Source organism: Pseudophryne corroboree, chromosome 11 (assembly GCF_028390025.1).
Source record: "Pseudophryne corroboree isolate aPseCor3 chromosome 11, aPseCor3.hap2, whole genome shotgun sequence".
NCBI classification, from domain to species: Eukaryota; Metazoa; Chordata; class Amphibia; order Anura; family Myobatrachidae; genus Pseudophryne; species Pseudophryne corroboree.
The window spans coordinates 20,634,457-20,778,635 of NC_086454.1; the positions used below are offsets into that span (position 1 = coordinate 20,634,457).

The window sequence follows — 144,179 nt, forward strand, 5'->3', positions numbered from 1 at the left end:
AAAACAGCATATCACCACAATATAGTGGTACAGGATCACATAGGCTCAAAATCCACTTCGTTACCCGTCCCACCAGCTGCTGGTGAGAACATCCAAAGGGAGAGCTCTTTTTGTCCAAAACTTACCTGAGGAGGTGCGAGGAACCCGGGCCGTCATTCTCCAATCCCTTATTCCATCTGGGACGGGTAACGAAGTGGATTTTGAGCCTATGTGATCCTGTACCACTATATTGTGGTGATATGCTGTTTTAATTCTATGTTATTGTGAGTGATGTAATAAACATTCGTTTTTGTCTTGCCTATCAGACAATATTGCACTAGATTATTTTCCTTTATCTTTGAGATTGGGACATAAAACTGGAAATTTCAAGTGGATATCCTCATGGTGCAGGTCTGAGAATCTCGTCACTTTTTGATACACGAAAGTGGAACTCAATAACTGTCAAAAGAATTACATGAGGAAAGTACTTTGTCTAGTGATATGCGCCATTGTGAGATTCATTTTTTGTAGAGGAAGACATTTCCAGGCACCATCCAAGAGATCGCACTCGTGGTGCCCTTCTCCATCATGACTGTGCACCTGCCCATAAGTCCAGGAAAGTGGTGGATTTTCCGGTCCATGAACGCTTCTAGAAGCTTGGTCATCCACCGTACAGTCCAGACCTGGCCCCCTGCGACTTATCAAGCGCAAGATGTGTGCGATTAATTTTGAGTCACCGGAAGCTGGAGACCTTCATCCAGCATGTAGAAGACATACCTGCTTCTGACTGGTCCAGCTACTTCACCAAGAGGTTTCAGCGCATGCAACTTTGCATAGACTCCTCTGGTGAATAATGTAAAAAAATTAAATGTTCACTTTGTTTGTAAATATAATACTTTCTGTGCATCCGTAAACTTATTGCACACCCCATGTATCATCCTACCTCTTCTCCAGCAATGATCAGTCGTCGTCCCCCACTGCATATCATATCTGCAGATCACCACCCCTTTCCCCCTGCAGACCATCATTTCTCCCCATGCAGTTCATCCCTCCTCTCCTCCTGAAGATCATCACTCCTGCCCTTCTGCATATTATCTTTCTGCTCTTTATGCAGACTATCCCTCCTCTCCCTCTGCAGATCATTGCTCCAGTCCTCTACAGACCATCCCTCCTCTCCACCTGCAGATCATCCCTCCTCTCCCCATGCAGATCATCACTCAGAGCTCCTGCATGTCATCTCTCTGCAGACGATCCCTCCTCTCCTCCTGCAGATCATCCCTCCTCTCCCCCTGCAGATTATCACTCAGAGCTCCTGCATGTCATCTCTCTAATTTCTCTGCAGACCATCATTTCTGTCCCACTTCATATCATCTCTCTGCTCTCCCTGCAGACCATCAGTCTTCTCCTCCTGTACATTATGTCTGATGGTTTGCAGTCAAGCACGATGTTTGTGATCGGCGCAATTCAGAATGGGTCTTGCAATATCGCTCGCAGCCCCCTGTCGGACGCAGCATGACTGACATGCTGCGTGGTTTGGGGGGCGGCACCCGGAACCATTCTTTAAACTTGGGGCACGTCACACTCATTTTGAAGGCGTAACAGGTCCAGGGTCAGTGTCGTCGAAAACAGACTTACTGGACCCAAGTGTCCGCATCTGACAGCCAACCTGAGTAAGTAAGCTTCAGCTTACGTAGGCTGACCGGTACCTAGAACCATTGTGAATCGCAACCAGTGAGTGTGATGGTTGCAATGGTGATCTGAGGCTGCCTCCCATTCCCTAGATGCAGTGCCTGGATCTCATGAGCGCAAACAGAAGGTGTCGATGTCCTTCAGACGCCATCTGCTGCATTTGAATTTTAATTACACGGAATTGCAAATGCCGCTTCCTTGCGGTTGTGCAATTCCATCCAAACATGAAGTAGGCCCTACAGTATATCATGAGTGATCAAAATATTGCAGATACATTTACTCAAGGATTTACATCACAAGCTCTAAGTACATTTCATGAAAATTGTGGACTGCAATGTGATGATTAATGATGTTTTGTTATTGTCATTGCTTGACGCTTTTATTTATTTTGTTATATGAAGTTTTGAGAAGATTTGAGATAATTAGAACTCATAACAAGAGACATCTCTAAGCGAAGGGGGGTGTAGACATGTAGTTAAGTGGTTAAATGCTACAAGCTGTCTCTAGGTGTTATTGTGCATGACTCATCAGCCACAATAACATCACACATCTGTGTTAATGTACATGACGCATCAGCTACAATTATATGACATATCTGAATCACCAGTCTTAATGGTCAGGCAGATTAGACTGCAGGTGGAAGTTGTTTACTAGGCTCTATAAAAGGGTCTGCATATGCTCAAGCCTGTCACTGTCTTAATGGAGCATCACAGTGCTGTACGGCTGTACAGTACTTAGCCCAGGAGAGACTTATACCTTATCATATTGGCTGCTGTTTATCTTTTATCACCCATATCCTGTTATATTCAATAAAACCTACTCTGGTTTGAAGTCAACAGGTGGACTAACCTCCTTGGTCACATCTGCTATGCACCTGCCAACTCGTAGGCATATAATATAACCGAGTTATAATGTTCTGAGATATAACATAAAGCAACCAAATCATAATATTGTAAGATATAACATGATATAGCTGAATATATAACCAAAATATAACGTTCTGAGATATAAAATATTATAATATTATAAAATATTATAAATAAAATAGAACTAAGTTATAATGTAATGCCAGTGCTTATCACCCTTGCAGTGTGTTACACGCAGAAGGTAACCTAGGGCTCTGCTGCCATGCAGTGGTGTCACCTGGTATTGCAGCTAAGAGGATGGCTTTGCATTACAAATTGCAGACAGTGCTTGTAAACATGTTACTTTCCTGAAGGTTTCCATCACTCTGACTGCAAGGTGACCCTCACTGTCCTGCAAGAAGCATAATGTGTCTTGTCTCATCAGTAATACAAATACAGTATCTGTTCCTTCCATCCTTGGGGTTTATTTACTAACGGTGGATTTTTATCGATTTTAAATCAATCTAAATCGATATTGAGTTTAAGGGGCTATAACACACATGTACTAACACGTGATTTTCGATATTAGTTTATTAATGTTGCTAGAGCAAGACCATCATCGATCCTACAGTAGCTCATCAGCCTCATGTCAGCAGTACCATCAGCCGCCTTCTTTCTGACTATATTCCCCATTTTTTGTTTTACTTGCAATTACACCGTATAGTTAAGTATACATGCACAGTGGTGCCCAGAGGGGGAGGGAGGGGTACTAATTACTTGGGCCTGGGCTGCTGGAGGGGCCCAGATTCACTGCCCATCCTCCCGAGTATACCTATACTTAAAGCCGGCCGCATCTTCCCAGGAAGATGGCGCCGGTACATTGAGAGCAAATTGTGTCAGTCTTTATTCTCTAGTGCACATGCGCCATCTTCCAAAATATCACTGGGAAAATGGAGCCACTCATAGAGGGATACGCTAACCGCAAACAAGGTAGGAAGTGGGACCACTCCCCCACACCCCTTCCTACCCCCCCCCCCCTCTTGCATTAAAATGGCCCCCCCTGTGGATCGCGCGTACTGGTGGGGAGGAGCTACAGTTCAGTCAATATAAGTTTTCTTGACTACATTTTCCTACGTCTGTTGCCAAACTTTTTGTAGAAGCAAGCCATACCCTGCGTGTGTGTAGATGTATGCCCATCAGATATGTCCTCCCAATACGCAGATGAGGAGGTGGATGTACATTGGTGATACCAAAAAAATACCCTGGACTCATCTACTGAATGCCTTATCCCAGTGGCATTTTAAGAGAGGAGGGGGCCCAGGTGAAGACTCCCTGTAGGCTCCCCCCCCCCCTTCCTCCCGACATTGTAGGCTCCAGCATTGTTTCGGAGTCTGCTGCCTATGCGCAGGTCTCCGGAAACATGGCGCCTGTCATGGTCTGGAGACAAATTTTCTACTACACATGCACGGCGCCCATTTTGGAAGTGATTTTTTCCGCAGCTGCTGTGGCTACAGCGGCCATTGTGTGACTCCGGAAAGGTAAGTATAAAACAACATAGGTGCAGTGTATGCGGTGTGGCCCCCACCTGGACCCAGGGACCGTGTGCACCGCACACACTGCACCCATGACAGAGACGCCAATGCGTTTATCCCCTATGGTACTGAATGAGGAGCTCGACATTTCATACTATTTGTGAATTCTAATCAGATGGACACGACGGCTTGTTTATTTATTTTATGTATTTTTTATCATATATGTTTGTGTTTTATGTGTTTTTTTAATCATTTTAGATTGTTCGTTATTTTTCTGTAATGTGGGGTATGTTAAAGCGTTAGCTCTTTATATTGATTATACACGTTTCTATGGTGATACAGATGTGCCCTTTACACTGTGGCTTCAGTAGAGCCAAACAACTCGTCTCAGGTCCCGGGCGACTCGGCGGCGCAAAGCGTCATTCTCGCTCAACATATGCATCTAATTCACATAAACAAGTGGAAGCAACAGAACTGCACAGCTAGCATACGCAGACTACTGGGGCGTGTGTACATCTGTGGGGGTCATTCAGATCTGATCGCTGCTGTGCGTTCTCGCACAGCGGGAGATCAGGTACTAACTGCGTATGCACTGCAATGCGCACGCGCGTCGGCCATCAACAACGGGCATCGCTGGTCAGCGACAGGATGGTGCGAAAAATCAGTTCACATGGACGTTTGCAAGGTGAGTGACAGGAAGAGGCCGTTTGTGGGTGGTAACTGAACGTTTACTGGGAGTATCTGGAAAAACGCAGGCGTGCTCAAGCGTTTTCAGGGAGGGTGTCTGACGTCAGCTCCGGCCCCGATCAGTCTGATTGATTGCACTGGAGGAGTAAGTCCTGGGCTGCACAGAGACTGCACAAAGTGGATTTTAGCAGCTCAGCTACACATGCGGTCGCACACTTGCACAGAATTTACACTCCCCCTGGTGGCGGTGACTATCTGATCGCAGGACAGTACAATTAGCAGCCCAGTGATTAGATCTGAATGACCCCCTATGTGCGATTGAGTCTGAATCTGTGTATGAGGGGCTCCAATGCAGCAGCCGCGGCTTTTTCTCACCCCAAGTTCCGTCGTGTTCCATCTCTCAGCCAGGCCATGCACCCTTTTGCGAGCCCAGCACTCCAGCAACTGCCTCCAGCCTTTCCCAGCGCTAAATGGGTGCGCATGCTTATGGCATTCATTCCCCGCTACTCTGCTATGCAAACCAACTGTGACTGTGTGTCCCCAACCTTCCCTCCTGCACCGCGTGAGACGCCGCGGCCGCATTGCCAAAAACGCGGGACTGTCCCACTGATATCGGGACAATTGAGAGGTATGCATATGGGTTATCTTTGCATAGTCCTGCTGGGACCGCGTTCACTGCAACCATAATTTTTAGTAGGTATATGAATATTGATGTTACTCATTAATATAATTTTGTCCCATTTTTGGCTCTGTGGTCCTGATAAAGATGTTAATTTATGTTCCTTTATAACTTCATCCATTGAGTCAAATAGCTATTGCGGTGATGTAAGAATGCTGCTGCCAAAATCAGCTGAACATTAATAAATTGATTGCAACCTATTAAGTTCATCCTTCTCATTAGGAATATTTTTCATGGTATTTGTGATTTTTATTTGAATATTATCCTTCGTTATCTTAATTTTCTGTGTGTAATGCAAATGTTACTATGGTTGACTTTAAAAAATAATTTTATAGTTTCAAGCTTCTTATTTACAACATCTATATTATATAGTAGAACACAGGTAGAAATATAGATACATAAAATAATGTAAAGGTGTCAGGTCTGGAGGTGGCACTAGTGGGTCAGCGGAAGGAGCCATATGCAAGAAACTGTGTGGTTTTAAATAGTTCATACGCATGTGTGGTAATTTGTGAATAAGGCTGGAGGCATCACTGATGGCTATGATGATATGGATATTAACTGCAGCAGGAGGAGACTGATCCTATGGTTGGTAGTATCGAATAGGAATCGATTGTTTGGAGTATCGGATTGGGAGCGAGAGTTTGAAATATCGAACTGGAACTTGACTGAAAATATCGGACTAGAAGCAATGACTTGGAATATCGGACTGAAAGCGATGACTTGGAATATCGGACTGGAAGCGATGACTTGGAATATCGGACTGGAAGCGATGACTTGGAATATCGGACTGGAAGCAATGACTTGGAATATCGGACTGGAAGCGGAAAGCGATGACTTGGAATATCAGACTGGAAGCGATGACTTGGAATATCGGACTGGAAGCGATTACTTGGAATATCAGACTGGCATCGATGACTTGGACTATCGGACTGGAAGCATTGACTTGGAATATCGGACTGGAAGCGAAGACTTGGACTATCGGACTGGCAGCGATGACTTGGAATATCGGATGGAAGCAATGACTTGGAATATCGGACTGAAAGCAATGACTTGGAATATCGGACTGGAAGCGATGACTTGGAATATCGGACTGGAAGTGATGACTTGGAATATCAGACTGGAAGTGATGACTTGGACTATCGGACTGGAAGCAATGACTTGGAATATTGGACTAGAAGCGATGACTTGGACTATCGGACTGGCAGCGATGACTTGGACTATTGGACTGGCAGCGATGACTTGGAATATCGAACTAGAAGCAATGACTTGGAATATTAGACTGTAACCAATGTCTTGGAATATTAGACTGGAACCGATGTCTAGGAATATCGGACTGTAAGCGATTACTTAGAATATGGGACTGGCAGCGATGAATTGGACTATCGGACTGGAAGCGATGACTTGGAATATCGGACTGGAAGTGATGACTTGGACTATCGGACTGGAAGTGATGACTTGGACTATCGGACTGGAAGCGATGACTTGGAGTATCGAACTAGAAGCGATGACTTGGAGTATCAAACTAGAAGCAATGACTTGGAATATTAGACTGTAACCGATATCTTGGAATATTAGACTGGAACCGATGTCTTGGAATATCGGACTGGAACCCATGACTTGGAATATCGGACTGGAACCCATGACTTGGAATATCGGAGTGGAAGCGTTGACTTGGAATATCGGACTGGAAGCGAAGACTTGAACTATCGGACTGGCAGCGATGACTTGGAATATCGGACTGGAAGCGATGACTTGGAATATCGGACTGAAAGCAATGACTTGGAATATCGGACTGGCAGCGATGACTTGGAATATCGGACTGGAAGCAATGACTTGGAATATCGGACTGGCAGCGATGACTTGGAATATCGAACTAGAAGCGATGACTTGGAATATTAGACTGTAACCGATGTCTTGGAATATTAGACTGGAACCAATGTCTTGGAATATCGGACTGTAAGCGATTACTTAGAATATCGGACTGGCAGCGATGACTTGGACTATCGGACTGGAAGCGATGACTTGGAATATCGGACTGGAAGTGATGACTTGGAATATCAGACTGAAAGCGATGACTTGGAATATCGGACTGGCAGCGATGACTTGGAATATCGGACTGGCAGCGATGACTTGGACTATCGAACTAGAAGCAATGACTTGGAATATTAGACTGTAACCGATGTCTTGGAATATTAGACTGGAACCGATGTCTTGGAATATTGGATTGTAAGCGATTACTTAGAATATCGGACTGGCAGCAATGACTTGGACTATCGGAATGGAAGCGATGATTTGGAATATCGGACTGGAGGTGATGACTTGGACTACCGGACTGGAAGCGATGACTTGGAACATCGGACTAGAAGCGATGACTTGGAATATCGGACTGGAAGTGATGACTTGGACTATCGGACTGGAAGCGATGACTTGGAACATCGGACTAGAAGCGATGACTTGGAACATCGGACTAGAAGCGATGACTTGGACTATCGGACTGGAAGTGATGACTTGGACTATCGGACTGGCAGCAATGACTTGGAATATCAGGCTGGCAGCGATGACTTTGAATATCGGGCTGGCAGCAGTGACTTGGAATATCGGACTGGAAGCGATGACTTGGAATATCGAACTAGAAGCGATGACTTGGAATATTAGACTGTAACCGATGTCTTGGAATATATGGTTTGACCTTCACTTGCACTCACCACCCTTCACAAATTAATTTTTTGGATGTTACGGTGGAGGTGGTAGAGGAAACTGTCACAGTGTCCCCATTCAAGAAACCAGTAGATGTATGTAATTATATACCTTATTCTAGTAATCATAATAAGAGTTGGCTCAGGAATGTACCTAAGAGCCAAGTACACAGAATTAGAAGAAATTGCACATCTGACATAAAATATCAAGAACAGATAACAGATTTAGTAGAAATGTTTAAAAATTGTGAATATCCACAAATAGTACTTGATGAAGCTCTGGAATATGCTTCAAAGTTAGATAGAATAGATACCCTTTTCCCTGAAAAGAACAAATCCCTTATAGGGTTAGAGACACAAAGCCATGTTCATGTTTATGATACTATGGAGAATCCACAGATCACACATAGTAATTCAATCAAGAACATCAGCTATGGTCACAATAATGGTAGGAAGAAACTAAATACTAAGGAAGATATGAAGGATTATGATAACTCTAAAAACACTGATTATGGTCTAGTATTTAAATCCAAGTTTAATATAGCTGCAAATAAAATTAGAACTATTATTAAGACAAACTAGAGATTACTATTTACTGACCCAAATCTTAAGGAACATCTTGCTGAAACCCCTTCGATAGTTTTTAAAAAGGCAAAGAATTTGAAAAATATCTTGTCCCCTAGTTTTTTTGGAGGGAGTTCCAAAAAACGGGTCTCTAAATGCACACAAAGGATACCGATTGGACCTGAGGTTTTGGGGGTTTTCAGGTGCAATCATGTTAGGTGCACTACTTGTGCATTTGTCATGAACAAAACCAAAAATGTATGTGCAACATCATCTAAGAAAATATATTCTATTGAGTCATTCATCAATTGCAGCACACAATATGTGATTTATCTGTTGGTATGTCCGTGCAAACTGTATTATGTAGGTAGGACAATACGACCCCTCAAAATGAGGTTTATGGAACACAGAAGGAATATTCTCAACAAATGTACCAATCATAGTGTTCCACGGCATATTTTAGATTCGCATGGGGGGCATCCAGCGGGGCTCCAGCTGGTCGGACTGGAACATGTCCCAGTCACCAGCCGGGGCGGTGACCGCTATAGAGTCCTGTGCAGACAAGAGGCGGCTTGGATTCTAAAACTACAGACACTCAACCCTCAGGGTCTCAATGAAACGATAGATTTGGAGTTCATTTAAGATCAGGGACCATAAGGATTAAATTCAGCCTAGGGTATGCTTTATGAAAATGCACCCCAGGGCTGTTTTACCTTCAGTGGCTCGTTGTGATCTGTGTTAGCATTGTTTGTTGCCACTGTTGTCGTCAGTATCATTGGTAATTCCCTTGGAGGGTGGTTCCAGTCTTGGTGCTTCCCTATCCTGTATTTCTATGTATAATTATTCATTCAATTTTTTATTATTATTCTTTTTCTGTATGTTAGTCGCATTTAAGTATTCAATTATGCCATCTTTCCATGTACACATGAGGTCTGTGGACCTAGCATTTTCTATCCCTCTAGAAATAGTACACTTCTTTGTGTACCTCCCTTTTTGTTGTAGGGACAGTATTACAGCATTTCCTTTTTATTATTTTTAACTAGAGCACTCAGGGAACGTAACAGCAAATTAGAATGGGTTGATAGTTTAGAACAAATATAAGCTTATCCCTAAGTAAGAATCTCCTCAAGAAGATATATTTAAATATTGAAACATAGTGGTCAGCTTGAAACCTCATATTCCCAGTTTCATGTTTTTTATATTTATTCTTTTGGATATTGTTATAGGATGCATTTATTGTTATTTTGATATAAAAAAAGATAAAATAATAATAATACAATAAAAAAACTCTGCATTGCCTTAAGAAATATGCATATATGTATGTATATATGCACATGTGTTTGCTCTATGTACATATATATTTTTTAGAAGGCTTTATTCATATATCTGCTACACAAGAAAAAGTTTTCTTTTTAGATGTAGTATGAAATCACCTATACTGAATGCTTTTCATTATAGCTATGGTTCTGATCTAATTATCTATAATCAGTATCACCTGTGCATCAGGTATAAGTATCTGACACTCCTACTTCCTGTCATACCTGCCTTTTGGAAAAAGACGCCCTGCTGGCGTTGAAACGCGTTAAGGATACAGGCAGAGCTGGCCCTAACCAATATGATGCCCTAGGCAAGATTTTGGCTAGTGCCCCCTAGCACCGCCGCTAGTTCTACAGGAGATGATGGTATGAGTCAGCTGGTAGCTCTGCTAACGTCGGGCGCCTTTTGTTTATAAAAATGCATCTTATTTGCATTACTATGTGGCTAGGATGCACATGCAGCTTCTGCTGATTAAAATGATATGTAGCATGCCTATATACTGTGTGAGACTGTGGCTGTATCTGCATATGAATTGCTACATTACAATGGTTTCCAGGACTACACTGCAACGTAGCATTTTGTATGCAGATACAGCCGCAGTCACACACAGAATATAGGCATGCCGCATATCATTTTAATCAGCAGAAGCTGCTGGTGCCCCTAAGCATACCAAATGCCCTAGGCAATTGCCTGGTTTGCCTATGCCTAAGGCCGGCTCTGGATACAGGTTGTTCTCCCTAACATTCGTGTATACCCCTGAGAACATTCTACTACAAGGGATCAGCTGCATTACGAGTGCTGCCACCTCGGCTGTTCATTATTCAGTTCACAGCCAGACGCCGGCACATCGGAGCCATTTCATCACGTTGGCTGTGCACCTCAGCAAAGCTCACCTGGAGCTCTGTGTAGAAACACAGCTACTACACTGTTACTGCCAGCGTGTCTGACTGCAGCTTACAAATACCGCAGACCTTCTGTAACTCCATCATCACCTCGCCCTCTTACAGGTGAATTACAGAGAGGCTTCACCTGAGTTGCCCGTGGGAGACCCATCATACCGCCATCGGTGAGAGCTTATCGACATCAGGTCGCACAGGTAACATCTCGCCGCCTGGGAAGCACAGCCACCAGCCACCAGCGTGTACGGCTGCATTCCATCTTAGCCCGGCGGCTCTCCCGTACCCATGCAGGGGCACAGCGGCTGACTTAAATAACATCACTCCGGGCTCTCTCTGCCGCAATTATCACAGCGGGTAATTGTGTATTTGCACAGTCTATCTCCACACCACTTGGACACCATTCATTCATTTAAGGTTCCTCATTATTCTAAGATCATCGGAACCGTTACGTGCTGCTACAATATAGGACTTTTTTGGGGGATTTTTCTTTCACGGATCAAGTGAGTCATACTCTTCTGTACACAGATCTGTAGTTTATTTTTATAGTTCCATATCAATGTCATAATTTCTATTTTAATCAAATATCTGTAGTTCGTATCAAACAGCATTGGGCATTTTTTGGATAGAAAGCATTTATTAACTAATTATCAAGGTTCAGGGGTATTATATTGAGCAGATTTTATGTTATATTGAATTGTTTTTATTATACTCCCGGGAGAATTGTTGTTAACATTTTTAATACAATAAATCTTCGTACTTTTTGATTGTCAAGCGCAACTTGGTTTTTGTTGTCTATAGTGTATTCTTTAGGGATTGGCTTTTCCCTTTTCCAGTTGCTGCCGACAATCATTTACACCCCCACTCACTGAGCGCACAGCTTACTTTTTTTGTCTTAGAATATTAGACTGGAACCGATGTCTTGGAATATCGGACTGTAAGCGATTACTTGGAATATCGGACTGGCAGTGATGACTTGGACTATCGGACTGGAAGCGATGACTTGGAATATCGGACTGGAAGTGATGACTTGGAATAGCGGACTGGAAGTGATGTCTTGGAATATCGGACTGGAACCGATGTCTTGGAATATTGGACTGGAACCGATGAATTGGAATATCGGACAGGAAACGATGACTTGAATATCAGACTGGCAGCGATGACTTGGAATTTCGGACTAGGGCACTCATTCCGAGTTGATCGCTAGCTGCCGTTGTTCGCTGCGTAGCGATAATTTAAATAATGGCAAAACTGCACATGCGTATGCACCGCAATGCGCACTCGCGGCGTACGGGTACAAAGAGCATTGTGGTTTTGCACAGGTTCTAGCGACGCTTTCAGTCGCACTGGCGAACGCAGGGAGATTGACAGGAAGTGGGAGTTTCTGGGTGGCAACTGACCGTTTTCTGGGAGTGTTTGGAAAAACGCAGGCGTGGCCGGGCGTTTGCTGGGCGGCTATCTGACGTCATTACCGTGTCACTCGTCACAGCAATCATCGCACAGAATAAGTAACTACAGGGCTGGTCTTGTTCTGCACAAAATGTGTTTGCAGGCGCTCGGCTGCACAGGCGTTCGCACTCCTGCAAAGTGAAAATACACTCCCCGCGGGCGGTGACTATGCGTTTGCACGGCTGCTAAAAGTAGCTAGCGAGCGATCAACTCAGAATGAGGGCCTAGAAGCGATGACTTGGAATATTAGACTGGAACCGATGTCTTAGAATATCGGACTGGAAGCAATGTCTTGGAATATCGGACTAGAAGCAATGACTTGGAATATTGGACTGGAAGTGATGACTTGGACTATCGGACTGACAGCGATGACTTGGAATATCGGACTGGAAGTGATGACTTGGAATATCGGACTGGAAGCGATGACTTGGAATATCGGACTGGAATCGATGACTTGGACTATCGGACTGGCAGCAATGACTTGGACTATCGGACTGGAAGCGATGTCTTGGAATATTGGACTGGAAGCGATGACTTGGAAGTATTGCAGAGTGCGGACACACTGAGATATACAATAGAACCAAGGTCTTAGTGAAATTGTGTTAGACAGTACAACAGGGAATTGAAGACTCCTAGCAGGCGTGGTCTGAACCCAGAGTATCTTCAGCGCAGATGGAATGCACATGGGAGCTGGTGATATACTGAAGCAAGCAAGTACTGAGTACTGAGAACCTGCTGCAATCACTGAATGCTCACACCTGTTTGGCATTGCAGGCTGAAAGTTAACTCAGGGAGAGTTGGCTGAAGCTAAGTACACACTATACAATTATTGGGTCGACCAAAAATATCTGCCGGTGTGTACCTGGCTTTAGAAACAGGTGCAGGCTGAGATCAACAGTTCCACAGCTCAGAGGCAGACTTAGGAAGCTAGAATGCTGTTAGACCGCAAGTCTGGAGCCAGGAGACATAGCTCTAGTAAGCGATGTTGTTCAAGGCTCTGATTACTTGCCTGAGCTTCCCTTTATCCCCCCTGGGCAGCAATGATTGGAGAGCAGCATCAGCTGACCGCTGTGAAGGCAGTGGTTGGAGAATCTGAAGTCAGCTGATCGCATGCGTCATGGTGGCATCCAGTGTCTGGAATGGAGGGAAAACATCAGGGTTCACGCAAAGGAATACACTAAGGACAGTGGAGAATACGGGGAGACTGACAGACATCTTGAACATCTGACCTCCGCAGATTAGTAATCCATCATGCTGGTAAGAATCGTTGAGCAGAATACAGATTACTGACAGCAAATGCACTGCATCTTTCTGTTTGTGCGATTAAAGAAGGTAGATTTCCAGGGGGGCACTGAAAATTTATTTTTTTTTTAAAAAGGGGCGGCAGGAATTAGGTCGATGTTGCACTGCGTACAGATACCTTGTGCACAAAGGCGAACTTGCGTTTCGAGGTGTACAGGAGATGCGCAGTCACAGGTGTTGTGGGCAAAGAGGGCATCCCTGGGCGGTGGCATAGTGTAATAGGCTCTGTATCTGTATATTGGACTGGTAATTACTAGGTTCTGCTCTTTGATATTAGGCTAGCGAGCAATTGATGGATGGTATCTGCTGTTATCTCTCCCAATGTGTGCTCTTCACAATAGGGCTTATTCTTCAATACTGTCTCCATTTGGATTTTCTTTACCTTGTTCCCTTCAAAAAACAAGTATAACAGTTAAAATAAATAAAATGCTAAAAAGACATTCAGACCAGCCTGACATGTAAAATATATTACTCAGAAACTGATGATAATTCACAAAACGCGTCGTGTTACTACTGCAAAGTCCTGAATTTACCACCGGGAAGCGTTTTATCCTGTTATTTTTATGTTTAAGTAACAACCAGGTACAGCGCAAGGTTTCTCAGCACCCTAGGCAAACTGTCTGCCTACTGCCCCTACCACCTTCCCCACACACACCAATACCCACTTTCCAGCCCCCCAGGTGTAAAGTTGGTTTCTTAGACATCTCATTGACGCCGCTGTCAAATAGGGAAACACCCCCTCCCAAAACATATGCAAAAACTATGCGCAATATTTTGGGGGGATCCCCAGGCAGGTTGTGGAGAGCTGAGAGATCTCAGGCAGAACTCACCCCAGTGGTAGCAGACGCTGGGACCCCCAGGCAGGCTGTAGTGTAGGCGGGACATAGCAGATATATAGAAATATAGAAATATAGATATATAGTATATGGAGCTGGGGCAGCGGCGCTGGACCCTCCCAAAGGTGCTGCTGCTGGTGGTGGCTGGCTGTCAACTGCAGTCATTTGTCCCAGCAGTGGCTGGCAAACTGTGACCCTATGGTGTGGCGCACCATTCGGCTGTTCTTATTGAACGGCCCTTGAACCGGCGTTGGGACTGATATAGCACTGTTTTCCTCGGAGGGGAGGGGAGGGGAGAATCGGGTCCTGGTGAAGAAGAAGAATTTCTTCATTTTTCCACCAGGTCCCCTCAGGTCCCGGCGTCCACAGGCAGCTGCCTAATGGAAGCGCAGACCGTGGTAACAACACCTATAACAAGTGTCACGTACACACACATTGAATGTTACTGTATCTCAGTGAGGAAAAGCAATGACCTCAGGAGGCCGCAAGGACTGTCTGCACTATGTGCAATTAGAACGCTGAGAGTTTTTAGAAATTTAGACATCTCAATAAAAATGGTGACTACTGGACACACAAATTAGCTTCAGACAGTAAAGCCGCTAATAGACTTCTCGGTCCAGCCGCTGTCCTAATTGTTGGGTGGCAGTCTCTGTCATATTTGTCTATACTGTACATGTACAATTCTCGGGAACTGTGCGACTGGACGATGATCACAAACACAATTGGATGCAGCTATTATCCAGCCACAGTTCTGTATATCCCAACCTCCAGCTGGTGGTTGCCTGTCTGATGTAGTGGCGGGATTGTTGGGCTTTCTGGGTCCATTGGAAATCTGCTGCATGCAGGCGTGTGGAAGGGAAAGTATATCACTTCCCGAATATCTTGTTTCGCTGGGCAGAAAAATGTGTCTTGAGGAGTCCAATGGGACATCATTAATAAGTACCTCTGCACAACATTAAGGGACTATAAAGACACAACGGCCTACAGCATTAATAAATCACAGATTGTCATATCAAAGTACCCGGATCTGGGAGCTAACCCACAGCGCGTGACACAATGACCCTATTGCCCCTTTATAGCACTCTATCAGTATACAGTACCAGACAAAGGTTTGGACACACCTTCTCATGCAATGGTTTTTATTTATTTTAATTATTTTCTACATTGTAGATTAATACTGAAGACATCAAAACTATGAAAGAACACATATGGAATTATGTTGTAAACAAAAAAGTGTTAAACAAATCAAAATATGTTTACAACATAATTCCATATGTGTTCTTTCATAGGTTTGATGTCTTCAGTATTAATCTACAATATAGAAAATAATTAAAATAAATAAAAACCATTGAACGAGAAGGTGTGTCCCAACTTTTGACTGGTACTGTATATTGGTCTCACAACATTACTGGCTGCTATTTAATTAATCATCTTCATTGTAAAAGACAAGTGTACTAACTCCGATTAACAAATAAGAATTTTTCTATGGTGTAAAATACACACTGTGGTTTTGTGTGCCCTGCTTTGTGTTTCTATTTTGTTCTTCGTAGAACCTCTAAATGATCCATCTGCCCCCTGTCCTCCCACTCATCAGGGCCAAGCAACAGCAGTGGCCTTCCTTTGTCTCTATCTGATGTGTCACACATTGGACTTCCAGACCCCATTAGCTGATACAGTGATGCAGATGTCCCTGAGTCTTTTATTATCAGCCAGGTGGTTGGGATATATCTAGGATCATCTCTACATTGGCAGAGCATGGGTGCCACCATCTTAATTCCTATCAGCTGACTCGCTCTAAGACCAGCTGACCCAGGGGGCCTATCAGGGGATTGGGTACCCTATATAAGGTTGTTCCATTGATAGGTCTTGTGCCAGAACATCTTCATCACTGTGACCTGCTACTGGCTCTCCGCCTCTATTTCTTGGTGTGTTACAGTTCTAGGCAGTGCATTCCTGCCTGCTAGTGCCAGCAGACATTCTACGCTGTACACTTTATCCTTTAAATGAAGGAAATCAGTGGCAGCACAAAGCGGTATAGGGCCCCCGCATAACTATTATATATGACCAACTTAACCCCTCTTCCTGTTCCTGCCTAACGGACTGTAAACACACAACATATTCATTATTCCAGTAGTGCTCATCTAATATTACATATGTGAATTATAACATTGGCGTACACATTAAACCAGCAATGCCCCCACACGGAACACAGCAGCAGTGCTTATAGTCATGCAATTCCCCTATATACTGCCCATTATTACTAGCTCACCCCATGACACACCTGTCTGCATGCAACGTACCCAAAATTATAATCCACTTCACCAGCGAGAAAAGGAAAAACTCACCTGGAACTAAATCAGTGAGAACATATTCTTTATAGTCACAGCTCCACCTGCTGGTGCCTCAGTCTGGGGCCCGTTACAGCCAGCTTTCAAAAGAGGGAGGTAGAATTTTTGCATTTCTAGTGAATTCTGGAACAACCAACTTGAGCCCATAGAGTAGAACTGAACTAGACTGAGCTTTGTTTTCAGGATCACCTGGGGGTGAACTAATAACTGTGGGGGCCATCAATATAGGGACCTTTATCATCCTCTGGACCTCTGCACAATTGTAAAACTTGGCCACATCACAATGGGAATTTTGAAGCGCTAGGACACCCTTATTCTTTTCCCTTGTAAGCACAGATTCATTGAGACATGCCCCAGTCCAGGTATGTGCAGCACCCACTTGGGCAGCGTCCTGCTTTCTGATCCATGTGACATAGTTGCTCACAGTTAGGATGGTGGAACTAAGTCTTCAAATTAGTATAGTCCAGCATAAATCAGGACAGTTGGGTAGATAAGTGTTTATGATTGGGCACATGGCTGTAATAATCCAAGGTATAATCAAGATAGACCTGGTTACCCGGTGAAGAAAGTCCAGATGAGTAGGTCACCCAGAGAAGGCTGGCTAGATAGATAGATTAGGTCACCCAGAGAAGGATGGCCAGATAGATTAGGTCATCCAGAGAAAGATGGCCACATAGATTAGGTCACTAAGAGAAGGATGCACAGATAGAGTAGGTCACCCAGAGAAGGCTGGCCAGATAGAGTAGGTCACCCAGGAAAGGATGGCAATATAGATTAGGTCACCCAGAGCAGGATGCCCAAATAGAGTAGGGCACCCAGTGAAGGATGCCCAGATAGATTAGGTTACCCAGTGAAGGGTGCCCAGATAGAATAGGTTACCCAGTGAAGGGTGCCCAGATAGAATAGGTTACCCTGTGAAGCATGACCAGAAAGATTAGATCACCCAGAGAAGGATGCCCAGATAGAGTAGGTCACCCAGGAAAGGATGGCCATATAGATTAGGTCACCCAGAGAAGGATGCCCAAATATAGTAGGACAGCCAGAGAAGGATGCCCAGATAGATTAGGTTACCCAGTGAAGGGTGCCCAGATAGAATAGGTTACCCAGTGAAGCATGACCAGAAAGATTAGGTCACCCAGTGAAGGATGCCTAGATAGGTTAGGTCAAACAGAGAAGGCTTCCCAGATAGATCATTTCACCCAGTGAAGAATGGCCAAATAGATTAGGTCACCCAGGGAAGGATGGCCATATGGATTAAGTCACCCAGAGAAGGATGCCCAGATAGATTAGCTCCCCTAGTAAAGAATGGCAAGATAGATTATGTCACCCAGTGAAGGATGCCCTGATGGAGTACTGTATGTCACCCACTGAAGGATGCTCAGATTTGTATCTGGAAAAGGTTATAGGCACACTGTGAAGATCAGCAATCTGGGACTAAGAAATTATCCAAGCCTGATATGGGAATTAGACGTTTATTGCCAGACACATCTTGTGCGTCTAGGACTCCATAATATATGTATGCACCTGTGGATAGTGGGCAAGCCGATATATGTACACTCTACATTATTACATGTATTTATTCTCAACTACTTACCCAGCTTGTTCCAATTTCCATTCAACACTTCGAGGGCATGAACTCTGGTGATCAACTTTACATTTAAATATTCTCCCAAAGTCCTCCAATCTAACAGTATAGGTCACAGAGCTGGTGACATAAAAGAGTCCTCTATTGTCTGTGTTGGCTACCGTCTCTGTAGATGACAAAACTTCATTCTCCTTGCACCACGTAACTTGTAAGTGTTGCGGGTGAAATGAATGAATTCTGCAGGAAAGCTCCATCTGGTCCCCGTTGAGGTTGCTCTGTACTGGATCCAACACTGGTTCAGCTGCAGAAACCACAAAGCACAATGAGAAATGAAAGTTACAGCTTAAGAACACTATACATGTTTTTCAGGAACACCTTACATTTACGCTTTGCAAGATGTTCCTTCTGCCACTTTGACCATCAGTGGGATATGCTCATCACAATACCAGTTTATATGAGACATCTGGCCACCTCTGTTAACACAATTTAACATGTTTACGCTATTGGATCAATACACCTCAACCTGCCGGTTCTGTCTGCTGGCACGAGGTCAGCACTATTGTTAGGGTAGAACCCAGGGTTCCACCAGATGTTTGTCAACAGATCTACTGTTCTTCATGTTGCCATTATTGCATGGGTTACATACGAGGTGTGGCTATTAAATAACAAGACTGATGCTATAATTTATGTTTAATTATATTAAGTACATTTTAACTCCGTTCCCCTTTTATATACTCCCCTTCTGCATCCACATACCGCTGTATTCTTATTTTCCGCTGGTGAAAGACGCGCTGTAGCTCATTATCTATCAGCTGTCTCACAGCTCCATAGTTTCCTGTTGATCTCAGTAACTGATGCAAAAACGGGTTCCTCGGTCTGGCGAGTATGGAGGGTGCTCTAGCACTGCAATCTATTTCTTGGCCATAAACTGCTTCACAGAGAGAGCTGTGTGGGCTGCTGCGCTGTCCTGATGGAGGATGAAACCATCTTTCAACAACTCTGGTCTTTTTCTTCTGATTCGGTCTCGCAAAGTTTCTAGAACATTTTTATAGTAATGTTGGGTCACTGTTGCACCTTCTGGTACCCAGTCTGCCAAAATAACATACTTGAGATCAAAGAAAACAATTAACATGTCTTTGAATTTGGATTTGCTTGACGTTGTTTATTCATTCTTTGAGGGGTATTCAATTGAAGTCGGAAACTGCCGTCTTGTCGGAAAGACTGTTTTAGGTCGGAAGGGGTTCTGACCTATTCAATACTGCCCCCTTTTCTCTGACAAGTCTGGAAATCCGACTTGTCAGAAACCTGTTGAAAAGCACGCGGATCGGCGGCTTCAGCTGCCGATCCACATGTATTGTCGGAAGCGCGGCCAAACCCGACAGGTTTTAGCCCCGTTTCCGACAATGTGTCAATACGACTTTAAAAAAAGTTGGATTGGCACTGTTGGGAGCGGGCCAAACCCGGGCATTGAATACTCACATGTTGGATCCTTTCCGTCGGAAAGGATCCGACGTGAATTGAAGACACCCCTTAGTGATTATCTAAAAAACGCGAATCTGCTTGAATTTATTCCAAATTCGCTTTTGATTTTCTTTCTGCTCGGGAGTGAGGAGCCTTGGAACCATCTTAACACAAACTTTTGTCATGGTAAGATCTTGTTGCAAAACTTGCCTAATAGCTCCTTTGCCGATTTTAACTATTTCTGCTATTATTCGGATCAATTTGAACAATTTTTCTAAATTTTTTCCACATTTTCATTTGTTATTGATGTGCGAGGCCTCCCGGGACATTTATCATCTTTGACATCCTCACGACCGTCACTAAATCTTTTGTGCCGCTCAAACACACGTACATGTGACATACAACCTGCCCCGTAAGCCACGGTTAGTGTACAGAAAGATTCAGTGGACGTTTTGTTCAATTTAACAAAAAATTTAAGTTGACACGTTGCTGTCATTTTGAACTAAGCACTTTTATGACGTACAGAAAAAAAAAAAACTTCTTCGGACGCTGTGTGACAGCAAACCATTTGTGCGAACGGGTGACACTGCAAAACCGTCTTGGGATAGTCCAAGGCTAATGTTCCCCCGGTCCCTTTTATCTCACGCAATATGGTTTATTTTTTACAAGTACAGTCTCGTTATTTAATAGCCACAACTTATATTGCGAGCTGCTTTGTCGTAATGGTGCGAATGCCAGTGCAGGGGGTGCAGCGCTATTGGGAAGTATGGGGGGGGGCTCATATCCTCCACACCCTGACTTGTTCTGACACTGCCTGTACCCCATCAGAAGAGCCAAGTGGGGGTTGAGGGAGGAAAAACTAAGGACTGGATTTAGTAAGGATTGCTAAGTAGCAGAATTTGCAATAATTTTGATCGCAGCCATCCCGATCACACCCACGCCACGCCCCCATTTGACTGGTGATGCCCCCATTTTCAGGCCGTCGCCCCTACAACGCTCCGTCCCCGCCTAGGAAATGGAGCGTTGTCACCCCCTCCCACCCTGCCTCTGATTGACAGGCAGAGGCGTTCGCATTTACTGCGGAGCGCCCACAGAAAATGCGGGGCATGCGCAGGACAGACTCTGCACATGTGCCGCATCCTCTTTGTAATTTTTGCGGTTGGATCGCGTTTTGCGATCCAACCTGAATGAAGGCCTAAACCTGTTCCATCCAAAATGTTGCTAAACATCTCTCAATGCAGAGTTCCACCCATGGTGCATGTAGCTGCAGTAGTAGAGGGAGATAAATATTTCAGGGTTGGCTTCCAGGGACAGGTAAACATAAGGGGTCTGGTTTGCAGCTGGGGTCTTGGTTGCCATAATGGGCGTAAAACCAACCTCTGGTTAGTGGCCTACTCTCCTAGAATGTCTGGTAGACCCCTGTATTATTGGGATCCCCGTCTGGAATCAGGCAGGTCTCTTTGAAGGCCATTTACCAGCATGCGCTGTGGGTGTGGCTTACACATAACGTTGCGAGCTGCGTCACTGACACTGTCTTACCTGTAACGTACATCTCCATGTCAGACTGTGCTGTGTGATTTGTTGCGAGATGTTTGACTCTGCAAATGTATTTCACTCCATGATCGTCCTTCACATCTATAATAAATCCCAATGTCGAGAACAAGCTGCAGGAAACCGTCTCGTTGTCGCTCTCGTTTTTTACTTCATATTTGGCTTCATATTTTTTGTCTCCTTCATACATCACAAGTGGTGCTTTGTGCATCAGCAAATCCTCTTTCACCCAGGTAACATGTATCTTTTCCGGGTAAAATTTCGTCATGCGGCAAGTAAGATTCACATGATCCCCGTGCCGCTGGTACTGTGGGGCGATGATGCTGGATAATATGGGAGGAGCTAGACGACAAAACACAACACATCGTCATTTTTAGGAACACGGACATAATACATATCACTAAACTTTGCAAGTTAAATGAAGGACGCGCAGTCGTAACGACAGTCTGAATTTTGAACCACCCAAATTATATCTCAGTGTGGCGGGATGTGCTAAGCGGAAAATGCGGTAAACCCCCTGTTTACCGCATTTTCCTAATGTACTATCCCCCGGCCGGCAGGTCAGCGCTGCTGCGGGGTTCTCCAGCTTTTGCTGGCGAAACCCCATAGAAGCCAATGGGCTTCTCTCCGCAGTGCTGTGTGAGGGATCCAATAGCATACCTCCCAGCATGCATCACGCCCGCCACCGTCACCCCGCACATGCGCAGTCTAACTCCCGGGGCCGAATCCCGGTAGTCAAGCTGCTGCTGCGCATCGCGGAGGACAGCTCTTATCGGAACAGCTGTCCTCCGCAATGCTAAGCGCATATGTAAGTCAATATGCGATCAGCATAGTGGCGCTAGGCGGCGATGTACATTAGTACATCCCGCCCATTATATTTACTTCTCATGCTCATCTCAAGCGTTCTGTTTAATCCACGGATGCCGCTGATCATATTGCGGGGAAAAATATATGTTTAGCCTGTGCAAACCTATTATAGAAGACACAATGGGGTAAATTTACTAAGGTGAGAGGTTTTTTTTTAGAGCTGGTGATGTTGCCCATAGCAACCAATTGGATTCTATCTATTATCTTCTAGAGGCAGCTGGATAAATGTTAAGTAGAATCTGGTTGTTATGAGCGACATCACCAGTTCTAAGAAACTCCCACCTTAGTAAATTTACCCCTATGTAACTAAAACTTAGAATGTTTTTTCTTTTTTTTTCTAACATTTAAGAAATGATTTCAAACTTCCAAGACTCAAGAACCCTCTGTTGTACAATGAAGCATCATATATTAAAAGCTAACAATATTCTTCTATTCAAATAGCGTCTAAATCACTTTTTTTTCTTATTCTCGTTTCAGAAGCACTTTTTATCCTACAGTAATTAATGATTGATGGCTGAATAACTAACTAATGATTCTAATATGTATAAGGTAGAGGTGTGGCTCATTGGGTCGACCTTAGGTCGGCAGTCGATAGATCAATCCCATATGGTTGGCATGGAAAAGGTCAAAATAGTTAAAAAGGTTGAGGGGTCATTAGGCCGACATGGGAAAGGACGTAATGGTCAAAAGGTCGACAGGGTCATTAGGTTGACCTTAGGTCGATGGTCAATAGGTCGACCCCATATGGTCGACATGGAAAATGTCGACATGTTTAAGCGGTCGACAGGGTCTATAGGTTGACATGAAAAAGGTAGACAATGGAAACGGTCAAAAAGTGCAAAAGGTCGACACATGAAAAGATCGCCAAGGAAAATGGTAGACACAAAAAAGGTCAACTTTTTAGTTTTTTTGGTGATTTAGTGTACCACGTCCTTGCATGGCTCGCTTCGCTCGCAGGTTACTATTCCCAGTCATAGAAGGAAGGTTATCCAACGCTCATGTATTTGAGTATTTAGATTGTCCTAAGGCTGCTACCTATTTTCAGAAGTACCTCAAGCTTCAATATAGATATAGTACAATACAGGGTTAGGTGCGCCAAATGGACAATTTCTTTTGGTGCAAAAAGGATGATGTTGTTATAATATCCTTACTATAAATCGACATGGTCGTTAGGTCAAGATATAAAAGGTCGACAGTGCGGGCTCCGGACATACCGTCCACCCCTGTGCTCTGACAGTTCACGGTGTCGTTCTTCTGAGCGCACCGTGGTTGCTGTGCGAATGGGGAAGAACGACACCGTGAACTGTCAGAGCACAGGGGTGGACGGTATGTCCGGAGCCCTCACTACCTGACTATTAGCAACCAGTAGGATCCCTTGCCGCACCGACCCTCCGGGGGTACCCCTTTTGTTTTGAACCTCTTCCAATTGGACATATCATAAACACTGACCTTAGGCTCTGGACATTCCAACAGGATTATAGGCACTACAGAGGTGGGACGCCACCGACCTGAGTGTCTCCACTCCTTTACAGCAACAGACTTGTTATATATCCAAAGCACACGGATATTTCTTTCTCTCCCCCCCCCCTCCAACATCCTTCACCATCCAGTCCCTTTCCCCAATCTCTAAATCACAACCCTTCATAGAACTGCATAAGTTCTTAGTGAGTGCAGTACATGAAGACATATTTTTAGCCTAAATAAAAGAAATTTTTGACATTTAAAACAATTAGTCCAAATATTATTATAACAACATCATCCTTTTTGCACCAAAAGAAATTGTCCATTTGGCGCACCTAACCCTGTATTGTACTATTCCCAGTCATAGTCCACGTAGATGGTACAGTATGAATAAGGTGGAAAAAAATGCAAAAAAAAAACGTCGCACGAACACCAGCAAATCTACTAAGTCTTGTGTTAAATAACTTAGCGCATGTGCGCTGCGTACCATGCGCATGCGCATTTAGCAACAAATCACAGCATAGCGAAAATCGGCAACAAGTGAACAACTCGGAATGACCCCCATTGTGTCAACCATTTGAACCTGTGGACATTTTGTACCTGTCTACCATATGCACTGTCGACCTTTTATATCTTGACCTAACGACCATGTCGATTTATAGTAAGGATACCATAAGGCAATTAGAGGAGACACCACCCATTTTTTTTCAGCACGTTATTGGCTCACAGCCATGAAACAAATGGGTAAATAATGGTCACCCTATAGAAATATACTTAGGAAATTATTCTAAAAATGAAAAATGTGTTGAAGTGGAATTCCTAGACGACCCCCCCCAAAAATAATATTTCCCAATATGCACCTATTTACGAAGGTGCGTTACTGTGTACTGTTCCAATGCCACCAGAGTTCCTTATTTGTCACCATCTTTGCTATAACAGCTGGTGTTATAATGAAAGACTCACTGGTCATCTCCAGATTGGACTACTGCAATCTCCTCCCTCAAAAATGCCTCTCTCCACTTCAAACTATCCTCAATACTGCAGCCCGTCTCATCTTCTTCACCAAACGTACTACATGTACATTCCCTCTCTTGCAGGACCTTCCCCCTTCCCATTCAGAATCCAATTCAAGCTTCTCACACTCACCTACAAGGCCCTCACCCACTTCTCTCCCATCTACATCTCTGACCTTGTCTCTCTTTACACTCCCACCCGTCCTCTTCGCTCTGCTAATGCACGCCGACTCTCCTGCCAACTGATTACCTCCTCCCACTCCTACCTACAAGATTTTGCATGCGCTGCTCCCTCTCTCTGGAATTCCCTACCTCTCCCCCTCAGACTCTCCACCTCTCTACAAAACTTCAAACGGGCTCTCAAGACGCACTTCTTCCCCAAACCCAGCCGTCTCTCCTCCTAACCCTCTTGTCTATGCTCACTGTCTACCCCGTCTGTGTCACTCTGGTCTGTTAGCCCCTCACCTTTTAGATTGTAAGCTCGCAAGAGCAGGGACTTCTTTCCTCATGTGCCTTTCCTTTTCTTACTTCCACTATCTTATACTCCTTACTCCCTTTGATTGCACCTAACCCCGGGTTTTCTATACCTGCCCTGTATTGTCTTGAACTGTAAGTGCTGTTTTCTTGTTTGCTCATTTGATTATGTACTGTGTAATGGGCGCTGCGGATCCCTTGTGGCACCATATAAATAAAGGATAATAATAATAATAATAATAACAAAGAGACCGCTGGCAGAAAAGTCAGACTTACCTCCGATCACCTTCAGTCGTACCTGTCTACATACAGGCTCTTTCAGTGAGGTGTGCTTCACTTCTACCTCGAGGAGCGCACCGTCATCTGTTCCAAAGGTGGGAGTGATATGTATAGAGCACTGACAGCTGAAATGTGAGAATAACTTTCCCTGTTTTGTCGATGACATAATAGTTTCCATGTACAATTGCAATGGTTTATTATTATTAATAGAACCACGTTCCAGGAGAGGTTCACTGACATTCCCAGTGTTGGGACTTGCTCTTACTGAGTTTATGGAATTCCAGGTATATATCTCCCTCCTGTTCATATCAGCGACTCTCTGGAGAAATATCCCTATGTCGAGAGCTTTTGGTCTGAAACCTGATATATGACAGGACAGAGTTGTCTTCTTCATATGGCTTAGTTCAATAAATTCAGTTGCCGCAATTGATGAAACCTCAGGTATTTCTGTCAAAGTCGGAAAAAAATTAATTAATTACAATTTTTCAAAGAACATCATTTTATTTATAATCCATATATAATGTATATAGAGAGAGCATGTTGTAGAATTTACAAGAAAACAGTACTGTCAGTAATATAAAATCTAGGCAAATAAATAGGATCCAGTCCGTAAGTATGCCGGTCGGGTTAGGTTCAGGCTGCGGCGGGAAGGGGTGTTAGGGTTAGGCACTAAGAAGAGGGACTTAGATTTAGGCACTAAGGTGGGAGGGTTAGGGTTAGACTGCAGGGAGGGATGGTTAGGGTTAGGCCCACCAGGGAGGGTTAAGACCCATACACACTGGGCGATTTTGAGCTCAAAGTAGTTCACTTTTGGCATTTTGAGCTAGTTTGAGCTCAAACTCGGCCAGTGTGTATGGACCTTCAGGGTTGGGCTGAAGGGGAAGGGAGAGATACGGTTAAGGGAGTACGGGGTTTAAGGTTAGAACACTTACCTAACAGGTATCGGGACCCTGCGTGTCCGGATACCGCTGTCGGTATTTTGGCTACCGCATCCCAAGCACCGGGACCCTGATACCATCCCAAATACAGGTAAAATTCAGAAAATTAGAATATTGTGCAAAAGTTCATTTATTTCAGTAATTCAACTTAAAAGTTGAAACTAATATATTATATAGACTCATTACATGCAAAGTGAGATATTTCAAGCCTTTATTTGTTATAATTTTGATGATTGTGGTGAGTTTCACCTGTAAATACAAGGGACTTATACTAATGGAAACAAACATACAGTACCATTGCAGGTGGGTGTAGTATGCTATGCCGGCGGTCGGGCTCCCGGCGACCAGCATACCGGCACCGGGAGCCCAACCGCCGGCATACCAACAGTGTGGCGAGCTCAAATGAGCCCCTTGTGGGCTCGCTGCGCTCGCCACGCTGCAGGCATGGTGGCGCGCTACGCACGCCACGCTATTTTATTCTCTCTCCAGGGGGATCGTGGACCCCCACGAGGGAGAATAAGTGTCGGTATGCCGGCTGTCGGGATTCCGGCGCCGGTATACTGTGCGCCGGGATCCCGACAGCCGGCATACTGAAGACCACCCTTGCAGGTTAGTGCATAACAGTGCAAAAAGGAGGTCATGCTTTTATTTATTGAATGCTCTCAATAAATGGTGCTTGAGAAGCTGCGACAGAAGTTGAGGAATGGTGCCTGAGAAGCTGTGACAGAAGCTGAGGGAGTGGTGCCTGAGAAGCTGTGACAGAAGCTGAGGGAGTGGTGCCTGAGAAGCTGTGACAGAAGCTGAGGGAGTGGTGCCTGAGAAGCTGTGACAGAAGCTGGGGAATGGTGCTTGAGAAGCTCTGACAGAAGTTGGGGAATGGTGCCTGAGAAGCTGTGACAGAAGCTGAGGGAGTGGTGCCTGAGAAGCTGTGACAGAAGCTGAGTGAGTTTTGCCTGAGAAGCTGTGACAGAAGCTGGTGAATGGTGCTTGAGAAGCTGTGACAGAAGCTGGTCAATGGTGCTTGAGAAGCTATGAAATTAAGTATGACCAGGCTGCGCAATCTCCAATAGTGGTTGAAGGTGACAGACACAGGTTGCCATCTGCAGGTATCTTCTTACTGCATTTACCCCAATGGCTGGTGAGTGTCTTGTGTATGGTGTGTGTGTGTGTGTGTGTGTGTGTGTGTGTGTGTGTGTGTGTGTGTGTGTGTGTGTCATCTAACAAATACCTTAACCTAAAATAAAAACATGGAGATATGAAACTGGTGGAAATGATCAGCTATGTATTGAACAATTACCAAGAAATAAAATCTGTATGGTGGCAGATAATGGATGGCCTGGTATCAGAGCAAGCCCGAACAATGGAAACTTCAACGGAAGACCACTCTAGGTGTTTTCATAAACAACTTGGAGCATCCAACTCTTGAGGAGCCCACCCAATGAAGTGGCGATTCTGCCCCCGGTAGGGTGGTACAGTCTTTGAATTCATAGCAATGAAGGTGTGTACGCTCAAACAAATTAACTGTACCCTAGGTTGCTGATCTGCTATTCCTAACCACCATAGCAAAGTTCTGCTAACAGAACCTGATCTAATAGCTCTAACCAAAGACTCCACATTTAAACAGAGGCCATCTTCCATTAAATGGACTTCTTCAAGCCCATACAGGAGACTATAACGGAACTGAATCAAAGGATGTTGTATAACAGTTCTCCCATGGGCTAACAATAACTGAAAAACAGCTAAATGTCTATGTAGCCTCATCAATAGCAATGCTACTACGCCTCAACACTACACTAGGGTTACCACCCATCCAGGATTACTCCAGACAGTCCAGAAATCTGCCCAGGAGTCCAAACATGAACATCACATCCAGCGCTGATGGCAGCAGTAGTTGTTTTCATGTCTTGCAAGACTTGCAAGACTTTGTCCACTGCTACCACAGTAGCAATCAGTTGGTTAACATGGTGCGGCTCTTCCACGTCCCGTCCAATATTCCAATGGATCCTGAGAGAGCGTCTCACTCTCTTAATACAGTTAGTGCGACTCACTCTCTCTGTGCAGCTAGTTATGTAACTGCTTGTATGGCAGTAGCAACTCTCCATGACCCCACAGTGTATACACTGAAAGTGGCAAGAAGCGGAGCAAGGGAGGATCGGAGCACGCAACAAGGTGGGGCACCAAGGAAGAATACAGGTGAACCCAGAGGAGGGGCACCAGAAATCTAAGACATTGGTGTCCTTCAGGTAGATCCATTATGCTAATGAACCAACAAGAATATTTTCAGTAAGGTATATGTCCAATCACCTAAGTTTTCCACCCGTTCGGAAATTCTTCCAGACAGAACGGAGGTTGCCCGGATTAATTTCAATGGCACATTCATTTCAATGATGCTTCCAGCATTTGTGCTACATGTACATACCACATTGAAATGAATTGGTCAATTCAAATGAACTAAAAAGCTCCATCTATAATGAAGTTTTCCATTACTAGCCAAAATAATCTTGGTGTGGAATATTGTAACGTTTTTTATACCGATGGAGATGTCAGGTGAATAGCATTATATTTTATTATGACTGCACATGAATCAATCATATTTATTTCCCTAGCCCTAACAGCCCAAAGAGAAAGAGAGCCACTACTTTTTAGCACAAGGTCCGTAAGCTGTGAGAGGGGGGACACTTGATTTTTAGAAGCCCCATACCCAACTCCCATAGAGACACCAGCCCTGTGATAACTAGGAGCTGCTTTTCACTATAGCATAGAGCACCAACGCAAGTTGCCTTGCGCTCACAGAAGCTAAGAATTTCAGGTGGGCCCACTTATTTATTTATTTATTACTTTCATAAAGAATATCCCATTCATTTCAATGGGCCCATTAAATGTAATACTTTATAAACTATTTTTTTCCATCTCGCTGGTTTCGAAGAAATATCTCATGTCCAAAACCAGTGACTATTTTTTGTGAGTTCCATAGCTATTTATTAAGTCAGTGGTTTATATATTACTCCACTTCTACGCTTAACACTGCGGTATCAGGGATTTCTGTGATTTTGCAAGGTCTTGTGGAAGTTTTGGAAAACTGGTGACTATAGGCCCTTGATAAATTTGGTGATCGATAGGAAATTGCTAAAATTAATGCAAAAGTATTATGCATGTAATGTGGAACATAATAATTGTACAATCAGTACTGTCGTAGCTTTATATATTCCTGATTCATGGTCTTGTCACCCATTGTCCTTCTCTCATTATTATAACTACTCAGCATCACACTGATTTCCCAACAGGTTTATATTCAGTATGTTATATATTTATACATAAACCACATACAATGCAGCAGAAAAAACAGCAGTTTGCACAATGCTATTGTTGCTCAGTGTTGAACCCTTTGGATTGGATAAAGGGAACCTTATGTTTGTGTTAGATAAGGAAGACATTTAAGGTTTCATTTATCAATAAGCGATAAAACTCGTTGTGCATGATAAAACTTGTTGCGTGTGATAAATTGTGCTCCAGCCAATCAGCCCCAAACTGTCATTTTTCAAACACCTAACAGTTAGGAGTTGAACACATGACAGGCCGGAGCTGGTTGGCTGGAGCTCCATTTATCATATGCAGCGAATTTTATAATTTACAACGAGTTATATCACTCGTTGATAAATGGGCCCCTAATTTATTCATTTCTACAAAGTCACTATTTCATTATCCCGAAGCATTCACAGCAAAGAACAGAGATAATTCTTACCTTTCTTATACCATAGACAAAGGCCTGTTGCAGCTACAATTAGGAGAAGCAGGAATATTGGTATACATGTCCCAAGTACAGTGGGAACAATGTCTGCCTCTGTAAGAGCATAAGTGAAAGAAATGAAGAACTCACATTAATCAGAATGATAAATACAAGATGTGTTATCCAGGTCTCCATAGTTATTAGCTATTGGGCCCGATTCAGACCTGATCAAACTACTGCGCATGCGTATGCACCGCAATGCGCACGCCAGTCGCCAAACAGCGACAGGATGGTGCGAAAATGTAGATTGCACGGCTGTTTGCAAGGTGAGTGACAGGAAGAGGACACTTGGGTGTGGTAACTGACCGTTTTCTGGGAGTGTGAAGAAAAACGCAGGCGTGCCCAAGTGTTTTCAGGGCGATTGTGTGACGTCAGCTCCGGCCCCAATCAGCCTGATTCTATCGCGCTGGAGGAGTAAGTATTGCGCTGCGCACACACTGCACAGAATGGAAAAAACATTCCATGGTGAGTGTGATGGGAACGGATTTGCAGCTGTCCGCTAACTGAGGGGAATTTTTGCACAGCACGCACATGTGATCGCACACTTGCATGGGGCACATTTTCCCTCCCCCAGAGCGGCGACTATCTGATCGCAGGACAGTGTAATTTGCAGCACAGGTCTGAATAAGGGGTCTAATTCTGAGTTGATCGCAGCAGCAAATTTGTTAGCAGTTGGGCAAAACCATGTGCACTGCAGGAGGGGGGAGGTCAGATGTAACATGTGCAGAGAGAGTTAGATTTGGGTGGGGTGTGTTCAAACTGAAATCTAAATTGCAGTGTAAAAATAAAGCAGCCAGTATTTACCCTGCACAGAAACATAACCCACCCAAATCTAACTGTCTCTGCACATGTTACATCTGCCCCACCTGCAGTGCACATGGGTGGTCATTCCGAGTTGATCGCTCGCTAGCAGTTTTTAGCAGCCGTGCAAACGCTATGCCGCCTCCCACTGGGAGTGTATTAGCTTAGCAGAAGTGCGAACGAAAGGATCGCAGAGCGGCGACAAAGTTTTTTTGTGCAGTTTTAGAGTAGCTCAAAACCTACTCAGCGCTTGCGATCACTTCAGACTGTTCAGTTCCTGTTTTGATGTCACAAACACGCCCTGCGTTCACCCAGCCACGCCTGCATTTTACCTGGCACACCTGCGTTTTTTTCGAACACTCCATGAAAACGGTCAGTTGACACCCAGAAACGCCCACTTCATGTCAATCACTCTGCGGCCAACAGTGCGACTGGAAAGCTTCGCTAGACCTTGTGTGAAACTACATCGTTCATTGTAATAGTACGACGCGTGTGCGCATTGCGCCGCATACGCATGCACAGAACTGCTGTGTTTTTGCCTCATCGCTGCACAGCGAACGAATGCAGCTAGCGAACAACTCGGAATGACCACCCGGATTTTGCCCAACTGCTAACAAATTTGCTGCTGCGATCAACTCTGAATTACCCCCAAGGCCCATTGAGTAGCAATGATTTCTACTGACGCAGCACATGAGCCCAAATCAGGTTATGTCAAATTTTTCCTTAAAACAAAGTCATACTGCTGCTTTAAATGTAAAGTCAAAACTGTAGTAATGTTATATAAAGCATATTAACAGTGTAGCCATTATAACATTAAACATGATGATAAGCCATAATGTTTATAGTTAGAATGCAACCCAGTTAAAATACTGTAGATAACATTACTACTGTGTCGACATTCTCAGGTTGACATTACATGGTCGGCATTCTGGCTGTTGACAAATAAGCTACCCCCCTAGTGAAGGCTCCTTGGAAAAGTGTGTAAGACTATAAACATCTTAGTGATATTTGGTGGACCCCTTTCTTTGAAAGTAAAGCATTCATAACCTAGAACCAGAAATAACGACACTGAGACTTGAATTTTGCCAGAAAATTGCTAGCTATTTATTTGTCCCTATCCATTAGGAAACCTGTAATAAAGAAATTAATTTAATATGCCGCTCCAGCTGGCATATGGTGGCGGCCCAAAAGAACGGCTCAATTAATCTGAATTAACTTTAAATAACTAACCCTATAAATTTACTAAAACTTACTATAAACCGGTAATAGGTGACAACTCAACCCCCACAGTGACTACCCACCGCTCCTGGGTGCCCTGCCGCTGCCTTCCCGGACGGGTGGTCAAGCGGCCATAAGTCGATGGAGGTGAGTGCACCTAAACCACAACAAACTGTAAAAAACACTACAGTTTTCCCTACAATACAAAACTGCCGTTCTTTTCCGCCAATAAATAGCCAACGAAAACAGCCAACAACTTAAAGCCAAAGCCCACGTGCCACAAATTCTTAATACCAGGGCGGGAGGGTGGGAAAGCAAATCACCAAGAGACTTAAGATGGCCTCTCCTTACCTATATATAGCAAACCCTCCCCCTAAAGAAGGCTGTACTTTCCTCACAGCTAGGTCCACCCCTCCCCAGATGTTTAACTCTTTCCTCTCCTATGCAGTCAATACTCTCTCCTAAACATCTTAGTGATATTTGGTGGACCCCTTTCTTTGAAAGTAAAGCATTCATAACCTAGAACCAGAAATAACGACACTGAGACTTGAATTTTGGCAGAAAATTGCTAGCTATTTATTTGTCCCTATCCATTAGGAAACCTGTAATAAAGAAATTAATTTAATATGCCGCTCCAGCTGGCATATGGTGGCGGCCCAAAAGAACGGCTCAATTAATCTGAATTAACTTTAAATAACTAACCCTATAAATTTACTAAAACTTACTATAAACCGGTAATAGGTGACAACTCAACCCCCACAGTGACTACCCACTGCTCCTGGGTGCCCTGCCGCTGCCTTCCCGGACGGGTGGTCAAGCGGCCATAAGTCGATGGAGGTGAGTGCACCTAAACCACAACAAACTGTAAAAAACACTACAGTTTTCCCTACAATACAAAACTGCCGTTCTTTTCCGCCAACAGCGAAAGACTCATCCCCAAAGTCTTTCGCACCGCCACCATAAACCTACCCTAACTCCTGCAAAGCGAAACCTAGATCCTCCAGAAAAAACATCATCCCCTCATTGGATAGATGTACTCCATCGCGCCGGAAAAGGTGGCTGTCTCTGAACCGTATCCTCGGGTGGCGAACCACCCTCCCACCGTGGGACAGCACCCACTTTGCCACCGCTCCGTTCACCTTTTTCCGGGCCTCATCAATCTGGCGACCATCCGCCACACCCCTCCAACACAATCTTGGCACCATCATGGAAAAAACCAACACACAATTAGTCCATGCCGCGGTCACACTTGCCAGATCCTGTATCATGGCCCACCGCAGATCCAAGGATGTCCTCTTCCCCAGGTCGTTGCCACCTAGATGGACAACCAAAACCCTAGGGACTCCATGCTTGCTGGCCTGACTCACTAACCTACTCCTCAGCTCACCCCACATCATTCCTCGCCAGCCAAGCCATCTGACACCCTGTGTTCCTAGCAATGCCTGAGACCCTTCCGAGGCCACAAACCTGGCCGCCCAGTAAATGTAAGAGTGGCCAACCACCCAAATGGGCAAATAGTCTCCGAACCATCCTGAAGGGAAAAAGAGGGGTAGAATTGATTACTAAGAGGCTTATTAATTGTTTATACTGAAGGATCTGCCAAAAAAGAAAACTTTAGATCTCGCCATTGCAGCAGTCACGGCCTAGCCGAGACTGCACCATGTTCCGTTGCCAATTTAAAGCGCAATTAAAGACACAAAGGGGAAGGATCAAATAAAACAAACGAAATAAAAAAGGGGGGGGGGGATATAAAATGGGAAACACATGTAATAACTCAGCTGGAGGTGAAACGTAAAGACCTGCTGAGGGACTCTGATTAGACCAAATTAGCCGAATTATAGATTAGAATTCAGTCCGTCAGGTCAGGCAAAAAATCGCAAATAACTCCAGACCCCCGCTGCCGACTCATGCCAGCAACGGCGAGTAGCTAATCCCTGAGTAGGATAAAAAAGGGGGAACACCAACAGACGCACAACACCATAAAATCACAGAACTGGAACAACGTAATACATTGCCATTTAAACAAAGCCCCAAGTGCAAACCGACCTCTCATGTGACGGGGCGAATATATCGTCTGTAACTTGACGACTTCCATCGCCCCACCGCTTGGATTTCAGTTCTGGAGCAACCCGCCGCAGCAGCCGACGTCGCTGCGCCTATGCGAAAGGAATGGGTACCGAAAGCAGTGGGTGGGAGGCCCAAGCCCGCCAAACAACGACTCAGCATCCAACGAAACTGGTATTTCGTGACTGGCAGCCCATCATAATGCAACAGCCAAGACCCCTCCTTAACGGGTCGCACCACCACATATTGCCTTGCCAGCCAACTGGGCAAACGCTCTCCTCTAGCGCTGGAACCATTGTAACCCAGCGCCCTCTCCCCACTTGATCCGTCTTGGAGCGTCGCAACCTGCACAGCAAGGACCTCTCACCCACTACCACGTCCCCGACCAGCATGCGCGAATCTGCTCTCTTGGAAGGCGCTACCAACTCAGAAACTCGAAAGGCCCCGTGGTAAGCCATTGAGAACGCCAAACTAAACAAAAGCGTCTCAAACCTGGACGACGCGACTCGCCCTACCGCCTCGATGACGGCCGGCAACAAAGCCGCATCGATGGGCCGCCTCCTATCCGGTGGCGATGGCGCAACTCGCGCCCACCCTTTCATTGCCTTCCGCAGAACCTCGCTTTTTGTTACGTCAGGGACGCCTCGCAGCTTGCAGAAAAATGAGATGCCTGCCAAATACCGCGATACCACTGCTCGTGACCTACCGGAGACGTAAAGCTGCCACATAAAAGAAAGCATCAGCCGATGCCTACTCTTACCTTGATGCTGACGCCCTTGGACAAACTCCTCCCATTCACTCCAAGCTTGTTCGTAAGCCTTGAGCGTGGCTGGCGCTACTGACCGCAACGCTAGACCCTCCAGTCCGGCCCGATCACCTGCCAAACCTAACCGGGACAATGAAAACCTTGCTCGTTGGCCTCAGGTGCCAACAACCAACACCTCTCCCACTGTCCTCGCGACAAAGCGTCGACAATCCCATTCTCCAAACCGGGCACATGTTGCGCGCGGAACCACAGGTTCCTATGCAAGCATGTCAAAAGCAATTGCCCTAGCACCCGCATAACCACCAACGACTTTGCCCTCTGGTTATTAATCGCATGCACCACGCCCAGATAATCGCATCTAAACAAAATGCTGCGATTAGCCAGCCGATCGCCCCAGACCTCCAACGCCACCATAATGGGAAAAACTCCAGAAGCAAAAGGTCATTCGTGAAACCCCCGCGATGCCATTCTGCCGGCCACGAGGCCGCGCACCAAGATCCCTCCAGATGGCAACCGAATCCAGAGGCGCCCGCTGCGTCGGTGAACAGCTGCAACCTAGCGCTGTCCGCCATTGGGGCCTGCCATATACACACCCCGTTGAAGTCCTCGAGGAACGAGGCCCATATTGCCAAATCCCTCTTAATCTCTGAGGACAAACGCACGAAATGGTGCGTTCTGGCACACCCCGCAGTCGCCCTTCACAGCTTCCGGCAGTACACACCTAAAAGCGAACTCAAATGAGCCGGAAGGCGCCTGGAGCCTTCTTAGGAACCACCCCCACTGGAGAGATGACCAAGTCATCCCCCGAAGGAACACGCCGCGTTGTTAAACGTGAAACATTTTCCTTTTGTGGTGGCACGCCCCCCTGCGCGGACTGCCGACCTACCTGACTTGGCCAATCCGCCGTCCGCGCCGAACCACTGGGAGGACGACCCTGCGTGGTGCCCGTCCGCCCCCGGCTTCCGGGGCTCCTCCGCCTGTAGCGAAGCCCGGGTGACCTTGAGCCCAACCTCAACGTCCTTGAACCCGAAGTCCATGACCTGCAAACCTTCCTGTTGTTCCCTGAATTCCTGATCGTACCTGCGCCACTCCGATCCCGAAGACGTGCGCTGCATGTCATGTACGAGATGCAGGTACCTAATTATATTCGTGTGCTCTGCCAGCCTGTCCTCCAGGTAAGATGCCGCGAAGACCCAGAACCCGGCCAGGCAATTATCGAAGGTACGGAATGCCTCAGCCCCGATACCCTTCTTTGCGCCGCCACCTTATACTCTTTCTTCGCGACCTTCGTCAATACGAACACGTCCACGAAGTCGCCCCTCCAAATCTTCTTGCGGCAGCTATCTCGCAGCCCCCGCAGTACAGCAGTATAGACGAATCGCACGACACCGGGCAAATTGCGAGCTTCTTGGCCCTACGCGCTTCCTCGCTAAGCCGCTTGCGCCTGTTCCGCTGCCCTCTTGGCGAATTTAGTTGCCCGCTTCTTTGCCCTAGTTGTGCTACTGACTTCGGACGCCTGTGACGACATTGAAGATGAGGAAGAGGAAGAACTACGCGAACTAGAGCTCGTGGAGGAACCCGAATACCGACTGCACCACCTTACCTGATGCCGCCGACTGCCCCGACATGGAATCTTCCGGCGCGTCCAAATCGTTGCCTTCCTCCTCGAAATCTGCCATCGCCTCATCCCCGAGCTCCCTTGAAAAAGAGGAAGAAGCGGAGGACCCCTCCAGCACTCGCGGCACATGCCGCGGCCTCAGTGCTGGGGGCGCTGCGGCCGTGAGCTCCCCCGCGTCCTGCCCTGGACCCTGTTGTAATTCTGCGGCGACAGTCCCGAGCTCACGGCAGGCGCGTGCCACCCGCTGCGCCGCCATAGCCCGCAGCCCCCGGAACGAACAGCCGTTCTAGGGGAGGCAGCTGCGGCTAGCGGCCCTAACACCTTCACCGCTGTGGCCAGGGCCGAGCCAGCGCTCCGGAGGGGTCGTGACTGCCCCAAAACGCGGTCCTGGGTCCTTCGCCGGGGCCCGCGTGCGACCACGCACTCACCGCCCGACATGCGTGTGCCGGGCATCCGACGCACGCTGCCCTTGCGGGAAAGCGGAGGCACCGCTGTCGACGCCCGCACTGCCCTCGCCTCCGAATTTGTCCCCTCTTCCCGTGTATCGGAACTATCCGATGCCGCAGAGGGGGGGGGTGGGACCGCCGCGAGCTCTTGCGGCGCGTGCAGCAGCCCCGCGGCCACTAAACCATTCCCTGTCCCCCCTCCTCCCCCGCAGGCCGCTAGATTCCGGCCCTGGGGGAGTGATCTGAAAAGACCGGAAACCCCGCGGCGCAGCAGAGCGCGCGCGCACTGCTCCGCTTTCAGTGGACACGGGCTCGCGCACCCGGTGACCTCTTGCTGCCGCACCCCTTCTCCTTGGTATCGCACTGCCCTGCCAGTGATCATAATTGCCCTGTCTCCCCTCTCCCCCCGGCTCCCGCCGGACTCCGGCTGCCTGGGAGATAGCAGGGGAGACAGCAGGGCCGGCGGCGCTGCTGCGCACACACGTGCGCGGCTAGCGGCGCCAGAGGCGAGCGTGGGCGCGCGCGCACCTCGGGCGCGCGCCCCACTGCTCTCTGTCACCACAAGGCCTCTTGTCTGGGCTCCTGCATTAAGAGCTCCATTAGCTTAACCTGGTTGATCACTGCCTCTCCCCCTCCCTCCCCGCTCCACACCGTGTTCCGGCTGCGGGGGAGAGGGCTGAGGAGACAAGGAGGAAAGCGGCGCCGCTGCGCGCACACGTGCGCGAGCGGCGCCGCGCGTGGGCGCGCGCGCGTCCCACCGCTTCCGGTCCGTGCTCTCTCAGCCGAAGCGTTTGGGGATGACGCCGTGCGAGGCCCTGCGACAGGCCTCGCTCGGCTGGCCACCGTCCCCCGCCCAGTGCCCTCCCCCGCCTGGAACCACTAGCCGGCCCCGGCAAGGGGGAAGAGCTGGGCATCGAACTCAGTCTCCGGTCCCTGGATGAGCGCCTGGCGCGGCGCGCTCCCGCGGGCACCCGGCACTGGGGCTTCCCCGGCCATGCCCGGAGGCAAGGGCTGCTGCCCGCCCACCTCCGGGCGGCCTGACTCCCTCTCTGATCCTCCTCGTCGGCCGCTCCCGCCAGTCACATCCGGCCCGGCTTCCGCCAGATCCCTCGAGGAGGCCCTAGGAGACGGGACGCCGTCCCCAGGGCCAGCCAGCTCGCCCCCGGAACCAGCCCCCACCGCCCGATGAGCGGTAACGGGCTGGGGTCCCGGCGGACCGTCGTGGGCGAGTGGCAGCCAGAGCACTGATGTGTGACCTAAATGCAGGGAGCTGACAATAGAGATGGCTACTGACTCTCTGTCTCAACACAGTGACTGGAATCATCAGGAAGTGTGAATGATTCGAGTCACTCACTGTGTAATGAGTGGAGACAGCAGCAGCAGCAGCTTCTCTCAGACAGAGGGAGGAAACTCTGTGTCCTGTGTCCTTCAGTCAGTGTGTTCTGCTGTCTTTAGCTGTGATTGGCCAGAGGCTATACCAGGTGACACCCAGTGGGAGGGGGGAGGGAGCAGTCACGACTCACCAGTCAGTGAGTGCTCTGCTGCTGTGCCTGATCCATGTCATGAATCATGATTCATCCTGAGTCTGCCAGTGAGTGAGACAGTTGTACACTGTGTAGACTCAGTGACTCAGTGAATGAATCTGATTCATGCAGCAGGAGGTGGAGCCCCTGTGGTACAGGGCTCTCGGCTCAGTGCTCACTGATCCTGCTCAGTGTGATTGTGGGTGGCAAACTCCCTGGAGGCTAGATAGTGGATAATATAATAAATCCAAGGCCACCTAAAATCATCCAATTAGCAAAGTATGCAAGATTAAAAAAAACAACGTTTTTATTTGGTTTAGTTACAGAATGAATGATGTGTTTCATGGCTGTTAAGCTTTCTCTCCTCAGCCAAAAGTAATGTCATATTCTATAACTAGTATGCAATAAGTGGTTATTAATAATATATCAACATAACAGTAAATCTATGTTAACATATTATTAACAATCAGGGCATAAGCAGCTGCCTCCCCAGATACACTGTACAATCACTGCTGCTGAATAACTCCATGAGTCCAGCACTGATCCTCCAGCACTGGCAACTCACTGATTCATGTGCAGTCTCTGCAACACATTCCACTACAGATGAGTCATGACTCATGTGCCGAGACACTGACTCCAGACACTTCACTGAACTGAGTCATGTGTCTCAGCTCAGCTCAGTGAATCACTTTGCCCATGACTAGCTGACAAAACACTGAAATGTATAAATCCGAAAAAGAAAATGGGGGGATTCTGCAAAGCAGCACTCACCCCAAAGCAAATCACCAAGAGACTTAAGATGGCCTCTCCTTCCCTATATATAGCAAACCCTCCCCCTAAAGAAGGCTGTACTTTCCTCACAGCTAGGTCCACCCCTCCCCAGATGTTTAACTCTTTCCTCTCCTATGCAGTCAATACTCTCTCCTGCTGCAGGTACATCAGTCAGCGGCACTATCCGGCTCTCCTGTATACTTTACAGAGTCCTGCTCCCCCTCCCCCTTCAGCAGGAATGAGCAGCACCCTAACCAATCAGGTCCCAGGCTGTGAACGCACACAGGTCCTGATTCATGTTTGTAAGTAAAGTAAAATATACGCACAATATCGTTAACAATGCGCACTCGCGCTGGTCGTTAATGATGCCGAATATCGGAGGTCATTCCGAGTTGTTCGCTAGCTGCTGTTTTTAGCAGAATAGCGATCAGGCTAAAAATGGGCGATTCTGCGCATGCGTATGGCCCGCACGGCGCATGCGCTAAGTATTTTCACACAAAACTATGCAATTTTACACAGGCCCAAGCGACGCTTTTCAGTCGCTCTGCTGATCGGTGAGTGATTGGCAGGAAGTGGGCGTTTCTGGGTGGAAACTGAGCGTTTTCCGGGAGTGTGCTAAAAAACGCAGGCGTGTCAGGCTAAAACGCAGGAGTGGCTGGAGAAACGGGGGAGTGGCTGGCCGAACGCAGGGCGTGTTTGTGACGTCAAACCAGGAACTAAACGGACTGAGGTGATCGCAATCTAGGAGTAGGTCTGGAGCTACTCAGACACTGCTAGGAATTATTTAGTAGCAGTTCTGCTAAGCTAAGATACACTCCCAGAGGGCGGCGGCCTAGCTTGTGCAATGCTGCTAAAAGCAGCTAGCGAGCGAACAACTCGGAATGAGGGCCATCATCCGAACATGCAGGTCACTCAGACGCTATCATCAGGAACTGCATGTTCGGGGTTGTGGCAGGATGACATAGAAACATAGAATTTGTCGGCAGATAAGAACCACTTGGCCCATCTAGTCTGCCCCTTTTTTTTTTTACATTATTTTTTATCTCTAACCTTATTTGATCCTTATTTCTTTGTAAGGATATCCTTATGTCTATCCCATGCATGTTTAAATTGCTCTACTGTCTTAGCCTCTACCACCTCTGATGGGAGGCTATTCCACTTGTCCACTACCCTTTCTGTGAAATAATTTTTCCGCAAATTTCCCATGAACCTCCCCCCTCCAGTCTCAGTGCATGTCCTCGTGTCCTATTGCTTCTCTTCATTTGGAGAATGTTTCCCTCCTGGACTTTGTTAAAACGGGTGTTGTATGGTATGCCGGCGGTCGGGCTCCCGGCGACCCGCATACCGGCGTCGGGAGCCCGACCGCCGGCATACCGACAATGTGGCGAGCGCAAATGAGTCCCTTGCGGGCTCGCTGCGTTCGCCACGCTGCGTGCACGCTATTTTATTCTCCCTCCAGGGGGGTCGTGGACCCCCACGAGGGAGAATAAGTGTCGGCATGCTGGCTGTCGGGATCCCGGCACCGGTATACTGTGCGCCGGAATCCCGACAGCCGGCATACTGAAGACCACCCGTTAAAACCCTTGATATATTTGAAAGTTTCTATCATGTCCCCCCTTTCCCTTCTCTGCTTTAAACTATACATATTGAGATTTCTTAGTCTTTCTGGGTATGTTTTGTGATGTAGGCCATGCACCATTTTAGTTGCCCTTCTTTGTACAGTTTCTAATGTATTAATATCCTTTTGAAGATATGGCCTCCAGAACTGAATACAGTATTCTAGATGAGGCCGTACCAATGACCTATACAGTGGCATTATTACTTCTTTCTTTCTGCTGCCGATTCCTCTCCCAATGCACCAAGCATCTGACTAGCCTTCCTCATTGCTGTGTTACATTGCTTACCTGCCTTTATGTCACCTGAAATAGTGACTCCTAGATCCCTTTCCTCCTCAGTAGTTTCCAGTATAGTGCCATTAATACTATATTTATCCTTTATGTCACATGAGATAGTGACTCCTAGATCCCTTTCCTCCTCAGTAGTTTCCAGTATAGTGCCATTAATACTATATTTATCCTTTATGTCACATGAGATAGTGACTCCTAGATCCCTTTCCTCCTCAGTAGTTTCCAGTATAGTGCCATTAATATTGTATGTATCCTTTATGTCACCTGAGATAGTGACTCCTAGATCCCTTTCCTCCTCAGTAGTTTCCAGTATAGTGCCATTAATATTGTATGTATCCTTTATGTCACCTGAGATAGTGACTCCTAGATCCCTTTCCTCCTCAGTAGTTTCCTGTATAGTGCCATTAATAATACTGTATTTATCCTTTATGTCACCTGAAATAGTGACTCCTAGATCCCTTTCCTTCTCAGTAGTTTCCAGTATAGTGCCATTAATAATACTGTATTTATCCTTTATGTCACCTGAGATAGTGACTCCTAGATCCCTTTCCTTCTCAGTAGTTTCCAGTATAGTGCCATTAATAATACTGTATTTATCCTTTATGTCACCTGAGATAGTGACTCCTAGATCCCTTTCCTCCTCAGTAGTTTCCAGTATAGTGCCATTAATACTTATCCTTTATGTCACATGAGATAGTGACTCCTAGATCCCTTTCCTCCTCAGTAGTTTCCAGTATAGTGCCATTAATACTGTATTTATCCTTTATGTCACCTGAGATAGTGACTCCTAGATCCCTTTCCTCCTCAGTAGTTTCCAGTATAGTGCCATTAATACTATATTTATCCTTTATGTCACATGAGATAGTGACTCCTAGATCCCTTTCCTCCTCAGTAGTTTCCAGTATAGTGCCATTAATACTATATTTATCCTTTATGTCACATGAGATAGTGACTCCTAGATCCCTTTCCTCCTCAGTAGTTTCCAGTATAGTGCCATTAATACTATATTTAGCCTTTGGATTTTTGAGACCCAAGTGCATGATTTTGCATTTTCTGGCATTAAACTGTAATTGCCACACTCTTGACCATTCCTCTAGTCTACCTAGATCCTCAATCATTTGTTTTACCCCACCTGGTGTATCTACCCTGTTGCATACCTTTGTGTCATCTGCAAAAAGGCATACTTTCCCTTTAATGCCATTTGCAATGTCACCAATAAAGACATTAAAAAGCACTGGTCCAATTACAGATCCCTGGGGTACTCCACTGGTTACATTTCTCTCCTGTGAATGCACTCCATTTACCACAACTCTCTGTTTTCTATCCTTCAACCAAGATCTAATCCATTCAATAATCCTAATATCCAATCCCAAACTTTAAAGTTTATTTAGCAGTCTGCGATGTGGAACAGTGTCAAAAGCCTTACTAAAGTCTAGATTAGCTATATCCATGGATCCACCTTTATCCATCACTTTAGTCACACAGTCAAAAAAGTCAATAAGATTTGTTTGACATGATCTCCCCCCAGTGAATCCATGCTGTTTGGGATCCTGTAAATTGCCTGATTTGAGATAATCTACAACTCTTTCTTTTAAGAGTGTTTCCATCAATTTCCCTACTACTGATGTAAGACTCACTGGTCTGTAGTTGCTTGCCTCTTCCTTGCTTCCACTTTTGTGCAGTGGGACTACGTTTGCTCTTTTCCAGTCCTCTGGAATTACTCCTGTAGCTAATGACTGGTTGAATAATTCTGTCAATGGTGCTACCAGCACCTCTTTAAGTTCTTTTAGTATCCTTGGATGTATCCCATCTGGCCCCATAGATTTGCCCACTTTCAGCTTTGAGAGTTCTGTTAGGACCTTCTCCTCTGTAAATGTACTTGTGTCACTTTCCTGAATATCCCTGCAACTTAACTGTGGCCCCTTCCCCTCTCTTTCAGTAGTAAATACTGAGCAAAAATAATTATTAAGATGATCTGCTATTAAATTGTCTCCCTCAACAAGACTCCCAGTGTCTGTCTTTAGTTTTATTATTCTGCCTTTTGTTTTTCTCCTTTCGCTTATATACCTAAAAAAAAGTTTTGCCTCCTTTACCCACTGACTGGGCCATTTTCTCCTCAGCTTGTGCATTTGATATCATTAGCGATATCGTTTAGTGTGTATCCAGTATGCCGTTTGCCCGGGAGTTCAAGGGCAAACACTGACGATATTACTCATGGAGCATATCGTCTAGTTTAGTCTGTACCCGGCTTTAGATTTGGGTGGGGGGTGCTCAAATTGAAATCTAAATTGAAGTGTAAAAAATAAAAGCTGTCTGACATGTGTGGGCTACATGCAAAAGCAGCCGGTACTTACCCTGCATGGAAAAAATCTAAACGTATTTGCTCCCCTTGCATTGCAACATGATTGGTTCCAGACACAAAGTTTCTTGATTTTTTTTTTTTTTTTGCTCTACTTACAAACATGAATCAGGCACCACCGTTTTTCTAGTTGATTTGAAATGATTTTTTCCGAAATAATCTGATCTTGTTTTAAAATTAATTACACACCTGTACAGTATATGGTGAAGAGACAGCCACGCTAATATTTACAGTAGACGGATAATTAACCAAATGTATTATATTGCTGATTTATACATCTTGGAGGAGTGAGGATGTGTATGGTTCCAGCTGGTTGTCGCTACCCAGAGTAGGGGGTCTCCTGGTAGGGTACACAGTAGGAGTACCCGTGGTCATAGCTTTTGCAGCAGTGTAGAAGTCATATTTTCTTTGGCGTAGTAAAATGATTGGAATGAGATGGAAGTGATGGAAAGGCGCATATTAGGGGGTGCATATGTGGAGAGGGGCACTTAGGGGGTTTCAGCCTGCTAAAGGCAAATCCTTCTGCACCATCTCAGAGCTGACGATCTTTGTGCATTCAAGTTACATAATGCTCTGAGCTAATTATAGTGTTCTCTGATTTACATATTACACCATATGCTGTTCTTTGACATATATACTGCTCTGTGCCACCATATGCTGTTCTAAGACATATATTTCCTCTGTGATACTATATACTGTCTGTAATGCACAGATTATATCATACGTTGCTATATCTGCTAAATACAGCCACATGCAGCTTGTTTGGACATGTCTTGATGGGGTGGCCATGTTATGCATGATCCTATATACTAAATATGCCAATGTGCCACTGAATAAGGGGGCAATACACAGAGCTTGCGCGGGACCTGTTTTTGGTTAGATCAACACAGAGGACTCGTGGACAGGTTAGAGGAGAGGAGATTCCACCCACAATACGGCGTTAAGGCTTTTCACGGTAAGGACAATACGTGTTTGGAATTCCCTGCCCGAGGGAGTTGTAATGGCGGAATCTGTCAACACCTTTAAGAATGGGTTAGATAAATTCCTAATGGATAAGGATATCCAGGGGTATGGTGCATAGTCATGCATTATAGTTACTATAAATAGGGATAAAATGTAGTGATGAGCGGATTTAGTAAAACCGAGTAAAACCGAATCCGCTCATCACTAATAAAATGCAACGGCTGACAGCAGCATCAGTCAGAAATTTTAGTCAAATCATCATGCATAGGAGGCCACAAATAGGTTTAACTCGATGGACAATTGTCTTTTTTCAACCTCAGATACTATGTTACTAATATGCTAGTTTAAGTCTATATATGTAAAATGCACCCCACGCTGTAAAGTATAAGAGCATTACAGGCCACCTCAGAGTCACATGACCATGTATAAGGACAAATGCACAGGCCATGGATCTCATAGAGGACTTCTAATATCCTGATTTTACATCTTGAACTCATTGATTACATGTCCCGGAATATGACCAGCATATCCAGTGGTGCAAATTTAATTTTTTTTCTTAGTGGTACTGATAGTAAAAATGGGTGTGGTCACGTGTCATGAGGGGTCGTGGTCACACAAAACTAGGGGAGTGGCTACATGACAATAGGGGCATGGCCACATTATGTCACACACCGTAAGGCCCCTTACATATTATGCCAAACACCGCAATGCTTATTACACATTATGCCACACAACATAATGCCCATTATACATTATGCCACACACCATAATGCCCCGTACACATTATGCCAAACACTGTAATGCCCAATACACATTATGCCACACACCATAATGTCCATTACACATTATGCCACACACCGTAATGCCTATTACATATTATACCACACACCGTAATGCCCATTATACATTATGCCAGACACAGTAACACCCATTACACATTATGCCACACACCGTAATGCCCATTACACATTATGCCACACACCGTAATGCCCATTACACATTATGTCACATACTATAATGGCTATTACATATTATACCACACACCGTAATGCCTAATACATATCATGACACACACATTTATGCCACTGACACCATTTTACACAAATGCCCCTTATAAATTATGCCCCAGTGGTGGGCTGACCATATTTCTTAACCACCCCGTACCACTCTACTTTCAGCACTGGGCATATCATAGAGATGTATATACTGTACCTCGCACTGACAGAGTAAAGTTAGCAGTAATTCGGGTGCTCAGTGATCTGTGGGTCACAATACAGGAATATATCTCTCCGTCCTCACGTCGGCTCTTAGGTCTCACAGACAGCTTGTTAGTGACATTGAAGGTTCCGTCTTCATTCTCATCTGGAACAGTGATGCAGGTATCGCTATCCAGGGCATACTGCTCGGAGGGACCTTTACTGTACTTCACCCAATGTACATCCACGGATCCCGGGTAATAGTGTCTGACGTAGCATGTAACAGACTTCTCAGCGCCAGGATTCAGCTCCAGCTCGGGGACACTCAGGACACAGTCTGGCTTAGCTGCAGAAAAACAAGAAGGACACTTACGGTGACTATCAGAGGTTTCCTGTATGCTTACTAGAGATGAGCGGGTTCGGTTTCTCTGAATCCGAACCCGCCAGAACTTCATGTTTTTTTTCACGGGTCCGAGCGACTCGGATCTTCCCGCCTTGCTCGGTTAACCCGAGCGCGCCCGAACGTCATCATGACGCTGTCGGATTCTCGCGAGGCTCGGATTCTATCGCGAGACTCGGATTCTATATAAGGAGCCGCGCGTCGCCGCCATTTTCACACGTGCATTGAGATTGATAGGGAGAGGACGTGGCTGGCGTCCTCTCCGTTTAGAATTAGAATAGATTAGAGAGACACTTGATTTACTAATTTTGGGGAGCATTAGGAGTACTCAGTAGTGTACAGTGCAGAGTTTTGCTGATAGTGACCAGTGACCACCACTTTTATTTATAATCCGTTCTCTGCCTGAAAAAAGCGATACACAGCACACAGTGACTCAGTCACATACCATATCTGTGTGCACTGCTCAGGCTCAGGCCAGTGTGCTGCATCATCTATATATTATATATCTGTCTGACTGCTCAGCTCACACAGCTTATAATTGTGGGGGAGACTGGGGAGCACTACTGCAGTGCCAGTTATAGGTTATAGCAGGAGCCAGGAGTACATAATATTATATTAAAATTAAACAGTGCACACTTTTGCTGCAGGAGTGCCACTGCCAGTGTGACTAGTGACCAGTGACCTGACCACCAGTATATAATATTAGTAGTATACTATCTCTTTATCAACCAGTCTATATTAGCAGCAGACACAGTACAGTGCGGTAGTTCACGGCTGTGGCTACCTCTGTGTCGGCACTCGGCAGCCCGTCCATAATTGTATATACCAGTGACCTAACCGTGGTTTTTTTTTCTTTCTTTATACATACATACTAGTTACGAGTATACTAACTCTTTATCAACCAGTCTATATATTAGCAGCAGACACAGTACAGTGCGGTAGTTCACGGCTGTGGCTACCTCTGTGTCGGCACTCGGCAGCCCGTCCATAATTGTATATACCACCTAACCGTGGTTTTTTTTTCTTTCTTTATACATACATACTAGTTACGAGTATACTATCTCTTTATCAACCAGTCTATATATTAGCACAGACACAGTACAGTGCGGTAGTTCACGGCTGTGGCTACCTCTGTGTCGGCACTCGGCAGCCCGTCCATAATTGTATATACCACCTAACCGTGGTTTTTCTTTCTTTCTTTATACATACATACTAGTTACGAGTATACTATCTCTTTATCAACCAGTCTATATATTAGCAGCAGACACAGTACAGTGCGGTAGTTCACGGCTGTGGCTACCTCTGTGTCGGCACTCGGCAGCCCGTCCATAATTGTATATACCACCTAACCGTGGTTTTTTTTTCTTTCTTTATACATACATACTAGTTACGAGTATACTATCTCTTTATCAACCAGTCTATATATTAGCAGCAGACACAGTACAGTGCGGTAGTTCACGGCTGTGGCTACCTCTGTGTCGGCACTCGGCAGCCCGTCCATAATTGTATATACCACCTAACCGTGGTTTTTTTTTCTTTCTTTATACATACATACTAGTTACGAGTATACTATCTCTTTATCAACCAGTCTATATATTAGCAGCAGACACAGTACAGTGCGGTAGTTCACGGCTGTGGCTACCTCTGTGTCGGCACTCGGCAGCCCGTCCATAATTGTATATACCACCTAACCGTGGTTTTTTTTTCTTTCTTTATACATACATACTAGTTACGAGTATACTATCTCTTTATCAACCAGTCTATATATTAGCAGCAGACACAGTACAGTGCGGTAGTTCACGGCTGTGGCTACCTCTGTGTCGGCACTCGGCAGCCCGTCCATAATTGTATATACCACCTAACCGTGGTTTTTTTTTCTTTCTTTATACATACATACTAGTTACGAGTATACTATCTCTTTATCAACCAGTCTATATATTAGCAGCAGACACAGTACAGTGCGGTAGTTCACGGCTGTGGCTACCTCTGTGTCGGCACTCGGCAGCCCATCCATAATTGTATATACCACCTAACCGTGGTTTTTTTTTCTTTCTTTATACATACATACTAGTTACGAGTATACTATCTCTTTATCAACCAGTCTATATATTAGCAGCAGACACAGTACAGTGCGGTAGTTCACGGCTGTGGCTACCTCTGTGTCGGCACTCGGCAGCCCGTCCATAATTGTATATACCACCTAACCGTGGTTTTTTTTTCTTTCTTTATACATACATACTAGTTACGAGTATACTATCTCTTTATCAACCAGTCTATATATTAGCAGCAGACACAGTACAGTGCGGTAGTTCACGGCTGTGGCTACCTCTGTGTCGGCACTCGGCAGCCCGTCCATAATTGTATATACCACCTAACCGTGTTTTTTTTTTCTTTCTTTATACATACATACTAGTTACGAGTATACTATCTCTTTATCAACCAGTCTATATATTAGCAGCAGACACAGTACAGTGCGGTAGTTCACGGCTGTGGCTACCTCTGTGTCGGCACTCGGCAGCCCGTCCATAATTGTATATACCACCTAACCGTGGTTTTTTTTTCTTTCTTTATACATACATACTAGTTACGAGTATACTATCTCTTTATCAACCAGTCTATATATTAGCAGCAGACACAGTACAGTGCGGTAGTTCACGGCTGTGGCTACCTCTGTGTCGGCACTCGGCAGCCCGTCCATAATTGTATATACCACCTAACCGTGGTTTTTTTTTCTTTCTTTATACATACATACTAGTTACGAGTATACTATCTCTTTATCAACCAGTCTATATATTAGCAGCAGACACAGTACAGTGCGGTAGTTCACGGCTGTGGCTACCTCTGTGTCGGCACTCGGCAGCCCATCCATAATTGTATATACCACCTAACCGTGGTTTTTTTTTCTTTCTTTATACATACATACTAGTTACGAGTATACTATCTCTTTATCAACCAGTCTATATATTAGCAGCAGACACAGTACAGTGCGGTAGTTCACGGCTGTGGCTACCTCTGTGTCGGCACTCGGCAGCCCGTCCATAATTGTATATACCACCTAACCGTGGTTTTTTTTCTTTCTTTATACATACATACTAGTTACGAGTATACTATCTCTTTATCAACCAGTCTATATATTAGCAGCAGACACAGTACAGTGCGGTAGTTCACGGCTGTGGCTACCTCTGTGTCGGCACTCGGCAGCCCGTCCATAATTGTATACTAGTATCCAATCCATCCATCTCCATTGTTTACCTGAGGTGCCTTTTAGTTGTGCCTATTAAAATATGGAGAACAAAAATGTTGAGGTTCCAAAATTAGGGAAAGATCAAGATCCACTTCCACCTCGTGCTGAAGCTGCTGCCACTAGTCATGGCCGAGACGATGAAATGCCAGCAACGTCGTCTGCCAAGGCCGATGCCCAATGGCATAGTACAGAGCATGTCAAAACCAAAACACCAAATATCAGTAAAAAAAGGACTCCAAAACCTAAAATAAAATTGTCGGAGGAGAAGCGTAAACTTGCCAATATGCCATTTACCACACGGAGTGGCAAGGAACGGCTGAGGCCCTGGCCTATGTTCATGGCTAGTGGTTCAGCTTCACATGAGGATGGAAGCACTCAGCCTCTCGCTAGAAAACTGAAAAGACTCAAGCTGGCAAAAGCACCGCAAAGAACTGTGCGTTCTTTGAAATCCCAAATCCACAAGGAGAGTCCAATTGTGTCGGTTGCGATGCCTGACCTTCCCAACACTGGACGTGAAGAGCATGCGCCTTCCACCATTTGCACGCCCCCTGCAAGTGCTGGAAGGAGCACCCGCAGTCCAGTTCCTGATAGTCAGATTGAAGATGTCAGTGTTGAAGTACACCAGGATGAGGAGGATATGGGTGTTGCTGGCGCTGGGGAGGAAATTGACCAGGAGGATTCTGATGGTGAGGTGGTTTGTTTAAGTCAGGCACCCGGGGAGACACCTGTTGTCCGTGGGAGGAATATGGCCGTTGACATGCCAGGTGAAAATACCAAAAAAATCAGCTCTTCGGTGTGGAGGTATTTCACCAGAAATGCGGACAACAGGTGTCAAGCCGTGTGTTCCCTTTGTCAAGCTGTAATAAGTAGGGGTAAGGACGTTAACCACCTCGGAACATCCTCCCTTATACGTCACCTGCAGCGCATTCATAATAAGTCAGTGACAAGTTCAAAAACTTTGGGTGACAGCGGAAGCAGTCCACTGACCAGTAAATCCCTTCCTCTTGTAACCAAGCTCACGCAAACCACCCCACCAACTCCCTCAGTGTCAATTTCCTCCTTCCCCAGGAATGCCAATAGTCCTGCAGGCCATGTCACTGGCAATTCTGACGAGTCCTCTCCTGCCTGGGATTCCTCCGATGCATCCTTGCGTGTAACGCCTACTGCTGCTGGCGCTGCTGTTGTTGCCGCTGGGAGTCGATGGTCATCCCAGAGGGGAAGTCGTAAGCCCACTTGTACTACTTCCAGTAAGCAATTGACTGTTCAACAGTCCTTTGCGAGGAAGATGAAATATCACAGCAGTCATCCTACTGCAAAGCGGATAACTGAGTCCTTGACAACTATGTTGGTGTTAGACGTGCGTCCGGTATCCGCCGTTAGTTCACAGGGAACTAGACAATTTATTGAGGCAGTGTGCCCCCGTTACCAAATACCATCTAGGTTCCACTTCTCTAGGCAGGCGATACCGAGAATGTACACGGACGTCAGAAAAAGACTCACCAGTGTCCTAAAAAATGCAGTTGTACCCAATGTCCACTTAACCACGGACATGTGGACAAGTGGAGCAGGGCAGGGTCAGGACTATATGACTGTGACAGCCCACTGGGTAGATGTATGGACTCCCGCCGCAAGAACAGCAGCGGCGGCACCAGTAGCAGCATCTCGCAAACGCCAACTCTTTCCTAGGCAGGCTACGCTTTGTATCACCGCTTTCCAGAATACGCACACAGCTGAAAACTGTTGAAATATGGACAACAGACTATGGTTTTGTTTATATGCATGTAGTTACCGTACAGGGGCAGCAGATGGCGCTGTATAGTTTCAGAGATGTAGTGTTTGTCTGTTGCATATGTTATGTACTTGTTTGTTTTACCTCACATGTGTTCTTTTCTAGAAGAGTCTCAGAGGGAGAAGGACATAAGCTGATGATACTGAAACCTGTTGTATTGATCCTGCTATTTCAGTACTATATAAAGGAGATATACATCTCAAGTCTCGTTCTGTCTGTATACAAGGTAACTCCTGAGGTAATACTTTATCTAAGGCTCCCCACTGCACACCTATGGTATCGATCCATCGCACTATACCAACAGGTTATGGGCCCAGACTGGAGTCTGTATAAGATAAAGTTTTCAGGAGTGCATCCCAAGCAGCATCCAGATCACGAGTCGCACTGCAAGTCCCAGCAGGCGCAGACAGCAGACTGTGTAACACACAAGAAACAACCCAGGAGAACCTTGGAAAGAAAACTGTGAGTAAAACAAGTTTAATACCACAGAAGAATAGAGAGATCTATACAAGGAAGGGTTATGGCAAATTACACAGATCTCAGACTAGCTGCAAGCAAGCTTTCTAATGAGAACTATCAAACATGGAAGTTTAAAGTAGAAATGCTATTAACCAGAGATGATTTATGGGATGTTATAAATGCAGACAGACCTGAAGGAGAGGATCAGCAGTGGATTAAGAAGGACAGACAGGCAAGAGCCACTATAAGTTTACTAGTGGAAGATGAACAGCTTATACACATAAGACAAGAGAGTACAGCTAAAGGCATGTGGTGTGCTTTGCAGAGAGTGCATGAAGGAGCAAGTTTGAACAGCAAACTATTCCTATTAAGAAAATTATATCAAATGAGATTTAATAAAGGCAAGACAATGCAAGAACACATCAGTGCACTACTAGAGATAACCATACAGCTCAGGTCAATGGGAGAAGAAATCAAAAGCAACCACATAGTAGCCATCCTCCTTTGCAGTTTACCAGATACATACAGTGCACTAATAAACGCACTAGAAATGAGACCTGAAGCAGAAATCACACCAGACTTTGTGAAGAACAGGCTCATAGAGGAGTATCAACGCAGAAAGGAGCTTACAGAGTGCAATACTGAAAGTGACACAGAGAAAGCACTTAAAATGGCGGACACTAAGCCACACACCAGGGAAACAAGAGCATGTTTCAGATGCAAGAAAGTGGGTCACCTGAAAAAAGATTGCACCATATGGAAGACAGAGCAGCACAAACCACCAGAAAGATTACACAAACAAAGAGCCAAAGCCACACTTACAGATACAGGAGCACACAATTGGAATGGAACATTTAAAGCGACAGTAACCCAATTATCAGAAAAGTGGTATGTAGACTCAGGAGCGACTAGTCACATGACAAATAACAAGGACTTCTTTACTGAACTTGATTTGAACCATAAAGAAACAATCTACCTAGCAGATGGAACAAATATCATTGCAGAAGGGAAAGGGAATGGTAAATTCCTATGCTCCAAGGGTAATGGCAGCTATACAGAAATACCTGTAACAGATGTGCTATATGTTCCCAAGCTTGAGGGAGCACTGCTATCAGTAAAGAATCTAGTAGAAAAAGGACTTACTGTAAAGTTTCAGAATAATAAGTGTTTTATCCAAAACGGAAGAGAAACACTAGCTACAGCCAGAATAAAAGAACATTTATACTGTCTGGATATCGCAGCACAGCAGGCAAAGCTGAGTACACAGAAACACGCTGACTGTATTCACAAGTGGCATAGAAGATTAGGACACAGACACCCAGATTGCATAAAGGAAATGCAGAAGAGAGACCTAGCCAGGGATCTCAAAGTGTCAGACTGTTCAGAAATGATGAAGTGTCAATGTTGCATAAAAGCGAAAGCGACAAGGACATCAATTCCTAAGAAAAGTGAAAACAGAGCTTCCAGACCACTAGACCTGGTACATAGTGATGTATGCGGACCTATGAAAACGCGAACCGTAGGAGACAAAAGGTATATGCTGACATTCATTGATGACTACTCCAGGTTCACAGTCACTTATCTAATAAAAAGTAAAGATGAAGTCTTTGAAAAGCTGCAAGACTATGTGAACATGACCAGAAACAGGTTCAAGAGGAATATGCTAACTCTTCGCAGCGACAATGGAGGCGAGTTCACAGGACAGAAAATAGAACGGTACTTAAGAGGACTCGGTATTGAGCATCAGAAGACAGTACCATATACACCAGAGCAAAATGGCGTATCTGAGAGGAAAAACAGATCACTAACAGAAATGATAAGGTGCATGCTTACAGATTCAGGACTACCTGATAAATATTGGGGTGAAGCAGCAGCAACAGCCACCTATCTTCAAAACAGACTACTTTCCAAAGCAGTAAGGAAGACACCATATGAGCTGTGGCACGGTAAGAAACCCAGCTTAAAGCACATTAGAGTTTTTGGATGCAGAGCCTTCGTTTACATTCCTGCTGAAAAACGAAGCAAGTTGCAGAACCGAGCAGAAGAGGGAGTTCTAGTCGGCTATAGTGAACATTCAAAAGGCTACAGAATCTTAAATCCAAGAACTGGAAAAGTAGTTATAAGCAACAGTGTGACATTCATAGAAGAAACACGAGATGATGTCATAACTCCAGTAGACTCTACTGAAGAAGAAGAAAGCACCAAATCCAAAGAAACAGATGAAGTAGAGATCACTCAAGAAGTTGAAGTACAACACAAGACAAATACCAGCGACACTCATGAGAGTGCATCCGAGGGGGTGAGACGCTCTTCAAGAGAAAATAAGGGAAAAGCACCTACACGTCTATCCTACAAAGCAAAAGCCATTAACATGCAAGAACCTGCATCACGAGAAGAAGTTGCTAAAGGATATTCACAGAAATTTGGAGAAGATTATGATGAAACGTTTGCTCCAGTTGTGAAGCACACAACCATTAGAACCTTACTCCTAACAGCAGCCATAAAGGGTATGCAAGTGAAACATTTCGATGTAAAGACGGCTTTCCTACATGGTGAACTAAAGGAAGATATATACATGGAACAACCACCAGGCTTCGTGAATTCTCAGAACCCAGATCACGTATGTAAACTGAACAAAAGTATATATGGTCTTAAGCAAGCAGCAAGAGCATGGAATACAAAGATAAATGGAGTTCTGACAGAAAAGGGATTCATCAGAAGCAAAGCAGACCCATGTCTCTACACAAAGTTGATAGAGGAAAGATGGTTCTATGTATTAATTTACGTGGACGATTTGCTAGTTTGTTTCGAACAAGAAGGGGACGAAGTTGAATTGTTACAAGAACTAAACCGTCAGTTTGAAACAAAAGACCTCGGCCACATAACGCATTACTTGGGAATGCAAATCTCAAGAGAAGGTGATGGAACATTCACACTAAGTCAGAAATACAAAATTCAGGAAACCATTGAGGAATTTGGTATGCAAGATGCAAAGACAGCAAGCACTCCTATGGAGACAAGTTATGAAAAGGAACCAAATGATCAGAGCAACCTGTTAGAGGATAACCATCTATACAGAAAAGCCATAGGAAAATTGCTATACATTGCAACCGTCACCAGACCAGATATCTCCACAGCAGTCGGGATTTTAAGCAGAAAAGTCTCTAAACCAACCAAGATGGATTGGAATGCAGTTAAGAGGGTAATTCGTTACTTAAAAGGAACGATTAACAAGAAGCTTAAGCTCTCAGCAAACACAAGTCACAAGTTAACAGGATATGTTGACGCAGATTGGGCTGGAGACACAAGTGACAGAAAATCCACAAGTGGATATCTATTCTCTATTGGAGAAGGATTAATCAGCTGGACAAGCAAGAAGCAGTCTACCGTAGCACTATCTTCTACAGAAGCTGAATATATTGCAGCAGCTCACGCCAGTCAAGAAGTGGTATGGTTAATGCAACTACTATCAGACCTAGGAATGCCTCAAGAAGAACCTATCAAGATATATGAGGATAATCAAGGATGCATTGCATTAGCGCAAACAGAAAGAGTGAACCCAAGAACCAAGCACATTGATGTCAAGCATCACTTCCTGAGGGATCTACAGGAACAAGGTCTTATAGAGTTGAACTATTGCCCAACAGAAGATATGACAGCTGATATCATGACTAAGCCTCTTACCAGAGAGAGACATTGGAGACTTACGTCAAAGATGGGTCTAACTGAAGAAACCCAGTCTGTTGAGAAGGGGTGTTGAAATATGGACAACAGACTATGGTTTTGTTTATATGCATGTAGTTACCGTACAGGGGCAGCAGATGGCGCTGTATAGTTTCAGAGATGTAGTGTTTGTCTGTTGCATATGTTATGTACTTGTTTGTTTTACCTCACATGTGTTCTTTTCTAGAAGAGTCTCAGAGGGAGAAGGACATAAGCTGATGATACTGAAACCTGTTGTATTGATCCTGCTATTTCAGTACTATATAAAGGAGATATACATCTCAAGTCTCGTTCTGTCTGTATACAAGGTAACTCCTGAGGTAATACTTTATCTAAGGCTCCCCACTGCACACCTATGGTATCGATCCATCGCACTATACCAACAAAAACCTCTTACGGCAACTGAGGAAGATCATCGCGGAATGGCTTACCCCAATTGGACTCTCCTGTGGATTTGTGGCATCGGACAACGCCAGCAATATTGTGTGTGCATTAAATATGGGCAAATTCCAGCACGTCCCATGTTTTGCACATACCTTGAATTTGGTGGTGCAGAATTTTTTAAAAAACGACAGGGGCGTGCAAGAGATGCTGTCGGTGGCCAGAAAAATTGCGGGACACTTTCGGCGTACAGGCACCACGTACAGAAGACTGGAGCACCACCAAAAACTACTGAACCTGCCCTGCCATCATCTGAAGCAAGAAGTGGTAACGAGGTGGAATTCAACCCTCTATATGCTTCAGAGGTTGGAGGAGCAGCAAAAGGCCATTCAAGCCTATACAATTGAGCACGATATAGTAGGTGGAATGCACCTGTCTCAAGTGCAGTGGAGAATGATTTCAACGTTGTGCAAGGTTCTGATGCCCTTTGAACTTGCCACACGTGAAGTCAGTTCAGACACTGCCAGCCTGAGTCAGGTCATTCCCCTCATCAGGCTTTTGCAGAAGAAGCTGGAGGCATTGAAGAAGGAGCTAAAAGGGAGCGATTCCGCTAGGCATGTGGGACTTGTGGATGCAGCCCTTAATTCGCTTAACAAGGATTCACGGGTGGTCAATCTGTTGAAATCAGAGCACTACATTTTGGCCACCGTGCTCGATCCTAGATTTAAAGCCTACCTTGGATCTCTCTTTCCGGCAGACACAGGTCTGCTGGGGTTGAAAGACCTGCTGGTGACAAAATTGTCAAGTCAAGCGGAACGCGACCTGTCAACATCTCCTCCTTCACATTCTCCCGCAACTGGGGGTGCGAGGAAAAGGCTCAGAATTCCGAGCCCACCCGCTGGCGGTGATGCAGGGCAGTCTGGAGCGACTGCTGATGCTGACATCTGGTCCGGACTGAAGGACCTGACAACGATTACGGACATGTCGTCTACTGTCACTGCATATGATTCTCTCAACATTGATAGAATGGTGGAGGATTATATGAGTGACCGCATCCAAGTAGGCACGTCACACAGTCCGTACTTATACTGGCAGGAAAAAGAGGCAATTTGGAGGCCCTTGCACAAACTGGCTTTATTCTACCTAAGTTGCTCTCCCACAAGTGTGTACTCCGAAAGAGTGTTTAGTGCCGCCGCTCACCTTGTCAGCAATCGGCGTACGAGGTTACATCCAGAAAATGTGGAGAAGATGATGTTCATTAAAATGAATTATAATCAATTCCTCCGCGGAGACATTGACCAGCAGCAATTGCCTCCACAAAGTACACAGGGAGCTGAGATGGTGGATTCCAGTGGGGACGAATTGATAATCTGTGAGGAGGGGGATGTACACGGTGATATATCGGAGGGTGAAGATGAGGTGGACATCTTGCCTCTGTAGAGCCAGTTTGTGCAAGGAGAGATTAATTGCTTCTTTTTTGGGGGGGGTCCAAACCAACCCGTCATATCAGTCACAGTCGTGTGGCAGACCCTGTCACTGAAATGATGGGTTGGTTAAAGTGTGCATGTCCTGTTTTGTTTATACAACATAAGGGTGGGTGGGAGGGCCCAAGGACAATTCCATCTTGCACCTCTTTTTTCTTTTCTTTTTCTTTGCATCATGTGCTGATTGGGGAGGGTTTTTTGGAAGGGACATCCTGCGTGACACTGCAGTGCCACTCCTAGATGGGCCCAGTGTTTGTGTCGGCCACTAGGGTCGCTAATCTTACTCACACAGTCAGCTACCTCATTGCGCCTCTTTTTTTCTTTGCGTCATGTGCTGTTTGGGGAGGGTTTTTTGGAAGGGACATCCTGCGTGACACTGCAGTGCCACTCCTAGATGGGCCCGGTGTTTGTGTCGGCCACTAGGGTCGCTAATCTTACTCACACAGTCAGCTACCTCATTGCGCCTCTTTTTTTCTTTGCGTCATGTGCTGTTTGGGGAGGGTTTTTTGGAAGGGACATCCTGCGTGACACTGCAGTGCCACTCCTAGATGGGCCCGGTGTTTGTGTCGGCCACTAGGGTCGCTAATCTTACTCACACAGTCAGCTACCTCATTGCGCCTCTTTTTTTCTTTGCGTCATGTGCTGTTTGGGGAGGGTTTTTTGGAAGGGACATCCTGCGTGACACTGCAGTGCCACTCCTAGATGTGCCCGGTGTTTGTGTCGGCCACTAGGGTCGCTAATCTTACTCACACAGCTACCTCATTGCGCCTCTTTTTTTCTTTGCGTCATGTGCTGTTTGGGGAGGGTTTTTTGGAAGGGCCATCCTGCGTGACACTGCAGTGCCACTCCTAGATGGGCCCGGTGTTTGTGTCGGCCACTAGGGTCGCTAATCTTACTCACACAGCTACCTCATTGCGCCTCTTTTTTTCTTTGCGTCATGTGCTGTTTGGGGAGGGTTTTTTGGAAGGGACATCCTGCGTGACACTGCAGTGCCACTCCTAGATGGGCCCGGTGTTTGTGTCGGCCACTAGGGTCGCTAATCTTACTCACACAGTCAGCTACCTCATTGCGCCTCTTTTTTTCTTTGCGTCATGTGCTGTTTGGGGAGGGTTTTTTGGAAGGGCCATCCTGCGTGACACTGCAGTGCCACTCCTAGATGGGCCCGGTGTTTGTGTCGGCCACTAGGGTCGCTAATCTTACTCACACAGCTACCTCATTGCGCCTCTTTTTTTCTTTGCGTCATGTGCTGTTTGGGGAGGGTTTTTTGGAAGGGCCATCCTGCGTGACACTGCAGTGCCACTCCTAGATGGGCCCGGTGTTTGTGTCGGCCACTAGGGTCGCTAATCTTACTCACACAGCTACCTCATTGCGCCTCTTTTTTTCTTTGCGTCATGTGCTGTTTGGGGAGGGTTTTTTGGAAGGGACATCCTGCGTGACACTGCAGTGCCACTCCTAGATGGGCCCGGTGTTTGTGTCGGCCACTAGGGTCGCTTATCTTACTCACACAGCGACCTCGGTGCAAATTTTAGGACTAAAAATAATATTGTGAGGTGTGAGGTATTCAGAATAGACTGAAAATGAGTGTAAATTATGGTTTTTGAGGTTAATAATACTTTGGGATCAAAATGACCCCCAAATTCTATGATTTAAGCTGTTTTTTAGTGTTTTTGGAAAAAAACACCCGAATCCAAAACACACCCGAATCCGACAAAAAAAATTCGGTGAGGTTTTGCCAAAACGCGTTCGAACCCAAAACACGGCCGCGGAACCGAACCCAAAACCAAAACACAAAACCCGAAAAATTTCAGGCGCTCATCTCTAATGCTTACCACCCAAAATTGGAAGGAGAGGACATCACCAGAACATTGCAACCTTTGTGACACCACCTGTTCCAGAAAACTCAATTTCCTGCAATTTTGCTAATCTCTAGACAGTCTGACGGCAAAGGTTAGTTCTTAGAATATCTGTGAATGTATAAGATCCCTTGTTGTACCAGTAAATGTGCTTTTTAGCCCCTGAAACACAACATTGGCTTAGTTTGCTCTTCATTCAATAGATTAAAATTGACCTTTAGTAAATATACCCTCATGTCCCCTAACATACAGCATTTCTACAACTGATTAGGGGCACACCGCCATGATTGCTATATGGACCCTATCCCTAAAACTCAATGCATCTCCATTCATTTCTATGGAGAGTGGTCAAGGAGACCTGTCATGACTGGCGGGGTCCCAAAGGGACAAGATGCATTGTTTGAAGCGTGATTTTTTAGTTTGCCAATACCCCATAGACTTGGACCAAAGAGGAGCATTCCCTATGGACAGCGTGAGAAATAAATAGGTAAACGAGGGTGTGTGGGGGGGGGGGGGGAGATTTAATTGAAAAATATTGTTTTCTATGGTGTGACCAAACACATTTTTTTCCTCCCGATTTTTCCGATACCAACCTAGGCAAAAGCGCTAGGACTGATTATACTTAGATGAGGGGACCCCAGGCTTTTTTTTTCCTTTATTATATAACGGAATGTTATCATGTGCAGCACAGCGAGATAGTTGCGCAGAACCTACCTCATTGCCCTCTGGGCCATCTATTATACACCGGCTTTTTCCGGTGGGATTCCAGCTATTTTCCAACTCACACACTGTTATACCTGCGAGTTCTATGTTTAACTTTAGAAACATTGGGGAGGCGCGGGTTGTGTTGCGCCGAAAAAGTCAAGATTCTGGCAAGTTGGGCTGTACTCGCATTGTATTACATATACCAATTACATTCCCCCCTATTAGTTTACTTATTAAGTGTGATTCTACGATGAAATCGATTGCATTTCTAATCTTGGACTCGATTGTGACAATTCTATTCACCAGCACCTTTTTGTGCAAGCTCTAGAGGTGAGACACTACGCAGAATGCAGTGATTGGCTGCTCGGTCAGGTGACCTCTGCTCGTCCTCATAGAGTTAGGCACCTGACACCTAGGCCAGAGGCCCTCACCTGACAACTGTACGTTAGAGGTAGCCTCTGCTTTATCAGGCGTAGCAATAATGATGCATTTATATTTCCCTTCATCGCTGAGCTGTAGGTGTGGTATGCAGAGACTGGCGTTGCCTTTTCTGAGGTTGCTGTCCTCTATTTTCGAGCCTTTCCTGATTGGGTCATGTTGGAGCTTGTCATAGCGATACACAGATACTTCACTTCCATTTGCAGTTGTGAGAGACCAGCGTACGCTGACAGTTCTCAGATACAGATCTTTAGCGCTGTTGACATTTAGAAGACAGGGGATGGTGACATTTTGACCCAGTAGCGCCTCAATAGTTGCCGCCGGTGCCTCGTTCTTGCTGCCTGGTAGAGCATCTAAAAAGATAAGACGTAGGACGTAACACAGGTACCATTAATATTCCACTTCTTGGTGGTCAGTAAGCAGTCTAAAGTAGCATTGTATTTTCCATGTCACGTATGAAGCCCGCTTCCCTACATCTTGGATGTTCCCTCCAGGAGATCCCGGGATGGCAATAGCAGGAAATATGGAATTTAAAAGAATTTTATTAATTTAAAAAAGAAAAATAAATTCTCTGGGAATTATCTGAAAAAATATATTTTATTTAACTTTTATGACATTTGTGATATTTTCTGGATATATTGTGGGGATAGCAGATATTCTTTCCCTGCAGTAAGGTGCGCGAGAAAATCGGTGTTATCGATGCATATTAATAAATATGGGCCCTAATGTTTGTGATATGATTCTATGGGGAAATTCCAAACCAGCTACAGCTATAGCGGCCGACCCTCATTGCTGGAATTATTAAACACAGGGGGTAAATTTACTAAGATGGGAGTTCTATTTAAGATGGGATGTTGCCCATAGCAACCAATCAGGGTCCAGGTATTATCTTCTAGAAGGTGCTAGATAAATGAGAAGTAGAATCTAATTGGTTGCTATGAGCAACATCCCATCTTAAACAGAACTCCCATCTTAGTAAATTTACCTCAGGGACTGAAATTATAACGAACATCAAATGGTCACTGTACTTAGATTCATGTTGTGATGGATATTGGGTCAATTGGCTATGGCCAGGGTCAATGCATGGATATCACCGCTCACTGGGTGACTGCAGAATGTCCAAAAAGTGTCAGGTTCTCCCTCTTAATAACATCATTGACATTTACTGCAATGATAATAAAGAAATAAAAGTAAAATGACTAAAAGTTGCCGTGTCGCTGTGATTCAGATGTAGGTGCACCATACAACCATTGGAATTATAATAAACTAGGTGATTCATCACGCCCTACAGGCGCTCTTCACACCGTCGTAAGGGGCGGGCTATGCCCCCTTAACCCTTGTACGCCCTTGTGGCGTGCAATATTTTTATTATATGGAGTATTACCTCCAATCATAATTGTGTGAGTGGTTAAATATTGCACGGACAAAGGGCGTGCAATGGTTAAGGGGTCGAAGCCCCTTGCAACGGTGTGAATAGCGCATGCAGGGCATGATAAATCTCCTAGTAGGTGCTGTGGTTGGGGGAGTGGCGGGTGCGGGAGAGACGCGGATGGGGGTCCAGGGGAGATGCAGGTGGGGGAGGGGCGGTTGCCGGGGTGCCACGGATGGGGGAGGGTATGGTGCGGTGGTGCCGTGGGTGGGGGAGTGGGTCCGGAGCCACCACGGATGGGGCAGGGGCGGTTGTGGGGGTGCCTCGGGTGGGGGAGGTGCGGGTGCAGTGGTGCTGCGGGTAGTGGAGGGGCGGGTACGGGGGTGCTGCAGGTGGGGGAAGGGGTTTGGAGCCACCGCGGGTGGTGGAGGGGGGGTGTGAGGGTGCCGCGGATGGGGCCCGGAGGTACAGCGAGTGGGGGAGGGGTGGGTAATGCTTCTCCTCCTAGAAGCAGCTAAGCTGCTGTCCTCCCTTTGGCAGTGGCTCTCCCGGAGACTCGCACAGTAGCCAAGCAGCCAGTCACTATTGTTAGCGCCGGTGTCCCAACGCGCCGCATTACAGGGAAGATGCACTCAATAAACTACAGCTCCCAACAGGCCTTAGCGCCGGAATGCTTTGGCGCTAAGGCCTGTTGGGAGCTGTAGTTTATTCAATGCGTCTACTTCCCTGTAATGCGGCGTATTGGGACACCGGCGCTAACAATAGTGACTGGCTGGCAGAACTGAGTGACTCGCTGAATCAATGTAAAAGGTGAGAATGCTGTGCACCCACTGCACTGCACAGCACTGTCACCTTTTACATTGATTCAGCTTCCAGACAATACCCTCCGCGATATCACCCACTCTATCCGCTACATTAGCCATCTCGGGGCTTCCAGGCATTACCCTCCACGATATCACCCACTCTATCCGCTACATTAACCATCTCGGGGCTTCCAGGCCGGCAGCCCAGGTGCTGTGTTGCGGAGTCAGGGCCTCTGGGGATCTGGGCGCGGCTGTGGCGGGGAGGCACTTCTGTGACATCACGCACAGAGCAGGCTCCGGGGCTCAGAGTATGCGGCGCAGGGAGGGCTATGAAAGCCTTCCGCTGCGCCGCTTTCATACACATCTATTCCGGTGGCTGCAGCAGCTTTTGTTCCACGTGCGCTGCAGCTAGGGAGTGGGGATTGTTGATGCCGGAGGGGGCAGGCGGACTGGTAGCAGGACATAGGACACTGCAGTAAAAGGATGTTTTCCCCTATCTACAGTGCAGAGACTTGCTGCAGATGCAGTGGCATACCCTCCAGCTGCACCTTTTTGCCAGGTACAGTCCCTTTTTTTCTGATCTGTACCGATTTCTGGCTCTCCAAACTTCCATTGAAAGTATAGGAAAAGGGGCGTGGTCACGCCGCTGTAACCGTGGTAATGCCCTATTCTCAAATTTGTAATGATTTTTATGTGTAAATTGTTGGAGGGTGTGTTGCTGCAGATGCAGTGGGCCTATTTTGGGGTTTGGACCTGGAGCTGCAGCTCCATCAGCCCCATTGTTAATCCTGCTCTGGGAACACACAGCAGCCAAAGGGCAGAGCCTCCCATTGTATGCAACCTGTGTGGGAGGGCATTTCTTGCCCAATCAGCTGTGACCTCGGTGTGATAGACCTGCTGCTAACCCAATGAGAGCTCCTAGCCACGCCAAGTGTTAGAGGCCCAGGCACAGAGTCACAGATCTGGCCAATTATATAGGAGATGTAATAAATTGACATCATATCTGAGGTTTTTGGCATAAATTTGGCCAATATTATGAGCCTGCCCATCAATCGTCAAGGTAAACCTCATCGGGCAGGTCCCTAACATTATAGAGGTTCACCTCTGGGGTGTAGGGTGCCCCCAAACAACCCCAGCCAAACCACCCCACTGCACAAATAAAAATTAGCAATGTTAGGTAAGTGAAGGTCAGGGCCGTAACTAGGTGTGTGCGAGAGGGGCCTCGCACACAGCGCAGAGCCCTGGGGAGCGCACAGTCACGTTGTGACTGTGTTAACACTGTACGGAGCATCAGAGCTCCGTACAGGTCCATTGCCCTGCTGCAGCCCGCCCCAGCACAGCAAGCCACCTCAGCTCACTAGCGCATGCAGGGGGGGTTTGGATGTCTCAGTGAGGAGCCGGCAGCGAGTCACCTAGCGTCCTGTCAGAGCGGGATGCGGCACAGAGAGATCGTCTCTCACCCCCTCCTCATGATGCAGCCCATCAACAGCAGCCGCTGAGCTCCCGCCTCCTGGAGGTACAAGTGAACAGGCACCGTCTCCCCGGCGGTAGCTTCCGGCCCCGCCACACTTTACTGTCAGGAGGTCGGTGCAGTAGTGCTGTACTAGCCGGCGGAATGGAAGGGGCTTTTTGGATGACTCAGGTTGATGTCCAGGACAGCAGGAGCCTTCCTGGGTGTGGGAGCAGATAATCTGCAGTAAGTGTGTTCTGTAGTTGGAGTGCGGGAGGTAGGGGACAGTGTGAGTATGTGTTATCTGTCTGCAGTCTGAGTGAGTGCCAGTGGGTGTGTGAGGGGGGCAATCTGTGTGTGTAATATACATTCTGACTGTGTGCTTGTGTTTGTGTGTGCCTGTGTCTGTGGGCAGTCTGTATGTGTGTGCATGTTTTGTGCTGGCAATACACCTTTACTGTTTTATAGGGGTGGGGCATGGCGAGCGCAACAAAGTAATTATATATATATATATATATATTAGAGATGAGCGGGTTCGGTTCCTCTGAATCCGAACCCGCCCGAACTTCAGGTTTTTTACACGGGTCCGAGCAGGCTCGGATCTTCCCGCCTTGCTCGGCTAACCCGAGCGCGCCCGAACGTCATCATCACGCTGTCGGATTCTCGCGAGGCTAGGATTCTATCGCGAGACTCGGATTCTATATAAGGAGCCGCGCGTCGCCGCCATTTTCACACGTACATTGAGAGTCATAGGGAGAGGACGTGGCTGGCGTCCTCTCCGTTTAGAGAAGAGAGAGACACAGTATTTTCGGGGAGCATTATTAGGAGGAGTACTACTGTATACTACTATACTACTTGCTGAAGTGATATTTATAGATTAGATAGTGTGACTGTCAGTGTTGCCAACTCTGAAATGAAAAACAAGCAACCGATGACTGAAAAATAAGCCCAAAACAAGCCCAAAACAATCCTAAAAAGCCCAAAAAAAGCCCAACTTAAGTTTTGTGTTTTGTTTTTTTTTATATAAAAAACAAACATTATTGTTTGTCTTATTAAAATACATATAATTATACAATCTGCCTTTAAGGTCTTAACAATGATATTTATCAGCACAAAACTGGCTTTTAAAGAATACTGGAATTTTTATAAATATTACAGTTAGAGTTGTGAATTTAAGATATTATACTTTCATGTTTCCTCTAAAGAAAAATCTCAAGTGAAAATTGGCAACTGTATACTACAGTATATGCTGTATCTGTGGTCATTTGTATTCACTGTGAAATATTTATCCTATGGAAACATAAAACAAACAATCTTACAACATCCAACTTTTTACTTTTATTAAATAAATAAAGAGGCCAAATCAAGGTAACAAAAACAAAAGTACTTTATTATTCAAACATTGGGTGTGATTCCGAGTTGTTCGCTCGCTAGCTGCTTTTAGCAGCATTGCACACGCTAAGCCGCCGCCCTCTGGGAGTGTATCTCAGCAGAATTGCGAACGAAAGATTAGCAGAATTGCGAATAGAAATTTCTTAGCAGTTTCTGAGTAGCTCCAGTCTTTTTCGTTCCTGGTTTGACGTCACAAACACACTCAGCGTTTGCCCAACCACTCCCCCGTTTCTCCAGCCACTCCTGCGTTTTGCAACTAGAACGCCTGCGTTTTTCTGCACACTCCCATAAAACGGCCAGTTTCTGCCCAGAAACACTCACTTCCAGTCAATCACACTACGATCAGCACAGCGATGAAAAAGCTTTGTTATGCCGTGAGTAAAATACCTAACTTTTGTGTAAAATAACTAAGCGCATGCGCTTTGCGAACCTTGCACATGTGCAGTAAGCGACTAATCGCAGTATAGCGAAACTCGGCAACAAGCGAACAACTCGGAATGACCCCATTGTAGGTAACATTTTTGTATTATTAAGACAATTCAAAATAATAAATGCATATATAAATATTAAATAGTAACTCAATTCAATAACAAATAACAAAGGAATTGCTGAGAGGTAAAGTGCATTGCAGATGGCACACTGTGTGAGGTAAAGGACATGGCACACTGAATTACAAAGGTTTTATGTAAAATGGATATAAGCAAATTCATCTGAGCTGTCTCCATCGTCTATAGAAGCTTCCATGGTATACATTCCTGAGTTGATGCGCTGACGCATATTGGTAGTTGGTTTAAAGTCCTTGCAACAAATACCCAAGCGTCTTAAACCATATCTGACATAAAGATTACCACATAAAGTGTCCTGAATTGCTTCACTGTTGTGTGTCTGGTCAGTGTCTTTGTTGTTGTCATTGTTAAAAACAAATTAGCCCTACTGAACAAACAACCGGCAGTCGGCAACAATAGACATAATGAATGACTCATCATCATTTCTTTAAGACTCTATTCATCCACAACGTCTCACCTACAGTATGTCTGTGTGAGGATCTGTGTTATATGGATGAATGACTAATTATCTCTGAAAGTCTGTGTCAGTGATACCTAAAAACAAAAGAAGCCCAAAAACAAGCAGAAAAAAAAATTATAAGCCCAAAAACAAGCAACAAGCAACCACCAAAAAAAATAAGCAACCAGAAGAAAAAACAAGCCCAATTCCGCTTGTTATAAGCTGACTTGGCAACTATGGTGACTGTAAGTGTATTATCTGACTTGTGGGGGAGACACTGACAGTGGGGAGCAGTTAGAGTCTGAGAGCAGGACTCAGGAGTACATATAACGTACAGTGCACACTTTTGCTGCCAGAGTCAGTGCCACACTGCCATTGTTGTGACCACACTGACCACCAGTATAATAATATATTTTGTGATTGTCTGCTTAGGCCTCGGAGTACTAGTTGCAAGTTGCAACGTGACCTGTCCTGAAGTGACCACCAGTTTAATAATCAATCACCACCAGTTTAATATATATATATATATATATATCTCCTATATAATAGCCCTATTCTGTGACCTTGTGATTCATTTGCTAACGCTGGGCGGAGTCACAACGGTGGGCGGAGTTATTCAAATGAGTCACAGAGATCTGGCCAAATCTACAGGAGACTAGGAGCAGAAGCAGATAGCATGGGCATTGGGCATGTCACAGACAGGGGTGCATACCTCCCAGCTTTCTGCAGGAGCTTTCACCAGGCAGAAGGAGGGAAACACTCGGCGAAAAGGGGGCGTGGCTTCACGGGAGGGTCCCCGTTTTCGTCAGTGAGGGGGCATGCCCAGCGCTCTGTGAGCTGCTGGCATGCCCCCAGGGGCTGATTATGAGTCCGGGGGGCCCAGGGCACTTGAGACAGGGGAGCCCTATCTCATTGCTGTGCCTGCTGGGGGTTGGGGGCGTGGCCTAATCGCGGCCCGCGCGGCCACGCCCCCTTATGCAAATTCCGATTTTTGTTTTTATTTTTTTTATGGGATTTTGGCCCCTCAGCTAGGGCTAAATCCAGAGGAGGTGGTCGCTCCCCCCTACACACCCGCACAGGGAGAAGAAAGCAGGGAGACTGCTGCCTCCCTGCAACACCACAGACCTGCCAATATGCAGCAGCGTGTGCTGACTGTAGCACAATGCTGCCACTGTTGCTGGCAGGACGGGGGGGGGGGGAGCTTCTGAGCTGGGACAGAGCTACTCCAGCCGGGGGGGCCTCTAAAACTGTGGGGCCAACGGTACGTATCCCCCGCCCCCCCCCCCCTTAATCCGGGTCTGCTGCTGGAACCCCCCCCCGTAATCCGTACCCCCTGATGCCCCCTCTCCCTCTGTCTCCACTATTCACCGCTGCTCTGCTAAGCAGAACAGCGAGTACAGGAGCTTTCCAACTGCCCCCCCCCACCGCAGGACACTGCGACCCGCGGGTGGGACAGCGGGACAGACCCCAAAAAATGGGACTGTCCCGCGAAAATCGGGACATTTGGGAGGTATGGGGGTGTGTGAGGGGTATGTCATACAGACAGACGGGCACCGGCTCACTGTGTGCTTGACCCCCCACATCGGCATACTCAGCAGGGTCTCTCTGGTGCGGAGGAGCGTCACTTTCTGACACACTCCACGCTTCTTAGCTGCAGTTTAGTGAGGCACCTGCCGCTGTGCAGGTTCCATACTGCCTCTGTTATCTCCAGCCCCGGCAACCCCACCGCTAGCTGCAGCGCTGCCACCCGCAGTGGAGTGCGCCCAGCTCATTCACACACTTTAGCTGGCGGGTAGCGCTGCAGAAATCCGAGCTGCTTGCAGGCTCTGACCCACTCCTCCCTCCAGCCGCAGCGTCTCCTGGGAGCTAACCAGTCACTCCCAGTCTCCCCTTACCACAGTGCCCGGAAGCCGTGAGGTCCGCGCCACGTGCATGCTATGACCCCCTCCTCCCTCCAGCCGCAGCATCTCCTGGGGGCTAACCAGTCATTTCCAGTCTCACCTTACCACAGTGCCCGGCAGCTGCGCGAGGTCTGCGGTGTGTGACTGAGGAGGGGGGGGGAGGGATGCAGACTGGCAGAGAAAGCAGGACTCCAGCCTGAGAGAGTCAGCCATGCCAAGTCTCCAGCAGCAGCAGATCCCAACAGGTTGGAATGGAACAGCAGCAGCCAGCAGCAGTGACTCCGGTAAGACACATCTGTCTGTCACCACTGTTTTGTCCCTAATACCAATCTCTCCCATGCCCTGTGTTCTGTCATGTCTCTGGCCTTGCCCTGCCACCCTTATTCTGGCCCTTTCACCCTTATCCTGGCCCTGTCACCCTTATGCTGGCCCTGTTACCCCTATCCTGGCCCTGTCACCCCTGTGCTTGCCCTGTGAACCCTATACTGGCCCCGTCACCCCTGTCCTGGTCCTGCCGCCCCTACCCTGGCCCTGTCAGCCCTATCCTGTCCCTATCATTTCTGTCCTGGCCCCGTCACCCCTGTCCTGGCCCCGTCACCCCTGTCCTGGCCCCGTCACCCCTATCCTGGCACCGTCACCCCTGTCCTGGCCCCGTCAACCCTGTACTGACCCTGTCACCCCTGTCCTGGCCCTGTTACTGCATACCCTCCAACTACCTTTTATGGCATGTACAGTACCCGCAGCGCCTCCAGACCTCTCCCCAATGCACCACACCTCCGCACCTTCCCCTCCACCACATGCGGCACTCCACCCCTCCCCCACATGCTGTGCCTCCAGACCCCCTACACCACCCGTGGCTCCCACTCCTCCACCCCTTCACCACCCACAGCACCTCCAGGCCCCTTCCACCATTCACCCCCCTTATACGTCTCCCCCCACACCTGCCCCCCTCCACCCGCAGCATCTGCAGACACCCTCCTCCATCAGCGGTCCCCCCCTCACCCACCCCTCCCCCACCAATGGCACCCCTGCACCTGCCCCTCCACCACCTGCAGCACCTCCGGACCTCCTTTCCCATCCGCCGCAACACCCGTACCTGCCCCTACCCTACCCATGGTGCCTGCGGTCCCCTACCCAACCCCCGGCACACCCGTCCCTTCCCATCCCACAGCACCTCCGGAACCCTTCACCCATCCACAACATCCCCACACCTGCCTCTCTCCCACCCGTGGCACCCCTGCCCCTCCCCCACCTGCGGTGCCTCCGGACCCCTCCCCGATCTGCATCCCCCACTCCTCTGCCCCTCCCCCCACGCGCAGCACCTCCCGAACCTTCCCCATCCGGGCCCCACCCCCACTTCTGCCTCCCCTCCACCCGCAGCATCTACAGACACCATCCGCAGTCCCCCCCGCACCCGCTACATTCTGTACATCGTGCCCTGCAGGTGCTGTTCACGCCGTCGCAAGGGGCTGCGCCTCCTTCACCATCGCACGCCCTTTCATTGTGCAATATTTAACCACTAACAAAGGAATGCAGGTAATACTCCATATAATACAAATATTAAACCCCAGAAAGGCATGCAAGGGTTAAGGGGGCGTAGCCCCTTGCGACGGTGTGAAGAGCGCCCGTAGGGCGCGATGAAGCACCTAGTATATATATAATTGTATATAATATATATATATATATATAATATTGTATACCACCTACCCGTGGTTTTTTTTTTTTTCATTCTTCTTTATACATACTACTATAGTAGCTTACTGTAGCAGTCTGCGGTGCTGTGCTGACCTGACAGTGTCCAGCAGGTCCGTCATCAGTCATTACATAATAAATATATATAGTACCTGTCCGGCTGCAGTACTAGTGATATTATATTGATTTCATCTCATTATCAATAATTTATCATCCAGTCTAGACTCTATATTAGCAGCAGACACAGTACGTTAGTCCACGGCTGTAGCTACCTCTGTGTCGGCACTCGGCAGTCCATCCATAATTGTATACCACCTACCCGTGGTTTTTTTTTTTTTCTTTCTTCTTTGTACATACTACTATAGAGTATAGTAGCTTACTGTAGCAGTCTGCGGTGCTGCTGAGCTGACAGTGTCCAGCAGGTCCGTCATCAGTCATCATTACCTAATAAATATATTATCTACCTGTCCGGCTGCAGTACTAGTGATATTATATATACATACATATATATATTGATTTCATCTCATTATCAATCATCCAGTCTATATTAGCAGCAGACACAGTACGTTAGTCCACGGCTGTAGCTACCTCTGTGTCGGCACTCAGCAGTCCATCCATAATTGTATACCACCTACCCGTGGTTTTTTTTTTTCTTTCTTCTTTGTACATACTACTATAGTATAGTAGCTTACTGTAGCAGTCTGCGGTGCTGCTGAGCTGACAGTGTCCAGCAGGTCCGTCATCAGTCATCATTACCTAATAAATATATTATCTACCTGTCCGGCTGCAGTACTAGTGATATTATATATACATACATATATATATTGATTTCATCTCATTATCAATCATCCAGTCTATATTAGCAGCAGACACAGTACGTTAGTCCACGGCTGTAGCTACCTCTGTGTCGGCACTCGGCAGTCCATCCATAATTGTATACCACCTACCCGTGGTTTTTTTTTTTCTTTCTTCTTTGTACATACTACTATAGAGTATAGTAGCTTACTGTAGCAGTCTGCGGTGCTGCTGAGCTGACAGTGTCCAGCAGGTCCGTCATCAGTCATCATTACCTAATAAATATATTATCTACCTGTCCGGCTGCAGTACTAGTGATATTATATATACATACATATATATATTGATTTCATCTCATTATCAATCATCCAGTCTATATTAGCAGCAGACACAGTACGTTAGTCCACGGCTGTAGCTACCTCTGTGTCGGCACTCGGCAGTCCATCCATAATTGTATACCACCTACCCGTGGTTTTTTTTTTTCTTTCTTCTTTGTACATACTACTATAGAGTATAGTAGCTTACTGTAGCAGTCTGCGGTGCTGCTGAGCTGACAGTGTCCAGCAGGTCCGTCATCAGTCATCATTACCTAATAAATATATTATCTACCTGTCCGGCTGCAGTACTAGTGATATTATATATACATACATATATATATTGATTTCATCTCATTATCAATCATCCAGTCTATATTAGCAGCAGACACAGTACGTTAGTCCACGGCTGTAGCTACCTCTGTGTCGGCACTCAGCAGTCCATCCATAATTGTATACCACCTACCCGTGGTTTTTTTTTTTTCTTTCTTCTTTGTACATACTACTATAGTATAGTAGCTTACTGTAGCAGTCTGCGGTGCTGCTGAGCTGACAGTGTCCAGCAGGTCCGTCATCAGTCATCATTACCTAATAAATATATTATCTACCTGTCCGGCTGCAGTACTAGTGATATTATATATACATACATATATATATTGATTTCATCTCATTATCAATCATCCAGTCTATATTAGCAGCAGACACAGTACGTTAGTCCACGGCTGTAGCTACCTCTGTGTCGGCACTCGGCAGTCCATCCATAATTGTATACCACCTACCCGTGGTTTTTTTTTCCTTTCTTCTTTGTACATACTACTATAGAGTATAGTAGCTTACTGTAGCAGTCTGCGGTGCTGCTGAGCTGACAGTGTCCAGCAGGTCCGTCATCAGTCATCATTACCTAATAAATATATTATCTACCTGTCCGGCTGCAGTACTAGTGATATTATATATACATACATATATATATTGATTTCATCTCATTATCAATCATCCAGTCTATATTAGCAGCAGACACAGTACGTTAGTCCACGGCTGTAGCTACCTCTGTGTCAGCACTCGGCAGTCCATCCATAATTGTATACCACCTACCCGTGGTTTTTTTTTTGAAAATACCAAAAAAATCAGCTCTTCAGTGTGGAGGTATTTCAACAGAAAAGCGGACAACAGGTGTCAAGCCGTGTGTTGCCTTTGTCAAGCTGTAATAAGTAGGGGTAAGGACGTTAACCACCTCGGAACATCCTCCCTTATACGTCACCTGCAGCGCATTCATAATAAGTCAGTGACAAGTTCAAAAACTTTGGGCGACAGCGGAAGCAGTCCACTGACCAGTAAATCCCTTCCTCTTGTAACCAAGCTCACGCAAACCACCCCACCAACTCCCTCAGTGTCAATTTCCTCCTTCCCCAGGAATGCCAATAGTCCTGCAGGCCATGTCACTGGCAATTCTGACGAGTCCTCTCCTGCCTGGGATTCCTCCGATGCATCCTTGCGTGTAACGCCTACTGCTGCTGGCGCTGCTGTTGTTGCTGCTGGGAGTCGATGGTCATCCCAGAGGGGAAGTCGTAAGCCCACTTGTACTCCAGTAAGCAATTGACTGTCCAACAGTCCTTTGCGAGGAAGATGAAATATCACAGCAGTCATCCTGCTGCAAAGCGGATAACTGAGGCCTTGACAACTATGTTGGTGTTAGACGTGCGTCCGGTATCCGCCGTTAGTTCACAGGGAACTAGACAATTTATTGAGGCAGTGTGCCCCCGTTACCAAATACCATCTAGGTTCCACTTCTCTAGGCAGGCGATACCGAGAATGTACACGGACGTCAGAAAAAGACTCACCAGTGTCCTAAGAAATGCAGTTGTACCCAATGTCCACTTAACCACGGACATGTGGACAAGTGGAGCAGGGCAGGGTCAGGACTATATGACTGTGACAGCCCACTGGGTAGATGTATGGACTCCCGCCGCAAGAACAGCAGCGGCGGCACCAGTAGCAGCATCTCGCAAACGCCAACTCTTTCCTAGGCAGGCTACGCTTTGTATCACCGCTTTCCAGAATACGCACACAGCTGAAAACCTCTTACGGCAACTGAGGAAGATCATCGCGGAATGGCTTACCCCAATTGGACTCTCCTGTGGATTTGTGGCATCGGACAACGCCAGCAATATTGTATGTGCATTAAATATTGGCAAATACCAGCACGTCCCATGTTTTGCACATACCTTGAATTTGGTGGTGCAGAATTTTTTAAAAAACGTCAGGGGCGTGCAAGAGATGCTGTCGGTGGCCAGAAGAATTGCGGGACACTTTCGGCGTACAGGCACCACGTACAGAAGACTGGAGCACCACCAAAAACTACTGAACCTGCCCTGCCATCATCTGAAGCAAGAAGTGGTAACGAGGTGGAATTCAACCCTCTATATGCTTCAGAGGTTGGAGGAGCAGCAAAAGGCCATTCAAGCCTATACAATTGAGCACGATATAGGAGGTGGAATGCACCTGTCTCAAGCGCAGTGGAGAATGATTTCAACGTTGTGCAAGGTTCTGATGCCCTTTGAACGTGCCACACGTGAAGTCAGTTCAGACACTGCCAGCCTGAGTCAGGTCATTCCCCTCATCAGGCTTTTGCAGAAGAAGCTGGAGACATTGAAGGAGGAGCTAACACGGAGCGATTCCGCTAGGCATGTGGGACTTGTGGATGGAGCCCTTAATTCGCTTAACAAGGATTCACGGGTGGTCAATCTGTTGAAATCAGAGCACTACATTTTGGCCACCGTGCTCGATCCTAGATTTAAAGCCTACCTTGGATCTCTCTTTCCGGCAGACACAAGTCTGCTGGGGTTGAAAGACCTGCTGGTGAGAAAATTGTCAAGTCAAGCGGAACGCGACCTGTCAACATCTCCTCCTTCACATTCTCCCGCAACTGGGGGTGCGAGGAAAAGGCTCAGAAATCCGAGCCCACCCGCTGGCGGTGATGCAGGGCAGTCTGGAGCGACTGCTGATGCTGACATCTGGTCCGGACTGAAGGACCTGACAACGATTACGGACATGTCGTCTACTGTCACTGCATATGATTCTCTCACCATTGAAAGAATGGTGGAGGATTATATGAGTGACCGCATCCAAGTAGGCACGTCACACAGTCCGTACTTATACTGGCAGGAAAAAGAGGCAATTTGGAGGCCCTTGCACAAACTGGCTTTATTCTACCTAAGTTGCCCTCCCACAAGTGTGTACTCCGAAAGAGTGTTTAGTGCCGCCGCTCACCTTGTCAGCAATCGGCGTACGAGGTTACATCCAGAAAATGTGGAGAAGATGATGTTCATTAAAATGAATTATAATCAATTCCTCCGTGGAGACATTGACCAGCAGCAATTGCCTCCACAAAGTACACAGGGAGCTGAGATGGTGGATTCCAGTGGGGACGAATTGATAATCTGTGAGGAGGGGGATGTACACGGTGATATATCGGAGGATGATGATGAGGTGGACATCTTGCCTCTGTAGAGCCAGTTTGTGCAAGGAGAGATTAATTGCTTCTTTTTTGGTGGGGGTCCAAACCAACCCGTCATTTCAGTCACAGTCGTGTGGCAGACCCTGTCACTGAAATGATGGGTTGGTTAAAGTGTGCATGTCCTGTTTATACAACATAAGGGTGGGTGGGAGGGCCCAAGGACAATTCCATCTTGCACCTCTTTTTTCTTTAATTTTTCTTTGCGTCATGTGCTGTTTGGGGAGGGTTTTTTGGAAGGGACATCCTGCGTGACACTGCAGTGCCACTCCTAGATGGGCCCGGTGTTTGTGTCGGCCACTAGGGTCGCTTATCTTACTCACACAGCTACCTCATTGCGCCTCTTTTTTTCTTTGCGTCATGTGCTGTTTGGGGAGGGTTTTTTGGAAGGGACATCCTGCGTGACACTGCAGTGACACTCCTAGATGGGCCCGGTGTTTGTGTCGGCCACTAGGGTCGCTTATCTTACTCACACAGCTACCTCATTGCGCCTCTTTTTTTCTTTGCGTCATGTGCTGTTTGGGGAGGGTTTTTTGGAAGGGACATCCTGCGTGACACTGCAGTGACACTCCTAGATGGGCCCGGTGTTTGTGTCGGCCACTAGGGTCGCTTATCTTACTCACACAGCTACCTCATTGCGCCTCTTTTTTTCTTTGCGTCATGTGCTGTTTGGGGAGGGTTTTTTGGAAGGGACATCCTGCGTGACACTGCAGTGCCACTCCTAGATGGGCCCGGTGTTTGTGTCGGCCACTAGGGTCGCTTATCTTACTCACACAGCTACCTCATTGCGCCTCTTTTTTTCTTTGCGTCATGTGCTGTTTGGGGAGGGTTTTTTGGAAGGGACATCCTGCGTGACACTGCAGTGACACTCCTAGATGGGCCCGGTGTTTGTGTCGGCCACTAGGGTCGCTTATCTTACTCACACAGCTACCTCATTGCGCCTCTTTTTTTCTTTGCGTCATGTGCTGTTTGGGGAGGGTTTTTTGGAAGGGACATCCTGCGTGACACTGCAGTGACACTCCTAGATGGGCCCGGTGTTTGTGTCGGCCACTAGGGTCGCTAATCTTACTCACACAGCTACCTCATTGCGCCTCTTTTTTTCTTTGCGTCATGTGCTGTTTGGGGAGGGTTTTTTGGAAGGGACATCCTGCGTGACACTGCAGTGACACTCCTAGATGGGCCCGGTGTTTGTGTCGGCCACTAGGGTCGCTTAGCTTAGTCATCCAGCGACCTAGGTGCAAATTTTAGGACTAAAAATAATATTGTGAGGTGTGAGGTATTCAGAATAGACTGAAAATGAGTGTAAATTATGGTTTTTGAGGTTAATAATACTTTGGGATCAAAATGACCCCCAAATTCTATGATTTAAGCTGTTTTTTAGTGTTTTTTGAAAAAAACACCCGAATCCAAAACACACCCGAATCCGACAAAAAAAATTCGGTGAGGTTTTGCCAAAACGCGGTCGAACCCAAAACACGGCCGCGGAACCGAACCCAAAACCAAAACACAAAACCCGAAAAATTTCCGGCGCTCATCTCTAATAAATATATATATATATATATATATATAATGTGTGTGTTGCATTATGGGCAGCACATCCATCAATATAGTATACAGCCCTGGTGCCCTCCGTAGGTAACCCTACGGAGCATGGGAGCGGGGAGGACCCACCAACATGCCCCAGCCGCAAGCCACCTCAGCTCCACTGTACAGAGCTTCAGAGCGGGGAGGACCCGCCAACATGCCCCAGCCACCGGCGCCGCTCAGCTCCATTGCCCAGCCGCTGCCCACCCCAGCACATCAGCACCAGCCAGTGTCACAAAGGACAGCGGGGAGAGATGGTAAGTGTCTGTCTGTCGTAATGTGTAAAAAGGGCACACTGTCTGCCGTAATGTGTAAAAAGGGCACACTGTCTGCCGTAATGTGTAAAAAGGGCACACTGTCTGCCGTAATGTGTAAAAAGGGGGACGCTGTCTGCCGTAATGTGTAAAAAGGGGGACGCTGTCTGCCGTAATTTGTAAAAAGGTGGATGCTGTCTGCCGTAATGTGTACAAAGGGGACGCTGTCTGCCGTAATGTGTAAAAAGGGGTTCTACCTGGTGTAGTGGCGCTACTGTATGGTGTAATTTGAATAATGGAGACTACTGTGCACCGTAGTATGAATTGGTATTATTTTGTGGCCAGACCCTTTCCCCATGAAGCCACACCCCTAATTTTTTTTGTGCGCGCCTAAGGCGCGCACTGCCCATGTTTTGCATGAGGTGGTGGGGGGGGGGGCGCCAATGCCGTTTCTTGCACACAGCGCTAAAATGCCTAGTTACGGCACTGGTGAAGGTAGCAGATGTCATCATAATGCACAAAAGAAAGGAATCAGCGACTGCATATGCGCCAAATCACTAACTGATGGCGACCGCTCCTGCAAAAGGATTCATCCGTTTGCTGGAGGACCACACTATCCGTCAGATGAGACTTTCTGAGAGGTGACCATGTCTGTGTGAGTGCCATGGTAGTGTTGTGGTATGTAATCCAGCTTCCATGCGCAATTGTAACACTCGGACAGAGATAGGACGTCTGGTTCTGATGGATATTTTGCAGCTAGCAGGGGGTTGGTGCAATCTCTGATACTACTTATCCCAGTTGCGTCGGTAGGTGGATTCCCGGTGGGTAGGACGGGCTTCCACTTTCAGTCGCACTGATTTTCTGCTCACTTCTGCAGATTCTCACATTAGTGTATGACAGTAAGTAGAATGCCGCAGTAAAGCGGTCGTACATGGATGCGACTAATAAATAGGCCCTATGGGGGTTATTCAGAGTTGTTAGCAAACCATAAAAAGTTAGCAATTGGGCAAAACCATGTGCAGTGCAGGGGAGGCAGATGTAACATGTGCAGAGAGAGTTAGATTTGGGTGAGTTATATGTTTCTGTTCAGGGTAAATACTGGCTGCTTTATTTTTACACTGCAATGTAGATTTCAGTTTGAACACACCCCACCCAAATCTAACTCTCTCTGCACATGTTACATCTGCCCCACCTGCACTGCACATGATTTTACCCATTAGTGCGCTGTTTTGTGATTCCTTGATCTTGCCTATCGGGCGATTGGCCGTGTCTGTGATGTCACTAAGCAGTCCGAATGGCCACATCTACCTTACCTTCCTTGTATGTAACGTATGGGTCACACAACCCAGTGCACAATGCTGGATATTTGTAGGTAAAACATAATAATATCAGATATGTGACAGAGCTTGAAGGAATGAATAACCGGCTGAGGAGAACGCACACATTGCACAACACTAAGCATTTGTATTACTCCTCCTGTACCTCAGCTGCTGCAGCGCACAGTGCCCGGGGGTATGGGTCATTAGATTGACCACACTTAGGTCAACAGTCATTAAGTCAACCACTATTGGTCGACATGCATTAGGTCGACATGAGTTTTTTTTAAGTTTTTTGGGTGTCGTTTTCTTCGCAAAAAAAGTGACCGGGATCCCCAATTAGTGCACCGTGTCCCCTGGCATGGCTCATTTCGCTCAGCAAGCTTCGGGCGAGGTGCCTCGCTCCGCTACCGCTGCCCTCGGCACAAGTTACCGTTCCTAATCGTAGTCCGCGTGGATCGTAAAGCATGAAAAATGAAAAAAAAATTATTATTTTTTTGAAAAATGCATGTCGACTTTTTCCATGTCGTCCTAGTACATGACAACCTAGTGACCATGTCGACCTAATACATATCGACCAATAGTGGTCGACCTAATGACCGTATCTTGTGCCCGGGGGTGACAGAGAATGTGAGATGTACCTGTTCCTGGGCAGCAGATGAGGAACAGCCGTAACGTGATCCAGAATGTCAGGACGACCTCCCTTGTGGATTTTGTGCTGGATCCCATGCTGATGACAGAGCAGTCCTAGGTCCCCCTTCATTAAACGCAGACATGGAGCCCCAGTGCCCCACCCAAAGCACGGGCACTGCAGTCTCACTCTCCACTCCGGAACTCTGTACTCAGCACAAATACTTTTACTTTCTTTTTGAGTCGCGTCTTCTACTCTTAAAGTGAAAGCAGCTATTTCTGTCACTGCAGACATGATGTAATGCAGCCCATACACTTGTGTGATATCAGGTACAATCCTTCAATTTAGACCGCATCTTGAGATAAATCGAAGGATTGTATGCACATTTTAAGTACCATGCGACGTGATGCGCAGGCACGCCGCTCGAATCTCGCGTCTCAAGATAGTATGTGCGGCACTTAATATTTATCGAATCGCGGCGTGATCGCATGCTGTTTTTTACCACTTTTGATTTATTACACTGCGATGTGCGATCTGTGAAGACAGGAGCGGACTTCCTGGCCACGCCTCTTCCCCTCACTGCGCACATGACTGGAGAGGAGGCTGCAAGCACGCTGCTGAGCTCCCAAACACCGCACAAGGTAGGCAGGCTATACCACTGGCCACCAATGACTATTATGATGTTTTACCACCACTGCCCACCATTATGCTGCTCTACCCATCATTATACTGGCCCCCTGCCCAGAATGCTGCACCACTGCAAGCCACTGGCCACGCCCTAAATGCCATTATACTGCGCCACTGGCCACCATTATGCTGCTCTATTCATCATTATACTGGCCCCCTGCCCAAAACGCTGCACCACTGCAAGCCCCAGGCCACGCCCTAAATGCCATTATACTGCGCCACTGGCCACCAATATGCTGCTGCACCCACCCTTATACTGGCCCCTACCCAGAATGCTGCCCCACTGCAAGCCCCTGTCCGCGCCCGGTCCGCCATTATACTGCCCCACTGCAAGCCACTGCCCACCATTATGCTGCTGCACCCTGCACATCAATATATTATCACAACATATTTCAGATAACTCACAGCAGTAACTAGAAAACAAACTCTATTTAACCAGAATAATACTAGAAAACAAACTGAGGAGTGTCTGTGGCTGACGTCCTCACCAGACTACAGCAACAAACAGAAGAGGGAGGCTGCTTATACCCGCATGGTGGAGTATTCCAAGCCCACCTTCTTTGTGGCCTCGGTGGCCTGGGTCCGGAAGAAAATCGCCAATATACGAACAGTCTTTGTAAAAGAGAACCGCAAGGTGGAGGAGTCCAAGAGGTCAGGGGACGGTGTAGACAAGGTGTATGTACCGCAGTTGTGGTACTAGAAAGAACTACACTTCCTCCTGGAGAAACGGTCAGCTAAGGAGTCCCTAGTGGTGATGGCAGAGTCTGAGGAGGGAAGTCTGGATGTGGAGGAGGCCGAAAGGGTAAATGTTTTTACCTAACATATTCCTCCTTCCCCATTGAAAAGGCATTATATTTTTCACAGACCACTTTTGCCCTTGCAGTGCCACGTATAGTTGCTGCAGGTGGTCCCACCGAGGAAATCAGCACTTTCACCACTGGCTGGTTGGGGTCTTCCGGTCCTGCTGGGAGCAAAGGCATTTGCCTCGTGGCCTTGCGTCGGAGCGTGTTGTGTAGTGTACAGCATGCTGTTACTACACAGTCAATTTTGTACTGCCTCATGTTGATGGGTTGGTGGAAGATCCTGAACCGGTTGCTGAGAATGCCAAATGCATTCTGAACAACCCTGTGGGCCCTAGAAGGCGGTAGTTGAAAATGCGCCTATCGTGGTTCAGGACTCTTTGCGGGTAGGGCTTCATTATGTGTTCGTGCAGTGCGAAGGCCTCATCTGCCACAAACACAAATCTCAAGCCCATTCTTTGTTTGCTCCATAGGCGGCAGATGAATGGAGTTGGTGGTGAGCCTATCATAGAAGCGGGTATTTTTCAACGATCCACCATCCGAGCAACGACCATTTTTCCCAACATCCAGGAAAATAAATTCATAGTTTGCATTGACCACCGGCATGAGAACAATGCTAAAGTAGCCCTTGTAATTGTAGTAGTCCGACCCGCTGTTGGTGGGTTTGGTGATGCGCACATGTTTCCCATCTATCGCACCGCCACAGTTTGGGAAATTCCAGCACCTGTCAAAGTCCTCTGCAATAGCTTTCCATTCTTCCACGCTTGTAGGGAACTGTAAAAGAAAAAAAAAGTTTGAATAATTACTGATTATGTTTTATTTTACCCTACAGACACCTGAAGACCTCAGCCGTACCCTTGACCTCAACAACACAACACCGGAGGAACCAAAATCTCCACAGCTTCAGGGTTCCAGGAGAAAGCCACGGAAAACCAAATTTGTTGAAGACCCGCTACTATTGGGGGCCCGTTCACAGCTGCTCCAGAAACCTGATGAATTTGATGACTTTGCGTCATATGTTAGCAAAACAATGCGTAAGGATTCCGAGCAGCAGCAAGTAGAGTGCCAGCGCCTGGTGTCACAGGTTTTGCACCAAACGCTCTCAGGACAACTGACACCAGAGTGGAAAGTTCATGGGCCAGAACCTCAAGCACCTGCTCCTCATCTCCCATTAACCTTCAGTTCACCACCCACCTACTCTTCCTCCAGTACCCATCCTCCTCAAACCCCTCCTCCTCAAACCAGTCACCCTTCCCGTTATCATCAACCCGCACCCCCATCCACCCACCCTTCCCCCACTATCCAATCTCCTCCTCAATCCAGCTACCCTTCCCAAGCCAGCCACACATCCACCGTGCCCTCCGCAATTTTGACCTCCTTGATGTCAGAGGGGGATCAGGAGGATCACAAGTCTCTTTCAAATGTAGGGTGATTCTCATTTACTGCCGCCCTTACCAACAGATGTGGTGCATTCTGATACTACGGCAGGGATTTGCAGTCAGGGGAGGCAGGGGAGGCAGTGCCTCCCCTGTCATTAATGATTAAAATATTATAGAGAAGATACTTTTGACACATATTCTGTGTCATGAGTATCTGCTTTATATTATCCTAATCATTACTCCTGGGAAAATGTGTTTGGGAGGCACCGATCGTGGTGCATCCCTGTCAGAAAGGGAAAGGTATGGGGAGCGGGGGGCGGACGCGGGCCGGACCTAGCCCAATGAAATAACATGGGAAAGCAGCACCATTAGAGGTGCCGCTTTCACACAGGGACATGCTTTCAACCTATGAAAGCACGCCCCTGTCAGTCAGGCCACGGTGATTGGCCAGCAGATCCATCACTGGATCCGCTGTCAATCACTGTTGTGGGCGCGGCGGAGGTGCGGGCGTCGGCAGAGGTGCGGGCAGCGGAGGTGCGGGCGACGGGTCGTGGAGGAGGCGCGGGCGGCGATGCAGAATTTGGGCAGCGGAGCGGTTCCAATTTCAAAAATGGGGCCTCAGCGTCATTTTGAAATTCAAGATGGCCGCCGCGAGCCAGTCACTGCTTGCTGCGTCATCGCCCCTACCCCTCCGGCTGACTAATATAAGTCAGCGCGAGGGAGCTGCTGTCAGTCCGACGGCGGAGGAGGAGCGGAGAAGAGCTCCTAAAGGCAGAAGACGCAGTGGAAGTCTTGGATGGGCGGCGGCTATGCAAAAGAGCTTTAGGGCCGCCGCCTCCCAAGTGAAGACGCTGGAGGAAGACGCTGGAAGCCCTGGGGAGGTGGCGCCCCCCCAGGTGAAGACTCCGGAAGCCCTGGGGAGGCGGCGGCCATGCAAAAGAGCTTAAAGGCTGCCGCCCCCAGGTGAAGACCCTGACTAATTAACTTTTTTTTTTAAAGACTGTGGTGTTTTTATTTTAATATTTTCTTTACAGGTGGACAACAGGTGCCAGCAGGCCATTTACATACCCTCCAACATTTTACACTGAAAAATCGGTACAAACCCGAAAAAGGGGCGTGGGCGTGGGTAAAGGGGACGTGGCCACGCCCCTTTTCCTATACTTTCAATGGAAGTTTGAAGAGCCAAAAATCGGTACAGACCATGAAAAAAAGGTACTGTACCTATTAAAAAGGTACAGTTGGAGGGTATGCATTTATGTCCGGGCATGCTGGCACTTGTGGTTCTCCAAGTGCCAGCATGCTGGGGCAGGGTGGCCACCTGTAAAGAGCAATATTACTGTTCTTTACAGGTGGACCACAGGTGCCAGCGGGCCATTTATATCCGGGCATGCTGGCACTTGTTGTTCTTTAAGTGTCAGCATGCTGGGGCAGGCTTGCTGGGACCTGTAGGCCACCTGTGAAGAACAATATAAACAATGAACCCCGCACCCACCGCCACCAGGGGTGCGGGGCATAGCACTGGGCTGTCAGCCCAGTGCTGGTTGTTGCTCGGGAGGGGGACCCCATTTTTATTTTTTGGGGTCCCCACTTCCGAGGAATTCCAGCCCTGGGCTGACTGGTTTGGGGGGTATTAATGTTATGGCAGGGGGACCCCATACCGAGTGTCTCCCCTGCTATGGCATTATCCACCCTGGCTGGTTCTGCCTGGTGTTTGTTTCACGAATGTAGGGGGGGGGGCTACACTCCCCCCCCCCCCACTCTATGGGGGGGATGCTAGCTGCTTGTGCCTCCTCAGCCACTGACCTCACCGCACGTCACTGTACTACGGTGAGTGTCACCCTTTCAGGCGGACAATGCACACATGCTGCTAGGGACTGGTTGATGGTACCGGGGACCCATCTTCCTGCCCCTAGCTGCATGTGTACATTGCGACCCTGGCACCGGTGAAACTCAACACCGTAGTATCTGAATGCACCACATCTGTTGGTATATATAAAATTCCTGCTGCCCTGGTATATATACTGCGATAGATGTGGTGCACTATGATATACAGCGTTATAGAGTGCACCACATCTGCGGCAATATCTAGCAATTTATTTTCATTTCATAAATGTAATGATGCAGATTGGCTGCATCATGAAAACCATGGTTAAGAGTGGCACCGCTTTCAGGCGCACAATACAAACATGCTGCTAGGGGCAGGTTGTTGGTGCTGGGGAACCTCAATTTTTCCAGACCCAGGCCACAGTGTTCGCTAAGAAGGTGGGCTTTGCCTACTCCACCAGGCGGTTATAGGCAGTCTGTCTCTTCTGTTTGTTTGTTCAGTCAGTCACCCACAGGCACACTTCCTCATGGTACAGTCTGACATCATGTGCAACTACCACCACATCTCATACTGCACCAGATGCTACTATAAAGAAACTGTTTGAAAAAGTTCAGACATGTTGGCCGCATATTTATAAAAATAGTTATATTTTGATATATATATGGCATTTTTTAACATTTCACGAATGTAATGCTGCCCTTGCTATAGATGCAACAGATGTGGTGCATTCTGATACTGCGGGTTTTGAGTGGCACCGCTACCAGGGGCACAATGCACACATGTAACTTGGTGAAGGTTGATGGTACCGGGGACCCATCTTCCTACCCCAAGTTGCATGTGTGCATTGTGTCCCTGGCTGCGGTGCCACTCAATGGCGTAGTATCATAATGCACCACATTTGTCGCTATATATAGCTGTTTTTTTTTTTTTTTTCATTTCATAAATGTAATGAATGATGCACATGTGCTGCATTATGAAAATGTATACTGTTTGCTAAAGTTTATCCATGTTGGCCACATATTTAATAAAGTTATGTCTTGAAATAAAAAGCATATATTTTTTCTACCAAACTCAGTTTGCAAAATAAAACATTTTGTTATACGACAAGCAATGTGTGGTGTAATTTTCTTTCCTTGCAGTACTTATACTGAACCACTTTCATGATAGCCTTGCAGGTTTCAGGTATGATGTGTCCCAAAGCCTGCGCAGAGATACGGGTCCCAAACTTCAGCTCCTCAAACGACTGTCCAGTAGCAAGGAACCGCAGGGTAGCCACGAGTCTCTCCTCAGCAGGGATAGGAACCCGCCATCTGGTATCCCGCTTCTGTATGAGGGGGGTCACCAGACGCAGCAACTCCTGGAAGGTGTCGTCCTCCATGCGCAGGAATTTGCGGTAGTCATCCGCGTTGTACTCCCTGATCTCATCCAGGAGGGGCATGTAGGAGCGAGTAGGCCGCTTAAGCAGCCACTCCTTGGTCCAGCAAGATCTCTCCCTCCGCCTTTTCTGGGCCCTCTCCCTGTCTCCCCTCATCTTCAGCACAGAGTAGCACATGAGAGCCTGATATATTAGCGAGTAGAATCCATCTCTACACACAGCAGTATAGAAACACTTCGTGATGCAAGCAGAACAAAGCAGTGCACGGTAGCTAGCAATGTGGAACGAGCAGCAGGTATAAACCAAACTTCTCTAGTCACAAAGCAAACAGAAGTGCACAGAGTTAAAATGGCTGCTTGTTTATACATCCCCCAGATAGCCCAGCCCTCTATTTACATTTTTAAAGATCTTGCAGATAAATGTGGTGTGCTTTTAGTCATCATGCGATGCGTTCGCATTCGATCATCCAATGCCATCTGATTTCTGGTCGTAAGGGTCATGTGATGAATCGCAGGATTGTATGCGCATCGAATGCACAAAAAAAGCACTTTCGATGCGATTTATCTCAAGGTGCGCTTCAAGGGAAATCGGCCCGATATTGCGTTGAATGCATTCGCACAAGTGTGTGGGCACCATAACTGTGACTTGCTACTTGGCATACTTGTCTAGCTTAAAAATATTTGCCTAAAGAGGCGTTCACTTTTAATCAATACATGGGACGCACCTTATTCCCCCACAGACAGCGTGACAACGTTTCCATTGTTTATACATACTCATCTGGCAGGTAATATCCTTAAGCGGGGTCACTACAGCTGGGGCCGCTGTCTGCCTATCTTATATCAGGGCACAGGGATTATTACCACCTGTGGGTTCGACCAATGGTATATCTCTATTGGCTGCACCCACTAACTATTCACGCCGGCACTGTGATATCATTGGAGCATCACGTGGGCACCGTGTTTCCAGAGATCTGTGCACGCGCACTACAGAGGTCGCCAGGAAAATGGCGCTGGTGCAATTCTCGCAGAGATTGGCACATGCGCAGTAGACTGGCACAGTCATAAATGTAATTATCTGAAATTGTCCAGGGTGTATGGGGGTAATATTGGTGACCGATGAAGGATGCACGCTCCCGCACGCCGTTTAGTGATCACCAATATTAAGCAGACATTCAGCTCAACCTGTCAATGTCGGGCTGAGCTGCATGTTCGGGAATGCTGGCGATGACGTCACTGAACATTATCGTTCGCTGGGCAGTGATTTTTGCAGCCCTGCGATCAGATAGTCGCCGCCTACAGGGGAGTGTATTTTAGCTGTGCAAGTAACATAGTGATATAGTTTCTGAGGTTGAAAAAAGACAATTTGTCCATCGAGTTCAACCTATTTTTGTTCTCCTACACTATTATTTTATTAGCACTAACTTTATAGGTTGAAAATGATGAAGAAGTTGGCTGTTATTTAATTATGTTTTTTTAGATATAGTGCACAATCTACCCACCATAACCATGTATATCCTTATCCATTAAGAATTTATCTAGCCCATTCTTAAAAGTGTTAACAGAGTCCGCCATTACTACTCTCTCAGGCAGGGAATTCAAAACACGTATTGTCCTTACTGTGAAGAAACCTTTTCATCTCATTGTGCGAAAACTCCTCTCCTCTAACCTAAGCGGGTGTCCACGTGTCCTCTGTGCTGATCTTACCAAAAACAGATCACCCGCAAACTCTGTGTATTGTCCCCTTATATATTTGTAAATGTTGATCATGTCCCCTCTTAATCGCCTCTTTTCCAGTATAAACATGCCTAGATTAGCAAGCCTTTCCTCGGATTCTAGTGTCTCCATCCCCTTAATCAGTTTGGTTGCCCACCTCTGAACCTTTTCTAGTTCTAGGATAACCTTTTTGTAGTATGGTGCCCATAATTGTGCACAGTATTCGAGATGTGGCCTCACTAGTGATTTATATAATGGGAGTATAACATGTGGCATACTGGAATTTTAACAGATATTGGAAAGTTCCAAAAACCATTTAATTCTTATCAGTGAGTGGGGGAGTTTATGGCCCCAAAACTAGTCAAACCAGTTCTCACAGACCCTACCACATGTAGGGGGTTATGACAGGAAGTGTAGGGTTTTTTTTAGAGGACAAGGAAAAAACACAGGCTAGAATTCAGTGTGAACTGAGGACTGAGATGGAGGGCACAGGCTAAGTGTCCAGGAGAATCGCAGTCTGGGGACTGTGGAACAAGCATGGTACTCCACAGTCCCTGGCATTATGGAACAGCATGTAGGTGCTGCTAGGAAGAGCAAAAGATATCCAGATTTGCAGTGTGAGCGCAGCAACAGCATGAGCAATCAGCGGAAGAAACAAAGGGGACCCCCACTTTCAGGGGTACCCAAGAAGCAGGACGGGAGGTGTGAGACTTCGGGAGAGGACTATCTGGGTGAGTGGTAGGAAACCACGTTTGGCGGCAGGCCCCCAGTAACGTGTCCATGAGAGATCCCGTTTAGATAGAGCCCCTAGCGAATAGGGGAGAGCACACCGAAATGAATCTCAGTTTGCGGACGCCGCACTACTGATTCCCAGAGACTGCGCTGGTATCTACTGTACTGTAATGCTGTCACATCACTGTTAATGCTGTTATTGCCAGTGAAGCAAATGAAAGGAAATGTAACCTGATGTAACCCATATGAATATTACGCTGAAGAGAGGAGAACAAGAAATCAAATGTTATTGTCGTGATAACCCTGTCTGAACTGTGAATAAACTGCTTGCTTATGTGATGAGGTGGCCTCGCATTCAATGCTTTTCAAAATGACTGACGGACCTGGCCCTGCCCGGCTATCACAAACACACTCATCCCTTGCATCAATTCCCCGCTTTATACATGCTAATACCTTGTTTGCTACACTCCTACTTTGGTTACTACTGCTAAGTTTGTTATCTATGAGTACACCTACAATTTTTTCCATACAGAATCCCCTAATTTTACCCCATTTTGTATGTAGGTGTTATTTTTGTTCTTGCTACCACAGTGCATTACCTTACACTTGTCTGTATTGAAGCTCATTCTCCATTTTGCTGCCCATGCTTTCAGTTTATCTAAGTCGTTCTGAAGAGACTCAGCATCTCCCTCCGAATTTATAACCTTACACAGTTTGGTGTCGTCTGCAGAAATTGACACCATGCTCTCTAGACCTACTGTTAGGTCGTTGATGAAAATGTTGAACGAAAGTGGTCCAAGTACAGACCCTTGTGGCACACCACTTAGTACTTCAGTCCAATTTGAAAAAGTTCCATTTACCACAACTCGCTGCTCACTATTATCTAACCAATTTCTAACCCAAGTGCATATTGTGCTGCCTAGCCCCAGTTCTTGTAACTTGTAGATAAGTTTCATGTGTGGTACTGTGTCGAAAGCTTTAGCAAAGTCTAAAAGGATTACATCTACCTCCTTACCCTGATCTAGGTTTGCGCTAACTGTTTCATAAAAGCCTAATAAGTTTGTTTGACATGATCTATCCTTCACAAATCCATGTTGGTCCCTAATAAAAACCTTATTGGCTTCCAAGAACTTCGGTATTCTATCCCTTAAAATACCTTCCAGTACTTTCCCCACAATAGGTGTAAGACTCACTGGTCTATAATTACTTGGATCAGATTTACTTCCCGTTTTGAATATTGGCACAACTTTGGCTATACGCCAATTATTTGAGAGCCATGCCTGATGTAAGCGAGTCCTTGATGATCAAAAACAGTGGTCTTGCTAGTTCAGAGTGAAGCTCCCTGAGAACCGTTGGGTAAATTCCATCGGGACCTAGTGACTTATTAATCCTATTTTTTTTAAATCGTTCACAGACTACTTCCTCGATTAAATAAGCACTTAGCAGTGGGACATTATCGCTGCTGAGGTTAAGTGTTAATCCCCGCATCTGGTCCTCTATTGTGAATACAGATGAGAAGAACTCATTTAATTTTTCCGCTATGTCATTATCATTTTTGATTAGAAGCACCCAGCTTGTCCTTTAAAGGGCCTATACTCACCTTCTTTAATCTTTTGCTGTTGATGTATTTAAAAATATTTTGGGGTGTGTGCGAACGCATGTATAGCAGAGCTGTACAAACAGATCTTGTGCAGTCTCTGCACAGCCCAGGACTTACTCAGCCGCTGCGATCACATCAGCCTGTCCGGGACCGGAATTGACGTCAGACACCCGCCCTGCAAACGCTTGGACACGCATATCGTTTAATGATATAGTCTTCCATCACTGTTAATTCCGAATTGCCCAGTGTGAACCCGCCTTTAGACTGCAGATAATCTGACCGACCCACCCACAGCAGTCTCTGGCACGGCACACAAGCTCTGCTGCCACCACTCCCTATGTACAGCTCAGGGAGAACCAGTGCACACTGTCAGTACACTCCATAGAATAACGTGCAGTATAATCTGGCTGGGGGTACAGCTGGAGATCAAGCATCTCTCTTTCCATACGGTTGATCCTCAAAGTGTGATAACTTGCTATCTTATCCCTTGGGCTTAAAAGCCTTTACTACTGGGCGGACCACTCAGAAAGGGAGTTTAAATTCCACTTTGTATTCTGTCTCTTCTCCTGAGGGGCGGCGGCCTTGAAGCTCTTTTGTGTGCAGAGGTGGGGCAATTTTTGAAAATCCAAGATAGGTGTGGTGAACCATTCGCAACTCGCTGCGTCACCCGTCCCCACCCCATTGTACTGGCTAATATTAGCCAGCGCAAGGCCGGGGAGGCAGTCCGATGGCAGAGGAGGAGCGATGAAGAGCTCCTGAAGATAGAAGATACTATGAAAGTCCTGGATGGGCGTCGGCCATGCAAAAAAGCTTACAGGTTGCCGCCGCCAGGTGAAGAATGCACACCGCCCGCTGCCTAACTCTGCAAGGGGAGGAGCCCCGCTCTTCTCCAGCTGGACCACGTTTATTGCTGCAGTCAGCGGCTTGCCGTAGTAAACGGCCCTGCCATGGGGGGCCCTCCCTCCACCATGGCTGTCACGGCGCCCAGGGCAAGTGCCCTACTTGCCCCACCCTTGTTACGCCACAGTAATTCAAATCCTCTTTCAGTCCTTAACTTTTCTGTGATATTTCATTAGGACATACAGTAATTGCACCCTCACTTCATCAGTCACAGCATCCAGCACAGTTTCATGTAACAAATGCCAGTTTTATGGCATAAATACACCTCATTATAGACAATCTGTGATTACTATAGGTTCTCTGAGCATTGTTTAATCATAACTCATACACATGTCGCATTTTTTTGTATTTAAATTGCCAACTAAATTTCCCCAATCCTGAAATAAAAGAAGTATTGAAGATTCCTATTGGTTTTGATAACGTTTGGGTATTTTAACTCAGAGTTACGTCTCCTTGGTGATTGGCTGAGAGAATACTGACAATATGACTAAACAAATTACCTGGAAATGTGTCAACTCGGAAATGGCTAATTAGGGCAAGGGGACAATTGGATGACAATGACTGGATTACACTTAATTCTAGGAAGGTGACATTCAGACATTAGTCTTATTTCCTTACTCCTTTGTCCCAAATATTAATAGTTTGCAGTAATTGCGATATGTCAATTATTACAGAACTCTTATGGATCATCCAGTACATTGAGCTGCATATTTACCATCTTATCAGTGAGCAGAGGTACCAGTCTTATTACTCTTTCATAAATCCCGTTGTTACTTTAGCCCAGATTTATCTAGCCTTGGAGAATGATAAATTGCACGGTGATAAAGTAGCAACCAATCAGCTCCTAACTCATTTTTCAAACACAGCCTGTAACATGGCAGTTGGGAGCTGATTGGCTGGTTCTGTATCACCATGCTTTTTATCACTCTCCAATGCTTGATAAATGGGGACCTAAAGTGTCTTTCTGACTGTAGAATCATGGATGCTGACTCTAGCCAAGACAAGTAGGACCTGCAGATCCCTAAATTGTGTTCTTCTGGGACTTCAAAACAAATGAAATAGGCTCCAAACTTTTCTGTTTAGTTTTATCTAAAGGATTCTCCTGATATATATCAGCGTAACCATCAAAACTATCTGATCGCATCTTCATGGTCATAATGTGCAGTAATGCTGAATAATGTTTCCTGCCCTGAATTATTTTTTGCAAGATCCCAGAAATGTCTTTTGAGGGACTTCAATGGTTCTAAGTGAATGGATGTTGTCCATGAGGATAGTGAGATAGGGTGAGCCGTTCCCGGATGTGCGCTGTAACTGCCAGGAGTGCGGCCCGCCTCTTTGCGTACTGTAGTGGCGGAAAAAAACAACGAGAAGATCCCATGGCCATTATAAGTGATGCAGTAGAGGGGTTAGCGGTGAGCATGGCGTCCTGGACAAATCTGCTGATCATAGTGCAAGGAGATAGGTGACAGCAGGTGCCCCAAAGTCTATGTAACATGGCAGTCACACGGTGACTATCATGTGTGTAAATACGACCCGTTCTGTAGTAAAACTATCAGATACAATCTCAGATCATGTAATAAGCAGAGATGTGGGCGTTCAGATTTACTTGGTTCTTAACGCTAAATTAGCGCAAGTTTGGATTTATCTGGATTTTTCTTATTGGCTTTTCAAAGCAGGTGACAGCCGGGTAGCCAATAAGATGCCGGTAAATCTGAACCAGCACATCTCTAGCAATAAGTTACTGTTATGTTTCCATGTGTTTAATTTTTCTTACAGTCAATTACAACGTGTTCATGTGTATTAGTATGTTTATGATGATATAATTGACATTTCAAACACTCTTTCTCCATTACAGTCCAATGTAGAAGCGTAAGGTTGTTTCTTGCTCCAGTTTTGCATTATTTTTACATGGAAATGTATCTTATACCAACTCTGTAGTATAAATGGGCAATTCTGACTTTCATGGGGGACTTACTAAAGTTTTCTGCAATATTATTTTTAAAGGGAAATTATGGAGGCAATAAATATCACACGCGTTTTCCCAGACAATCTTTCTCCTCTTTGAGTATATCTTTCATTGTTACGGCCTGCTGTGACTAAGGACAATGCGCCATTACGCCATACTTGCCTACCTGACCCTCTCCATGAGGGAGAAAATGCTCTGTGCCTGGACTTTCCTGGTAATGTATGATTGCCATCACCTGTGGTGAAACACCTTTCTTATCCATTAACTAGCTCACCACAGGTGATGGCAATCATACATTACCAGGAAAGTCCAGGAGAAGAGCATTTTCTCCCTCATGGAGAGGGTCAGGTAGGCAAGTATGCATTACGCCATGTTGGAAGGTTGGACAAAACTGCTATTTATACATTTATATGGTAACCACGGCGCCAGCACGGGTGTAGTCAGACATTTTGGGGCCTAAACCAATAGTCAGAACAATGTGGCCCACTTAAATTTCAGCAGCAGGAGGCAATGGTCGGCACTGTCCAAAGGGCCACAACATGGCGGCTCTCACTGTAGGCGACTACCAGTGTTGCCAACTCTGAAATGAAAAACAAGCAACCGATGACTGAAAAATAAGCCCAAAACAAGCCCAAACCAATCCTAAAAAGCCCCAAAAAAAGCCCAACTCAAGTTTTTTTTTTTTAATATAAAAACAAACATTATTGTTTGTCTTATTAAAATACATATAATTATTTATATAATCTGCCTTTAAGGTCTTTACAATTATATTTATCAGCACAAAACTGGCTTTTACAGAATACTGGAATTTTTATAAATATTATAGTTAGAGTTGTGAATTTAAGATACTATACTTTCATGTTTCCTCTAAAGAAAAATCTCAAGTGAAAATTGCCAACTGTATATACTGTATCTGTGGTTATTTGTATTCACTGTGAAATATTTATTCGATGGAAAGATAAAACAAATAATCTTACAACATCCAACTTTGTACTTCTATGAAATAAATAAAGAGGCCAAATCAAGGTAACAAAAACAAAAGATTATTAAGACAATTTAAAATAATAAATGCATATATAAATATTAAATAGTAACTCAATTAAATAAATAACAAAGGAATTACTGAGAGGTAAAATAAGATTTTACTCACCGGTAAATCTATTTCTCGTAGTCCGTAGTGGATGCTGGGAACTCCGTAAGGACCATGGGGAATAGACGGGCTCCGCAGGAGACTGGGCACTCTAAAAGAAAGATTAGGTACTATCTGGTGTGCACTGGCTCCTCCCTCTATGCCCCTCCTCCAGACCTTAGTTAGGATACTGTGCCCGGAAGAGCTGACACAATAAGGAAGGATTTTGAATCCCGGGTAAGACTCATACCAGCCACACCAATCACACCGTATAACTCGTGATACTATACCCAGTTAACAGTATGAAATATAACTGAGCCTCTCAACAGATGGCTCAACAATAACCCTTTAGTTAGGCAATAACTATAAACAAGTATTGCAGACAATCCGCACTTGGGATGGGCGCCCAGCATCCACTACGGACTACGAGAAATAGATTTACCGGTGAGTAAAATCTTATTTTCTCTGACGTCCTAGTGGATGCTGGGAACTCCGTAAGGACCATGGGGATTATACCAAAGCTCCCAAACGGACGGGAGAGTGCGGATGACTCTGCAGCACCGAATGAGAGAACTCAAGGTCCTCCTCAGCCAGGGTATCAAATTTGTAGAATTTTGCAAACGTGTTTGCCCCTGACCAAGTTGCAGCTCAGCAAAGTTGTAAAGCCGAGACCCCTCGGGCAGCCGCCCAAGATGAGCCCACCTTCCTTGTGGAATGGGCTTTTACTGATTTAGGATGCGGCAATCCAGCCGCAGAATGCGCCAGCTGAATTGTGCTACAAATCCAGCGAGCAATAGTCTGCTTAGAAGCAGGAACACCTATTTTGTTGGGTGCATACAGGATAAAAAGCGAGTCGGTTTTCCTGACTCCAGCCGTCCTGGAAATATAAATTTTTAAGGCCCTGACTACGTCCAGTAACTTGGAATCTTCCAAGTCCCTAGTAGCCGCAGGCACTACAATAGGTTGGTTCAAGTGAAAAGCTGATACCACCTTAGGGAGAAACTGGGGACGAGTCCTCAATTCTGCCCTATCCATATGGAAAATCATATAAGGGCTTTTACATGACAAAGCCGCCAATTCTGACACACGCCTGGCCGCAGCCAAGGCCAATAACATGACCACTTTCCACGTGAGATATTTCCGATCCACAGTTTTAAGTGGCTCAAACCAATGTGATTTCAGGAAAACTCAACCACGTTGAGATCCCTCGGTGCCACAGGAGGCACAAAAGGGGGGCTGAATATGTAGCACTCCCTTTACAAAAGTCTGAACTTCAGGCAGTAAAGCCAGTTCTTTCTGGAAGAAAATCGACAGAGCCGAAATCTGGACCTTAATGTAACCCAATTTTAGGCCCATAGTCACTCCCGACTGTAGGAAGTGCAGAAAACGACCCAGCTGAAATTCCTCTGTTGGGGCCTTCCTGGCCTCACACCACGCAACATATTTTCGCCAAATACGGTGATAATGGTTTGCGGTTACTTCTTTCCTGGCTTTTATCAGCGTAGGAATGACTTCCTCCGGAATGCCCTTTTGCTTTAGGATACGGAATTCAACCGCCATGCCGTCCAACGCAGCCGCGGTAAGTCTTGGAACAGACAGGGCCCCTGCTGTAGCAGATCCTGTCTGAGCGGTAGAGGCCATGGGTCCTCTGATATTATTTCTTGAAGTTCTGGGTACCAAGCTCTTCTTGGCCCATCCGGAACCACGAGTATCGTTCTTACTCCTCGTTTTCTTATTATTCTCAGTACCTTTGGTATGAGAGGCAGAGGAGGGAATACATAAACCGACTGGTACACCCACGGTGTCACTAGAGCGTCCACAGCTATTGCCTGAGGGTCCCTTGACCTGGCGCAATATCTAGTTTTTTTGTTTAGGCGGGACGCCATCATGTCCACCTGTGGCCTTTCCCAACGGTTTACCAACAGTTGGAAGACTTCTGGATGAAGTCCCCACTCTCCCGGGTGTCGGTCGTGTCTGCTGAGGAAGTCTGCTTCCCAGTTGTCCACTCCCGGAATGAACACCGCTGACAGTGCTAAGACGTGATTTTCCGCCCATCGGAGAATCCTTGTGGCTTCTGCCATCGCCATCCTGCTTCTTGTGCCGCCCTGTCGGTTTACATGGGCGACTGCCGTGATGTTGTCTGATTGGATCAGTACCGGCTGGTTTTGAAGCAGAGGCCTTGCCAGACTTAGGGCATTGTAAATGGCCCTCAGTTCCAGAATATTTATGTGTTGGGACGACTCCTGACTTGACCAAAGTCCTTGGAAATTTCTTCCCTGTGTGACTGCCCCCCAGCCTCGAAGGCTGGCATCCGTGGTTACCAGGACCCAGTCCTGTATGCCGAATCTGCGGCCCTCTTGAAGATGAGCACTCTGCAGCCACCACAGTAGAGATACCCTGGTCCTTGGAGACAGGGTTATCAGCCGATGCATCTGAAGATGCGATCCCGACCACTTGTCCAAGAGGTCCCACTAAAAGGTTCTTGTATGGAACCTGCCGAATGGAATTTTGCTTCGTAAGAAGCTACCATTTTTCCCAGGACTCATGTGCAGTGATGCACCGATACCTGTTTTTGTTTTCAGGAGGTCTCTGACTTGAGATGACAGCTCCTTGGCTTTCTCCTGCAGGAGAAACATTTTTTTCTGTTCTGTGTCCAGAACCATCCCCAGGAACAGTAGGCGTGTGGTAGGAACCAGCTGTGACTTTGGAATGTATAGAATCCATCCGTGCTGTTGTAGCACTTCCCGAGATAGTGCTACTCCGACCAACAACTGCTCCTTGGACCTCGCCTTTATAAGGAGATCGTCCAAGTACGGGATAATTAAAACTCCCTTTTTTCGAAGGAGTATCATCATTTCTGCCATTACCTTGGTAAAGACCCTCGGTGCCGTGGACAGTCCAAACGGCAGTGTTTGGAATTGGTAATGGCAATCCTGTACCACAAATCTGAGGTACACCTGGTGAGGATGGTAAATGGGGACATGTAGGTAAGCATCCTTGATGTCCAGGGATACCATGTAATCCCCCTCCTCCAGGCTTGCAATAACCGCCCTGAGCGATTCCATCTTGAACTTGAATTTTTTTATGTATGTGTTCAAGGATTTCAAATTTAAAATGGGTCTCACCGAACCGTCCGGTTTCGGTACCACAAACAGTGTGGAATAGTAACCCCGTCCTTGTTGAAGTAGGGGCACCTTGATTATCACCTGCTGGGAATACAGCTTGTGAATTGCCTCTAGCACAGCCTCCCTGCCTGAGGTAGTTGTCGGCAAGGCAGATTTGAGGAAACGGCGGGGGGGAGACGCCTCGAATTCCAGCTTGTACCCCTGAGATACTACTTGAAGGATCCAGGGATTCACCTGTGAGCGAGCCCACTGATCGCTAAAATTTTTGAGGCGGCCCCCCACCGTACCTGGCTACGCCTGTGGAGCCCCCGCGTCATGCGGTGGACTCAGAGGAAGTGGGGGAAGAATTTTGATTCTGGGAACTGGCTGACTGGTGCAGCTTTTTCCCTCTTCCCTCGTCTCTGTGTAGAAAGGAAGCGCCTTTGACCCGCTTGCTTTTCTGAAGCCGAAAGGACTGTACCTGATAATACAGTGCTTTTCTTAGGCTGTGAGGAAACCTGAGGTAAAAAATTTTCTTCCCAGCTGTTGCTGTGGATACGCGGTCCCAGAGACCATCCCCAAACAATTCCTCACCCTTATAAGGCTCTATGTGCCTTTTAAAGTCAGCATCACCTGTCCAGTGTCGGGTCTCTCATACCCTCCTGACAGAATGGACATTGCATTAATTCTGGATGCCAGCCGGCAAAATATCCCTCTGTGCATCCCTCATATATAAGACGACGTCTTATGTTCGCAAAATAGTATCCCTGTTTGACAGGGTTACAGACCACGCTGCAGCAGCACTATCTGCAGGTCTCAGTCTAGTACCTGAGTGTGTAAATACAGACTTCAGAATAGCCTCCTGCTTTTTATCAGCAGGTACCTTCAAAGTGGCCGTATCCTAAGACGGCAGTGCCACCTTTTTTGACAAACGTGTGAGCGCCTTATCCACCCTAGGGGATATCTCCCAGCGTAACTTATCCTCTGGCGGGAAAGGGTACGCCATCAGTAACTTTTTAGAAATTACCAGTTTCTTATCGAGGGAACCCACGCTTTTTCACACTTCATTCACTCATTTGATGGGGGAACAAAACACTGCCTGCTTTTTCTCCCCAAACATAAAACCCTTTTTTTTTTAAGTGGTACTTGGGTTAATGTCAGAAATGTGTAACACATTTTTTATTGCCAGGATCATGTAACGGATGTTCCTAGTGGATTGTGTATGTGTCTCAACCTCGTCGACACTGGAGTCAGACTCCGTGTCGACATCTGTGTCTGCCATCTGAGGGAGCGGGCGTTTTTGAGCCCCTGATGGCCTTTGAGACGCCTGGGCAGGCGCGGGCTGAGAAGCCGGCTGTCCCATAGCTGTTACGTCATCCAGCCTTTTATGTAAGGAGTTGACACTGTCGGTTAATACCTTCCACCTATCCATCCACTCTGGTGTCGGCCCACAGGGGGCGACATCCCATTTATCGGCATCTGCTCCGCCTCCACATAAGCCTCCTCATCAAACATGTCGACACAGCCGTACCGACACACCGCACACACACAGGGAATGCTCTTAAAGGAGACAGGACCCCACAAAAGCCCTTTGGGGAGACAGAGAGAGAGTATGCCAGCACACACCAGAGCGCTATAATAATGCAGGGACTAACTGAATTATGACCCTTTATAGCTGCTTATAGTATTAAACTGCGCCTAAATTTAGTGCCCCCCTCTCTTTTTTACCCTTTCTGTAGTGTAGACTGCAGGGGAGAGTCAGGGAGCTTCCTTCCAGCGGAACTGTGAGGGAAAAATGGCGCCAGTGTGCTGAGGGAGATGGCTCCGCCCCTTTTTCGGCTGACTTTTCTCCCGCTTTTTTCTGTATTCTGGCAGGGGTAATTACCACATATATAGCCTCTGGGGCTATATATTGTGGTTATTTTGCCAGCCAAGGTGTTTTTATTGCTGCTCAGGGCGCCCCCCCCCCAGCGCCCTGCACCCTCAGTGACCGGAGTGTGAAGTGTGTATGAGGAGCAATGGCGCACAGCTGCAGTGCTGTGCGCTACCTTGGTGAAGACTGAAGTCTTCTGCCGCCGATTTTCCGGACCGTCTTCATGCTTCTGGCTCTGTAAGGGGGACGGCGGCGCGGCTCCGGGAACGAACACCAAGGACGGGTCCTGCGGTCGATCCCTCTGGAGCTAATGGTGTCCAGTAGCCTAAGAAGCCCAAGCTAGCTGCAAGCAGGTAGGTTCGCTTCTTCTCCCCTTAGTCCCTCGATGCAGTGAGCCTGTTGCCAGCAGGTCTCACTGTAAAATAAAAAACCTAATTTAAACTTTCTTTCTAGAAGCTCAGGAGAGCCCCTAGTGTGCAACCAGCTCGGGCCGGGCACAGAAATCTAACTGAGGTCTGGAGGAGGGGCATAGAGGGAGGAGCCAGTGCACACCAGATAGTACCTAATCTTTCTTTTAGAGTGCCCAGTCTCCTGCGGAGCCCGTCTATTCCCCATGGTCCTTACGGAGTTCCCAGCATCCAATAGGACGTCAGAGAAAGTGCATTGCAGATGGCACACTGAGGTAAAGTGCATGGCACACTGTGAAGTAAAGTGCATTGCAGATGGCATACTATGTGAGGTAAAGTGCATGGCACACTGTGTGAAGTATAGTGCATTGCAGATAGCACACTGGGGGTCATTCCGAGTTGTTCGCTCATTGCCGATTTTCGCAACGGAGCGATTAAGGCAAAAATGCGCATGCGCATGGTACGCAGTGCGCATGCGCAAAGTAATTTAGCACAAAACTTAGTAGATTTACTCACGTCCGAACGAAGAATTTTCATCGTTGAAGTGATCGGAGTGTGATTGACAGGAAGTGGGTGTTTCTGGGCGGAAATTTACAGTTTTCTGGGAGTGTGCGGAAAAACGCAGGCGTGCCAGGATAAAACGCAGGAGTGTCTGGAGAAACGGGGGAGTGGCTGGCCGAACGCAGGGCGTGTTTGTGACTTCAAACCAGGAACGAAACGGGCTGAGCTGATCGCAGTGTAGGAGTAAGTCTCGAGCTACTCAGAAACTGCTAAGAATTATTTTTCGCAATTCTGCTACTCTTTCATTTGCAATTCTGCTAAGCGAAGATACACTCCCAGAGGTCGGCGGCCTAGCGTGTGCAATGCTGCTAAAAGCAGCTAGCGAGCGAACTCGGAATGACCCCCACTGTGTGAGGTAAAGTGCATGGCACACTGTGTGAAGTAAAGTGCATTGCAGATGGCATACTGTGAGGTAGAGTGCATGGCACACTGAATTACAAAGGTTTTATGTAAAATGGATATAAGCAAATTCATCTGAGCTGTCTCCATCGTCTATAGAAGCTTCCATGTTATACATTCCTGAGTTGAAGCGCTGAAGCATATTGGTAGTTGGTTTAAAATCCTTGCAACAAATACCCAAGCGTCTTAAACCATATCTGACATAAAGAACACCACATAAAGTGGTCCTGAATTGCTTCACTGTTGTGTGTCTGGTCAGTGTCTTTGTTGTTGTCATTGTTAAAAACAAATTAGCCCTACTGAATACACACAAGCGGCAGTCGGCAACAATAGACATAATGAATGACTCATCATCATTTCTTTAAGACTCTATTCTCCACAACGTCTCACCTACAGTATGTCTGTGTGAGGATCTGTGTTATATGGATGCATGACTAATTATCTCTGAAAGTCGGTGTCAGTGATACCTAAAAACAAAAGAAGCCCAAAAACAAGCAGCAAAAAAGAATTATAAGCCCAAAAACAAGCAACAAGCAACCACCCAAAAAAATAAGCAACCAGAAGAAAAAACAAGCCCAATTCCGCTTGTTATAAGCTGAATTGGCAACTATGGCGACTACTGACTAGTAAACTGCAAGCTTTAGTCTGTCTGTGCATGTAGTCCGCCAGAGCACAAGTGTCGCTACAGGCTCTGCACGCTCCAGCCGCCGGTAACCGTCCCGTCTGCCCCCTGTTCAGTACTCTATGATCCGTCCGTCAGTTGGAAATGTGCTAGAGAAACTATAAGCGTAGAATATGTCTGCAGTGCCGCGCTCTGAGACAGCGCGGCCGCCATTTTTCCGGAGACCAAGACGCGTACATCTATAGGGTACAGGCCACTGTAAAATGGCTCCACTACAAGTGCCGGATGTGGGATGGGCTGGTGTCATACAGAGTATTACAGACTGGTAGCAACGGAGGTGACCCCTGGTGGCGGTGGAGGAAGATGGGAGCTCATCTGGCTCGGAGATACCTGGGGGATGCGTCCGAGCCCGACCCGAAGACGCTGCGGGCCAGCCCAGAGGGCCCACAGTTCCAGGAGCGGGGTACATGGATTATATGCGGCCTCACCCTATATGTGCACTGCAGGGTGGGGGGGGACTACAAGTACCAGCATAGCAGGCCTCTTCAGTCTTACACAGCTGCCAGGGTATTATCATCAGGAGAGACTGACAGGGCATGCTGGGGCGTATAGTACCACAGCAGCTGCAAGTCAGCTCAGTCTAACATATAAAAGAGGCTGGCATGGCATGCTGGGCTGTGTAGTACCTCAGCAATTGCAGGTCAGCTAGGCCTATCCTATATATGAGGCTGATGGGGCATGCAGGGGCTTGTAGTGCTACAGGTCAGCTCAGCCAAACATATAAAGGAGGTTGGTAGGGCATGCTGGAGCTTGTAGTACCCCAGCAGCTGCTGGTCAACTCATCCTAACATATGGAAAAGACTGGGCATGCTGGGGCTTGTAGTACCAAAGCAGCTGCAGGTCAGCTCAGTCTAATATATAGAAAAGGCTGGCAGGGCATGCTGGGATGTGTAGTGCCACAATGCTTACTATAGGGTACACCATGGATAACCCAACTTTCTCTGTCTCATCATTTTCTGCACCACATTCCCCCCCCCAGTGTGTGTGTGTGTGTGTGGCCGGCGAGGTACATTTCCTGTTATTCCCGGGAGATAGAGGCCTTTTTTTATGGAGGCCAATTGCAATATGTATTATTTTTCTCTGACGTCCTAGTGGATGCTGGGACTCCGTCAGGACCATGGGGAATAGCGTCTCCGCAGGAGACAGGGCACAAAATTTAAAAGTTTGACCACTAGGTGGTGTGTACTGGCTCCTCCCCCTATGACCCTCCTCCAAGCCTCAGTTAGGTTTTTGTGCCCGTCCGAGCAGGGTGCAATCTAGGTGGCTCTCCTAAAGAGCTGCTTAGAAAAAGTTTGTTAGGTTTTTTATTTTCAGTGAGTCCTGCTGGCAACAGGCTCACTGCAACGAGGGACTTAGGGGAGAAGAAGTGAACTCACCTGCGTGCAGGATGGATTTGCTTCTTAGGCTACTGGACACTAGCTCCAGAGGGACGATCACAGGTACAGCCTGGATGGGTCACCGGAGCCGCGCCGCCGACCCCCTTGCAGATGCCGAATAGAGAAGAGGTCCAGAAACCGGCGGCAGAAGACGTCTCAGTCTTCATGAGGTAGCGCACAGCACTGCAGCTGTGCGCCATTGCTCTCCGCACACTTCACACCAGCGGTCACTGAGGGTGCAGGGCGCCCTGGGCAGCAATGTAATATACCTATTCTGGCTAAAATATATCACATATAGCCCCTGGGGCTATATGGATGTATTTAACCCCTGCCAGGTTCCAAAAAAACCGGGAGAAGAAGCCCGCCGAAAAGGGGCGGGGCCTATTCTCCTCAGCACACAGCGCCATTTTCCTGCCCAGCTCCGCTGCGAGGAAGGCTCCCAGGACTCTCCCCTGCACTGCACTACAGAAACAGGGTAAAAACAGAGAGGGGGGGCACTTATTGGCGATATTTATAATATTTGAGCTGCTATAAAGGGAACACACTTATTAAGGTTGTCCCTATATATATTTATAGCGCTTGGGTGTGTGCTGGCAAACTCTCCCTCTGTCTCTCCAAAGGGCTAGTGGGGTCCTGTCTTCTATCAGAGCATTCCCTGTGTGTCTGCTGTGTGTCGGTACGTGTGTGTCGACATGTATGAGGACGATGTTGGCGTGGAGGCGGAGCAATTGCCTGTAATGGTGATGTCACCCCCTAGGGAGTCGACACCAGAATGGATGGCTTTGTTTATGGAATTACGGGATAGTGTCAGCACGCTACAATAGTCGGTTGACGACATGAGACAGCCGGCAAACCAGTTAGTACCTGTCCAGGCGTCTCAGACACCGTCAGGGGCTGTAAAACGCCCTTTACCTCAGTCGGTCGACACAGACCCAGACACTGACACTGAATCCAGTGTCGACGGTGAAGAAACAAACGTATTTTCCAGTAGGGCCACACGTTATATGATCACGGCAATGAAGGAGGCTTTGCATATCTCTGATACTGCAAGTACCACAAAAAGGGGTATTATGTGGGGTGTGAAAAAACTACCGATAGTTTTTCCTGAATCAGAGGAACTGAATGAAGTGTGTGATGAAGCGTGGGTTACCCCAGATAGAAAACTGCTAATTTCAAAGAAGTTATTGGCATTATACCCTTTCCCGCCAGAGGTTAGGGCGCGCTGGGAAACACCTCCTAGGGTGGATAAGGCGCTCACACGCTTATCAAAGCAAGTGGCGTTACCGTCTCCTGATACGGCCGCCCTCAAGGATCCAGCTGATAGGAGGCTGGAGAATACATTAAAAAGTATATACACACATACGGGTGTTATACTGAGACCAGCAATCGCCTCAGCCTGGATGTGCAGTGCTGGCGTGGCTTGGTCGGAGTCACTGTCTGAAAATATTGATACCCTGGATAGGGACAGTCTTTTACTGACTATAGAGCAGTTAAAGGATGCATTTCTTTATATGCGAGATGCACAGAGAGATATTTGCACTCTGGCATCAAGAGTAAGTGCGATGTCCATATCTGCCAGAAGAAGTTTATGGACGCGCCAGTGGTCAGGTGATGCGGATTCCAAACGACATATGGAAGTATTGCCGTATAAGGGGGAGGAATTATTTGGGGTCGGTCTATCGGATCTGGTGGCCACGGCAACGGCCGGAAAATCCACCTTTTTACCCCAGGTCACCTCCCAGCAGAAAAAGCCGCAGGCTTTTCAGCCGCAGTCCTTTCGTTCCTATAAGAACAAACGAGCAAAAGGACATTCCTATTTGCCCCGAGGCAAAGGAAAGGGTAAGAGACTGCAACAAGCAGCTCCTTCCCAGGAGCAGAAGCCCTCCCCGGCTTCTACAAAGGCGTCAGAATGACGCTGGGACCTTACAAGCAGACTCAGGGGCGGTGGGGGGTCGCCTCAAACATTTCAGCGCACAGTGGGCTCACTCGCAGGTGGACCCCTGGATCCTGCAGGTAGTATCTCAGGGTTACAGGTTGGAATTCGAGAAGTCCCCTCCTCGCCGTTTCCTAAAGTCTGCTTTGCCAACGTCTCCCTCCGACAGGGCGACGGTATTGGAGGCCATTCACAAGCTGTATTCTCAGCAGGTGATAGTCAAGGTACCCCTCCTACACCAAGGGTACCTCAGGTTAGTGGTCCAAAACTGTCATTATCAGTTTTAGACGCTGCCGTTTGGATTGTCCACGGCACCCCGGGTCTTTACCAAGGTAATGGCCGAAATGATGATCCTTCTTCGAAGAGAAGGCGTCTTAATTATCCCTTACTTGGACGATCTCCTGATAAGGGCAAGATCCAGAGAACAGCTGGAGGTCGGAGTAGCACTAACCCAAGTAGTGCTCCAACAACACGGGTGGATTCTGAATTTTCCAAAATCCCAACTGATCCCGACGACACGTCTGTTGTTCCTAGGGATGATTCTGGACACTGTTCAGAAAAAGGTATTTCTTCCGGAGGAGAAAGCCAGGGAGTTATCCGATCTAGTCAGGAACCTCCTAAAACCAGGAAAAGTATCTGTGCATCAATGCACAAGAGTCCTGGGAAAAATGGTAGCTTCTTACGAAGCGATTCCATTCGGCAGATTCCATGCACGAACTTTTCAGTGGGATCTGCTGGACAAATGGTCCGGATCGCATCTGCAGATGCATCAGCGGATAAAATTGTCCACAAGGACAAGAGTGTCTCTGCTATGGTGGTTGCAGAGTGCTCATCTGTTAGAGGGCCGCAGATTCGGCATACAGAACTGGGTCCTAGTGACCACGGATGCCAGCCTGAGAGGCTGGGGAGCGGTCACACAGGGAAGAAACTTCCAGGGCGTGTGGTCAAGCCTGGAGACGTCTCTTCACATAAATATACTGGAGCTAAGAGCAATCTACAATGCTCTAAGCCTGGCAAAACCTCTGCTTCAGGGTCAGCCGGTGTTGATTCAGTCGGACAACATCACGGCAGTCGCCCGCGTAAACAGACAGGGCGGCACAAGAAGCAGGAGGGCAATGGCAGAAGCTGCAAGGATTCTCCGCTGGGCAGAAAATCATGTGTTAGCACTGTCAGCTGTGTTCATCCCGGGAGTGGACAACTGGGAAGCAGACTTCCTCAGCAGACACGATCTGCACCCGGGAGAGTGGGGACTTCATCCAGAAGTCTTCCACATGATTGTGGTCCATTGGGAAAGACCAATGGTGGACATGATGGCGTCCCGCCTCAACAAAAAACTGGACAGGTATTGCGCCAGGTCAAGAGACCCTCCGGCAATAGCTGTAGACGCTCTGGTAACACCATGGGTGTACCAGTCAGTGTATGTGTTTCCTCCTCTGCCTCTCATACCAAAAGTACTGAGAATTATACGGCAAAGGGGAGTAAGAACGATACTCGTGGCTCCGGATTGGCCAAGAAGAACTTGGTACCCGGAACTTCAGGAGATGCTCACGGAAGATCCGTGGCCTCTACCTCTAAGACGGGACCTGCTTCAGCAGGGACCGTGTCTATTCCAAGACTTACCGCGGCTGCGTTTGACGGCATGGCGGTTGAACGCCGAATCCTAAGGGAAAAAAGGCATTCCGGAAGAGGTCATCCCTACCCTGGTCAAAGCCAGGAAGGAGGTGACTGCACAACATTATCACCGCATTTGGAGAAAATATGTTGCGTGGTGTGAGGCCAGGAAGGCCCCGACGGAGGAATTTCAACTGGGTCGATTCCTACATTTCCTGCAAACAGGATTGTCTATGGGCCTCAAATTAGGGTCCATTAAGGTTCAAATTTCGGCCCTGTCGATTTTCTTCCAGAAAGAATTGGCTTCAGTTCCTGAAGTCCAGACTTTTGTAAAAGGAGTACTACATATACAGCCCCCGATTGTGCCCCCAGTGGCACCGTGGGATCTTAATGTAGTTTTGGATTTTCTCAAATCCCATTGGTTTGAGCCACTCAAATCGGTGGATTTGAAATATCTTACATGGAAAGTAACCATGCTACTGGCCCTGGCTTCAGCCAGGAGAGTGTCAGAATTGGCGGCTTTATCGTATAAAAGCCCATATCTGATTTTCCATTCGGACAGGGCAGAACTGCGGACGCGTCCTCACTTTCTGCCTAAGGTGGTTTCAGCATTTCACCTGAACCAGCCTATTGTGGTGCCTGCGGCTACTAGCGATTTGGAGGATTCCAAGTTGCTGGACGTTGTCAGAGCATTGAAAATATATATTTCAAGGACGGCTGGAGTCAGAAAATCTGACTCGCTGTTTATACTGTATGCACCCAACAAGCTGGGTGCTCCTGCTTCTAAGCAGACGATTGCTCGTTGGATTTGTAGCACAATTCAACTTGCACATTCTGTGGCAGGCCTGCCACAGCCTAAATCTGTCAAGGCCCATTCCACACGGAAGGTGGGCTCATCTTGGGCTGCTGCCCGAGGGGTCTCGGCATTACAACTCTGCCGAGCAGCTACGTGGTCAGGGGAGAACACGTTTGTAAAATTCTACAAATTTGATACCCTGGCTAAGGAGGACCTGGAGTTCTCTCATTCGGTGCTGCAGAGTCATCCGCACTCTCCCGCCCGTTTGGGAGCTTTGGTATAATCCCCATGGTCCTGACGGAGTCCCAGCATCCACTAGGACGTCAGAGAAAATAAGATTTTACTTACCGATAAATCTATTTCTCGTAGTCCGTAGTGGATGCTGGGCGCCCATCCCAAGTGCGGATTGTCTGCAATACTTGTACATAGTTATTGTTACAAAAAAATCGGGTTGTTATTGTTGTGAGCCGTCTGTTCAGAGGCTCCTACGTTTGTCATACTGTTAACTGGGTTCAGATCACAAGTTGTACGGTGTGATTGGTGTGGCTGGTATGAGTCTTACCCGGGATTCAAAATCCTTCCTTATTGTGTACGCTCGTCCGGGCACAGTATCCTAACTGAGGCTTGGAGGAGGGTCATAGGGGGAGGAGCCAGTACACACCACCTAGTGGTCAAACTTTTAAATTTTGTGCCCTGTCTCCTGCGGAGCCGCTATTCCCCATGGTCCTGACGGAGTCCCAGCATCCACTACGGACTACGAGAAATAGATTTATCGGTAAGTAAAATCTTATTTTAAGTGTTACATTAGTAATACCCCTTTCTCTATCGTCCTAGTGGATGCTGGGGTTCCTGAAAGGACCATGGGGAATAGCGGCTCCGCAGGAGACAGGGCACAAAAAGTAAAGCTTTTCCAGATCAGGTGGTGTGCACTGGCTCCTCCCCCTATGACCCTCCTCCAGACTCCAGTTAGATTTTTGTGCCCGGCCGAGAAGGGTGCAATCTAGGTGGCTCTCCTAAAGAGCTGCTTAGAAAAAGTTTAGCTTAGGTTTTTTATTTTACAGTGAGTCCTGCTGGCAACAGGATCACTGCAACGAGGGACTGAGGGGAGAAGAAGTGAACTCACCTGCGTGCAGGATGGATTGGCTTCTTGGCTACTGGACATCAGCTCCAGAGGGACGATCACAGGTACAGCCTGGATGGTCACCGGAGCCGCGCCGCCGGCCCCCTTGCAGATGCTGAAGTCAGAAGAGGTCCAGAATCGGCGGCTGAAGACTCCTGCAGTCTTCTAAAGGTAGCGCACAGCACTGCAGCTGTGCGCCATTTTCCTCTCAGCACACTTCACACGCAGTCACTGAGGGTGCAGGGCGCTGGGGGGGGGCGCCCTGGGAGGCAAATGTAACCTATATAAAGGCTAAAAATACCTCACATATAGCCCCCAGAGGCTATATGGAGATATTTAACCCCTGCCTGGATTCACTAAATAGCGGGAGACGAGCCCGCCGGAAAAGGGGCGGGGCCTATCTCCTCAGCACACGGCGCCATTTCCTCTCACAGCTCCGCTGGTCAGGACGGCTCCCAGGTCTCTCCCCTGCACTGCACTACAGAAACAGGGTAAAACAGAGAGGGGGGGCAAATTTATGGCGATATTTTGATATATATAAAGCAGCTATAAGGGAGCACTTATTATAAGGCTATCCCTGTTATATATAGCGCTTTTGGTGTGTGCTGGCAAACTCTCCCTCTGTCTCCCCAAAGGGCTAGTGGGTCCTGTCTTCGTTAGGAGCATTCCCTGTGTGTCTGCTGTGTGTCGGTACGTGTGTGTCGACATGTATGAGGACGATATTGGTGTGGAGGCGGAGCAATTGCCAAATATGAGGATGTCACCCCCTAGGGAGTCGACACCAGAATGGATGCCTTTATTTATGGAACTACGGGATAGTGTCAACACGCTAAAGCAGTCGTTTGACGACATGAGACGGCCGGACAATCAATTAGTGCCTGTCCAGGCGACTCAAACACCGTCAGGGGCTGTGAAACGCCCTTTGCCTCAGTCGGTCGACACAGACCCAGACACAGGCACTGACTCCAGTGGTGACGGTGACGAATCAACCGTATTTTCCAGTAGGGCCACACGTTATATGATTTTGGCAATGAAGGAGGCGTTACATTTAGCTGATACTACAGGTACCACTAAACAGGGTATTATGTGGGGTGTGAAAAAACTACCTATAGTTTTTCCTGAATCAGAAGAATTAAATGACGTGTGTGATGAAGCGTGGGTTGCCCCTGATAAAAAGCTGATAATTTCAAAGAAATTATTGGCATTATACCCTTTCCCGCCAGAGGTTAGGGAGCGCTGGGAAACACCTCCTAGGGTGGACAAGGCGCTAACACGCTTATCTAAACAAGTGGCGTTACCCTCTCCTGAGACGGCCGCACTTAAAGATCCATCAGATAGGAGGATGGAAAATATCCAAAAAAGTATATACACACATGCAGGTGTTATACTACGACCAGCTATAGCGACTGCCTGGATGTGCAGTGCTGGGGTAGTTTGGTCAGAGTCCCTGATTGAAAATATTGATACCCTGGACAGGGACAATATTTTACTGTCGTTAGAACAAATAAAGGATGCATTTCTTTATATGCGTGATGCACAGAGGGATATCTGCACACTGGCATCACGGGTAAGTGCTATGTCCATTTCGGCCAGAAGAGCTTTATGGACGCGACAGTGGACAGGCGATGCGGATTCAAAACGACATATGGAAGTTTTGCCGTATAAAGGGGAGGAGTTATTTGGAGTCGGTCTATCAGATTTGGTGGCCACGGCTACAGCCGGGAAATCCACCTTTCTACCTCAAGTCACTCCCCAACAGAAAAAGGCACCGACTTTTCAACCGCAGCCCTTTCGTTCCTTTAAAAATAAGAGAGCAAAGGGCTATTCATATCTGCCACGAGGCAGAGGTCGAGGGAAGAGACAGCAACAGGCAGCTCCTTCCCAGGAACAGAAGCCTTCCCCGGCTTCTACAAAAGCCTCAGCATGACGCTGGGGCTTCTCAAGCGGACTCGGGGACGGTGGGTGGTCGTCTCAAAAATTACAGCGCGCAGTGGGCTCACTCGCAGGTAGATCCCTGGATCCTGCAGATAATATCTCAGGGGTACAGGTTGGAATTAGAGACAGATCCACCTCGCCGTTTCCTGAAGTCTGCTTTACCAACGTCCCCCTCCGAAAGGGAGACGGTTTTGGAAGCCATTCACAAGCTGTACTCTCAGCAGGTGATAGTCAAGGTACCTCTTCTACAACAAGGGAAGGGGTATTATTCCACTCTTTTTGTGGTACCGAAGCCGGATGGCTCGGTAAGGCCTATTCTAAATCTGAAGTCCTTGAACCTGTACATAAAGAAGTTCAAGTTCAAGATGGAGTCACTCAGAGCAGTGATAGCGAACCTGGAAGAGGGGGACTTTATGGTATCCTTGGACATCAAGGATGCGTATCTCCACGTTCCAATTTACCCCTCACACCAGGGGTACCTCAGGTTCGTTGTACAAAACTGTCACTATCAGTTTCAGACGCTGCCGTTCGGATTGTCCACGGCACCTCGGGTCTTTACAAAGGTAATGGCCGAGATGATGATTCTTCTTCGAAGAAAAGGCATATTAATTATCCCATACTTGGACGATCTCCTAATAAGGGCAAGGTCCAGAGAACAGCTAGAGATGGGATTAGCACTGTCGCAAGAAGTGCTAAAACAGCACGGGTGGATTCTGAATATTCCAAAATCCCAGTTAATGCCGACAACTCGTCTGCTGTTCCTAGGGATGATTCTGGACACGGTTCAGAAAAAGGTTTTTCTCCCGGAGGAAAAAGCCAAGGAGTTATCCGAGCTTGTCAGGAACCTCCTAAAACCAGGAAAGGTGTCTGTACATCAATGCACAAGAGTCCTGGGAAAAATGGTGGCTTCTTACGAAGCAATTCCATTCGGCAGATTCCACGCAAGAATTTTCCAAAGGGATCTGTTGGACAAATGGTCAGGGTCGCATCTTCAGATGCACCTGCGGATAACCCTGTCTCCACGGACAAGGGTGTCTCTTCTGTGGTGGTTGCAGAGTGCTCATCTATTGGAGGGCCGCAGATTCGGCATACAGGATTGGATCCTGGTGACCACGGACGCCAGCCTGAGAGGCTGGGGAGCAGTCACACAAGGAAGAAACTTCCAGGGAGTATGGACGAGCCTGGAAACGTCTCTTCACATAAACATTCTGGAACTAAGAGCAATATACAATGCTCTAAGCCAGGCAGAACCTCTGCTTCAGGGAAAACCGGTGTTGATCCAGTCGGACAACATCACGGCAGTCGCCCATGTGAACAGACAGGGCGGCACAAGAAGCAGGAGTGCAATGGCAGAAGCTGCAAGGATTCTTCGCTGGGCAGAGAATCATGTGATAGCACTGTCAGCAGTGTTCATCCCGGGAGTGGACAACTGGGAAGCAGACTTCCTCAGCAGACACGATCTTCACCCGGGAGAGTGGGGACTTCATCCAGAAGTCTTCCACTTGCTGGTAACCCGTTGGGAAAGACCAATGGTGGACATGATGGCGTCTCGCCTCAACAAAAAACTGGACAGGTATTGCGCCAGGTCAAGAGATCCGCAGGCAATAGCTGTGGACGCGCTGGTAACGCCTTGGGTGTACCAGTCGGTGTATGTGTTTCCTCCTCTGCCTCTCATACCAAAAGTATTGAGAATTATACGGCAAAGAGGCGTAAGGACGATACTAGTGGTTCCGGATTGGCCAAGAAGGACTTGGTACCCGGAACTTCAAGAGATGATCACGGAAGATCCGTGGCCTCTACCTCTAAGGAGGGACTTGCTTCAGCAGGGTCCCTGTCTGTTTCAAGACTTACCGCGGCTGCGTTTGACGGCATGGCGGTTGAACGCCGGATCCTAAAGGAAAAAGGCATGCCGGAAGAAGTCATTCCTACTTTGATTAAAGCAAGGAAGGAAGTAACCGTGCAACATTATCACCGAATTTGGCGAAAATATGTTGCGTGGTGCGAAGATCGGAGTGCTCCGACGGAGGAATTTCAACTGGGTCGATTCCTACATTTCCTGCAATCAGGATTGTCTATGGGTCTCAAATTGGGATCTATTAAGGTTCAAATTTCGGCCCTGTCGATTTTCTTTCAAAAAGAATTGGCTTCAGTCCCTGAAGTCCAGACCTTTGTTGAGGGAGTGCTACATATACAGCCTCCTGTGGTGCCTCCAGTGGCACCGTGGGATCTCAATGTGGTTTTGGACTTTCTAAAATCTCATTGGTTTGAACCACTAAAGAAGGTGGATTTGAAATATCTCACATGGAAAGTGACCATGCTTCTAGCCCTGGCTTCGGCCAGGAGAGTGTCAGAACTGGCAGCTTTATCTTACAAAAGCCCATATCTGATTTTCCATTCGGACAGGGCAGAACTGCGGACTCGTCCGCATTTTCTCCCTAAGGTGGTGTCAGCATTTCATCTGAACCAGCCTATTGTAGTGCCTGCGGCTACAAGTGACTTGGAGGACTCCAAGTTACTGGACGTTGTCAGAGCATTAAAAATATATATTGCAAGGACAGCTGGAGTCAGAAAATCTGACTCGTTGTTTATATTGTATGCACCCAACAAGATGGGTGCTCCTGCGTCTAAGCAGACGATTGCTCGTTGGATCTGTAGCACAATCCAACTTGCACATTCTGTGGCAGGCCTGCCACAGCCTAAATCTGTAAAGGCCCACTCCACAAGGAAGGTGGGCTCATCTTGGGCGGCTGCCCGAGGGGTCTCGGCATTACAACTTTGCCGAGCAGCTACGTGGTCAGGGGAGAACACGTTTGTAAAATTTTACAAATTTGATACTCTGGCTAAGGAGGACCTGGAGTTCTCTCATTCGGTGCTGCAGAGTCATCCGCACTCTCCCGCCCGTTTGGGAGCTTTGGTATAATCCCCATGGTCCTTTCAGGAACCCCAGCATCCACTAGGACGATAGAGAAAATAAGATTTTACTTACCGATAAATCTATTTCTCGGAGTCCGTAGTGGATGCTGGGCGCCCATCCCAAGTGCGGATTATCTGCAATAATTGTACATAGTTATTGTTAACTAATTCGGGTTATTGTTGAAGGAAGCCATCTTTCAGAGGCTCCGCTGTTATCATACTGTTAACTGGGTTTAGATCACAAGTTGTACGGTGTGATTGGTGTGGCTGGTATGAGTCTTACCCGGGATTCAAAATCCTCCCTTATTGTGTACGCTCGTCCGGGCACAGTACCTAACTGGAGTCTGGAGGAGGGTCATAGGGGGAGGAGCCAGTGCACACCACCTGATCTGGAAAAGCTTTACTTTTTGTGCCCTGTCTCCTGCGGAGCCGCTATTCCCCATGGTCCTTTCAGGAACCCCAGCATCCACTACGGACTCCGAGAAATAGATTTATCGGTAAGTAAAATCTTATTTTCACACCGCACAAATAACCCGTTATATTGCCAGGTCGACGCAGGTTGCTGTGCGGTGTGAAAGGGGTCACTGACGAATTCCCCGGTCGCCTGACCTGCTAATTCAACTCGGGAATAAGGAAGGGTTATTCCTGGGTCAGGTGCAGTGTGAACAGGTTAGCTGGGTCGATGCGACCCGTTCACAGCAGAGGCAGCGTGGAGATGATCTCTACCTGCACCGCCTCTGCACCCGCCCCCGATGGCAACCCGACCCATAATGCTGGGTTGGGAAGCCAGTCTTAAAGGATCTAATGCCAGGTTGCACTCGGGAAGGACCCGTTTCCATTTCCCAGGTGCGACCCAGCATTGCAATGTGAAAGCGGTATAAGAAGCAACAGCTCTGTGTTGAGAATGTTACATAGGTGAGAGGTAATAATTAGAGTGTTCAAGTGTTACATTGGTAAACAATTTAGGTACTAAAAAAGGTCCAGATTGAGTGTTACAATTATGATGCTGCAAAGCAGCCAGGCCACACCGACCCGGGGGGCCCTGTGCCCCAAACTCATTCCACAAAACTGAAACCGACCCGGGGGGCCCTGTGCCCCAAACTCATTCACAAAACTGAAACCGACCCGGGGGGCCCTGTGCCCCAAACTCATCCACAAAACTGAAACCGACCCGGGGGGCCCTGTGCCTCAAACTCATTCACAAAACTGAAACCGACCCGGGGGGCCCTGTGCCCCAAACTCATTCACAAAACTGAAACCGACCCGGGGGGCCCTGTGCCCCAAACTCATCCACAAAACTGATAAATTGTATACATTTACTCAGGACTTACCATTCATAGTGCCTCTCTCAATATGCAGTCTGTAAATGCCAGGGATCCATCCTAATTAAAACACCCTTGGGCAGGTGGTAGGGGTGTCAATCCAAGCTGAAGGAGTCTCCACCTTCAACTGTACACATGTACACAATATAGAATATATGGGGAGGGGGGGGGGGGCGGCTTGGACTACACACCCTAATTCTAAACACGAGAGGTGCTACCATACTGAGACGTGTAGTTCCACACAGAAAAAAGAGAAAATGCAGGTGCACGCACCAAACACTGCTAATCAAATAATAAATAATAAAACTCTGCAATATAACTTTGAGTAAATTTTAGGTGCATAGCATACTTTTGGCTAAAAATGTGAGTCCACCAACTGCGACCAGGTGACCTCATCTGGTGGGTCCCTAACACTAAGGTTCAAGTCCAGGGCACGGCCCCCCAGGTCAGCACAAGCTAAATGCCCCAAGGCATCACATTAGTGAGAGGCTTGTTTAAAATGTTACATTAGTAAGAAGCAGCAACTATGTGGTGAGACTGTTACATAAGTCAGAGGTACAGTAATAGGGTGTGAAAAAGTGTTACATTGGTAAAGACAATTTAGGTACTACATTAAGTTTTACAATATGATGCCCCAAAGCAGCTGATTAAGAGAGTTAGTATAAATATATCCTATTTAATGAGCAGTGACATCATCACTTATATTTGGAGATTAGTGATGTCACCACTCACCGGGAGAGTGCTCTGCAATGGACTGTCCTTCTGTGTCTGTGTTACGCGGATAACCTGTAATCTTGACGTGTATAGAAAAATAAAATAGAAATAAATCTCTTAAGAACTTCAAAATGTATTTGTCCAATCCAGGGGTTGTCGGCTCCAGTCCTCAAGAACCTGCAGGCAGGTCCTGTTTTTAAGCCATTTAATCATGCAGAGGTGACTTTATCTATTTTGCTTGGTCAGTAATTCTCCCACCTGTTTGTGCTGACAGAAATCCTGAAAACATGACCTGTTGGAGGTTGTGAAGACTGATAGTTGAAAACCCACTGGGGTAGACAATCCGTAGGCTGCTTGGGGGCATCATATTGTAACACTTAATCTAGCACTTTTTTAGCACCTACATTTATTTATATTTCTCTGACGTCCTAGTGGATGCTGGGGACTCCGTAAGGACCATGGGGATAGCGGCTCCGCAGGAGACTGGGCACAAAAGTAAAGCTTTAGAACTACCTGGTGTGCACTGGCTCCTCCCCCTATGACCCTCCTCCAAGCCTCAGTTAGATTTTTGTGCCCGAACGAGAAGGGTGCACACTAGGTGGCTCTCCTGAGCTGCTTAGTGAAAAGTTTAGTTTTAGGTTTTTTATGTTCAGTGAGACCTGCTGGCAACAGGCTCACTGCATCGAGGGACTAAGGGGAGAAGAAGCGAACTCACCTGCGTGCAGAGTGGATTGGGCTTCTTAGGCTACTGGACATTAGCTCCAGAGGGACCGATCACAGGCCCAGCCATGGATAGGTCCCAGAGCCGCGCCGCCGGCCCCCTTACAGAGCCAGAAGACAGAAGAGGTCCGGAAAATCGGCGGCAGAAGACGTCCTGTCTTCAACAAGGTAGCGCACAGCACTGCAGCTGTGCGCCATTGCTCTCAGCACACTTCACACTCCGGTCACTGAGGGTGCAGGGCGCTGGGGGGGGGGCGCCCTGAGACGCAATAAAAACACCTTGGATGGCAAAAAATGCATCACATATAGCTCCTGGGCTATATGGATGAATTTAACCCCTGCCAGAATACACAAAAAAACGGGAGATAAGGCCGCCGAGAAGGGGGCGGAGCCTATCTCCTCAGCACACTGGCGCCATTTTCCCTCACAGCTCCGTTGGAGGGAAGCTCCCTGGCTCTCCCCTGCAGTCACTACACTACAGAAAGGGTTAAAAAAGAGAGGGGGGCACTAATTACGCGCAGTATTAAAAATACAGCAGCTATAAGGAGAAAAACACTTATATAAGGTTATCCCTGTATATATATATATATATAGCGCTCTGGTGTGTGCTGGCAAACTCTCCCTCTTGTCTCCCCAAAGGGCTAGTGGGGTCCTGTCCTCTATCAGAGCATTCCCTGTGTGTGTGCTGTGTGTCGGTACGTTTGTGTCGACATGTATGAGGAGAAAAATGATGTGGAGATGGAGCAGATTGCCTGTAATAGTGATGTCACCCCCTAGGGGGTCGACACCTGAGTGGATGAACTGTTGGAAGGAATTACGTGATAGTGTCAGCTCTGTATAAAAGACAGTGGTTGACATGAGACAGCCGGCTACTCAGCTTGTGCCTGTCCAGACGTCTCATAGGCCGTCAGGGGCTCTAAAGCGCCCGTTACCTCAGATGGCAGATATAGACGCCGACACGGATACTGACTCCAGTGTCGACGGTGAAGAGACAAATGTGACTTCCAGTAGGGCCACACGTTACATGATTGAGGCAATGAAAAATGTTTTACACATTTCTGATAATACGAGTACCACCAAAAAGGGGTATTATGTTCGGTGAGGAAAAACTACCTGTAGTTTTCCTGAATCTGAGAAATTAAATGAGGTGTGTGATGATGCATGGGTTTCCCCCGATAACAACTGATAATTTCTAAAATGTTATTGGCATTATATCCTTTCCCGCCAGAGGTTAGGGTGCGTTGGGAAACACCCCCTAGGGTGGATAAAGCGCTCACACGCTTGTAAGAAAAAGGGCTCTACCCTCTCCTGAGATGGCCGCCCTTAAGGATCCTGCTGATAGAAAGCAGGAGGGTATCCTAAAATGTATTTACACACATACTGGTGTTATACTGCGACCAGCAATCGCCTCAGCCTGGATGTGCAGTGCTGGGTTGGCGTGGTCGGATTCCCTGACTGAAAATATTGATACCCTAGATAGGGACAGTATATTATTGCCTATAGAGCATTTAAAAGATGCATTTCTATATATGCGTGATGCACAGCGGAATATTTGCCGACTGGCATCAAGTCTAAGTGCGTTGTCCATTTCTGATAGTAGAGGGTTATGGACACGACAGTGGTCAGGTGATGCGGATTCCAAACGGCATTTGGAAGTATTGCCTTATTAAGGGGAGGAGTTATTTGGGGTCGGTCTTTCAGACCTGGTGGCCATGGCAACAGCTGGGAAATCCACGTTTGTACCCCAGGTCGCCTCTCAACATAAGAAGACGCCGTATTATCAGGCGCAGTCTTTTCGTGGGCAAGCGGGCAAAAGGCTGCAGAAATCAGCCAGTTCCCAGGAACAGAAGCCCTCTCCCGCCTCTGCCAAGCCCTCAGTATGACGCTGGGGCTTTACAAGCAGAATCAGGCACGGTGGGGGCCCGTCTCAATTAATTTCAGCGCGCAGTGGGCTCACTCGCAAGTAGACCCCTGGATCCTTCAGGTGATATCTCAGGGGTACAAATTGGAATTCGAGACGTCTCCCCCTCGCCGTTTCCTAAAGTCGGCTTTACCGATGTCTCCTTCTGACAGGGAGGCAGTTTTGGAAGCCATTCACAAGCTGTATTCCCAGCAGGTGATAATCAAGGTACCCCTCCTGCAACAGGGAACGGGGTATTATTCCACACTGTTGTGGTACCGAAGCCGGACGGCTCGGTGAGACCGATTCTAAATCTAAAATCTTGAACACTTACATACGGAGGTTCAAATTCAAGATTGAGTCACTCAGAGCAGTGATTGCGAACCTGGAAGAAGGGGACTACATGATGTCTCGGGACATCACGGATGCTTACCTTCATGTCCCAATTTACGCTTCTCACCAAGGGTACCTCAGGTTTATGGTACAGAACTGTCACTATCAGTTTCAGACGCTGCCGTATGGATGGTCCACGGCACCCCGGGTCTTTACCAAGGTAATGGCCGAAATGATGATACTCCTTCGAAGGAAGGGAATTTTAGTTATCCCTTACTTGGACGATTCCCTGATAAGGGTAAGATCCAGGGAACAGCTGGAGGTCGGTGTAGCACTATCTCAGGTAGTGTTGCGGCAGCACGATTGGATTCTCAATATTCCAAAATCGCAGCTGATTCCGACGACTCGTCGTCTGTTCCTAGGGATGATCCTGGACACAGTCCAGAAAAAGGTGTTTCTCCCGGAGGAGAAAGTCAGGGAGTTATCCGAGCTAGTCGGGAACCTCCTATAACCGAGCCAAGTCTCAGTACATCAATGAAAGGGTTCTGGGAAAAATGGTGGCTTCCTACGAAGCAATCCCATTCGGCAGATTCCACGCAAGAACTTTCCAGTGGGACCTGCTGGACAAATGGTCCGGGTCGCATCTTCAGATGCATCAGCGGATAACCCTGTCACCAAGCACAAGGGTGTCTCTCCTGTGGTGGTTGCAGAGTGCTCATCTTCTAGAGGGCCGCAGATTCGACATTCAGGACTGGGTCCTGGTGACCACGGATGCCAGCCTGCGAGGCTGGGGACAGTCACACAGGGAAGGAATTTCCAGAGCTTATGGTCAAGCCTGGAGACATCACTTCACATAAATATCCTGAAGCTAAGGGCCATTTACAATGCTCTAAGCTCAGCAAGACCTCTGCTTCAAGGTCACCCGGAGTTGATCCATTCGGACAACATCACGGCAGTCACCCACGTAAACAGACAGGGTGACACAAGAAGCAGGAGGGCAATGGCAGAAGCTGCAAGGATTCTTCGCTGGGCGGAAAATCATGTGATAGCACTGTCAGCAAGTGGGGACTTCACCCAGAAGTCTTCCACATGTTTATAAAACTCGACAAGTATTGCGCCGGGTCAAGGGACCCTCCGGCAATAGCTGTAGACGCTCTGGTAACACAGTGGGTGTACCAGTCAGTGTATGTGTTCCCTCCTCTGCCTCTCATACCCAAGGTACTGAGAATTATAAGATGGAGAGGAGTAAGCACTATATTCGGGCTCCGGATTGGCCAAGAAGGACTTGGTAACCGGAACTTCAAGAGATGCTCACGGAGGATCCGTGGCCTCTACCTCTAAGAAGGGACCTGCTCCAGCAAGGACCCTGTCTGTTCCAAGACTTACCGCGACTGCGTTTGACGGCATGGCGGTTGAACGCCGGATCCTGAAGGAGAAAGGCATTCCGGATGAAGTCATTCCTATCCTGATCAAAGCCAGGAAAGATATAACCGCAAAACATTATCACCGCATTTGGCGAAAATATGTTGCGTGGTGCGAGGCCAGTAAGGCCCGACGGAGGAATTTTCAACTAGGTCGATTCCTACATTTCCTGCAAACAGGAGTGTCTATGGGCCTGAAATGGGGGTCCATTAAGGTTCAAATTTCGGCCCTGTCAATTTTCTTCCAAAAAGAACTAGCTTCAGTCCCTGAAGTTCAGACGTTTGTGAAAGGGGTACTGTATATACAGCCTCCTTTTGTGCCTCCAGTGGCACCTTGGGATCTAAATGTAGTTTTTGGGTTCCAAAAGTCACATTGGTTTGAACCACTTAAATATGTGGAGTTAAAATATCTCACATGGAAAGTGGTCATGCTGTTGGCCCTGGCCTGGGCCAGGTGCGTGTCAGAATTGGCGGCTTTATCCTGTAAAAGCCCTCATCTGATTTTCCATTCGGACAGGGCGGAATTGAGGACTTGTCCTCAGTTTCTCCCTAAGGTGGTTTTCAGCGTTTCACCTGAATCAACCTATTGTGGTGCCTGCGGCTACTAGGGACTTGGAGGACTCCAAGTTGCTAGACGTTGTCAGGGCCCTGGAAATATAGGTTTCCAGGACGGCTGGGTGCTCCTGCTTCTAAGCAGACTATTGCTCGTTGGATTTGTAGTACAATTCAGCTTGCACATTCTGTGGCAGGCCTGCCACAGACAAAATCTGTAAAAGCCCATTCCACAAGGAAGGTGGGCTCATCTTGGGCGGCTGCCCAAGGGGTCTCGGCTTTACAACTTTGCCGAGCAGCTACTTGGTCAGGAGCAAATACGTTTGTAAAATTCTACAAATTTGATACCCTGGCTGAGGAGGACCTGGAGTTCTCTCATTTGGTGCTGCAGAGTCATCCGCACTCTCCCGCCCGTTTGGGAGCTTTGGTATAATCCCCATGGTCCTTACGGAGTCCCCAGCATCCACTAGGACGTCAGAGAAAATAAGAATTTACTTACCGATAATTCTATTTCTTGTAGTCCGTAGTGGATGCTGGGCGCCCATCCCAAGTGCGGATTGTCTGCAATACTGGTACATAGTTATTGTTACCAAAAAAAAAAAAAAATCGGGTTATTGCTGTAGTGAGCCATCTTTTCTAGAGGCTCCTCTGTTATCATGCTGTTAACTGGGTTTAGATCACAAGTTATATGGTGTGATTGGTGTGGCTGGTATGAGTCTTACCCGGGATTCAAAATCCTTCCTTATTGTGTACGCTCGTCCGGGCACAGTATCCTAACTGAGGCTTGGAGGAGGGTCATAGGGGGAGGAGCCAGTGCACACCAGGTAGTTCTAAAGCTTTACTTTTGTGCCCAGTCTCCTGCGGAGCCGCTATCCCCATGGTCCTTACGGAGTCCACAGCATCCACTACGGACTACGAGAAATAGAATTATCGGTAAGTAAATTCTTATTATTTTTTTAAATCCACGATGTGCCTTTTAACACTAATTATTACCTCTCCTATGTAACACTCTTAATACATAGCTGCTGCTTCTTACTAATACAACACCTATTAACACACTTCTCACTAGTGTGACGCCTGGGGCGGTTGGCTTGTGCTGGCCTGGGGGTCCTGTGCACTGGATGTGAACCTTTGTGTTAGGGACCCACCAGATAAGGTCACCTGGTCGCGGTTGGTGGGATCATATTTTTGGCCAAAAGTATGCTAAGCACCTCAAATCTACTCTTAGATTGCAGCGTTTATTATAATTATTCTGCTTAGCAGTGCTTAGTATTTGGAGTGTGCACTTGCTTTTTGTCTTAAACTATCTTGTTGACGTTAGGTTCCAGCGTAAATAGAGCTGTTTCTATTAGACTTAGGAATGACCATCGGTAGGGTAACCATCGATGGTGCCATTGATGGATAACTTTGATGGTGTAAAACCATTAATAATGAAACCATCAATGGTTTCAACCACCGATGGTCACCCCCTACTTTAATGTTCTGTAAGTTGCTGCCCAATCAGGGCCCACACCCTGTAGGAAAAAAAAAATGTATAGCTCTGTATCATCGATGGTGGGAAACCATCTGGTTCTCCCCCATCGATAGTAAAAGTAGTTACCATTTGGTCATAGATATCCATCCTTAATTAGACCCAATTTACAGTGGTGGTAAGGGACCGGATCCCTGCCTCCTGCTCTGGGGGAGGTCCCTGTGATGTCACCAGGATTTCTGTCCACAGGAGGAAGCAGTAGTTCATTGCATTTAATTTGGCTTCCGGTACCTTTCTCTGGCACACCATTAGTGCTGTGTCTGTCTGTGCAGAGACCGTCTCCTGCCTGTCGGTTATAGATCAGTGGTGCATGGTAAACCAGCCATTGCTGCAGCGGTGCCTGGTCATTATGGGGTGTCTGCCCGTATTCTGCAGTAATTATATTCACACTGTGTATTGTACTGTTGTGCTCTTGGTGTAAGCAGCCTTGTTATTTGCACACTCTGAATACTGGGAGGCGTATTACAGTGACTGGGATCTCTCATCACAACTGCAGGCGCAGCAGCTGCTAAATATAACGGAATAAAATTGGTATTTTTGTTTCATTTGCTTCCAGTGCAGTGTGATAGTGTACTGCCTGTAACACGGGGAGCCAGTGACTTGTCCCAGGTCACAGCTGTATCTGGCAATGTAATAATATAATGACGTCCGTGTTCCGTCTCCTTCCCTGGAGCTGCGTGCCTGTGTCTATTGCGCACAGGAGTGAAGTGTCACTTTACGGGATATATAGCTGTCGCTCTCCTGTCTTTCAGTGATGGTGGCCACCCAGGAGCAGATGAACCAAGCCTTGATCCCGGTCAGGCAGAGGGATTACTGCGCCCATCACCTCATTAAATTCATGAAGTGTAAGAGGGACATGTGGCCCAACATCTTCGGGTGTAAGCATGAGCGCCACGAGTGGGATTACTGCGAACACGAAGAGTGAGTATAGCCCAAGGGCATATCCACTGGGGTGGGGATGAGCGGATGTCCTGTACGTGGGTAATACACTGAGTCTCTGTTTCCCTGTATCCTCTAGTTACGTGCTGCGCATGAAGCAATACGAGCGGGAGCGCCGCCTGATGAAGAGGAAGCTGCAGCAGGAGACGGAGGCGGCGTAGTAGCCGCAGACTTATAAATGTATTCATTATAAACGCTTTCAAATAAATATTTCTGCTGTGATCAGACTGATTATTATCTCTATATCAGTATATGGGATTATATCCGGGAACATATTAAAATGAATCCGTCCCATACAGATAGAGCCAGCCCTCTCTTGAACGCTAGCCGGGCCTGGTAAACGCTAGCTGGGTTGTGCGTCCATGAAGTCATTGGTCCACAGCCCTCTAACAGGATGTGCACTGGTTTATTCCGATGCATGGCGGCTTTCTTGTGTATAGGTGACAGGTTTTGCTTTTTGTTTTCCAGACTCTATTTTATTAAGTTTTCCATACGACAAAAATAAAATGGTAATGCAAGATCCGAAGCTGTAGCGGCTGCACTGGCATTCGCATAAGACGCTGACCTCACTGCGGCATGTCACGCAGCCATGTCTGCGCCATCTCTGAATCGGGTACAACATGGCCCTTGCTGTGAAGTATTAGGATGGTAGTACCCGCCAGGATGCTACATGAGCATCTGAAACGCCCTCTGCCAGCAGATTTATTCTCTTCCAGCCCTGAATCTCGGATGTAACTCTTGATCTGAGGAATAATAAACTACATCAGAAGCTCCCAATTAGTAACTCAGTCAATTTGATTTAGCCATTTGTGCTGATCCATAGACATACTTAAAACCTATTGGTATATGTACTAAAGGTTGATTTTGTTTGATGTCAGAGCGATGTTAAATCGATTTTTAATCGATGTTGGTCTTCCAGGGTTAAAACACACATTTACTAACATTTAAAAATGAATATAAAAAATCATCTGCTAGTAAATGTTTTTTAACCCTTGAAGCCCAACATCGATTGAAATCGATTTAACATCGAACAAAAACAAACAAAATCGACCTTTAGTAAATATACCCCCTGGACTGTTAGGGTGCCTTGAGAACTGCGTTTTGGGAACCAATGTGCTACATAAATCATATTATCGTAACGCAAGTGAAAACACTTGGAGCGGACACACAAGAAACAGGAAAGGGCGTAACACTGCGCAGTACGGCGTCCATCACCCATACAGAACACATGGCCTGCAGCCTGATGCCTCTATATGGGTGTGCTATGTGTGACCGGCGGTCAGCATACCTCCGCCGGGATCCCGGCAGTGGAATGCCGGCGGGCGAGCGCAACAAGCCCCTTGCGGGCTCGATGGCGACCTGCGGTCGCCATGGGTTCTATTCCCACTCTATGGGTGTTGTGGACACCCAAGAGTGGGAATAGTCCCTGTCTGACTGTCTGGACTGTGAGGTGGTGGGTTGTAGGGGGAGGTATTGTGATCGGTGGTCTTCTAACTACATCCCCTCTATATTGTCAAAGAATGCTTCAGTCTCTTATATAAATATCCTTCTATTACACAGTGGGGGGTGCTTCGTATGCTATGTACAGAAATCCCAATCTGTCCTGTTTATAGTACATACCATGCACGCACACAACAGGTTTTTTGTTAGTTTCTAAACGGCGTATAAACAGTTTATTTGTGGACTTGTTACATTTCGGAATAAACCCTGCAGGAGGAACATGTGATACCGGGAAGAAAGTTTAGTCTTGTTCTGCAAGAAAAGACTCCGCAGTGATGTCAGTGCTGTGGGACATATAAGTGAGGGGGGTTTCAATTTGGGGAATATGTTACATTTAGTAAATACAGGAGACGGTAATGCAATAAACTGGAAACCTCACACACAACCAGTGCTAGCATTGCAGGAGATATTATTCATCTCTACCACAGAGCGATTTAACGAGAAGAGTAAGAACGCTAATTAGAGATAACGAAACTGTAACATACTGTAGGGTGAACGCACGGTGCGGGTTGGGCACATGAAATCACCCATGCAGTTACACATTTCGGGCGTCCTTGCTACATTGTGCAACTTTTCATTTGCAGAACCCAGCTGAACGTCTGTGTCCTCGCTGTTGGAACATGGCGACAGCGGTTCCGGTCATTTTACATATCCTGCAAAATGTGTACAAATGTTTAGAGATTATTATTTTGTTTATTATTTCTAAGGCGCCACAACGGAATAATACTGACAGGATACATAAGTACAGGTTAATGCAGACACTATATAAATTCACATCTATGATATAATGTATCTAGTGCAACTCCAGTAGAGTTGCAGGAGCTTACAATCTATAAGGGATATGGGTGGACCCAGCTGTCTCACTTGCGTCTGTTGTAGATGCTGGTATCAGCCCTTCCCCGCCTGCGTCTGAGACGGACACTTTCTGCGTCGGCACGCTGTAATTCTGCCGATAGTTCTTTAGACTTAGTGAAAGGAATATGAACACAAACTATTTTATTACCAGTTATTTATATAGCGCACACATATTCCGCAGCGCTTTACCGAGAATATTTGGCCATTCACATCAGTCCCTGCCCCAGTGGAGCTTACAATCTATATTCCCTACCACATGTACACACACATTCACGCTGGGGATCATTTTTGTTGGGAGCCAATTAACTAACCGGTATTTCTGCAGCGGGGTACACTGGTATTCCACAGGGAATAACATTGGGGTGTAGAGTTGGATCTTGATCTGAGGCACCAACAGGCTAAAGCTTTGACTGTTCCCAGGATGCCTTGCACTGCCTCCTCTATATCCCCGCCTCCAGGCACTGGAGCTCACTTTGTAAGGTGGTGCCTGCAGTGCAGGCAACTAAGCCCTGAAAAGAGATTTTCTGAAGAAAGAAGACTTCAAGGGCCGCAGCATAGGCACTAGATGCTATATGTCAGTCTGACATATCGTGCTGCGGCTCCATCACCTCCCCCACGGCGCTGTATACTCCCGTGCCCTGGTTGCCGGGTACTTACAGCGGAGGCTCCGGCTTCATCAGGCACACACACCACCGCTGCTCTCCGGGATAGCGTATCCGCACGTTCAGGGAGGAGGTAAGAGGGTACCCCCGGGACCCGCCAAAATCGCGATCCGGGATGCGGTCTTCGGAGACGGACCGCCCTGCTGGTGTGGAAACTGTGGCCGTGCAGGGACCCCACTATATCCACCAGGGCAAGGAGCACAGTTCGGATTTACTAAAATCTGTTTATTACAGGCTCCATAGTACCCGGTGGTGAAGTCCAGCAGAGGGGATAAAGCGCTGACCTGTAGCCCCTCCCCCAGCCCCAGGCGCCATATACAGCAGATGTTCCCGCCCTGGAGCTGCATCTCTCTGTCTCCGTCACTCCCTGTCAGAGTTTGGGCGTCATTACACACAGCTGCGCTGATCCTGGGACTGCTGGGCAATGTCTCCTCTGTAAAGCCGCCTGTCTCATCAGCGCTGTGCATTTACAGGTCACTTAAGTATTCTACATGTCGTTTAGACAGTGTGAGTTAAGAACAAGTGCATAACTACAGGGATATTTAGTACAAGTACCCTGTGATATACATCCAGTGTTTACTGTGCATTGTTATCTCTCTCTCTCTCTCTCTCTCTCTCTCTCTCTCTCTCTCTCTCTCTATATATATATATATATATATATATATATATATATATAAATATATATATATATATATAAATATAATAACGTGGAAGAAAGGCGGCACTCAAGCAGTCTTCATAAATGGAATAAATAGGTCAGCTTTATTAGACCGACATGTTTCGGGGCTCTACCCCTTCCTCATCATGATGAAGTCATACTGCTGATGAAACGCGTTGGGACTGCTGTACCTGAGACCTCCTTATGGACAGATAAGCTTTTTTAACTCAAATTTCCTGTACGTTTGCATTTTTACCAGTATTGGATTTTTATGGAAAACAGGATGTATCCGTTTGTACATACAGATTGACAAGCTCGAATCTTGTTATATTGTGTACGCTTGCACTTTTACTATTTTTTATCTTTTATGTTTTATGTTGTATTAAAATTTGTGAAAACCCTAAATAATCCCTGCTGGTGGATTTTTACCATTGAGGATTTGTTTATCCTTAGGAGGTTTTTTAGATACAACTACTTCTATTTTTATGGTGAAATATGCTTTGAAAACTGTACGCACTATGTTATTTCTGTTCTATTTTTCTTTACACATGTGCATTGGTCATGAGACCGAAGAAAGTGTGTGTATCAGATAAGTGATGTTCATACATTACCACTTGATTCACTTTATATAAATTTTTTAAAACACTAAATAGGCGCCCTTTTCTTCACTAGTTTCATATTCATACCTTTTATGTGCCATCCAAGCACATATCACATTGTTTAAGGTTGCTGCCACCCATTAATTGGGATAGTGTTATAGTTTTTTACGTTTTATATATATATATATATATATATATATATATATATATATTTATTCTTTTAAAATCACAGACTCACGTGCACTTTTAGTGCTCACTTAACGTTACCCGTGCTCCCCCGCATCTATTTGTTTTTTCTCTGACGTCCTAGTGGATGCTAGGAACTCCGTAAGGACCATGGGGAATAGACGGGCTCCGCAGGAGACTGGGCACTCTTAAAATAAAGATTAGGTACTATATCTGGTGTGCACTGGCTCCTCCCTCTATGCCCCTCCTCCAGACCTCAGTTAGAATCTGTGCCCGGCCAGAGCTGGATGCACTTATTGGGCTCTCCTGAGCTCACTAGAAAAGAAAGTATTTGTTAGGTTTTTTATTTTCAGTGAGATCTGCTGGCAACAGACTCACAGGGGAGAGAAGCAAACCTACCTGCTTGCAGCTAGCTTGTGCTTCTAAGGCTACTGGACACCATTAGCTCCAGAGGGATCGAACACAGGGCCCAACCTCGATCGTCCGTTCCCGGAGCCGCGCCGCCGTCCCCCCTTGTAGAGCCAGAAGACGGAAGATAAAGATGAAAAACGGCGGCTGAAGACTCCTGTCTTCATTAAGGTAGCGCACAGCACTGCAGCTGTGCGCCATTGCTCCCATAGCACACCACACACTCCGGTCACTGTTGGGTGCAGGGCGCTGGGGGGGGGGGGGGGCGCCCTGGGCAGCAATTAGTTTACCTTTTGACACAAATAGCACATAATACAGTGTATATGTGCAAAAACCCCCGCCATTAACATTATAAAAAGCGGGAGAAGCCCGCCGCTGAAGGGGCGGGGCTATCTTCCTCAGCACAGCCAGCGCCATTTTCTCTTCACAGCTCCGCTGGAAGGACGCTCCCCAGGCTCTCCCCTGCAGTATCCAGTACAACAAGGGTAAAAAAGAGAGGGGGGGGACATAAATTTAGGCGCAAATTGGTCTTAATAAGCAGCTATTGGGAAAAATCACTCAGTATAGTGACAATCCCTGTGTTATATAGCGCTGTGGTGTGTGCTGGCATACTCTCTGTCTCCCCAAAGGACTTTGTGGGGTCCTGTCCTCAGTCAGAGCATTCCCTGTGTGTGTGCGGTGTGTCGGTACGGCTGTGTCGACATGTTTGATGTGGAGGGCTGCGTGGAGGCGGAGCAGGAGCCGATAAGTGTGATGTCGCCCCCCTACGGGGCCGACACCGGAGTGGATGGATATGTGGAGGGTATTAACCGACAGTGTCAACTCTTTACATAAAAGGTTTGATGACGTAACAGCCTTGGGACAGCCGGCATCTCAGCCCGCGCCTGCCCAGGCGTCTCAGAGGCCATCAGGGGCTCAAAAACGCCCGCTAGCTCAGATGGCAGACACAGATGTCGACACGGTGTCTGACTCCAGTGTAGAGGAGGATGAGACAAATGTACAGTCCACAAGGGCCATCCGATGCATGATTACGGCAATGAAAAATGTGTTGCACATTTCTGACATTAACCCGGTTACCACTAAAAAGGGTATTAGGTTACTGATGGCGTACCCTTTCCCGCCAACGGATAGGTTACGTTGGGAAACATCCCCTAGGGTGGACAAGGCGCTCACACGATTATCTAAAAGGGTGGCACTGCCGTCTCAGGATACGGCCGCCCTAAAGGAGCTTGCAGATAGAAAGCAGGAGGCTATCCTGAAGTCTGTATATACACACTCAGGTACTATACTGAGACCTGCTATTGCTTCAGCATGGATGTGTAGTGCTGCAGCAGCATGGTCTGATACCCTGTCAGACAACATTGATACCCTCGACAGGGATGCTATTTTGCTAACCATAGAGCATATAAAGGATGTTGTCTTGTATATGAGGGATGCACAGAGGGACATTTGCCGGCTGGCATCTAGAATTAATGCAATGTCCATTTCTGCCAGGAGAGTATTATGGACTCGGCAGTGGACAGGTGATGCTGATTCTAAAAAGCACATGGAGGTTTTGCCTTATAAGGGTGAGGAATTGTTTGGGGACGGTCTCTCGGACCTCGTATCCACAGCAACAGCTGGGAAGTCGACTTTTTTACCTCAGGTTTCCTCACAGCCTAAGAAAGCACCGTATTATCAAGTACAGTCCTTTCGGCCTCAGAAAGGCAAGCGGGCGCATCCTTTCTGCCCAGAGGCAGGGGTAGAGGGAAAAAGCTGCACCAGACAGCCAGTTCCCAGGAACAAAAATCCTCCCCTGCTTCCACTAAGTCCACCGCATGACGCTGGGGCTCCACAGGTGGAGCCAGGTGCGGTGGGGGCGCGTCTCCGGAACTTCAGCGACCAGTGGGTTCGCTCACAGGTGGATCTCTGGGTTCTACAAGTGGTATCTCAGGGATACATGCTGGAGTTCGAGGCGACTCCCCCTCGCCGTTACCTCAAATCAGCCTTGCCAGCGGCTCCCAGGGAAAGGGAGGTAGTGCTGGCGGCTATTCACAAGCTGTACCTTCAGCAGGTGATAATCAAGGTTCCCCTCCTTCAACAGGGACGGGGTTACTATTCCACAATGTTTGTGGTACCGAAACCAGACGGTTCGGTGAGACCCATTCTAAATTTGAAATCCTTGAACACTTATGTAAGGAAGTTCAAGTTCAAAATGGAATCGCTCAGGGCGGTTATTGTAAGCCTGGAAGAGGGGGATTTTATGGTGTCGCTGGACATCAAGGACGCTTATCTGCATGTCCCCATTTACCCACCTCACCAGGAGTACCTCAGGTTTGTGGTACAGGACTGTCATTACCAATTCCAGACGTTGCCGTTTGGTCTGTCCACGGCACCGAGGGTATTTACCAAGGTAATGGCCGAAATGATGATACTCCTTCGGAAGAAGGGAGTTATAATTATCCCGTACTTGGACGATGTCCTTATAAAGGCGAGGTCCAAGGAGCAGTTGTTAGTCAACGTAGCACTATCTCGGGAAGTGCTGCAACAGCACGGCTGGATTCTGAATATCCCAAAGTCGCAGCTGATTCCTGCGACGCGTCTGCTGTTCTTGGGCATGATTCTGGACACAGAACAGAAGAAGGTGTTTCTCCCGGTGGAGAAGGCCCAGGAATTGTCATCTCTGGTCAGGGACCTCCTGAAACCAAAACAGGTGTCGGTGCATCACTGCACGCGAGTCCTGGGAAAGATGGTAGCTTCTTACGAAGCAATTCCCTTCGGCAGGTTCCATGCAAGGATCTTTCAGTGGTATCTGTTAGACAAGTGGTCCGGATCGCATCTTCAGATGCATCGGCTGATCATCCTGTCCCCGAGGGCCAGGGTGTCTCTGCTGTGGTGGCTGCAGAAGGCTCATCTTCTCGAGGGCCGCAGATTCGGCATACAGGACTTCGTCCTGGTGACCACTGATGCAAGCCTCCGAGGTTGGGGGGCAGTCACTCAGGGAAGGAACTTCCAAGGACTGTGGTCAAGTCAGGAGACTTCCCTTCACATAAATATTCTGGAACTAAGGGCTATTTACAACGCCCTGAGTCAAGCAGAACCCCTGCTTCAAAACCAACCGGTGCTGATTCAGTCAGACAACATCACGGCAGTCGCCCATGTAAACCGACAGGGCGGCACGAGAAGCAGGACGGCGATGGCAGAAGCCACAAGGATTCTCCGATGGGCGGAAAATTACGTGTTAGCACTGTCAGCAGTGTTTATTCCGGGAGTGGACAACTGGGAAGCAGACTTCCTCAGCAGGCACGACCTCCACCCGGGAGAGTGGGGACTTCATCCAGAAGTCTTCCAACTGATTGTAAACCGTTGGGAAAGGCCACAGGTGGACATGATGGCGTCCCGCCTAAACAAAAAGCTAGAAAGATATTGCGCCAGGTCAAGAGACCCTCAGGCGATAGCTGTGGACGCTCTAGTGACACCGTGGGTGTACCGGTCGGTTTATGTGTTCCCTCCTCTTCCTCTCATACCAAAGGTACTGAGGATAATAAGGAGAAGAGGAGTAAGAACTATACTCATTGTTCCGGATTGGCCAAGAAGAGCTTGGTACCCGGAACTTCAAGAAATGATCTCAGAGGACCCATGGCCTCTGCCGCTCAGACAGGACCTGCTGCAGCAGGGGCCCTGTCTGTTCCAAGACTTACCCCGGCTGCGTTTGACGGCATGGCGGTTGAACACCGGATCCTGAAGGAAAAGGGCATTCCGGAGGAAGTCATTCCTACGCTGATTAAAGCTAGGAAAGAAGTGACCGCAAACCATTATCACCGCATTTGGCGAAAATATGTTGCGTGGTGTGAGGCCAGGAAGGCCCCAACGGAGGAATTTCAGCTGGGCCATTTTCTGCACTTCCTACAGTCAGGGGTGACTATGGGCCTAAAATTGGGTTCCATTAAGGTCCAGATTTTGGCTCTATCGATTTTCTTCCAGAGAGAACTGGCTTCACTGCCTGAAGTTCAGACTTTTGTTAAGGGAGTGCTGCATATTCAGCCCCCTTTTGTGCCTCTAGTGGCACCTTGGGATCTCAACGTGGTGTTGGATTTCCTAAAGTCACATTGGTTTGAGCCACTTAAAACCGTGGAATTGAAATATCTCACGTGGAAAGTGGTCATGTTGTTGGCCTTGGCTTCGGCCAGGCGTGTGTCAGAATTGGCGGCTTTGTCATGTAAAAGCCCTTATCTGATTTTCCATATGGATAGGGCAGAATTGAGGACTCGTCCCCAGTTTCTCCCTAAGGTGGTATCAGCCTTTCATCTGAACCAACCTATCGTGGTGCCTGCGGCTACTAAAGACTTGGAGGCTTCCAAGTTGTTGGACGTAGTCAGGGCCCTGAAAATTTATGTTTCCAGGACAGCTGGAGTCAGAAAGACTGACTCGCTATTTATCCTGTATGCGCCCCACAAGTTGGGTGCACCTGCTTCAAAGCAGACTATTGCTCGCTGGATCTGTAGTACGATTCAGCTTGCACATTCTGCGGCTGGACTGCCGGATCCTAAATCAGTGAAAGCCCATTCCACGAGGAAGGTGGGGGGCGGCTGCCCGAGGGGTCTCGGCTCTACAACTTTGCCGAGCAGCTACTTGGTCGAGGTCAAACACATTTGCTAAATTCTACAAGTTTGACACCCTGGCTAAGGGAGGACCTAGAGTTTGCCCATTCGGTGCTGCAGAGTCATCCGCACTCTCCCGCCCGTTTGGGAGCTTTGGTATAATCCCCATGGTCCTTACGGAGTCCCAGCATCCACTTAGGACGTCAGAGAAAATAAGAATTTACTCACCGGTAATTCTATTTCTCGTAGTCCGTAGTGGATGCTGGGCGCCCATCCCAAGTGCGGATTGTCTGCAATACTTGTATATAGTTATTGTTTAACTAAAGGGTTATTGTTGAGCCATCTGTTGAGAGGCTCAGTTGTTGTCATACTGTTAACTGGGTATTGTATCACGAGTTATACGGTGTGATTGGTGTGGCTGGTATGAGTCTTACCCGGGATTCAAAATCCTTCCTAATTGTGTCAGCTCTTCCGGGCACAGTATCCTAACTGAAGTCTGGAGGAGGGTCATAGAGGGAGGAGCCAGTGCACACCAGTTAGACCAAAAGCTTTCTTTTAGTTGTGCCCAGTCTCCTGCGGAACCGCTATTCCCCATGGTCCTTACGGAGTCCCAGCATCCACTACGGACTACGAGAAATAGAATTACCGGTGAGTAAATTCTTATTATCTGATCTTCCATATGGACAGGGCAGAATTGAGGTCTCGTCCCCAATTTCTCCCTAAGGTGGTATCAGCGTTTCATTTGAACCAACCTATTGTGGTGCCTGCGGCTACTAGGGACTTGGAGGACTCCAAGTTACTAGATGTAGTCAGGGCTTTGAAAATATATATAGCCAGGACGGCTGGAGTCAGGAAAACTGACTCGCTGTTTATCCTGCATGCGCCCAACAAGCTGGGTGCTCCTGCTTCAAAGCAAACTATTGCGCGCTGGATCTGTAGCACGATTCAGCAAGCTCATTCTGCGGCAGGATTGCCGCATCCTAAATCAGTAAAAGCCCATTCCACAAGGAAGGTGGGCTCTTCTTGGGCGGCTTTACAGCTTTGCCGAGCTGCTACTTGGTCGGGTTCAAACACATTTGCTAAGTTCTACAAGTTTGATACCCTGGCTGAGGAGGACCTTGCCTTTGCTCATTCGGTGCTGCAGAGTCATCCGCACTCTCCCGCCCGTTTGGGAGCTTTGGTATAATCCCCATGGTCCTTACGGAGTTCCCAGCATCCACTAGGACGTCAGAGAAAATAAGAATTTACTCACCGGTAATTCTATTTCTCGTAGTCCGTAGTGGATGCTGGGCGCCCGTCCCAAGTGCGGACTCTCTGCAATACATGTATAAAGTTATTGCTTAACTAAAGGGTTATTGTTATGAGCCATCTGTTACTGAGGCTCAGTTGTTGTTCATACTGTTAACTGGGTATGGTTATCACGAGTTGTACAGTGTGATTGGTGTGGCTGGTATGAGTCTTACCCTGGATTCCAAATCCTTTCCTGGTAATGTCAGCTCTTCCGGGCACAGTTTCCCTAACTGAGGTCTGGAGGAGGGGCATAGAGGGAGGAGCCAGTGCACACCAGATATAGTACCTAATCTTTCTTTTAAGAGTGCCCAGTCTCCTGCGGAGCCCGTCTATTCCCCATGGTCCTTACGGAGTTCCCAGCATCCACTACGGACTACGAGAAATAGAATTACCGGTGAGTAAATTCTTATTATATATATATATAGCTTTACTTAGTAGTGCTAGTCCAGTGCAGTTTTATCGTTGTGTTATAATTTCTGCATTATACATGTGACTGTGTGTGCCTATAGCTGCTGTGTGGTTCCTATTCCGTATATCTCGCACATATTGCTATCTGTATATTCTGTACCCTGAGGGGGCTAAGTGCATCGGGGTCTAATATATAGTGTTTCACAGGATATACTGTTTAGTATTTTTCTCTGTGTGTTTCAGTCACCATATACCACTTAGATCCTCTGTTTGTGCTCTGTATTACGGTCACACTACACAGGGTTTTTTTTTGTCAGGTACTGTGTCTGGCTATATCGTACTGTTACGCCCTAGGGCTACATTTTCCAATAATGTCTGATACTCAGGGCGGGAGATTAGTGGCTGATCCTGCCTCAGGCAGTGCTGATGCCTGGGATTTATCTGAGGAAAACATTCCGGCTGAGGGTCCAGGTATTGGGAGTTCTGTACTCCTCGGTCAGCCTGCAGTACCGGTGGTACACCAAGACCCACCTTGGGCTGCTTTTTCCAATTTACAGACTACGCTAGTAACGAGGCTTGCGCCCCCTGTGGGACCTCCTGTGCCGTTACAATCACATATTGTCCCTGTTGTAAATCCACCTTGGGTGGATACTCTGTCTACTCAGTTACAGCAGTTAAATCAGTCTTTGGTTAAACAAAAGCATGACCCTCGCCCTCCTAAGACCAAAGGGTCATCTAAGCGGGCCATTTCTTCCTCCCAATCCACTCACATTTCGGATACTTCATCTGATGAACATGGGGCATATACTGACCCATCAGACACTAATGCAGATGCTTCTGATAAGGAATCTACAACACAGGTGGATGTTCCTGACCTCTTGGAGGCTATCAAACTGATTCTTCAGATTGATGATGAAACTGAACCTCCAGATACGTCTAAGAAACCAGATAAGTTCAAACGTCAGAAGGTTACTAAATTAGTCTTGCCACATTCTGGCCATCTGGTTGACATATACGTCAGGAATCCTGGGAATCTCCAGGAAGGAAATTCTCCCTGTCTAAAAAGATGCTAGCTCGTTATCCCCTCGCTGCAGAGTTAAGTAAAAATTGGGAAACACCACCTAAGGTGGATTCCCATGTCGCACGTCTTGTGGTGTCTTCTACTCTGCCTGTCACTACCGTCACATCTCTGAAAGAACCGACGGATAAGCGTGTGGAGGGTTGTGTGAAGTCTATTTACACTCTGGCAGGTGCTGTACATAGACCTACTATAGCAGCTTCTTGGGCTGCAAAAGCTATTGAAGCCTCGGTTCAAGAAGTTGAGGCGGAGCTACCTCTGAATTTTTCTGATACTGCCAGACAGTGTCTTTCATATATTATCACAGCCTCTCATTACATTCAGGAGGCGGCCTCTGATGCCGGTGTACTGGCGGCCAAGGCGTCTACTACATCCATTCTGGCTCGCCAGATTCTGTGGTTGCGGTCCTAGTCTGTGGATCTGGACTCTAAAAAGACCTTGGAGGTGATCCCTTTTAAGGGAAACATCCTTTTTGGGGAAGATCTGAACAAGATTGTTGCTGACTGCATGTCTGCCAAGTACTAATTCTTCGGGTCCGAAGGCTAAAAGTACCTCCTTTTGTTCCTTTCGACCTCCAAGTAAAGCAAAGGTTCAGGCGTACCCGAAACGGGCTCGGATTTCCAAAACCTCTAAGTCCAAGCCTAAACGTTCTTGGGCTGCCCGTCAGCCTGCTTCCAAACCAGACAAGCCTGCTGCATGACGGGGCGGCTTCCCCCCTGGGGGACCCCAGGGTGGGAGGCCGACTTCTGCGGTTCACCCAGGTATGGTTACAGACCACTTCAGACGCCTGGCTGAGGGAAGTCGTCACTCACGGATATGCCATCTCCTTCAAGAAACGCCCCTCTCGCCAGTTTTGTTCGACAAATATCCCTTCGGATCCGTTGAAAGCAAAAACTCTACATTTGGTGGTACAATCCCTCCTGGAAACAGGAGTGATAGTACCAGTGCCTCTATCTCAGAGAGGCAGGGGGTACTAATCAACGCTGTTTCTAGTTCCGAAACCGAATGGATCCTCCCGGCCCATTCTCAATCTACAGTATTTGAACAAATTTGTGAAGGTATCCAAATTCCGTATGGAAACTCTTCGCTCTATTGTTCTGGCTTTGGAGCCCAAGGACTATATGGTATCCCTGGACATACTGGATGCTTACCTACATATTCCTATTGCCAGGTCGCATCAGCAATATCTGCGGCTTGCTATTGGCAACCTTCATTATCAATTCCAAGCCTTGCCTTTTGGGCTGACCACGGCTCCGCGAATCTTCACCAAGTTCATGGCAGTCATGACGGCTCTTCTCCGCCGTCGGGGTATCAGGATCCTGCCGTGTCTGGACGACTTGTTGATCCTAGCGAACTCTCCAGAGGTTCTCCTCAGTCATCTGGAACTAACGATCCAATTCCTACAAGCCCACGGGTGGCTCATCAACTGGAAGAAGTTCTCACTGGTCCCTGCTCAGAGCATGGTGTTAGGCGCCGGGGTCCGCTTGTCTGCCCGGCGCCTAGCAACTAGAGACGCCGTGCGCGTACAGCCGCCGGCTCCCTAGCAACGCTAGACGCCGGGCGCGCTGAGCCGCACGGACCCTAGCAACGGGGACGCCACTGGCGGACCGCGTTCCCCGTTGCTAGGCTTTAGGAAATTAAGATATTCACCTGCTCTCTGGCCGTGCAGCAAGGCAGCTGCACGGCATTTATTCTAATCAGCCTTTAGCAACTGATTGGAGGACTCCTTGTTAAATACACTCCCAGGGCTTCTCACAGACGCCGGTAATAGCTTCCTGCATGCTGCCTTTGTTTGCTGAGAGTCTGTTTCCAGTCCTGCTGTATCCGGTCATTCCAGTCCTCAGAAGTCCGGTATTCGGGAGTTGTCATCTCATCCCAAGAGGTCGTTTGGTTCCCTAGAGTCCTGACTGATCACCGTTTTATATCCAGTGGTGTTCGTGAGTTGCGGCTCTGCCGTGTGTTGCGGCTCAGCCGCTTTACCTTTTATATTTTGTGTTTGGAGCATTTGCGGAGGGTTCCGCTTCCACAAGTCCTCTCTGGTACTCGGCGGTGCCGGGTAGGAGAATTGGACAAGTGGATATTTTGGTTGTCCTTTTCCCTGGCGGTTTCTCCGCACATATTATAGTTTTGAGTTTGCTTAGCCCCTGGCCTGGTTGTTTAGTTAGAGGGCCTCTTGTTATCACCCTGTCTCGGGTTTCCCTTTGTCTCTCATTAAGACCGGGGGGCATCGAAGTTGGGCAGACATAATCCGCCCTTCAAACGCGGCTGCCAAGGGCTCAAGAAACCATAGTCTCGCAGGGGATTTCTGACAACACGGGTGAGACAACAGAGTTAGGGCGCCAGGGGCTATTTTCCTGTCCTGCTCCCTTCCCCAGCATTCCGTTCCAGTGCTCCGTTCCTTGCCATAAGATCTCCTCTGACCAGAGTGCTGGAATCATAACATTATTACCGGCCATACCAAAACTTAAAATTAAACGGGGTTTAATTTTTTCTCATTCAGTTTTGTGAGAGTTTATCGGCCTCATGAATCCAACAGGTTTAGGGCCAAATCCTGGTCAGCTCTTAGTCAGCCAGATTCAAGAACTTACTCAGATGCTTCAGGATCTTTCTCTTCGGGTGAAGTCGCAGGAAGATCTTTTGCGAGCTTCCCCAAGGGTAGTCCCTGAACCAAAGATGCATTTGCCTGACCGTTTTTCTGGTGATAGAAAAGAGTTTTTTAATTTAAAGAATCCTGTAAATTTTATTTTCGTTTAATATCGACTTTCTCGGGTACTGAATCTCAGCGGGTCGGGATTATTATTTCTTTGCTCCAGGGGGATCCTCAGACCTGGGCATTTGGTTTAAGAGCAGAGGATCCGGCATTTTTGTCAGTTGACGCTTTTTTTGAGTCTTTAGGGCTCTTGTATGATGACCGTGATAGAGAGGCGTCCGCTGAAAGTCAGTTGTGCGCTCTCAGACAGGGTAGAAATCCTGCGGAGGTTTATTGTACAGAGTTTCGCCGTTGGTCGAACGACTGTGGCTGGAATGACCCAGCCCTGCGCAGTCAGTTTTGCCTCGGCTTATCAGAGTCTATAAAAGACAGTCTCCTTCAGTACCCCGCTCCTGAGACTCTCGATAAACTCATGGAGCTTTCTATTAAGATTGATCGTCGTCTCAGAGAGTGGAGGGCTGAAAAAGGAGCACCTGTAAGGTCAAGTCCGTGTGTATATTCCATTCCTGAAGACGGAGAGGAGCCCATGCAGATGGGTCTCTCCCGGCTGTCTCCTGAAGAAAGAGCCAGAAGGCAAAATTCTGGTCTTTGTCTGTACTGTGGGGGTAAGGGACATTTTGCTCGTAATTGTCCGAACAAGTCGGGAAACGCTTTGACCAGGTGAATTGTGAGGGGGTTCACCTAGGTCTGCAGCTTATCTCCTCGAATAACTCCCTTTTAGTCCCAGTTAAAGTTTCCTTTGGCAGCCTCAGTTCTTCGGTGTCGGCTTTTGTTGACAGTGGAGCTGCAGGAAACTTTATGGATTTAACTTGGGCTAAGGCCTTAGGCATTCCTCAGTTACCTTTGGGTAGGTGTGTCACCATGCATGGCTTAGATGGGAGTCCGCTGTCTAATGGGATTATTTCTCTCCGTACACCCCCTGTACTACTTACAGTAGGAGCTCTACATTCCGAGAAAATCGAGTTCTTTCTTACACATTGCCCAGCAGTTCCAGTTGTTCTGGGTCACCCTTGGCTGGCCTTTCATAATCCCACCATTGATTGGCGGTCGGGGGAGATTTCACAATGGGGTACTTTTTGTGATAAGGAATGTATCACGTTTCCAGTCAGAGTAGCAGCTATCATTCCAGAACTCATTCCGGTGGAATACCAGGAGTTTGCTGATGTTTTCTCCAAAGGCAATGCGGACATTCTGCCTCCCCATCGGCCTTATGATTGTGCTATTGAGTTAATTCCTGGTGCCGCATTGCCAAAGGGAAGATTATATGCATTATCCGGGCCAGAAACTGCGGCTATGAATGATTATGTAAAGGAGAGCCTTGAGAGAGGATTTATTAGACCATCAAAATCTCCTTTAAGTGTAGGCTTCTTCTTTGTGGAGAAAAAGGATGGCTCGCTTAGACCTTGCATTGATTTTAGAGCCCTGAATAAGATCTCAGTTAAAAACACCTATCCTTTGCCGTTGATTTCTGTACTCTTTGATCAGTTACGTTCTGCTGTGATTTTTTCTAAAATTGACCTTAGAGGAGCGTACAACCTCATCTGAATTAAATCTGGAGATGAGTGGAAAACGGCCTTCAGTACTCAGTCGGGTCACTACGAGTACCTGGTGATGCCGTTCGGCCTGTCCAATGCTCCGGCAGTTTTTCAAGACCTCATTAACGATGTGCTCCGTGACTTCCTAGGGAAATTCGTGATCGTTTACTTAGACGACATCCTGATTTTTTCTGAATCAATGGAACAACATGTTACCCAGGTGCGTCTGGTTCTTCAAAAGTTACGTGAGAATCATTTATATGCCAAGTTGGAGAAGTGTGAGTTTCATGTCACGGAAGTATCTTTTTTAGGGTACATAATTTCCCCTCAGGGATTTTCCATGGAACCAAAGAAACTCCAGGCCTTCCTTAGTTGGGCGCAACCCACCAATTTAAAAGCAATTCAGCGCTTCTTAGGGTTTGCGAATTATTATAGGAGGTTCATTCATTCTTTTTCTGACCTGGTTGCTCCCATTGTAGCTCTGACAAAGAAAGGAGCGGATCCTACCAACTGGTCGCGTGAAGCTGAGTTGTCCTTCCGGGCCTTGAAACAAGCCTTTGTCTCGGCTCCAGTCCTCGGACATCCTAATCCGGAATTGCCCTTTGTGGTGGAGGCTGATGCCTCGGAGGTTGGAGTGGGGGCTATCCTTTCTCAAAAGGATCCGGAGTCTCTGGAGTTACATCCTTGTGCCTTTATGTCCAGGAAATTCTCCTCCGCTGAATCCAACTATGACGTTGGTAATCGGGAGTTACTGGCGGTAAAATGGGCTTTCGAGGAGTGGAGGCATTGGCTGGAGGGAGCAAAACATACTATTTCGGTATTGACTGACCATAAGAACCTGCAATACATTGAATCGGCTAAGCGGCTTAATGCCCGGCAGGCACGTTGGGCATTATTTTTTACGCGTTTCAAATTTATAATCACTTTCAGGCCTGGTTCCAAGAATACTAAGGCTGATGCCCTGTCACGTAGCTTTCTTCCGGTTCACAATAACAATCCTGTTACCCCCATACTTCCATCTTCGGTCATCTGGGCGGGCCTCACACAAGATTTATTTACCCAGGTAAAACAGCTTCAACACCAAGCTCCTAGAATTACTCCTGCTGGTCGTCTTTACGTCCCTGAGTTTTTGAGTGCTACTGTTTTAACGGAATTCCATGATAACAAAGTTTCAGGGCATCCAGGAGTCTCTAAGACATTGGAGTTAGTCTCTCGCTCAGTATGGTGGCCTGGTCTTTCTAAAGACGTCAAGGAATTTGTTTATTCATGTCAGGTTTGTGCACAGCATAAGGTTCCCCGTTCCTTGCCCATCGGGCAACTTATGCCCTTAAATGTTCCTCTCAGGCCGTGGTCTCTTATTTCCATGGATTTTGTGGTTGACCTTCCCCTTTCAGCCGGAATCCGAGTCATATGGGTGGTAGTGGACCGTTTTAGTAAAATGGCTCATTTTATTGCTCTTCCCCGATTGCCTTCTGCCCAAGGGTTGGCAGTTTTGTTTCTCCGCCATATATTCAGGCTTCATGGGTTGCCTACTGATATTGTTTCTGATCGGGGTCCACAATTCATCGCACAATTCTGGAAATGTTTTTGTGCCTCATTGAAGATGAAATTGTCGTTAACATCCGGTTACCACCCACAATCCAACGGGCAAACCGAACGAGTTAACCAATCATTGAAACAATATTTGCGCTTTTATTCAGCCAAACTCCAGAATGATTGGTCCGAGTTTCTTCCGTTGGCTGAATTTGCTTACAATAATTCTTGTCATTCCTCCACTAAAGAGTCTTCATTCTTTTCAGTTTTTGGTTTTCACCCCAGAGCTAATTCTTTTTTTCATCATTCCTCAGTCTCCTCGCTAACCTTAACCTCCCATCTCAGAGCCATTGGAAAAAGGTGCACCTTGCTCTCAGAAAAGCGGCCTTTCGAGAGAAGAAATTTTCTGACAGGCTCCGACGTCCTTGCACTTTTAAGGTGGGAGATAGGGTGTGGTTGTCGACTCGCAACATCAGGCTTCGACAATCCTCGGCTAGACTGGGACCCAAATTTATTGGGCCATTTCTTATTATTAAAAGAGTCAACCCAGTTGCCTTTCGGTTACGTTTACCAAGATCTCTCAGGATTGGAAATACGTTTCATTGTTCCCTGTAGAAACAATACGTTTCTTCCAGTAGATTTCCTCGGAAGATCTCTCAGGGTAGATCTCCAGTGGATGTACAGGGACAACAGGAGTTCTTGGTAGAGAAGGTTCTCGATTCCAAATTGTCCCGGGGTCGGCTGTATTTTCTAGTTCACTGGAAAGGCTATGGTCCGGATGAAAGGTCTTGGGTCCTGGATAAGGATCTTCATGCCCCGAGGCTCAAGAGGGCATTTTTTCGGGAATTTCCTCAGAAACCTGGCTTTAGGGGTTCCTTGACCCCTCCTCAAGGGGGGGGGGGTACTGTTAGGCGCCGGGGTCCGCTTGTCTGCGCGGCCCGGCGCCTAGCAACTAGAGACGCCGTGCGCGTACAGCCGCCGGATCCCTAGCAACGCTAGACGCCGGGCGCGCTAAGCCGCACGGACCCTAGCAACGGGGACGCCACTGGCGGACCGCGTTCCCCGTTGCTAGGCTTTAGGAAGTTAAGATATTCACCTGCTCTCTGGCCGTGCAGCAAGGCAGCTGCACGGCATTTATTCTAATCAGCCTTTAGCAACTGATTGGAGGACTCCTTGTTAAATACACTCCCAGGGCTTCTCACAGACGCCGGTAATAGCTTCCTGCATGCTGCCTTTGTTTGCTGAGAGTCTGTTTCCAGTCCTGCTGTATCCGGTCATTCCAGTCCTCAGAAGTCCGGTATTCGGGAGTTGTCATCTCATCCCAAGAGGTCGTTTGGTTCCCTGGAGTCCTGACTGATCACCGTTTTATATCCAGTGGTGTTCGTGAGTTGCGGCTCTGCCGTGTGTTGCGGCTCAGCCGCTTTACGTTTTATATTTTGTGTTTGGAGCATTTGCGGAGGGTTCCGCTTCCACAAGTCCTCTCTGGTACTCGGCGGTGCCGGGTAGGAGAATTGGACAAGTGGATATTTTGGTTGTCCTTTTCCCTGGCGGTTTCTCCGCACATATTATAGTTTTGAGTTTGCTTAGCCCCTGGCCTGGATGTTTAGTTAGAGGGCCTCTTGTTATCACCCTGTCTCGGGTTTCCCTTTGTCTCTCATTAAGACCGGGGGGCATCGAAGTTGGGCAGACATAATCCACCCTTCAAACGCGGCTGCCAAGGGCTCAAGAAACCATAGTCTCGCAGGGGATTTCTGACAACACGGGTGAGACAACAGAGTTAGGGCACCAGGGGCTATTTTCCTGTCCTGCTCCCTTCCCCAGCATTCCGTTCCAGTGCTCCGGTCCTTGCCATAAGATCTCCTCTGACCAGAGTGCTGGAATCATAACACATGGTGCACCTGGGGGCGTTATTGGACACACACAACCAAAGGTTGTTCTTGTCTCCGGAGAAGGTCCTAAAACTTCAGGGCAGGATAAGATGCTTCCTCTCTTGCCCACGAGTGTCAATACACTTGGCAATGCAGGTACTAGGCCTCATGGTGTCGACTTTCGACATGGTAGAGTACGCTCAATTTAATTCCCGCCCTCTACAGAGGTTAATCCTTTCCAAGTGGGACGGTCTGCCTCACCGGATCAGGACTCACATGATCTCCTTGACTCCGGAGGTTCGCCTGTCGCTGACCTGGTGGCTACAGGACCAGCAATAGAGCAAGGGTCATCCCTTCTGGATCTCCAACTGGGTCCTCCTAAAGACGGATGCCAGTCTGCGAAGTTGGGGGGCAGTGTTGGAGCAACACTCTCTTCAGGGTCGGTGGACCAGGGAGGAATATCTCCTCCCGATAAACATTCTGGAGTTGCGGGCAGTGTTCAATGCTTTGAAACTGGCCCTGCCTCTGGTACAGAACAGGCCTGTTCAAGTACAGTCGGACAACGCCACCACGGTGGCGTACATAAATCATTACGGCGGCACTCGAAGCCGCATGGCAATATTGGAAGTGTCAAAGATTCTTCAATGGGCGGAATGCCATCTGCCAGCCATATCGGCAGTGTTCATTCCGGGGGTCCTCAACTGGGAAGCGGACTTCCTCAGTCGTCAGGACGTACACGCCGGAGAGTGGAGCCTCCATCCAGAAGTATTTCAACTCCTAGTGGACAAGTGGGGCCTACCAGATGTAGACCTGATGACGTCTCGACACAATCACAAGGTTCCAGTCTTCGGAGCAAGAACAAAGGATCCTCAAGCAGCGTTCGTGGACGCACTGGCAATTCCATGGAACTTTTGGCTGCCATACGTGTTCCCTCCGGTGTCACTCCTGCCCAGGGTAATAAGGAAGTTCAAGCAAGAAGGAGGAATCCTACTTCTGATCGCTCCAGCGTGGCCCAGACGGCATTGGTTCTCAGACCTACAGGGTCTTTCGATAGAGCATCCTTTTCTACTTCCGCAACGCCCTGACCTCCTTGTTCAGGGCCCCTGTGTCTACCAGGATTTGGCCCGACTGGCTTTGACGGTGTGGCTTTTGAAGCTTCAGTTCTGAGGGCCAAAGGTTTTTCTGAGGCGGTCATTCAAATGATGTTGAAAGCCCGCAAACCGGCTTTGGCTCGGATTTATTATAGAGTCTGGAATTCTTACTTCACCTGGTGTGCGGCTAAGTATTTTGATGCATACAAGTTCAGTACGGCCAAACTTTTGGCGTTTCTGCAACAGGGCCCGGACTTAGGCCTTCGTCTGGCCTCCCACAAGGTTCATATTTCAGCCTTGTCTATATGATTTCAGAGAAAAATTGCGTCTCTGCCTGACGTTCATACTTTCACTCAGGGTGTTCTAAGGATTCAACCTCCCTATGTCCATCCGGTAGCTCTTGGGATTTGTCTGTTGTTCTGGATACCCTACAAGAGTCTCCGTTTGAACCTCTTGAGTCTGTGGACCTTAAATGGCTTACGCTTAAGGTCTTGTTTTTGCTGGCTATTGCCTCTGCTAGAACGGTTTCAGACTTGGGTGCCTTATCCTGTTGGTCACCCTTTCTGATTTTTCACCATGACCGTGCGGTTCTTAGAACTCGTCCCGGTTATCTGCCTAAGGCGGTGTTGTCTTTTCACCTAAACCAGGAGATTGTGGTTCCGGCCTTTGTCTCTCCTGGTTTGTCCTCCAAAGAGCGGTCTTTGGATGTGGTACTGGCTCTCCATATATATGTAAAGAGAACTGCCTCTCTTAGGAGATCTGATTCTCTCTTTGTTCTTTTTGCTTTTCATAAACATGGCTAGCCTGCTAACAAGCAGACCTTGGCCAGATGGAATAGAATGGTGATTGCACATGCTCATGTACAGGCTGGCCTACCAGCTCCTGCTACCATCAAGGCCCATTCTACTCGGTCTGTTGGACCTTCTTGGGCGGCCCGCCATGGCGCGTCCCTAGAACAATTTTGCAAGGCGACTACGTGATCCTCAGTGAACACGTTTATCAGGTTCTATGCCTTTGATACCTCCGCCTCCCAAGATGCTTCCTTTGGACGCCGGGTTCTTGTGCCCGCTACAGTGCGTCCCCTCCCATGAGGAACTGCTTTAGGACATCCCTGATGTTATCCCTGTGGAACCCCAGTGTACCCCGCTGCAGAAAAGGAGATTTATGGTAAGAACTTACCTTTCTTAAATCTCTTTCTGCGCGGTACACTGGGTTCCACAAAGCGCCCACCCTGACACACTTAGCTTCTTTGGGTTTGTATGGCATTAGCCGCTGATACCTTCTCCTGACGTGAGAATGTGATATCTGTGGCTACTAACGGTTGTCATCTCTTTTACCTGCTACTGCATTGGACTGGTTAACAAAATGGAGCTTCTGTGCCTGGAGGCGGGGATCTAGAGGAGGCGGTGCAAGGCATCCTGGGAACAGTCAAAGCTTTAGCCTGTTGGTGCCTCGGATCAAGATCCAACTCTGCACCCCGATGTTATTCCCTGTGGATCCCAGTGTACCTCGCAGAAAGAGATTTAACAAAGGTAAGTTCTTACCATAAATCTCCTTATTTTTGGATTGTGGGAGGAAACCGGAGTACCTGGAGGAAACCCACACAAGCAAGGGGAGAATATACAAACTCCACACGGGGCATGGTGGGAATGAAACCCATGACCTCAGTGCTGTCAGGCAGTAATGCTATAACCATTACACCATCTGTATAATGGGCCAGATTTATGTTTGCAGGTAAAGAAAAAAAAACCTGAAAAAAGGTCGACAAGAGGGTTTTTTTCTTCATTTTTTTTGGTGTTGTTTTCTTTGTAGAGTGACTGGAAACCCCAATTAGTGCACCGTGTCCCCTCGCGTGGCTCGCGATTCCGGGCACGTTACCGTTCCCAATTGTAGTCCATGTGGATCGTAAAGTATGAAAAAGTTGAAAAAATGAAAAAAATTGTGAGAAACTCATGTCGACTTATCACATGTTGACCTATAGACCATGTCGACCTAGCAACCCTGTCGATCTACTGCATGTCGACCAATAGTGGTTGACCTAATGACTGTCGACCTAATGACCGTATCCCGTCTGGAACAATCCATGTTGCCATGCAAGGGGAGCAAATACAGTACGTTTATATTGGGGGTCATTCCGAGTTGATCGCTCGCTAGCAGTTTTTAGCAGCCATGCAAACGCTATGCTGCCGCCCACTGGGAGTGTATTGTAGCTTAGCAGAAGTGCGAACGAAAGGATTGCAAAGCGGCTATAAAGTTTTTTTGTGCAGTTTCTGAGTAGCTCTGAACCTACTCAGCGCTTGCGATCACTTCAGACTATTTGACGTCACAAACACGCCCTGCGTTCGCCCAGCCACGCCTGCGTTTTTCTTGGCACGCCTGTGTTTTTCTGAACACTCCCTGAAAACGGTCAGGTGACACTCAGAAACTCCCACTTCCTGTCAATCACTCTGCGGTCACCAGTGCGACTGAAAAGCTTCGCTAGACCCTGTGTGAAACTACATAGTTCGTTGTAATAGTACGTCGCGCGTGCGCATTGCGCCGCATACGCATGCATAGAAGTGCTGTTTTTTTGCCTCTTCGCTGCACAGCGAACGAATGCAGCTAGCGA

At 47.2% G+C, this 144,179-nt stretch overlaps 2 protein-coding genes across 3 annotated transcripts; one reads left to right on the forward strand and one right to left on the reverse strand.

Moving 5' to 3' along the window:
* Positions 1-13,425: 13,425 nt before the first annotated feature.
* LOC134970349 (uncharacterized) lies at positions 13,426-78,573 on the reverse strand. 2 transcript variants are annotated; one of them, XM_063946359.1, is made up of 8 exons: positions 78,374-78,573; positions 60,340-60,699; positions 45,887-46,216; positions 30,194-30,292; positions 25,511-25,960; positions 21,408-21,761; positions 18,417-18,708; positions 13,426-14,028 (listed from the first exon to the last, which is right to left on the reverse strand). In XM_063946359.1, the coding sequence occupies exons 1-8, from the start codon at positions 78,459-78,461 to the stop codon at positions 13,983-13,985; spliced, it is 2,019 nt and encodes a 672-aa protein (XP_063802429.1). In that variant the 5' UTR covers positions 78,462-78,573; the 3' UTR covers positions 13,426-13,982. The 2 variants fall into 2 exon arrangements, with proteins under 2 accessions (XP_063802429.1, XP_063802430.1); XM_063946360.1 differs by lacking the exon at positions 60,340-60,699.
* A 21,128-nt stretch (positions 78,574-99,701) lies between these two features.
* NDUFB7 (NADH:ubiquinone oxidoreductase subunit B7) lies at positions 99,702-120,832 on the forward strand. The gene is made up of 3 exons (XM_063946361.1): positions 99,702-99,897; positions 120,424-120,592; positions 120,690-120,832. The coding sequence occupies exons 1-3, from the start codon at positions 99,720-99,722 to the stop codon at positions 120,769-120,771; spliced, it is 429 nt and encodes a 142-aa protein (XP_063802431.1). The 5' UTR covers positions 99,702-99,719; the 3' UTR covers positions 120,772-120,832.
* The last annotated feature ends 23,347 nt before the right edge of the window (positions 120,833-144,179 follow it).

What these genes read in the sequence shown, in the direction of transcription:
- LOC134970349 (XM_063946359.1), bottom strand. Translation starts at nt 78,461, where the DNA reads ATGGGATCCAGCACAAAATCCACAAGGGAGGTCGTCCTGACATTCTGG. An exon ending in TTGTCTATGGTATAAGAAAG is followed by an intron (nt 25,961 to 30,193) that starts GTAAGAATTATC and finishes CGACTTTGACAG; the next exon opens with AAATACCTGAGGTTTCATCA. An exon ending in ACGACTGAAGGTGATCGGAG is followed by an intron (nt 21,762 to 25,510) that starts GTAAGTCTGACT and finishes TTTGTCGTCTAG; the next exon opens with CTCCTCCCATATTATCCAGC.
- NDUFB7 (XM_063946361.1), top strand. Translation starts at nt 99,720, where the DNA reads ATGTGGGATGGGCTGGTGTCATACAGAGTATTACAGACTGGTAGCAAC. An exon ending in CCCACAGTTCCAGGAGCGGG is followed by an intron (nt 99,898 to 120,423) that starts GTACATGGATTA and finishes CCTGTCTTTCAG; the next exon opens with TGATGGTGGCCACCCAGGAG. An exon ending in GATTACTGCGAACACGAAGA is followed by an intron (nt 120,593 to 120,689) that starts GTGAGTATAGCC and finishes TGTATCCTCTAG; the next exon opens with TTACGTGCTGCGCATGAAGC.